Raw genomic sequence first — 138441 nt, forward strand, 5'->3', positions numbered from 1 at the left:
AAAGAAAAGGAGTACTTGTGGCACCTTAGAGACTAACAAATTTATTAGAGCATAAGCTTTCGTAAGCTACAGCTCACTTCATCGAATGCATCCAATGAAGTGAGCTGTAGCTCACGAAAGATTATGCTCTAATAAATTTGTTAGTCTCTAAGGTGCCACAAGTACTCCTTTTCATTATCCCTTCAGTTTGTGCAGTGTTTCTTAGCTGCTCATTATTCTTTGAGATAGGGGTACTTGCTATGTAGCCAATTCTCAGTCTGTCTGCTGTGTCTGATTTTTGCCATGTACATTTCAAAAATCTTTTCACGTTTTGGAAGGGAATAGCTGATGCCAATCCTTTGAAACCTCACTATCATGATTCTTGAATGTATCACTATACAACCTTTATTCCTCTGTCAAAGATAGCCATCCTAGCTAATTAAAATAATTCTCTGTGCAACCAACTTAAATTGCAATGAGACAATATGGATGAGGTACTATCTTTTATTGGATCAACTTTTGTTGGTGAAAGAGACACGCTTTTGAGCTTATACCGAGCTCTTCTTCAGGTGTGGCACAGCTAAATATATGGTGGAACAGACAACTGCAATGGGCAAGTCTAAGCGAAATGAGTTTAGATACATGAATAAATCAAGTAAAGAGTCTATTTCCACAATAAGGGCCATACTTTGCCCTCATTTACACCCATGTAACTCCACTGATGGAAGGAAGAACAAAGCTATAGATGGTGGCACAACATGGGAACAGCCTAAAGTGTGAGACAGTGAATGTCAGAGATAGATGTTATGTCCATAAATCAGGAATAATCTCATTGAGAGGAAATAGAAAGAAACTCATTGTGATTGGCTAAAAGATCATGTAATGCCATCAAATGTCAATCACTTTCAATTTAATTCTTCAATGTAACGTCAAAAAGCCAATCCATAGTTACTTAAGTCATTGATTTCTCTCATAGTAAAGTGAATTCTCCATCTCCCTGTACAGATAATTGACATTTAATGCACCCTGGTTTTGGGGGCTCTATTGATCTGAAAAAAAAATCCAGTAAATGTTTCTTTTATAGGAATGGGGGAAAGGAGAAGCAGATTAGAATTCTTGTTGCCTGGATTTGTGTCTTGTGCTAATATTAGAGTGCACTCAACATTCTTTTTCTTGGTGTGGATATACCAGATATGATCAATCTTGGTCTAAGGCTAAGGCATCTCTGCTACAATAGACAGCCACCTCGTAACACCAACTGGGGTCCGCTGTTTGAAACAAACATTACTTTACTCCCTCTCAGTTCACCCCAAGGCAAGGCAGTGGCGCACGTGCACAGGCACACACAGGAATCAGACACACACGAAGAGGTTGTGCTCTGTGTTTAGAGAAATATCCATAAATGTTGGTGTTAGGAAGAATATGCACCAGTGCTAAGCCATCTACAATAGTCTGCTGTGCCTGTGTCTGTCAGTTCTCCCACCGTGTTCCACCAATAACCTGTGCTAGATGAAAATCAGACCTGCTAACGTGTTTGCAATCATGTCACGTACTAGTGGCTGGTAGTTCCCAGAGGGTAAACTCAATACACCACACAAGCAACAGCATTTCAAAGATTATTGCTTGTCATCTAGTAACCAATGTCCATCCTCCATAAAAGATGCAGAGTGAAATTCACTCATGTGCACAGGTCCGATGCACCACTTAAGCCTTGAGATAGCACTCATTCATGCAGTGTTCTAGAAACACTAACACTAAGAATTAAAACAGCAGCGGATTTGCCCCTGTGGTTAGAAATGGGAAAGACTTGATGACATAAAATGTGTCTGTATCTGGGAAATGGTTGTTTCAGTAATGGGAGATGGCTTGAAACATTCAGGGCTAAAAGAGATCACAGAGTAACATCCATGGGAGTTCTGTGCTTATCACTTTTGCCATTGTTCTTCCAAAACAGAATAAATATGCATTATTAATTATCCCACATATATCTGTGTACAACTCTGACAGCCAGGAAAGAGAGACCATTTGTTCAGCCATTATGGATACAACTTTGAGAGATCATTTCTGAATTGCAAGTAGTGAGGAGAGAGGATTTGTGGGAGGAGTAAGAAATGAGCAAGCCAAGGCCCTAAAAGAGATGCCATGACACAGATGAGATTCAGCAGTGAGGAAAGGGGTTACAGCAACTCTTCTTCTTCCTTTCTCTCACACACCCAAAAAAGAAAAGAAAAACAACCAACTTTTTAGGGAGTTAAGATTTGTAGATTTTATTTATTTGGGGGATTTCTATAGTAACACCAGGGGAAACCACTGCTTACATCGAGCACTTTCTACACCAGCTGTGAGGTGCCCAGAGATGTATTCTCAGTGAAGATTTAAACCACGACAGCAATGAGACAATGCTTAGTCTTGCAGAATAAAAGATCTCAAATGGGTAACCCAAGTTCACAGCCTAGCCCCATCCAGCTGCTTGAAGTTCTGCAGTTTAATTTGTTTGGTGGCAAAGTCTCATTTTTCAGGTTCTCTCTCCCCTTGCCTCCAGTAGAAGCAAACCCTAAATCCTGTGCTGCAGAAGATATCACTACTGTCCATTAAAACTCTTGGTGTTGCTATTCACAGGTCTTAATAAACTATGTGCAAAAACTCAGCTGCCAGCACACATGCCCACTTAACGATGCATGGCCTACTCTTCTGAGATTAAGGGTGCTCAGTATTTTTATGAACTCAGTGGCAGTGGAGGTGCTCAGCACCTCTGAAAATCAGCTCACTGCAATTCAACTCTCAAAAATCCATATCTGCTCAGCTATATTTTTTCACCTTTGATTCTTTCTAAGTGGTAGTTATAGCACATAATGTAACAAGTACTACTTGGAAAGCATTGTTTGTGGCCAGCATCTGAGATGGAAGAAAGGGACTGGTTCACCACAGAAAAGGGGGCAGATAGAGTCCACTTTTCATGAAATTATGAACATCTTAGCTGTGCCTAAATACTGACTTTGTGTTTAATAAAATAGAAAATTGTTCAGTGTTTTGAAAATGTAAGCTACAATCAATGTGGATTTGGGTAATTAATTTTCAAACCTTTAATTGCAATTGACAGGTGCTGACATCTTATAGCAATTGGCATGATTTGAGATACTAACAGGACACACTAAGCTCAGTCCCAAACGCTGCAGCTTTTCAGCAATGTGGGAGGCTTCTGATGAAATTTTAAAAAGTCTTATTTCTGAACAGTTGATTCCTGGAAAGAACATTTCTGCCCAGACTGCAACAAGGGGAAGTAGAGGGAGCTTTAACAGAACTGCCAAATCAGGGCTGTTCTAGCATCTCCAAAAAGATCTATTTTTTTGATTAATAAAAACATTTTCATTTTGCGTTTAGGACAAATCCTCCCCTTTTCTGCCTTTCTGCATTTTTACAGAATGTGCCAATAAGTAGCATGAAACCTGTGGGGACTGAACCCAGATTGTGTGTGTACAGAACCCAGGTGATCGTGCAAGTTGTTTGAGTATTCTCTTAATGTCCATAGAAATCATAATCTACTGAGAATCTCTTCAGGTGTGAGGCAGCTCTTCTCATTTGCTGTAATTATGGCCATCTGTGACATTCCCCTTGAGGACTGCTGCAATTCCATGCAGATTACACCGCAATGTGCACCATACAGACTTTATTGCACATTGCTCAAACATATTTGGGGTGTTTTTTTTTCAAAACACCACAACACACTGTACAGAACAAACAATTTAACTCTGGTAATTTATTTTGTCACATCACAAAACATGAGCATTGTACATTTGATTTTTCTAATTGGAGTGATCCCCACATAATGGAATAAAACTCCTCTTACTGAAGGAGCTCCAACCTTCCAACCAAGATAGAGGAAAAGAACCTGCTCGCTACATAACTTTGTGCCCTGTACATTTTCCTCTCTAGTATCCTGTACAGAAAGCTGTTTAGCTATAACCCTTTTTTCCAACTCCAGTAGTACAGGAGCCTTAAAGTGTACATGAAAGGAGATAAGAATGGCTCATTGACAAACCTGTACAATTGCTAATTCCACTGGATGGAAACAGAGAGCTAAGATATTCAACAGAAAGCCAGTGCAGGTTCTGTTTGTATAGATCAGTACCATTTAGCTAGATCTATAGGTATAGATCAGGATTTTTTTTTAGAAGTTTGTGGGTTGTACTAACAGCTTCAAAGTTACATTTTAGACTTTCAAATCCAAATTCCCATAGAAAATACTGTAGGGCAGAAGCTGCCCATTTATGTTTAGGGTTGGGATATCACAGAACACGAGGTTACCAATTTCCAATAATAAAAGCATGGAAATTACCATCTAGGTCTGTTCTATTTTCAGTTTTACACATTAGCAGAGCCCATGACATGGATGCATGAACAAAATTATTTTAGCGCAGTCAAACTAGTAACACTAATTTTAATGAAACTGGAGAAAGTAAAATTCCTGCTGTTTGTACTCACACCTGCATCAGGGATTTTAACTGGCCCTGGCCAAGAGAGAGTTCATTATAAATATTTAAATGACTATAAAGCATTGCCACTCTCACACCTATTGTAATGATTCCTTCTTGTCAGAAGGAACATACATGTGACAGAAGATTTTCAAGTCAAAGATTGCATAATACTCAGCATTTATATAGTGCTTTTAATCTTCAAAGCACTTTCTAACCATTAATTAATCCTCAACATCCCTGTGAGGTAGGTAAGTATTGTTTCCATTTTATAGGAGAAAGGTGACCAGCCCAGTGTCATACAATGAGTCCAAATGGAATTGGAACACAGTAGTTACTGGCTACTAGTCCTCCATTCAGAGCCTATCTCTCAAATTCAGAACTAGTTTTGCAAAATGTTTGCCATTTACAGGAAACCACTTGTTCACTGTACACAGTTGCAACAGCACACATTCATGAACTAATTTCTGGCTGTACTATGTGTTGCTGTAGTGTAACATGCAGAACTGTTGCAGTTCTCTTGTAAACAGCTGTGTCTTAGTTGCATGGCCAAAGGATGATGACAACAAAAAAGTACAAAAAGGTTTCTGACTTGAAAGTTAAAACAAAGTCCCACACGTTATACTCTTCTCTAAATTATAAACCCTGCCCCTGTAGTAGTGAAATGGCTAGGACATTTTTGGTTCAATCTAAAGCATGAGAACAGTCTTTGCAAACAACAATGATATTTTAGAGGACTCATTACCTACTGGAGTTGCTTTTTTAGTAAACCAACCAAACCCAAAACATTCCTGCAAAGCAAAAAGCAATTGCTTTTGTTCTTGTTATATTGGAGCTGGCATGGCAGATTTACTTTCTCTGTGACAGGTTTGTAGCCTGAAGAGACATCCTCCCTTCTTCAAAGCTCTAACTCTATCTACTCTGACAAAAATCACAGTGCTGCTATTTAGAGATTAAATTTTTATCAACAAATCCAGAAGAGACATTTTTAGTTACAGCTAAAAGAGTTTTATCACTGGTACTGCACCATGTTACTACTTACCTACTCTTCTGTGCTTTAAAATATATTTCTCAATGGTCACGCCAGTAAGGAACACACAGCAGCACCTGGCAGCTCCACTCCAGTTTCAGTAAAAAGGCACAGTATTTTTTTGGTACTTTGTCAATTTCATCTTATGATGGAGGAAATCTCTATTTTTTCCCTTTTAATAAGATCTGGCACCTACAGTCAAAGAGCTGCACTAAGAAGCGCAACATGATTATGGAATTAAATTTAGAACTAAGAGCTCTTCTCAGACAGCTGCAATCTGTGGAATACTATGCAACATTAAAGGGCTTAAACTGGAAGAACAGATGAAAGACTGGAAGAGCACATGTGACATCACAAGTTATACTCTAACTATACTTTTCAAGCGGCAAAGAGTCCTGCGGCATCTTATAGACTAACAGATGTATTGGAGACATATTCACCCATGAAAGCTTATGCTTAAATATGTCTGTTAGTCTATAAGATGCCACAGGACTCTTTGCCACTTTTACAGATCCAGACTAACACGGCTACCCTTTTTACACTTTTCAAGAGTATGAGCAGAAAAAGAAACAAGGAATCAGTTTTATGTATGAGTCAAACTACTCAGTAACTCACTGTAGGATATAATGTTTCAGAGCTTGCTTTTGGGTTAATTCATTTCCCACAGGCATCTGTCATTCATCCTCAATAGACACCAGATCTGCCAAGTTTGAACACTGAAGACTTGGTTCTGATCTCATTTACACTGGCGTAAATCAGATGTTATGCCACTGAAATTAGTGATATTACACCACTGCAAATGAACTCTGAAAAGATCCTATAAAAGATGAAAAAAATCTCCGTATTTTTCTTATCTTTCTTGATTTCCAGTTCATTTTAGTCATATGCCAACAGCGATCTCTCCACCTGCTTTTAGGTGGTTCATTAAGACAATACTGAGCTGTGCAAATCCTATCACCACCACAAAGCAGATAGACTCTACTATTCCAACAAAAAATACTGAGATCCTTCCTGGATGTTTCTGATCACACTCCCACTAACTAAACTGATCAATCTAGGAGCATCTGTGGAATAAAAAAAATCTAATACCTAATAATAATTTCTTTTTAGATCACTCATTGGGTTGAAGCCCTAGCTTCTAAATACCAAATCAAAGCCAAAGAGAGAGAGTGTGTGTGTGTGTACATATTTTCTATATTATTTGGATTCATATTTGCAATACACTGATGTAGGTAAAGAGATAAAAGCTCTATTCCATCAAGTAGAATAAACAGCTCTATTTGTAAAGAATGAGTAATGTAGAAAAGATAAGGTAGGTGCTCCTATTCACCATCTTTCATAATACCAGAAAAATGGGCAACCAAGGAAATTAAAAGGCAATAGATTTAAAAATCTGATCAACAGGAAAGACTTTTTCACAAACATAATTAACGTGTGGAACTGACTACCACAATACATGGAAGTCAAGGTTTTTTAAAAAAATCAGACATTTATATTGATAGTGAAAAGTATCCCCAAATGCATTAGATATGATAAAATTCTATAAAGGATGTAAACTCTCCTGCTTCAGGGTAAATGCCTATCACTAAATGCACAGGATTCAGTAGATGGAATTCAGTACATACTTACCCTATGTGCTGATTGTTCCATAATCATCCATTATGAGGCCATTTTTCTGTGGAAGCATCTGGTACTATCTGCTGACAGAGACAGCGTATGGGGCTAGCTGGACTACTTGTTTGGCTATACCTATCCTATGCAAAGAAACTGAAGCAAGCCCTGTTTTTGACTAGAGAAGTCACATGTGGAGTTATAGGCCAAGTGACCCAACCCACAACTTTCTTGAAACCAAACAGTGTAAAAATATTAAAATAAAAATAGATCAGGAAATAACACACGGTTAAAAAAATCAAATACACAAAAAGAACAACCTAGTGCTGGGCACTGTGTGCATCATTAATACAAGAGCTTTTCTTGTTAATACATAAAAACACACAGAAAAACTGAACAAGTATATGCAGGGTTCTGATAGCATTACCAACAACTCTGTGGGTGCACCGGTGAGGCCCTGAGTACATGTACAGCACTGTGCTAGTCTTCAAAGTTATGTTTGCACACTCAGTCAACATACACACACTAAACGAAGCAGTTCCCTCTCCAGATACTGCAGTGACTCAATGGGGCAGCGTCTAAGAGAAGCCAAAGATATCAACCACTTGGAAGTAAATGTTTGCCATGCCCATGTGATGGAAAACAGGGCTCATTTCTGTTTAAACACAAACAGTGCAATCCTACTTCAAGCCAGAATGTGCTGTCCCTTACAATGGGCATCTTACAAAAAGCAATCAGTGTGTGTGCTTCTTGAAGGGAAAACATTTCAGTGAGGAGAAAGATTTCAGGTTCAAGCTTTCCAGGGGCAATATAAATAATAGTGAGGTTAAAAAAAAAAAAAAGAACCTGAAATTCACCTAAATCCCTCATGAGCAGCCAATTCACATTGTGTGTGTCTTCTGTTCAGGTTCTTATACCACACCAAGTATCAATATACCTAAGCACTCCCATTCTCTGCTCCTCACTTTCAATTCTGTCCTTTGATACTGGCTCTCTATATTTAACTTTTCCCTCTGAATTTTAAGATGAAAATTCAGCATTTTTGTTTCTACTTAATAATAAACACAAACAACAGATATAGAAACTCTATTTACAAGGGTACTTGTATTAACATCAGACTCTGGATGGCTTTACTGCCACACTCAAACCCTGTATGTATACTGTATTGTATATATCCATACCACACACAAAGCTATACACACTAATAGGGGAGAGTGCATCTGTGTATTTACATATATACTTCTCTATCTTTGCAAGCTCCTACACTCAGACTTTAGGCACCTGTGAGTGTGTGACATACACTTTTAAAAATACAGTACTTCAATTAAAAGCAAGTGAAGGGAGGTGCATTTCTGCTTTTGGGCACCCACGCGGCTGAGCTGCACTGATGGGATTCAAGAACATGAAGCTTAAATAAATGACATCCAAAGTCAATGCGAAGCACGTTATGTCATGGGACCTCCAGTGGGCTCTGAAACAAACACATGTGATGACAGCTGATATATTGTTGGAGTTATCCCTCTAAAGAGCTTTCTTTAGTGCAACAACTCCTAGGAGTGATGGAGCTTTGTGCTATTTTAAAGGACAGACCCAGACATGTGGGAGATACTGTCACCAGACAAGGAGAAGGAACTCTGTCTCCCTCACACTGCATGACCTAGCCTAGCAGTTTGATTTTGGGTATCTAAAGCAGCTAACGTGCACCCTTTGACAGTCCAGAGAGCCCTTCTGAGAAAATGCAGCTCCTCGGTTTAGGGCTTCAGTTTGCCCTCCTTCACTAATCTCTCATTGAGTTGGCAGAGCTGCTTCAGGAAGCCATCATTGGGCCCAATCTCCCGCTTCTGCCGGACAGTGCTCACTGCGGACTTGACTTCCATGTTCTGGCGAAGCATCAGATAAGCAATGACCAGTGTCGGGGAGCGGCTGTAGCCTTCACGGCAGTGCACAAATACCCGGCCTGTACAGGGAGAACATACAGAAAACAACAAATTATAACTGGGAAGCACTACAGAAACACCTTTGATGGAAGGATGAATGAACAGAGTAACATTGGTCCTTCAGCAACCCAATGACTGAATTTTGAATGGTCTCAGCTAGAAGACAGGTACTGTGTCTCTGTTAGCAGCCACGCTACCATCCAGCAGACTGCAAAACAATTACACATAATAAACACCTGTACAAATTAAAGCAGAAAATACCATATTTGTTTCCAAAGAGAGAGGAATTGGACTCCCATTTGCTAAGCTCCTACAATCTTTCAGTCTAGAATAAGGGTAGCAGCCTGCAGGACTCCCTAACTTCATCTTCTGCAGAAGAATCAATGTGGTAGAGAAATTAAAAACACAGAATTAAAAGTATGCAAGACTGAAGATGCATGTCATAAACAGAAATTCAGTTATTGTTTGGATATAACACATTTCACAAAGCAAGATACACATCCTTTACACTGTAATCCTAGCACTTCCTATGTCTCTACCTCAGTTACACCTTCCCCTTCTACTGCCACATCTCTGCTTCTGAAGTCACATTAGCATGTAAACACTCTCGTTTTAGAGAAGCTGCCTGTTCAGCATACAGGATACAAATGAAGGTGCTGACTATGCAGCACCAATAGCCAGCAGAACCCAGTTACAAAACATACCTGCACCAAGAGCAAACAGAATGCAGCCAGCTGACTGATACAGGATTCTGAATAAAGAAAAGGAGTACTTGTGGCACCTTAGAGACTAACAAATTTATTTGAGCATAAGCTTTCGTGAGCTACAGCTCACTTCATCGGATCCAATGAAGTGAGCTGTAGCTCACGAAAGTTTATGCTCAAATAAATTTGTTAGTCTCTAAGGTGCCACAAGTACTCCTTTTCTTTTTGCGAATACAGACTAACAAGGCTGCTACTCTGAAACCTAGGATTCTGAATGCTATTACTCCATCTATTTGTGGGAAATGTGCTGTAGATGAATAACCAAAAAGAAATTAAATAAAATATCACCTCCCTTCTCCCTGTTTGAAATCTGGCCCAAGCTGGTTTGCTCTCAGGTGGCTTCTCACTGGCCCATGTTTCCAATGACAGATCCTCTCCTTAAACACAGGGGAGATGGGAGATGCTGACCCCAACAAACCCATTGCAGAAGCAAGAGCACAGAGGAGTCACACATTTCTCTCATAAAGAACAGGAGGACTTGTGGCACCTTAGAGACTAACAAATTTATTTAAGCATAAACTTTTGTGAGCTACAGCTCACTTCATCGGATGCATGAAAGCCAGTTTGCTTTTAACTGCAGCAGAGAAAAGGCTCTTAGCATATTTGCCTTGGGTTATTGAGATCCTTGAGGGAATTTTTTAGGAACATCAGCATTGCAACCTTTGTGTTAATTTAAAGGCTGATCTCCTATCCACTCTCCTTGATGTCTATAATATTTATTATTGATACTTGATGCCACTTCCCTTTCCATCTTTGCTCATCATTGCAGTATTGGAGAAAAGTTATCACTATGACTACAGGAACCAAGGAGAGGATAGTGACTTGTCTGAAAAAGGAAGGGAGGTGAAGGCAATTAACTCCCTGCCCTACCATACAATACAAATAATTTGAATAATGGATTCATTTAATAACTGGAATGGACCTTTGACCTAGCTAAAAATCTATTACTTTTTGGATAATAACTAGACAGGTAGGTCAGAAGTGGCTTAACAGAACCTGAGACTTAAGGAGCCCTATCAGAATTAACAAGGGCACTGACAAATGACTGAACATTCAGAGTCATTTTGTCACTGTTATTCACATTTCTGTGAGCACTATCCAAATTGACCAGGTGCAGCAGGACTTCCATGCCTCTGCTACAGTTCGCCCCAACTGCCTGAACCTGCTAAACTCTCCTTCCCAGTGCAGGCCTGTTTCTCTGGCTCACAAAGCTACTAGGAAGAGGTAAGTTCTTGCTTTTGGAATTCATCAGATTGACCAAACTGTAAATTGTCAATCCCTTAACCCCCTCCCAACAAATAAAAATAAAAATATGCCAAAGGCAGATCCCCCTGGACTTTCTAGAAAGAATTCTCTCTCCCCCCTCTGCAAAAGACTCTTCAGCTGTTCAGAGGTGGGCTGAGAAAGTCATTGGGAGCATGTGAAGAAATATGAAGTAAGTAGAAATAAAGAGTTGATGAGAAGCACAAGCTGACCTACTTCACTCTGTACTTCTAAGATTTCAATACAGAGGAGGCCCATGTTACAAGCTTTGCTTTGTAGCATTGCGAAGCTTATCTCAAGTTTTCCTGGGACCCTGGGGAGCAGCAAGGTATCTAATATTATACCAGAACTTCCATTTGAAAATGTTTAAGATAATTTGGTGCAGCAGAAATTCCAGGGGGCACATATCATAACCAGATAATCCATCTGAAGTGAGAGTTCTCAGAGCTAAAAATCTCATGACTTGGGGATTGTTTCTTTTAACCAAGCAGCAGTCTGTTTATTCAAACCAGACAGCTTTTATCTATGTTCTGATCCTCTGACCAGTGACAGTGTTTGGAACCAGCACGGAAAAGTGTCACCCTTTCCCTCTCTCTTTAATAGAGTCCCAAAGAAATGTTTAATCTGAGAAGCTGCTACACCAATTCCCAGTTACCATTTCTTCTTGCTCAGAAACACTCCAGCGCTACTACAATAGCTTCTGCAGACTCTTTTGGATTACTCAGCACTCAACTTGCTTTATACCTTCAAAGCACTGAACAAACATTAATTAATGCCCTTACAATTTCACTCATACTAAGGACTGTCACATTCAACTCTAGAGTAGATTAACCCTGCCCTCTGTACAAGCACTGGGGCCTTGGTAAAGTCTATAATCTTCTCCTGATGAGGAAATTGTACAGATGGCCCAAATTCATGTCTGTCTAGAGGCTGTCTCAATTGGTGTAATTAATACCTTCTTCTGTACCACCTCCTCATATGTACATTACAGAATGTTAGACTGTGTAATTTACACCCAATCCTAAATGCCATCTCCAAATTTAGCCCACTACGAATAAAAGAGTAAGTTGATACATCTCACTTCACATCTGGCCCCATGATGAGTAAAGCAATGAGCAGGTCATTCTAAGGGCATGTACAGGAGACCCCAGAGGAGAAAGAAGCAGCGCTGAGTCAGTTGTGTTAAAATATCTAAAATGTCAGTGATTCCCCTGATATGCATAAAACCTGCTGCCTTTGCGCTGGAGTTTTTTGTCCTTATCTGCTGTCCTACTTTCTGAGCATTTATGCTACATCTAAAGATGACCAAGTAAACAACAGAGGAACAATGAATCAAATCCTAAAAAGTTTGCCTGTTTTTGGTGACTGGGGTGCAGATGCTGTTCAATGTAGAAAAGTGTTAATTAATCTGTGAGAAAGGAACCAACTGGGAAAATACTGGTATGACTCCTCATTTCCAGCTGAGGGAAACAGAACAGAATTTGCAGGGGGGAAAGAGATTAAATGAAAAGCATTGAACAGAGCAGAAATAACTTTTTTCAAAAAACAACAACTTTTATTGCACAGAAGTCAGCAAAATAAATGGAATACCTTCCTAATATCACTATTCAATGTAGGAAACTGCTGTAGCTGCCACATGGGATGTTACGTGACCACAAATGGGAGAGGAGATGCTTTGTATAATGTGAATGGGAGAGGAGCTGCCCCCAAAACACTCTTTCAAGAGGTTGTCCATATAGCGATGATGTTTATAAAGCTCTGTTTCAAAGGAATAATCATACAGTGCATGGTCAAAGAAAGGTTTGTGAAAACATATTTTAAACCCCTCAGTCCAGGACAGAAGAGTGAACACATGGCATAACAAGTTCCTGAGGCTAAAGGGGGTGAGGGCTGATATATTGGACTGGGGATATTATCTTATTCCTAGAATTGCTTGCTTCTGGAAAGAACAGAGGGGTAAAAACCAAGGATATTCCCTCTGAGCCTTCTGCAAATAGAGCTGCTGACAGAGGAAACAGCTGCTCAGAATGGATTGGTGGATGAAATCTATTGATCATAATTTAACTGACTTTAGTTGTATTTGTTTCAAGAGTGTGAAAACTTATGCCCACTGTCAGGATACTGGATAAAGAAAAGGCCATGTTCAGAAGCATGGGGGCTTCTGATGCAATAATAATATGCCCTTTTTAAAAAAAGGGAGAATTCCTTCACAGTCATATAAAATATAATATGCCCACTACCCCTGCTACCAGGAAGAAGAAAAGATCTAGAAATAGGTAAGTGAGCTTCTAACCACTGAGAATGGGTTTTTAACAATTCACAAACAATACGGGGCAGGTATTTAAAGATATTTAGATTCCTAGTGGGATTTTCAAAAATACATAGGTGCCTAAGGCCTAAGCCAGGGGTAATCAATTATTTTTTGTCAAGATCCAAATTTCTTGATCAAGGTATACTCAATGTCCAGACTCCAGAGAAAATAATATAAAAATAACAACAATAATGATAACAAGTAAATAAAAAGATTTTGCAGTCCGTTCCAAAACATCTTGTGGTCAAGATTTGGCCTGCAGTCTACCTATTGACTACCTCTGCCCTATGCTAAGAAATTATCCACTCTTGCATGTGTTATTTGCATTTAATCTGCAACCCTAATATTAGCTTGTGACTTGAGTGTTGCATTTTGCAATGTTCATCCTGACTCTGATTTATGATTTTTACTGTCTTTAGTGTTTGGGTCCTGCATTACTTTCCAGATTTTCCATTCTGATCCACTAATATGTTCAGGAAATATTAAAGCCTCTCTTCCTACCACAGCATTTCCAATATTATTTTCCTTTCATTGCTAAGATGTCCCAGCTGTTTTACTCTCCCCAAATCACCCACTGCTGTGGAGGTTTCCATTATTTCATATATAGCGGGGCTCTGTTCATAGAGAGCAAATTCTTCATTGTATATTCAAGTGCCCTAAACTCCTCACCAAGAAGTCTAAGTCCTAATCTGAATGCTTTGGTTTCTATTCTACTGAAAAACTAAGGAAAGAAAAAAAGAATATTTCAAACAATGAAACAAATAGCCAGTAAATTCACATACTGGCTAGAAAACAGGGCAGAGAGACTCTTGGAGATGCCTTACCATCCTTCTGGGACAGCGCACTATCAATAAAGTCAGCTGCCTCCTCAAAATAGCGACTGAGGTTAAATTCTTGGGTGTCATTAGCTTTAATGCCATGGTAGGTGATGCCCGTGCCTTCGTAGAACTCTGCATTAGTGTTCACATGCATGAAGGATTTCCCCTCAGCTGCATTCAGGATGTGGGTTATGCCCAGGCGCTGCAATCTCATGATATTCTTGGCTATGAACCTGGAAAGTAAGAAGTATCAAGAAAACAATTGGGGCTTAGCAAATCACATAATCAGAGGCCAAACTCTCAGTATTTTCAAGTGCCCTCAGAATCTATAACAAAGCCCCCTGCTGTCCATAGAATCATAGAAATGTAGGACTGAATGGGTCATCTAGTTCAGTCCCCTACACTGAAGCAGGACTCAGTATTACCTAGACCGTCCCCGACAGGTGTTTGTGGAATCTCCATCACTGGAAATTTTTAAGAACAGGTTAAACAACCTCCCTTTGTAATTTGTTCCAGTGCTTAACTACTCTTACAGTTAGGAAGTATTTCCTAATGTCTAATCTAAATTTCCCTTGCTAAATTTAAGATTACTTCTTGTCCTGTCCTCAGTGGTTAAGGAGAATTAATTTATCACCCCCCTCTTTATAACACATTGACTCTTATCACCTTTTTATCTTCTAGGTGCTTACAAATTGATTGTTTGATTATTTGCTCCATTATCTTTCCAGATACCGAAGTTAAACTGACTGATCTATAATTCCCTGGGTTGCCCTTATTCCCCTATTTTATAGATAGGTACTATATTTGCCCCTTCCAATCCTCCACAAGTTCTCAAGGATATTGCTACTATCTGGTGATAGTTACTCAACACTCTGCACTCACCAGGGAGTCTCCTACAGCTTTTTATCTCAAAAGTTTATCATATTTTTGCCTGTTCACACAGGCTGTAGTCACATCTGTACTGCGAGCTACCATGGTCACCACCTGTGACTAAGCTCTACCTTCCTTGGCAGTGGGTGAGTAGAGAACATCTGGGACCCCGAGGCTGTCAGTACCTCCTGTGACAAGGAGAATCCACCATCCCCTCTAACATATACAAGTCTGAGCAGTACTAAGAAACCATCATGGATGTTATGTAGGAGGCCTTGAAAGTCACTGCTGCTTGTTTAGCCTTTTTCTACACAAGATAATCAAGAAACAGTTAAAAACAGCCTACAGCACCAGCATCTTGGATCCCCCTGCCAGGTTTCAGGCCAGGGCACAGTACAGAGATAGAACATGTTGCTCTAGTGCAAGGGTGGGGAACCTACGGCCTGCGGGCTGGATCCGGCCTGTTGCTTAATTTCATGAGGCCTGCGACAAGTTTCAGCACCCTCCCCACCACCTCTGCGGAGCTGAAGCCGCAAGTGCCGGCTCGCCTCACTGCAGGGGGGAGCCTCGAGCAGGTAAGTTGAACGTTTTATATTTCTCTCTCAAAAAAACCCCCCTAAATTAAGTTGCTTTTTATTTGTGTGTGGCCAGCAATAGATTTTTTTTATGTGGGTCAATGGCCAGTGATAGAAAAAAGGTTCCCCACCTCTACTCTAGTGGATGGCCCACAGGCAAGGGAATACCATTCACACTCATCCTCTCTGTGACATCTGATACTGCTGATGGCCAAATACCCTCGATTTACCTCCAAGAACCTGTGGGGGTGAATGAAAATACCTTGAAATGGCGTAGGTCCTTCCTGTCAGACTGAACAAACTCAGGGAGTTGTTCTGGGTAATTGTTCCTCCACCTCCAAAGGCCTCGCCTACAGAATCACAAAAGGTTCAATCCTTTGCACCATATTATTCAATATATATAAAGCTACTGAGAGCTGGTGTGACAACACGTGCTGCAGTGCCAGTATTATACAGCCAGCTCCCGGCTCTCAGTCTCAGCTGAAATCAGCATCTGGCAAAAGATGAACCCAAGCAAAAGGGAGGTTGGAAAATGGAAACATTTTGAAGTATTTTCCTCATTGTCCATACACTGTAAAAGTCGGTCCACAGCTTATAGGTCCCTTCAGATTCCTCAGTTCTATCAGATACCAAAAAACCCATGGTGGCAAAAAAAAAACCCCAATAACCCCCAAAACAAAAAAACATTTCTATCTGCAACTGGCCAGAAGACTGCATCCCTCGTGTCGGGTACAGACCTGGGCATGATGATACATGTGTTCATGCTCTCCAAGCTTGATTATCACAATGCATTAAATGTAGGAATGAAGACACATGACCTAAAAAAACTCCAGCTGGTACAAATGGCAAAAGCCCATCTGCATAGCAACATGAGCGACCATGAATCTATCACGACAGTGCCCTGCTCTCTGCATTAGAATTTATACTAGGGATAGGCAAAGTAATTCAAAGGGAAACAGAAACCACCAACATCCTCCATCCCAAATCTTCACCTGCTTTTGGAAACAAAATCAAACCAAACTTTCAGGGGTCTGAACCTTTCAGAGAACTCCCCTACTCACCTGCCCCATTAGTGAACATTCATTTTTCATAAGTCTCATCCAGGACTGGAACCAGAAAAGCTGAACTATGGTGAAAAATCAGCTTTCACCATGTTTCTAGCTGGGTCTGGAAGCACAAATCTCATGGGAAAGCTGCTTCTCTCGAGAGCCCTGGCCCCATTTGGCAGACACAAGAGGTTTTAATAGTGGTTGAGCTTTAGATAAGCATATGTGCTGAATATTTTTGGATGGGTTTCTAAGTTCTGGCAAGGTGCCCATAGCTTTTAGATAGATGCCTTTTTATTAGAAATCTAAAAAGACAAATAAAATCTGAATTAGTAAACTGTACCCAAACTGAACCCACACTCTGGATTTTGAGGTTCCCCAGAAATTAGCTCACAGTTACCACATAATAAAATGTTAGATAATGAACATATAAACCTTCTCCTTTTCCCCTGTGACTGTTCCCCTTTTTCAATGAGTGCACATTGCAGATGACTCCTCATGTGTGAGCAAATTTTCTACATGTTCTGCCATATGTACCCAATAATCATGGCAATGGGCCATATCATTTTAAAGACTTTCATCTATTAGCCAAACAAAAGTTGGCTAATTTTCTGTCTGGCAGGATAACAGCTGTGCCAGGGGATGAGCCTCAATGCCAGGGGAATTCTACTTGGAACAGAATAGTAAATGCTATAAAAACAAGGCCAAAAGGAAAAATGTTCATTCTGTAGTGTATGCCTTGTCCTTTCTTCTCATAGCTGACATTTGTATTGATGGAAGTCCTTTGGGTTTTGAAGGAATAAGAGAGCTTTAAGGACAGTAGGAACTCCTGTGTCTGAGAATCACAGACTAGGTTATCAATAACACTAGAGGCTGGTCTCTAATCCTTATACAGTAAATGAGCTTGAGAATTATACCTAAGGTTCTTATCAGTACATTCAGTGGAAGCACAGAGCAAAGCTTGGCCTCTGCTTATTGTAGAACAAATAATTCCATTTTCAAACAGTCCGAGAAAATCCCACTTCCTACATTTCAGTTTCATTGTATCGCCCTCAAACATTGGCTCCTGAGAAAGAGAGCAAGGAGATGGTCTCTGGGAAAGGAAAGCAGGATCAGCTTCTTTTCCCCTAAGAAGCTCATGGAATCTTATCTGCTCTGAATATAGAACTCTCCCCATTCTGGCCCTGTAATATTACTATAGCTGTTACCTGAGTGTGTCTTTCTTCCTACCATAGATCACTTTTACCTTCCACAAAATTCAAGGCCTAAAGGCACATATGGCAGCAGTTAATTGTAAATAGTCCTAAGTAAGACTGTCATGCAGCCAGCCAACACAACAAATAAAGAGTTATAGTCCAAGCCTTGCTACAAGACAGAATTCACTAATAATTTCTCCATTCTGCCTACCAGTAACCCCACTGACAGCACAACTCAGTTCTTATTGGGATATTCATACACATCAATTTTCTTTTCACCACCTCTACCAACAGCTTAATCATACGAGCAACACACCAACAAAAGATTAACTCGGCCTGATAATTAGAGGGCAGCCATTAGCAACTCATTTATCTTAGCCTGCCTATTGCCATGGGATGACAGGACCAAATACATACGCTTCCTACATACAATAAATGCAGGACAAACTGAAGTGTATTTCCAGTTGGAACAAGCACTTTCTAAAATTCCCCTACTCAGATGACAGGTTTCAGAGTAGCAGCCGTGTTAGTCTGTATTCGCAAAAAGAAAATGAGTACTTGTGGCACCTTAGAGACTAACAAATTTATTTGAGCATAAGCTTTCGTGAGCTACAGCTCACTTGATCGGATGCATGAAGTGAGCTGTAGCTCACGGAAGCTTATGCTCAAATAAATTTGTTAGTCTCTAAGGTGCGACAAGTACTCCTTTTCTTCCTGCTCAGATGGGCACCATGAACCAGACTCAGACGTCCTTAGCAAGATCTTGTTACCAAATACATATTCTGGAGATGTAGCTTGAGGTGCTTATAGGTTTCCAAAACACAGTTTGAAATACAAGAGTTTCTCTGCCAGCAGTGCAGAAGTGATGCTGTTACATATGCAAGATTTGCTTGCTTTTTGACAGAACAGCAATTTTCACAGGACACAGATTTCTGCAGTAAAAAAGGGGGGGGGAAGATAAATGGTCCATGTCAGCACAGGGCCAGATGAGGGGGAAATGCAAACACACAAACCAATAGGCTGAAGAGAGTTCTGTGCATTTACTTTTCTATGCCAGAACATCACAGTGTCTGCTCCCAGCCTGACTCTGAGTGTATTACTCTTTAAAATGCTTTGGACACATTTGAGAATTGTGTATTAAGATTATCGACTGCAGCTCACTGCAAGAAAAAAAAACCCCCTCACATCTAGAGCCCTGCAAATCTGCGGATATCTGCTTTATATCCATCCGCGGACCATGTTTGCAGATTCGGACAGATGCGGATACAAATTTTGTATCTGCACAGGGCTCTAATCACATCCACATTAATATCCTGTAACCGTAAGATACAGGAGGTCTGGCTCTCAGACATTAATGCATGCATTGGGAAAGCCTTAAACGTGTCCTGTTCTTTTTTAATGCTATTCAGATAGGAATTTATGATTCATTGGTACTAGTCAGAAACAATTATTTTCTGTGAAGTACTTCCTGGAGATGCAATTCAAAACAGTGTTAACATGAGGAAAATGTTGAAATTTGTTCAGTAGATTGACGATGATCTAGAAAAATTCTATAATCACAGAAGCTGGTTTAGATTTCATACTGTATTTTGAATTATTCTGCTGCATTATTATCTGAAAAATATATAATTGTACTGGTCAGTAACCTGTGCAATAGTGTTTACCCTTTGTTTTGAACCTCTGTTTTAAGGAACTGATCCTCTCTGAATGGTTAGGACTGTCTGGATATGCTTTTCAGTTATTATCCTTTTCTGTTTTATCTTCGTGTTTTCATCAATTATTTCCTTCATCTATTATATTCGAGGACTGTTCAAGCCTAATTTTAAAGCCCGACCTGAACTCAACTAGATCCACAGCCCATCTAACATGACCCAAGCCCGAGAGTGTTGAGTCATCTCATTTTCAGACCCAGCCCAAGCCCAGCTTGACACTTCCCCCCCGAACCCGTATTACCGCTGCCACTTGTAGCTTGGTCTGGTAAAGGCTTTCCGCTCCCATTCCTGTGATCTGTCTCTGGCCACCTCATGCCCATGAAGTCAGTACAGCCGCAGATGTATGACCCCTCCAGCTGGCCACCACCACCTTACTGGACTGTGTGCGCTGCAGAGGGAATGGCACTGCAACTCGTCAGCCCACTCACACCATAGTGCAGCAAAGAGGTGGTGGCCCGCAGAAGTGGGGCACGCAGCTGCCACCACATAGACCCGGCAGGCAGAAGGAGGTCATCAGAGATTACCTGACCCAAGCCAGTGAGTGGTGGGTTGTTTTCAGACCCAACCAGACCTGAACCCAACATTTGCTGGGTTCAGGTCAGGTTGCAAGATTCCATATTATATGGAAAATTTAGTGCTTTGGCACTAAGTCACTCAACAGAGGGACTGTTCATATTGCATTGTCTATGTTCCAATTTAATCTCACCTTTCTGAATTTCTGAGCTAAGTGAGATCCCTGAATATTCTAACACCACTCCCATTTTTAGCTCTGGATGATTAATTCACAAGAAAAAACAGCCATACCACGATGTGAAATATTCCAGTAGGTTTCAATCTAAAGTTTATTCTGAATCCAGCTCAGATATTCTCATTCATCTGTTTGAATCCTGGTGCCCACATGCCACTCACTGGGCTTGTGATTTCCCTGTGTTTGAAACCCTGCAGGGACGTGTCTGCTCTAGGGAAAAAAAAGTTTTTAAGTTCTTTCACTGGGCAGTGATAGATCAGGGGCTCTATCCTAAAAAGGAAGTGATCCATCCAGATCACGGTTGATGCTTCAGTGTCAGAGCAAATAATCAAGTCACTTCATTCTCCTTGGGAGGACATTTGCCATACTGCTGTCCTGCACTATCTTGCTGCAACGTTTGCAAAGTGCTTTTGACAACAACTCAGAGGCATCAGAGACAAGGATTACATGAGGGCCAAAAGCAAGATGTGAACCATTCAAGCCATCTCAATTCACACAGACTATCAGTGCACCATCACTTAGCTAGATTTTTTTTACATTTGTTACTTAGTAAGAATGAAGACTCAAATGGTTCTATTGTAATGTAAGATATGACTCCAAATTTCTTCATATGGACTTGCTACACAACCTGAATTGTTAGAATTAGAACAATTGTATAACAGAACATTTTTGCAGGATATAGTTTGTGTGAGCTATTATGGTTGACTTAATAAGTTAAATAGACACAGAAAGTTAGTTTGGGGTAAGATTTTATCAAATTAATTGGTTTCAGAGTAGCAGCCGTGTTAGTCTGTATTCGCAAAAAGAAAAGGAGTACTTGTGGCACCTTAGAGACTAACAAATTTATTAGAGCATAAGCTTTCGTGAGCTACAGCTCACTTCATCGGATGCATTCCACCAAATGCATCCGATGAAGTGAGCTGTAGCTCACGAAAGCTTATGCTCTAATAAATTTGTTAGTCTCTAAGGTGCCACAAGTACTCCTTTTCTTTTTATCAAATTAATTGGAGATCTGACCTTTCAGTTCCACAATCAGAATAAATAACTGTTTTAATTTGTCAACACCTTCACACCGTTCGGACATTCTGTACTGCCACATAAGAGCAATACAAAACTTACACAGAAATCATGCTATACCATAGTACTCCACAGTTACTTTGCTGAATGATTTAATGGATTTTGAACAGAGTCTTTAATGATAAGGCAGACATTAAAAAAAGAGAATGTCTGTACAAATGCAATGTCATTAGCTTGTACTAACTCCTAGAATCCCCATTTCTACCGTGAAGATTCACGTGTTTGGTTAAAGGCTTGTGCCATCCTCAACCTTGCCTTACCTTTTGTTTGAACCTGCAGTGAAGTCATAATCCTAGCTTTGTGAAATCACAACATGTTGCTATGGAAATTATGAAATCCCCATTTAAAGGGAAGTATCTTCAGTCCCCCTGTCCCCCTCCCTCCCCCCGAATTTCTGATCAGCACTATCCACCAGTCCACCAGGTGTACATACGGCACAGATTTTACATTTTAAGACTCTTCCCAGAGAGACAAGGTAGGTTAGGTAGTATCTTTTACTGGACCAACTTCTGTTGGTAAGAGAGACAAGCTTTTGAGGTACACAGAGTCTGGCAAAGGGCTCAGGGTGTCACAGCCAAATACAAGATAAAACAGCACATATTCTAACTGCTTATGCTAAACTACAGGGCCATTCAAGGTGAAGTGGCATGTTAGCACCCTGCAGTCAAAGGATAAAAAGAAGGGGGGTTAGTGGGTTGCAGACTGTTGAAATAAGCTATATGTCATTTAATAAAGACACTGGATTTATTGCTTATTTCAACAATCCGTAACCCATAACCCCCCTCCTTTTTTGCTCTATGATTACAGGGGTGTTAACGGGTCACTTCCCTTAAAATATGTGCTATGGGACCATTCAATCTGTTTGATCTTGTATTTAGCTGTGGCACTCTGAAGGCTTGTCTTCATGTACAGTGCTACAGCGGCACAGCTGCTAGCCCTTTAAGCCATGTCTACACTAGCGAGCTTTACAGTGGCCCAGCTGTTCTGATGCAGCTGTACCACTGTAAGATCACTCATTTAGCCATTCTGTAAAACCACCACAACAAGCCGCGGTAGCTATGTCGGCCCATCGACATAGTGCTGTCTATGTGGTGCGTTGCTCAAGGCATGGATTTCACACCCATGAGCAATGTCGTTATACCAATATAGATCTGTAGTGCAGACCTGGCCTGAGTACCTCTCCCAGACCTGAAGAAGAGCTCTGTGTAGCTCAAAAGCTTGTCTCTCTCACTAACAGAAATTGGTCCAAAATATTACCTCACTCACCTTGTCTCTGTAATATCCTGGAACTGACACGGCTACAACAACTAGGCTCTTACCAGCCTGTCAAAACATGATTCTCCTCTCCCACACATCAAAGGGAAGATGTATGTTCTTTTGCAACATGCCCTAGAGGCCAGTAAAACACAGGAAATTAGAGTGTAAAGTGGATTTATACCAAACTGTTGCTCTATCCTGTGGAGTCCTTGCTACTGTTGTGGAACACTGTTCATACACCTACACACCCAATGATCTGATAAGATAAGATAACCAAGTGGAGTGCCCCAAGGGTTGATCCTGGGGCTGGTTTTGTCCAATATCTTCATTACCGATCTGGAAGATGGTGTGGATTGCACCCTCAGCAAGTTTGCAGATGACACTAAAGTGGGAGGAGTGGTAGATACAGTAGAAGATAGGGGCCGGATACAGAGGGACCTAGACAAATTAGAGGATTAGGCCTAAAGTAATCTGATGAGATTCAACAAGGACAAGTGCAGAGTCCTGCACTTAGGACAGAATAATCCCATGCACTGCTACAGAGTAGGGACTGAGCGGTTAGGCAGCAGTTCCGCAGAAAAGGACTTAGGGGTTACAGTGGACGAGAAGCTGGATAGGAGTCAACAGTGTACCCTTGTTGTCAAGAAGGCTAATGACATTTTGGGCTATATAAGTTGGGGCATTACCAGTAGATCGAGGGACGTGATCGTTCCCCTCTATTTGACTTTGGTGAGGCCTCATCTGGAGTACTGTGTCCGGTTTTGAGCCCCACGCTACAAGAAGGATGTGGAAAAATTGGAAAGAGTCCAGGAAAGGGCAATAAAATGATTAGGGGGCTGGAGCACATGATTTATGAGAAGCTGAGGGAACTGGGATTATTTAGTCTGCAGAAGAAAAGAATGAGGGGGGATTTGATAGCTGTTTTCAACTCCTGAAAGGGGGTTCCAAAGAGGATGGATCTAGACTGTTCTCAGAGGTACCAGATGACTGAACGAGGAGTAATAGTCTCAAATTGCAGTGGGGGAGGTTTAGGTTGGATATTAGGAAAAACTTTTTCTCTAGGAGAGTGGTGAAGCACTGGAATGGGTTACCTAGGGAGGTGGTGAAATCTCCCTCCTTGGAAGTTTTTAAGGTCAGGCTTTGCAAAGCCCTGGCTGGGATGATTTTGTTAGGGATTGGTCCTGCTTGAGCAGGGGGTTGGACTAGATGATCTCCTGAGGTCCCTTCCAACCCTAAGATTCTATGATTCTATAATAAGACAGAAAATATCATAGTATCACAATATAAATCTATGGTATGCCACAGCTTGAATACTGCCCCATCTCAAAAAAATATTAATATTGGAAAAAGAACAGAGAAGGGCAACAAAACTTACAGGTATGGAACAGGTTTCAGAGTAGCAGCCGTGTTAGTCTGTATTCGCAAAAAGAAAAGGAGTACTTGTGGCACCTTAGAGACTAACAAATTTATTAGAGCATAAGCTTTCGTGAGCTACAGCTCACTTCATCGGATGCATTATCGGATGCATCCGATGAAGTGAGCTGTAGCTCACGAAAGCTTATGCTCTAATAAATTTGTTAGTCTCTAAGGTATGGAACAGTTTCCGTATTAGAAGAGATTAAAAAGAGACTGTTCATCTTAGAAAAGAGACAACTAAGATGTGATGTTAAAGGTGTATAAAATTATGAATGGTGTGAAGAAAAAGTGTTATTTACTCCCTTCACATAACAAAAGAACCAGGGGACACCCTATGAAATTAATAGGCCGCAGTTTTTAAAACCAACATATGGAAGTATTTCACATACCGCATAGTCAAGCCATGGAACAAACTGCTACGGAATGTTGTGAAGGCCAAAAGTGTAAGTAGGTTAAAAAAAGAATTAGATAAATTTGTGGAGGACAGGTCCATCAATGGTTATTAGCTAAGATGGGCAGGGACACAACCCCATTTTCTGGGTGTTCCTAAGCCTCTGATTGCTAGAAGCTAGGACTGGACAACAGCGGATGGGGCACTGGAATTTGCCCTGTTCTGTTCATTCCCTCTGGAGCATCTGCCACCGGCCACTGTTGGAACACAGGACAGTGGGCTAGAGGGACCATTGGTTTGATCCAGTATGGCCTTTCTTATGTTCTTATGGACCAAGGCAGAGCTTATTTTGTGTTTAGGATAAAGGAGGCATTCATGGACAGAGGATAGTTCTCTCGGGATGGACTTCATCTGAGTAGGGAAGGAAATAGACTTCTAGGATGGAGGCTGGCACAACTGATTAAGAGAGCTTTAAACTAGGAATTTGGGGGAGACGGTTGGGAGATGTCCAGCTAATCTCCACTCCGGATTTTAGCATTGAGAGGGAAGAAAATGAAGTAAGAAAGGATACACCGTGGGTAGGAGAATGTATATAAAGAGGAAGGGCAGTGTGAATACCAGTCTAATAGGTTATACTGGCTGTAGAATGACCGTGCCTAATAGGATACAAAATGTGAATGAGGCCAAACAGAAAAAATTAAGACGTTTGTACACCAATGCGAGGAGCATGGGTAACAAAATGGAGGAATTAGAGCTACTGGTGCAGGAAGTGAAACCAGATATTTTAGGGATAACAGAAACATGGTGGAATAGTAGTCATTACTGGACTACAGGTATTGAAGGGTATGTGCTCTATAGGAAAGATAGAAATAAAGGTAAAGGTGGTGGAGTAGCATTGTATATCAATGATGAGGTAGAATGTAAAGAAATAAGAAGTGATGCAATGGATAAGACAGAGTCCTTCTGGGCAAAAAGTACATTGGGGAAGAAAACTAGTAGAGCCTCCCCTGGGATAGTGCTTGGGGTGTGCTATAGTCTGCCGGGATCTAATTTGGATATGGATAGAGCCCTTTTTAATGTTCTTAATAAAGTAAATACAAATGGAAACTGCGTGATCATAGGAGACTTTAACTTCCCAGATATAGACTGGAGGACCAGTGCTAGTAATAATAATAGGGATTAGATTTTCCTAGATGCGACAGCTGATGGATTCCTTCATCAAGTAGTTGCTGAACTGACCAGAGGGGATGCCATTTTAGATTTGGTTTTGGTGAGTAGTGAGGACCTCATAGAAGAAATGGTTGTAGGGGATAATCTTGGTTCAAGTGATCATGAGCTAATTCAGTTCAAACTGAATGGAAGGATTAACAAAAATAAATCTGCAACTAGGGTTTTTGATTTCAAAAGGGCTGACTTTCAAAAATTAAGGAAATTAATTAGGGAAGTGGATTGGACGGAAGAACTTATGGATCTAAAGGTAGAGGAGGCCTGGGATTACTTTAAATCAAAGCTGCAGAAGCTATCGGAAGTCTGCATCCCAAGAAAGGGGAAAAAATTCATATGCAGGAGTTGTAGACCAAGCTGGATGAGCAAGCATCTCAGAGAGGTGATTAAGAAAAAGCAGAAAGCATAAAGGGAGTGGAAGATGGGAGGGATCAGCAAGGAAAGCTACCTTATTGAGGTCAGAACATGTAGGGATAAAGTGAGACAGGCTAAAAGTCAAGTAGAGTTGGATCTTGCAAAAGGAATTAAAACCAATAGTAAAAGGTTCTATAGCCATATAAATAAGAAGAAAACAAAGAAGGAAGAAGTGGGACTGCTAAACACTGAGAATGGAGTGGAGGTCAAGGATAATCTCAGCATGGCCCAATATCTAAACAAATACTTTGCCTCAGTCTTTAATAAGGCTAATGAGGATCTTAGGGATAATGGTAGCATGACAAATGGGAATGAGGATATGGAGGTAGATATTACCATATCTGAGGTAGAAGCAAAACTCAAACAGCTTAATGGGACTAAATCGGGGGGCCCAGATAATCTTCATCCAAGAATATTAAAGGAATTGGCATCCGAAATTGCAAGCCCATTAACAAGATTTTTAATGAATCTGTAAACTCAGGAGTTGTACCATATGACTGGAGAATTGCTAATATAGTTCCTATTTTTAAGAAAGGAAAAAAAAAGTGATCCGGGTAACTACTGGCCTGTTAGTTTGACATCTGTAGTATTCAAGGTCTGGGAAAAAATTCTGAAGGAGAAAGTAGTTAAGGACATTGAAGTCAATGGTAAATGGGACAAAATACAACATGGTTTTACAAAAGGTAGATCGTGCCAAACCAACCTGATCTCCTTTTTTGAAAAGGTAACAGATTTTTTAGACAAAGGAAACGCAGTGGATCTAATTTACCTAGATTTCAGTAAGGCATTTGATACCGTGCCACATGGGGAATTATTCGTTAAATTGGAAAAGATGGAGATCAATATGAAAATTGAAAGGTGGATAAGGAATTGATTAAAGGGGAGACTACAATGGGTCCTACTGAAAGGTGAACAGTCAGTCTGGAGGGAGGTTACCAGTGGAGTTCCTCAGGGATCAGTTTTGGGACCAATCTTATTTAATCTTTTTATTACTGACCTCAGCGCAAAAAGTGGGAGTGTGCTAATAAAGTCTGCAGATGATACAAAGCTGGGAGGTATTGCCAATTTAGAGAAGAAGCGGGATATCATACAGGAGGATCTGGATGACCTTGTAAACTGGAGTAATAGTAATAGGATGAAACTTAATAGTGAGAAGTGTAAGGTTATGCATTTAGGGATGAATAACAAGAATTTTAGTTATAAATTGGGGACGCATCAATTAGAAGTAATGGAGGAGGAGAAGGACCTTGGAGTATTGGTTGATCATAGGATGACTATGAGCTGCCAATGTAATATGGCTGTGAAAAAAGCTAATGCGGTCTTGGGATGCATCAGGAGAGGTATTTCCAGTAGAGATAAGGAGGTTTTAGTACCGTTATACAAGGCACTGGTGAGACCTCACCTCGAATACTGTGTGCAGTTCTAGTCTCCCATGTTTAAAAAGGATGAATTCAAACTAGAACAGGTACAGAGAAGGGCTACTAGGATGATCCGAGGAATGGAAAACTTGTCTTATGAAAGGAGATTCAAGGAGCTTGGCTTGTTTAGCCTAATTAAAAGAAGGCTGAGGGGAGATACGATTGCTCTCTATAAATATATCAGAGGGATAAATACCAGAGAGGGAGAGGAATTATTTAAACTCAGTACCAATGTGGACACAAAAACAAATGGATATAAACTGGACACCAGGAAGTTTAGACTTGAAATTAGACGAAGGTTTCTAACCATCAGAGGAGTGAAGTTTTGGAATAGCCTTCCAAGGGAAGCAGTGGGGGCAAAAGATCTAACTGGCTTTAAGATTAAACTCGGTAAGTTTATGGAGGAGATAGTATGATGGGATAACATGATTTTGGTAATTAATTGATCTTTAAATATTCATAAAAAGAAAAGGAGTACTTGTGGCACCTTAGAGACTAACAAATTTATTAGAGCATAAGCTTTCGTGAGCTACAGCTCACTTCATTGACGTGAGCTGTAGCTCACGAAAGCTTATGCTCTAATAAATTTGTTAGTCTCTAAGGTGCCACAAGTACTCCTTTTCTTTTTGCGAATACAGACTAACACGGCTGCTACTCTGAAACCTGTTAAATATTCATGGTAAATAGGGCTAATGGCCTGTGATGGGATATTAGATGGGTGGGATCTGAGTTACGCAGGAAAGAATTTTCTGTAGTATCTGGCTGGTGAATCTTGCCCATATGCTCAGGGTTTAGCTGATCGCCATATTTGGGGTCGGGAAGGAATTTTCCTCCAGGGCAGATTGGAAGAGGCCCTGGAGGTTTTTCACCTTCCTCCGTAGCATGGGGCAGGGTCACTTGATGGAGGATTCTCTGCTCCTTGAAGTCTTTAAACCACAATCTGAGGGCTTCAATAGCTCAGACATAGGTGAGGTTTTTCGCAGGAGTGGGTGGGTGAGATTCTGTGGCCTGCGTCGTGCAGGAGGTCAGACTAGATGATCAGAATGGTCCCTTCTGACCTTAGTATCTATGTAAAGGTGGAGGTCCTAGTTTTATTTTTATTTGTATTACGTTAGCACCTACAGACCCACCTTTTGCTATAAAGAGACAGTCCACTCCCCCAAAATCTTAAGTCTAAACAGACAAGACAAAGGTTGAGATGGGAAACCAAGGCACAGAGCAATGTAGTGACTTGCCCAAGGTCTCTCAGAAGGTCAGAAGCAGAGCAGAGAATAGAACCCACAGTTTGGGTGGAGTGAATGTAAATACCTTACAATTGAGAACAGGAACAGCCCCAGGCATTTTGCCAGCCAGGGTGGAGAATGCTGTTGGCATCCTAACCCACCCCCAAGCAGCTGAGAGAATTTAAATTAAAAAAAAAAAAGCAAAACATCATCTCTTGGGCAAACAACACATTTTCTTGAATATTTGCTCCCATTTCTGTGGAGTGTCTATTGGGGAGTATAGGACTGTAGAACTTGGACTGCAACCCCCAGGACAGCTACACAGAAGGAAGGCTAGTGCTGACACAGTCACATTCAGGTCTGAACATAGTGAGCAAGATTTCTCATCCATTTTTACCCCACTCTTGAATTAGCTTTGACAGCTTTTATTTTAATGTCCCTCAGTTCTGAGACTTCAGTGGGCTACCAAAACCCTTTAGCAAACATCACAGGGCCCTACAGCTCAGAATACACACTCACACTCCCCTAACTGCAACCTAGGAACCATGAATGTCCAGGGCCACATAATCCTAACCCACAAACCTTTACTACCCACAATCTCCTAGGCCCCAACCAAGTTCTCACAAATATTCGGATAGTGAGTTAGGAGTCGGGAGCCGGACTCCCTGGGTCACCAGCAACCCAGCTTCCACCATACCCTCGGCTCACCCGGCCCCCCACCCCCGCCAGGTCCCCGCCCTCAAATCAGGCCGGTGTGAGCCGTTCACAGCTGTGCTGGCTCGGGAAGTCACTGCCTGGGCCTCCCCCCCGGCCAAAGCCTTCCCCGCACTCACGCGTTCCCCACGTGGATGCGGGGTGCCACCTCGTTGCTGTGCGCGCTGGGGAGGCTGTAGCAGCCGCTCCCGTTAGCCAGCAGGTCGTTCAGCTCCTCCACTGAGATCTGATAGTCGGACATGGCCAGATCTAGGCCACTCCTTGCAGCCCCCACTCTTACTCCGCAGCTCCAGGCAGGGCCTTGCTTCTCTCCCCCCACGAGCGCTGGGCTGAGCCTGATAGGAGGGGCTGGGATCAGCTGGTTCTGCCAGCAACACCCAGCAGCAGGGCACAGACGGGTCACTTTGAGCACGAAAGCTGCACGCCCCGCGGGGGTGATTTTTCCATTCCCCGAGTCCCGCTGCCCCCCCCATCCTGACACCTCCTCTGGGGGAATCGCGCCCCGCTGTCCGTCCCTCCCCTCAGCCCCCGGACAGGGCACCACAGCCCCGGGAACAGACAGCAGGTGATGAGTCCGCCTCCAGCTCTGGGCCCTTGCCCGCGCCAGCCCCATTGAACGTTGTGTATCATTGCGTGTCCCGGCTGGGAGACGCTCTGTGTCATGCACCCTGTGCCGGGATCGCTCCCGGGCCGGGGGCGGGCGGCAATTGGGCGTGTTTTGCTTTCTCCGGAACTTTCACGGCAGGGCCCGGGGAGGAGGCGGTGGGGTGGGACTCCAGGGCGGAGCTAGGGCACCGGGCGCCTCTCCCTGTCAGTGCGGGGTGCGGAGGCAGCTGCGCAAGGCCCGGCCTTGGCGCCGATCGAGGCGATGGCCCCGCTGAAGCTGCTGATGGTTGGGGACAGCGCGGTGGGGAAGTCCAGGTGCGGAACGCGCTCCGGGAGCGGCGGGGCAGGTTTCGGGGGTGGGGGTCCTGGGAGGCCCGCTCACCCTGTCTCTCCTTTTCCCGCAGTCTCTTGCTGAGATTCACCGATGACACGTTTGAGCCGTACTTGAACCCCACGATAGGTGAGTGCTGCGAGCTTCCCTGGCCGGGCTCCAGGGGATCTCTTAGCTCCCGTGCGCGAGCTCCAGGCCGCCCCGGGTGAGTCCCCCAAACCTGCAGCGTTACAGGGGGTAGGAGGTTGAAATAGGGCAGGTAAGGAGCCAGGGCCAGCGATGACACCGGCTGTAGGGATCCGGATTTGGGAGAGGGAGGAAGAGGAGCGCGGCAGAGGCCTCCTAAAGGGGATCACGAGGCTTTCATAACTGGCTGTTATGAACTCCCCCAGCCTGTGTTTGTTCATGCATTTTCTCCGTGTGAGATGTTGTGTACTACCCTGTGCTATGATGTGACTGTACCTCCGCCGAGTCCTGAGGTAGCAAATGTTGGCGAACTTCATAGCAACTAAACTAAAGGCAGAGAGTAGCAAAGCCTCTGACATGTTTGTCCTGACTTTGCTTCCCTCTCTTTTTCATACCAGGCGTTGATTTTAAAGTTAAGAAAATGGTGGTTGATGGCAATCCAATGCAACTTGCAATATGGGTAAGTTTTGCCCAGGACCGATAAAGACAAAAAGCCTGCCCTTTTATATTACTAAAGTTTGCTGTACTTTAAAACAGTGTTTAGTAGTGAATGGGTATGCGGCAGATCTTGGTATACACATTATCTTGAATATTTAAGTACCATGGTTCTGCTACTGTAAAATTGTGTGAAGTGGGCCAGGCTCCTTTTTTGAAAAGCTTATCACATTTCATCACTTTCATCCTGAGGTTTATTTCAACTCCAGCATAAATTCCAAGGTTTCAGAGTAGCAGCCGTGTTAGTCTGTATTCGCAAAAAGAAAAGGAGTACTTGTGGCACCTTAGAGACTAAGAAATATATTTGAGCATAAGCTTTCGTGAGCTACAGCTCACTTCATCCGATGAAGTGAGCTGTAGCTCATGAAAGCTTATGCTCTAATAAATTTGTTAGTCTCTAAGGTGCCACAAGTACTCCTTTTCTTTTTATAAATTCCAAGGGCTCACTCCTGCCATTACATATGCAGCTGGTATTAACTTCAGGTGAACAGGTAGCTAGTGATAAGGGGGAGGTCTGTGGGGGGGGAGGGGGTAATAGGTGCCTAAATAAGACACAGCCTCCAATATCAGGACTGTCCCTATAAAATCGGGACATCTGGTCAGCTTAGCTTCACTAGTTCTCCTGGACTGCTCTGCTGAGCCTTAATGGACTTGACAAGACACAGCCACGAATGAAAGAGGAGGTTTGAGCCCCAGGTAGACAACTCTTGAACAGCCAAGACCTAATGGGGATGAAATGCCCAAAACAGCTACTGTATGGATTTGACAGTATTATTTCTATTAGCTGTTTTGCACTGAACTCCTGGAGCACCATGCTGAAAACAAACTCTAGACAGTTTTATTTCAACACTTGCCATGCACTGCCCCATTCCATCAATTAATGGGAAAGGGGAATTTAGTGTTGTAATCCCCGTTTAAGGCTAAAGACTTATTTTCAGAGGGTCTGAGCCTTCACCCACAACTGTTGGCTTCAGTGGAGGAATTCAGAACCTCTGAAAATTAGGACACCAGACTGCAATTGCATGGGAAGTATAATTATAATATTTTTAAAGCTTCCTCTCCACACCCACATCCACAGTACTTGGTGCTCAGTGCAACAGAATGATCATGTTCTAAAATACCCCAAATAAAAATCTATTTAAAAATGTCCCACTTAAAATTAAAAGAAAAACTTGAAACTTTCTCTCTCTCCCAAAAATATATGTATACATAATGCCTATTATTCTCCTCTCTGTTTGCTTTCTGCCCCTGTCCTCTCTCAGATCCTTAGCTTTTCTTGTTTAAGTGAGATGAGGGAGACTGAAATTAAACTCAGAAGGAGAAGGCTCCATACACATGAGGGCACAATTGTCTGTCAGCCTCAGATCTAAAACGTGGATTGGGGGGGCGGGGGAGGTAGATGCTTATATGTATGAGACCTCATATACGTTATCTTGGACCAATACGATTAAGGCTTTAAAATAAAAACAAAACAAAAAATGCTATCATAGGCAACCTGCCAGTTTGCATAATTTACACTGATTGTATATAAAGCAGGAGTAATACAATCATGGTTGTTCAAACCAGGGAGGAAATATGCTTCTTGCATTGAGAACAAGTTGCAAGCAAAGAAGCAGCTCTCCCAAGAGGGAATTCAAATAACCAAGTCTCAGTCACAAGGCTGTGTCTTGCTGTTCTGAGCTCAAAATCAAGGGCAGAACCTGTGCAAATTGTGCTGCTGAAAAAGATACCTTTGCAGCAGTAAGTTAACAGCATCAGGAGAAATTGCTCATTACTGATATGAAGCTGTATTACATAAAAGAAAATCCATAAACAAGCCGCTAATCCCCAGAAAGATGTGCAGAGTCCATCTTTGTTTAAGGTTTATGCCAGCTTACTGTGTACTGTACATAGGTACTTGGATGACTGGTGCTCCGTAAAAATTAAAAATAATAGATAAGGTTGAAAATAATAAATTTGTTTTTCTGGCTGTTCTGGAATTAGTATTTGGAAAACAAATAAGATTTCAAAAGCTTGGTGGGGAAACTGGTCATCTCTAGAATAGCAAACAGACTTGGAACATAGTACTTGCCCTGCATTCTGTGTCTTTACAATTTCAAAGAGGCTCAGAAGGGAATGTTCTGAAATTCCCTGTGGCTGTATGTGATCTGCCTTAGCTTGCCAGATGTTAAAGCAGAGTTGCTTATTTCTAAGAACATCACCTGTGTAGTGTTTTTAAAATCCTTCCTCTTCTTTTCCATTAGTCAGGTATCCAGGAGAAATTATTTAAGTGTTTATTTTAGTAAGATTGCATCAGACAGTGCAGGATTTTCATTATTATGAAAACTGAGGATAATATTTAGAAGCCATTTCTTTTTTGTTCTTTCATATTGCCAGTTGCATTGGTCCAAAGGAGTGCTTTGCTGTTGTATCCTTTTGTACTTGGAGGTTTAAGGGTATAATAACAAAGTGCGTAATAAAAACAGGTCAGCCCTTGTAAGTGAATACCATGCCAAACCTATGATTGAATATTTGCTTAATGGAGTAGAGAAATTACATGATGGTGTAGATGTCCAGCATGTCTAGGTATTGTAATCCTTACATATATTTAAATAAAAGGGCAATTTCTGAAGCAGACTCATAGACTTTCAGGCCAGAAGGGACCATTGTGATCATCTAGTGTGACCTCATTGCAGGCCACAGAACGTCACCCACCCACTCCTATAATGAACCCATAATCTCTGGCAGAGTTACTGAAGTCCTCAAATCATGATTTAAAGACTTCAGGTTACAGAGAAATCCACCATTTACACTAGTTCAAACCAGCAAGGACCCATTCCCCATGCTGCAGAAGAAGGTGAACCCCTGCACCCCCAAGTCTCTGCCAACCTGGTCCTGGGGGAAAATTCCTTCCTGACCCCAAATATGGTGATGAGTTAGACCCTGAGCATGTGGACAAAATCCACTAGCTAGACATCTGGGAAAGAATTCTCTGTAGCAACTAAGAGAGCTTCCCAACTAGTGTCCCATCACGGGCCGTTGGATACATTTGCTACTTGACAGGTTTCAGAGTAGCAGCCGTGTTAGTCTGTATTCGCAAAAAGAAAAGGAGTACTTGTGGCACCTTAGAGACTAACAAATTTATTAGAGCATAAGCTTTCGTGAGCTACAGCTCACTTCATCGGATGCATCCGATGAAGTGAGCTGTAGCTCACGAAAGCTTATGCTCTAATAAATTTGTTAGTCTCTAAGGTGCCACAAGTACTCCTTTTCTATTTGCTACTTGCAGTCGCAGATTGACTATATGCTATTGTAGGCAATTGCATCACTCCATCCCCTTCCTAAACTTTACAAGCTCAGTCTTGAAGCCAGTTAGATTTTTTGCCCCCATTACTCCCCTTGGAACGCTGTTCCAAAACTTTGCTTTCACTCCTCTGATGATTAGAAACCTTTGCCTAATTTCAAGCCTTAAACTTATTGATCGCCAGTTTATATCCATTTCTTCTTGTGTCAACACTGGCACTTAACTTAAATAAAAGAAATCATGGGTAAAATTTCATATTCCTTTGCCCCTTTATAGTCCTTTCTGTGCAGGGTTGGACTTCATAATGCACTCTGGAGATGTTTGAAGTCTTTCTGGAGGAAAATATAGGGTATTGCACTAATAATTGAATTGACCTGTGAATAACTTTTAATCTAATTTTTCATCTGCTTGGGATGCTGCTAACCTCAAAATGTTTTACACATACCGGGTCCTCTTCTTCTACTGCAGGATAAGCCATGGGAGAATCAAACTCGCTGTCTGCTCCTCCTGCCTGCAGTGTAGTATCTTGCACTTGGTGAATATTTATTCCCATTTCCTCACCTCTTCCACTTCCAACCCTGCTCATTGTATATATAGTATTGTTTTGCTTGCAGTATTATTCCCTTATTTATTTTTAAATGGCCTTCCAGATCTGAGTCCCTTTGGCTTTCCTCACCTCTTTACTCCTGTTCAGAGGCTGACATCCTCTTTAACTTTAACCTTCAATTATAACCTCTCCTTTTTCATGGTTTTTCTTTTCATCTCATCACTTTTCCAAATATTTGTTGCCTGTTTCCCTGACTCTACATCTCCTATGCTTTATGTATCCTAATCGCAGGATTCCAGGTCAAAGCAGTGTTAAGTTTTTCTGTTTATGTCACATATTGCAAATTACCCTTTAGTTCTAAATCTTTTTGGTTTTTCCTCTGTAGGATACAGCGGGACAGGAACGGTTTAGAACACTGACTCCCAGTTATTACCGAGGAGCTCAAGGTGTTATTTTAGGTAGGAGGAATATGATTAGCACTGTGAAACTGTGAAACTGTGAAATCATTATCACTAACTAAATGTTAATACCTCTTTACCAAAAGCAGTGGTATTCACTTAAAAGGCAAGAGGAGCAATTAACATGGTTTTAATAATATGCCTGCTCCACTAGGCTGAGTTTGGCTCCTAACCTTTATCAGCAGGAAATGATGAGTCTTCAGAACATTTTAAATTAAAAAGCTGTAGACTTTATATTACAGACAGCTCAACCATTGAGCAGATGCGTTCTCAGCTTTATAGTAATTTCAGTTTGGAGTGTTTCTGGTTATAAAGCAAATTGTTTTTCAAGTCTGCTTTTCCTGAGACATTTTTATTTCCCTCTTCAGAAACAATATCAAATGTGCCTGGCGAAGAGCGCAAATAACTTATGGCAGATCCCATTTTTTGTGATCACATCAGTTGAAAAAATCTGATTCCTATTGTCAAGGGATTATGAAAGCTGAATAACCTGCTATACAGAATATACATTCCTTCTGTGGTACAGTCTGCCGCTCTATTCAACTAATTAGTGATAAGTAAGCACAGTTGTGGAGTTACCAATAACCAAAAGTCTCTTTTAAAAAGAGTACTGAAAATTCCAAATGTCTGTTGCTAACCCACACATGAACACACTCCGCTGCCCCCTTAAATATGTAACTTTCTATTTTAAAATGTCCTGCAGTTCCACTGTCAGCTCTTGAATTCAAGGCCAGTAACAGCATAAAGCCTCAGCTATTAGGTTGGGTTCCCCAATCTTAAATATTACAGGAACAGGTGTTTGTTTCCTATCATCACTATACTTACTCTGAGTCATCAGGGATTAGAATTGCCATTCCTACTGTCTGAGAGATCACATCTACTACTCCTACAGTTATCTGAAAGTAATCTCAAATGAATAAAGACATAAGAAATGAGTGTAGCACTAATGCAATAAAAATAGCCCAGGAATCTGCAGCTGACAGTATCCCTTTCTTTTGTTGTTAGTGTATGATGTCACGAGAAAAGACACTTTCACAAAACTAATGACCTGGCTGAACGAGCTGGAGACGTATGCTACGCGGAGCAACGTTGTAAAAATGTTAGTTGGCAATAAAATTGACAAGGTCAGTTTAGAGCTGTGTCATCTTATGCTCATACACTTGGTTCTCATTCATGGTCAGTAGGTGTTTCCTGTGCACCAGGAGGCTCACAGCCCTGCATGCAGCATACCTGGTCTGTGCCGCTTTGACTGAAAAACCTGAATGGGGCAGGCTGGAGATGTCCTTTCCTTGCTGCCTCCTCTTAGAGGCAAAAGGTTTTTTGGGAATTTTGTGCAAACTGTCCTGGAGAGGTGACATGATCTAAACCAGGTGAGCTGTTGTAAAACAAGATTAAGAATGGAAAGAGCAAATAATATTTAATGAAAAGAAACTACGCTGGAACTCTTCCTGAGCATCTCTAGTGAAGTGCCATCTGAGTTACAAGACCCCACCCTCTCTCCCCTGCTGTCCCTTCCTCCTGACCCTTTGGCCAAGCAGTATGTCTTAGACTCAGCCTCTGTGTCTCCCTGTAGGTGTTACCTCTGGGTTTCAGATCTGCTGTCATTCTCTCTCCTCGTCTGACTCATAGCATTGTTAAACTGTTCAGTTTTCTTCAATGGGCCTCACTTCCCATCTTAACTACTGCAGCCTCCTCCTCGCTAACACACACCTCACCCCCTCCAATTTGTTCAGAAGTTAGTGACTAGAATCATCTTTCTTGCTCGTTGCTCTGATAGCTTCATTCTCTCTGAATGGCTCCTCTGACTCGCTCTGTATCATCACACTGAGTTCAAGCTCCTTGTGCTTGCCTTCAAGGCCCTTTACAGTTCTGCTCCTTCCTCCTTGTCCACTCATGTCATGTTACCTTCTGAAGATGGTGCCCGCCTTGTCCACCCGTTTGTCAGCCTCACACACTAACATCTCCACTCTTTCTCCTACACTGGTCTTTATGAACAACTCCTCCTTTAGTCTCACAATCCAGTCAGTGATTTAACCGCTCTGCAGGTGAAAACTTGGTGTCTGAATCTGTGTTTCCTCTGTGAGTCAAATATTTCTTTAGTCACTTTTCAACTAACTAAAACTTTTGTGAATCTCACCCTGTTCTTCAGAATCAATCAGAGGTAACAGACGAAGGTCAATTGACTCAAAATTCTGTATCTGCCCAGTTATTACCTTCCTGATTTTTACCATCTTTTAGACCCTTTAATTTTTTCTGTAGCTATTTTGAAATGCTGTACTGGATCCAGGGATCTTTCCACAGTTATATTGCTCTCAGTATCAATACAACTGTGATATTTTTAAACCAGTGTTACAGTGGTTATAAAGCCTAATGGAACCATTCAGTCATTTATGATCACCATATAGACTTATGGATTTGCATTAACAATTTGATGTGTGTGGACGAGTTTTAGAAAATAAGCCCACAATGACACTTTTCCTTGGAGTTCCCCAAGACCTGGCAAGTATAGCATATTTTACTTTTATTCTTTTCTTTTCTCTGCAGCCAGATCGTGAGATAAACAAAACAGAGGGACTCCAGTTCGCTAGGAAACACTCAATGCTCTTTATAGGTATGCAGTTCTTTGCCAATAAAGATATAAAAATCGGACAGTTATTTTGTTGCAGCTGAGCATGAATAAGCAGAATGCAGCTCTCCTCCAGGCCATTATTCTTTGTTACTCTTGGGCTATTGCAGCTACAGATGGCTGAAAGCAGTGAGTACCTTTCAGATCCACCTTTCGTTAAATTAACATGACTCCTTTACTGCCTTGGTGCCCTATGTGTGCACAGAGAGCCTTATTTTCTGAGGTGCTGCATATTTACCTGACGTGGAGTTTTGGGTGCTCAGTACCCTGAAAGTTAGGCCCATAATGTGTACCTATCAGATTGGCACCAGTCTAACCCTTATCTTGCAGACTTTAATAATTTCAATTGAAAATAAAATTAGTGTAATTGACTGGGAGCTAAATTTAAATCTGTGACTTAAAAGTAAGATGTGTTGTATTGTGTTCCCAAACTCCAGAGCCTTACTCTGCTCAGACTGGAATCTTTATTTGGGGCTGATACCCAGAATTTTGACCAGTTCCTATTTTCCAACTTTGAGTTTTTTGTATAGTTCTGGAGGTGAATTTATAGCCAATTGTAGAATGCAGTCTGTCTTGGGGAGATGGTATCATGGTGAAGATGAGCAAAGATGCAATGAAATGAGAACCTACAAGTGGTGAAGCCTCTTGAAATGTAGGGTTGGAAGGACCTAAAGGGGTCATCTAGTCCATTGCCCCACAGTAAGGCAGAATTAACTATGAAGCAGAACAAATGAGTATAGGGAGAACTTTCCCTTTTTGCATTCTTTGTTTGCTGATGAAATTCTAGAGCCATCTTTTTCTAAACATATATGTGCAGGATCGATCACAACCTGAGGAGAAGTTTCAATTTAAAAATGCAAAAAGGAAGGAAAAGTAGACTTCTTCAGGCTGCTGTGGGATGATTTGTCAGTAAACTCAAGCTCTGAGGAGGAAAAAAGTTCAGCTGCAAATAACAAAATAGCATCCCCTCCCCTCCAAAGATAATTGTTTTATAAAGCAGAATATTCTGTGCAAAAAGAAAAAGGAATTACTGGTTTTACCCTCTCTCTAGAGACCAGTGCTAAAACACGGGATGGAGTACAATGTGCCTTCGAGGAAGTGGTCATAAAGATCCTACAGACTCCAGGACTTTGGGATAAAGACAAACAAAAGTGCGGAGTCCAGTTGGAGACTGTAACACACACAGAGGAAGACTTTTGTGGTGGATACTGTACACTTACTTAAATTCATAGAGGCCTGTTCCATCTGACCAGCTGGACTTTCAGGCATGTTGCTAAGGGCTTTCAAAGACACAAACCAACTTCCATTCTGGACACGTGATTTATGCTATGGGGCCAACCCAGATGGGTTAGCTGCATACATTTATGAGTTTGTTTCAACACACCTGCCTGGTTTTAAAATAATAGATTTGATGATTACTATATTGTCAAAAATGGAATGGATATTTATTTGCATGAATCATGGTGCCTCTTGCTCCGACATTCTTTGCTCAAAAGCGGTTGTTGCGCTTTTGTACTCTTCTTACCCTCTTATCTTCCCCTGTGTGTGACATACAATTTGATACTGAAATTTTGAACTTGCACTAAAATAAGACTATAGTGTTAGATAGCAGCAGAGTGTTATTCGTCAGAGGGCTAATACTAGAGCCAAGCTGTCCAACCCACAGTCTTTATTGAAAACCTTTCAATTGCTACAGTAAGCGTGCGAGGTCCTCAGGCAGCCAAGTTCCCTTGAAGTGTTGAAAAGACACTTCCCATGCTGCAATCTGGGATAATCACTGATTCTGCGTCCCTGGTTCAGGTGCTTTTATGTGTGGGGACTTCCTCCAAGACCTTTTCCACTGGGCTTATCCAGAACATTTCATCCAGTTCTCTCGGATCCAAAAACTCAGTTTAACTCCAGCTCATCATTCAGGTTACTTCATTAGGCATGGAACAGTTCTATACCCACACTAGCTAGGCCTAGATGCCGGTGGTTTAGATACAGGGTGACATCACAATTGCAAATGATATTACACACTACACATTTTTCTAGCTACTAACATCTATACTTTTTAAATGTAATTGGTTTGGACATCATACGGATCACGTAAGGACCAGTTGCTCTGCAGATTGTGTAGGGCCCAATCACTTATGTCCTCACCTTAGCTACATTTTAAGCTCATCAGTTCAAAGTATTCCCACTTACCTCAGCTAGTCCCAAAACACTGTCTCCAGAAGACAGCCTGTCATACCCTTGTTTTACAGTTTAACCTTGCACTCAAATTGAACTATATGCAAGTTTACTCATGACCAGCAAGATCTAGGCCTACACTATGTAGTATATGTTGCTGCTAAACATTCCCAAGTCAGATGTAATCCAGCTCCCTATCTAGAATACTCTGGGTGAGGATAGTCGTCATTTCAGTGTCATACTCTTGAAGGGGTAGGCTTTTTCCACTAACTTCTCCTTTGCAAACCCATGAGTTTACATGCAGCTCTGTGTAGATTTACTCCTCACTGTTTCTTACATAATTTCTACCACCAGCTAGGATCGGTGACTATTAAAACTGTATTGGTTTAGGCTCTAAGTCCACAAGCCACTTCTACAATGCAGATCCCCATTGCAATTAACAGGGCTGTGTGTGGGCACAGTGGTCTGCCTGGGTGGAGCACCTTGCAGGATCAGGAATGTAGTCAGTCTCCCTTCAAACTATAAATGTAATCCATACAAAATCTGGTTTAAAGCTATGTGACAGCAAGTGAGGTTCTACAGGATTTTCCACTGAAAACGAGATCCTTCTCTCCATTTTCTTACAATTTCCACAGTGGAGTTCTGGTAATTAGTTGCTACTTACCTTTATTATTTCCCATTACACTGAATCATTTTTCTTGATATAAGAGTTTGAGTTATGGATGCAGCTGTGACTCTTTTAAAAACTTTGAAATTGCTGAGTCAGATTCTGACCCCAGGTATGTTGCCTTCTGTAGAATTACTACCAGATTTCACCAGCAACTGAGACAAGAACCTGGCTGGTTGTTTTAACAGCCAAGCTCAGCCAGCAGAAGAGATCTCTGTGACAGCAATAAATAAGTTAGATGCAGCAGGTTTTGCAAGAAGGTCCTCATGATTTGGGCTGATTTACAGAGGACCAGGTGCACTGTGGGAACTCTCTTTTTATCGTTCTCTTTAGCTAAGCTACAAATGAATATCCAAAGGCGTAATGGTGTTTAAATTAGTCTCAAAAGTCTCTTATCCTGCTCTACCTAGCATGCGAGTGGAAGAGGGTGACCACTACCATGACACTCAGGAAAGTTAAGACAAATCAATTAAAGCAGTGAAGTCAGCATGCCTAAATTAAAACACATTCCATCTCTGTGTGGATGCTCTCATTCAGAAGTAAAGTTGCCTTAGTTCACTGTAGCTTATTTCTCCTAACATTCATCTCTTGAATAACAACATAAAGATCCGAAGCTTCTGTTGAATGAATACAAAGAGAAAAAAAGGGAATTTAAGGGTGACAGTAGGTGGCGGGGGCTTGGCTGGGATCAGGAGGAAATCTGAATTCATGGAAACAGAAATAGAAGAGACTGAGAAGGGCATCTTAGAGTTGCAGCTATACTACTTATCTCTAAGGTTGACTTACCTTTCAGCCCTTAAAAATTACAGGCAGTGTTCCCTATGTGCATAGCTGTTTCTGAAGCTGTTTCTGAACTACTAGCACAAGTTCCAGAACTGCAGTATATGCACGGGTGAGAGAGCAGGTGTACGCACGCAGCATGTGTTCAGTCATTGCTTCATGCAGCAGCGACTGCTGTGCAGCTGCTTCCATTCTGTGACTGTACTGCTGCCATGCCTAGATACTATGCTAATTGGTGCTATGTAAAGACCATAGATACAATAATTGGAGTCTACCACCCCCTCAGTAGGAGTTTGCTACTCATAAGCTACTAGACTAAATGTAACAAACTGCCCCTCCTACCTTACAAACAAGTAATATGCCCCAGCCTCCTTGTCTGTAATACTGAATGTCATTTCACAGTATTTGTATCTTCTCTCTGATGAACTGAGCTGTAGCTCACGAAAGCTTATGCTCAAATAAATTTGTTGGTCTCTAAGGTGCCACAAGTACTCCTTTTCTTTTTATCTTCTCTCTACATCTGTCAGCATGGGCTCTAAGCTCTGTAGTAGCTATATGGATGTAAACTATTTAATGATTCCTAAAATATGCTGTTGCTTTAAAATAATGGCTGTTTAATAGCTCCCTCCTGTTGTAGTCTACTTTTGCACTTTAATTAATTGCCCTGGAAAGATCCTGCTACTCCAACCCCCACATACGGGTAAGTGGTATCAGTAACTAAGCAGTGTGTAGGTCTCTAGCTATGCACTCTCATTAGCACTAATGAGAATTAGACCACCCACAGGCAGACATTTAAGAATGTACCCTGCCATGAAAAATGCACACCTTTATGTGCGTGGAATATTACTATAATAGAAAATAGTTTAATTGGTCTTTTTAATACAGTATTTTTAGAGTTTCAAATGGATACTCATATCAAACATGACCCCATCTTAGGTTTGATAAAATTAAACTTTTAAAAAACTGAAACATCATAGAAATGTCTTCATGAATGTTATGCATTCCAGTGGAAACGGTTTAGTTAAAAAAAAAAGTTGTTTCCTGTTCAACTATTTTATCTTTGAACTAGTGCAAGAAAACCTAAAAGTGAAATTGTCTAGAAGCCAACTGTAAAGAAAAACAAAAGTCTTCAAGATGAGAGGTGCAAACAGTGACCAAACAGAATAAACAGGAAACATCAGATAATTAAAACTGGAAGAATTTTAAAATTCAAACTGTTGTATGTAACATATGAAGAAAATAATAATAAAAATCCCCTACTGAGTCTCACTATTAAAGAAAAGGAGTACTTGTGGCACCTTTAGAGACTAACAAATTTATTAGAGCATAAGCTTTCGTGAGCTACAGCTCACTTCATCGGATGCATTTGGTGGAAAAAACAGAGGAGAGATTTATATACACACACACAGAGAACATGAAACAATGGGTTTATCATACACACTGTAAGGAGAGTGATCACTTAAGATAAGCCATCACCAGCAGCAGGGGGGGGGAAAGGAGGAAAACCTTTCATGGTGACAAGCAAGGTAGCTAATTCCAGCAGTTAAGAATATCAGAGGAACAGTGGGGGGTGGGGGGGAGAAATACCATAGGGAAATAGTTTTACTTTGTGTAATGACTCATCCATTCCCAGTCTCTATTCAAGCCTAAGTTAATTGTATCCAGTTTGCAAATTAATTCCAATTCAGCATTAGACTCAGCATTGGAGTCTGTTTTTGAAGCTTTTTTGTTGAAGGATAGCCACTCTTAGGTCTGTGATCGAGTGACCAGAGAGATTAAAGTGTTCTCCAACTGGTTTTTGAATGTTATAATTCTTGACGTCTGATTTGTGTCCATTCATTCTTTTACGTAGAGACTGTCCAGTTTGGCCAATGTACATGGCAGAGGGGCATTGCTGGCACATGATGGCATATATCTCATTGGTAGATGCGCAGGTGAACGAGCCTCTGATAGTGTGGCTGATGTGATTAGGCCCTATGATGGTATCCCCTGAATAGATATGTGGACAGAGTTGGCAACGGGCTTTGTTGCAAGGATAGGTTCCTGGGTTAGTGGTTCTGTTGTGTGGTGTGTGGTTGCTGGTGAGTATTTGCTTCAGATTGGGGGGCTGTCTGTAAGCAAGGACTGGCCTGTCTCCCAAGATCTGTGAGAGTGATGGGGCGTCCTTCAGGATAGGTTGTAGATCCTTGATGATGCGTTGGAGAGGTTTTAGTTGGGGGCTGAAGGTGATGGCTAGTGGCGTTCTGTTGTTTTCTTTGTTGGGCCTGTCCTGTAGTAGGTGACTTCTGGGTACTCTTCTGGCTCTGTCAATCTGTTTCTTCACTTCAGCAGGTGGGTATTGTAGTTGTAGGAATGCATGATAGAGATCTTGTAGGTGTTTGTCTCTGTCTGAGGGGTTGAAGTAAATGCGGTTATATCGTAGCGCTTGGCTGTAGACAATGGATCGAGTGGTATGATCTGGATGAAAGCTAGAGGCATGAAACCTGTCACTATTAAAGGACACTGTCAAGTTAGAAATAATTACTGAATTTTAACTTTTAGTGTATAATAAAGCATTTAATGGTAATACCTATCGAGTCCATAAAAATAAATAGCACGTTTTCTTTCTTAACTAATATGGTTGTGTGTCATGTGCATTAGTGTAATACAACAAATGTAATACAAAATTATTTATTTATAAATATAAACATTCTGCTACTTGTCAGATTTGTCCTACCTTATTTTGAAGCAGTTATGGGCCTGATTCTGTACTGTCTTGTTCCTTGTAGAGTCATTTTCATTTCTGTAAAATGGGTGTGTAAAACTGCCACTGGTGTAAATGAGTGGATAGTTCTGATTTGCCTAAGTAAATGATGGTGTCAGGTGCAAAGCAGTTGGAGAATCAGTCCTTGCATGTTTTCCTGTACTGAAATCTGAATCTGAAGAACATGCTACAAAGTCAGGGGACACTTGATGAGCTCAATCAAACACAGACCAATTAGAAAATGTTTAAATCCTAAAGCAGCTTTTAAATATTCTTAGCAACAGCTGTAGAACCATGGCCTCTTAGAAAGCCAGCCTGAAGAATAACATCTCACTTCACCTTACTGGCTGCAATGTATAAAATGTGACTATTGGAAAGAGGGTGATTCAAGTCAATTCATCACAAAGTAAAAGAGAATGCTGGTTTGCTACTGTGCCCCACCACAAATTCATATACACAGTGTGTTACATCTCACAAAAGGGACAGCTGTTTCAGCCCTCAGCAGTCGGTTTGCAGAATGTAAATGTTACATAATTCAATGCTATTCATATCTACTGTATATCACCACAAACAGGGAGTCCAGACAGAGGCAGGGAAACTGAGATTGGGAGCCCTGTATGTGAGCTAGTGAAGCAAGGAGGTTGAGTGGGTAAGCTCAGATGGGTATTTTGGGGGACTCTGGAGGAAGAAGTGAGATATCAGAAAAGGGGGATGCATCTGAAAATTGTCTGGAAGATGGATATGGTATTATGATGCAGCAGGCAGGAGAGCCCTCTTAATGTGGGATGGGTGAGTGAACAGAAGCTGAGAAATAGGATGGGTCCAGTTCTAATGCATCCAAGGGTGCTGAGGGAGTTGGCTGATGTGACTGCAGATCCATTGGCCATTATCTTTGAAAATTCATGGTGATCGGGGGAGGTCCCGGACGATTGGAAAAAGGCAAATATAGTGTCCATGTTTTTAAAAGGGAAGAAAAAGAACCTGGAGAACTACAGACCTGTCAGCCTCACTTCAGTCCCCGGTAAAATCATGGAGCAGGTCCTCAAGGAATCCATTTTGAAGCGCTTGGAGGAGAGGAAGGTGATCAGGAACAGTCAACATGGATTCACCAAGGGCAAGTCATGCTTCACCAACCTGATTGCCTTCTATGATGAGATAACTGACTCTGTGGATATGGGAAAAGCGGTGGATGTGATATATCTTGACTTTAGCAAAGCTTTTGATATGGTCTCCCACAGTATTCTTGCCAGAAGTTAAAGAAGTATGGATTGGATGACTGGACTATAAGGTGGATAGAAAGCTGGCTAGATCGTCGGGCTCAACAAGTAGTGATCAATGGCTCAATGTCTAGTTGGCAGCCAGTATCAAGCAGAGTGCCCCAGGGCTTGGTCCTGGGGCCGATTTTGTTCAACATCTCTATTAATGATCTGAATGATGGGATGAATTGCACCCTCAGCAAGCTCACAGATGCCACTAAGCTTGGGGGGGGGAGGTAGAAACTCTGGAGGGTAGGGATAAGGTCCAGAATGACCTACACAAATTGGAGGATTGGGCCAAAAGAAATCTGATGAGGTTGAACAGGGACAAGTGCAGAGTTCTACATTTGGAAGGAAGAATCCCATGCACCGCTACAGGCTGGGGAGCAACTGGCTAAGAAACAGACCTGGGGATTACAGTGGATGATGAGATGGATATGAGTCAGCAGTGTGCCCTTGTTGCCAAGAAGGCCAACGGCATATTGGGCTGCATTAGTAAGAGCGTTGGAGCAGATTGAGGGAAGTGAGGCCACATCTAGAGTAGTGCATCCAGATTTGGGCCCCCCCATCACAGAAAGGATGTGGACAAATTGAAGGGAGTCCAGCAGAGGGCAATGAAAATGATTAGGGGGCTGGGGCACATGACTTGCAAGGAGAGGCTGAGGGAACTGGGGTTATTTAGTCTGCAGAAGAGAAGAGTGAGGGGGGGATTTGACAGCAGCCTTCAACTACCTGAAGGAGGGTTCCAAAGAAGATGGAGCTAGGCTGTTCTCAGTGGTGGCAGATAACAGAATAAGGAGCAATGGTCTCAAGTTGCTGTGGGGGGAGGTCTAGGTTGGATATTAGGAAACACTATTTCACTAGGAGGGTGGTGAAGCACTGGAATAGGTTAACTAGGGAGGGGATGGAATCTCCATCCTTAGAGGTTTTTAAGGCCCGGCTTGACAGAGCCCTGGCTGGGATGATTTAGTTGGTGTTGGTCCTGCTTTGAGAGGAGGATTGGATTAGATGACCTCCTGAGGTCTCCTCCAACCCTAATATTCTATGATTCTGTGTGGGTGCTACCTCAAGGGATGGTGTGAAGTGAGAGGAGATACAGACAATGCACTGTTCTAGCTGAAGTGCTTATAGCACAGTGTAACTCCTGCTTCTCAAGGGGTTAGTGTTGGTCTTATCTCCCATATTAAGAAGCAGGGGGAGCTCACCTCCAACAGGCCCGGGTATCATTCCAATATGTCATGCCATTTGTATGCACTCAGTTCTGAGTACAGACATGACTCCTGTGCAGTGCCATGATTCCATTTTTCCTCCATGAGAAAGATAGCTTTATGGGTAAAGCATAGGGCTGAGAAGAGGTATGTGTGCTCTGCTGCTTCCCTACTATGGGCAAGTCACTTATTTGGTCAGTGCCTCAGTTCTTATCTGTCAGGTTGGAATGGCATTTGCTTCCCTCATAAGTGTGCAGTGAAGCCTGATTCATTAATGTCAGAAACTGATTTGTCCTTCTCTGTCACCTCCTAGCTACAGATCTTTCTAAATGGGGCTTCCTTTGTTTTAATTCCACAAGGCTCTCTTGTCTCTTGTCTGGGGGGGAAACCTGTTTCTCCCTGTGTTTGGACACAGACTTTAAAGCATAATATCAGTGAATATCCATAATGCCTCAGCTAGTATTAATACAGATATTTCACAATGATATTAATCATCAATCAGGTTTCAGAGTAGCAGCCATGTTAGTCTGTATTTGCAAAAAGAAAAGGAGAACTTGTGGCACCTTAGAGACTAACAAATTTATTTGAGCATAAGCTTTCATGAGCTACAGCTCACTTCATCGGATGCATTTGGTGGAAAATACAGTGAGGAGATTTATATACACACACAGAGAACATGAAACATGGGTTTTATCATACACACTGTAAGAAGCGTGATCACTTAAGATGAGCCATCACCAGCGGGTGGGGGGGGAAAGGAGGAAAACCTTTCATGGTGACAAGCAAGGTGGGCCATTTCCACCAGTTAACAAGAACATCTGAGGAACAGTGGGGGGTGGGGTGGAGAAATAACATGGGGAAATAGTTTTACTTTAGAAAACCTTTCATGGTGACAAAAGACCTTAAGTGCACTTTATAATACAGTAATATTGTATACAATCAGTTAATTCAATTACTTATCATTTGAGGTTCTGACCCGTGGAAGAGCCTATCTCCCTCACTCACTAAGTTGATGGCTTTGTTTGCCTTTTATGTACATGTACCATTGTTGTCGCTGCCTAGTTGGTCAAACAAACAAATACACAGTCTGTTGTTTAGGGCACAATGAGCTGATGCATTGCTTGCCAAGCACATTTTAATAACATAATCCTAGCACATATCCATAACTCATTGTACACATCCCGTATATACAACATGCAATAATTTTAAGTATCAGTGTGGTATTAGTTTTCCAATGATAGCTTACATGAGACCTTTTACATCCAGATTATGAAAACAGTTTGTTAGCTGTAGTGAATATGTCAGGCCTGACGGGAGCTGCTAACAGAGCACTGAACCACAAATGCGCATCTGTGTCATACCGTCCCATAATAACAAGCACTAAAGGGAGCATTTCCCATGCAGTGTTTCTCTTTTCTCCTCCTTTTTCATCTCTGTTGTTGGGCTATTTAAATTTTGAAAGAAAGGTTTGATTATTTAGATTTAACTTTATTCCAGACTTAAATTGTCAGGTCAAAAGTGTATTATATTGTTGCTTGCCCTAATTATCAAAAGGAAAATCTATTTAATTAGTGCTCTTGAGGCAAGCGACAGAAGAAGGGCCTGTGAGACTCTCACTTATTCAGAGGAGTGAGCCACTGCAATGGACTACTGTTTTATCAATGCCCTGCAGATGCTGTACCCTAAGGCCACCTACACTTTTGAGAAATAGCCTAGTGTCTTATAAGATGTTTTCTGAGATATTCATATCCCTTAAACATGTTTGTTCGACCAACCTCCTGCTGAGCTGCCATGGGGCAGAGACAGGTACAGCGTTACTGTCTGTGCAAAAGAATTATAAACTTTCTGCTTGTAATGCCCATGTTCAGTTTGGGGCTTTCCCAGTATGTATTGTCTAATGGAATCCTCTGATCACTGTTTTTGGCTGTACTTTTTGTTTATTTGTTAGGTCACTCTAGCCTAATAGGTCACAATTAATCACATAACAATATTCCACAACTTAGTTTCGATTGTGCAATGAATACTAGTGGGGTTGCTTAGCACATACAACATTGCACTATAAACCACCCTTATTGCACTGTGTTCAAAATAATTAAAAAAGAAAGAAGTATCAGAAAGGCAAATTAGAGAGTTCCAATGACAATTCTCTTATTCTAAGAACGTGGAAGATTCACTTAAAATGACATGCACGGTTTCCTGAGCCAGACAGATTATCTGTTTAGGTGCTTATATGGTCCCATCACTATAGTATTTCAGCACCTTCCAAGTTTTTAAATGTAGAAATAATTGATCTTCCTTCCTACCCTGGAGGAAGAATAACTTGATTAGTTTATAGAGACATGGGGGTGGGGGGTAGGTGCTGCAGGTGCACGCTTGCATGTGTGTAGAATTTATTGAGGGAAAGGCAAATCAAAGAAATGAGTCTTGCATTTAGTTCCAAACAGAGGGAGGGGGTGGGGTAACAAACATACAAATGCAAAATATTACTAGGAATTATAAGAAGCATGTAAAAAGCTACAGATTTAGAATCCTTTTTGAGATTTGGCTGTGTGAGTAAGCTATTTTAATTAAGAAATATTTATCTGCAGTGAGAAGTTGCTTGCTGGTTGGATAATTTCACCAAAAATATTTGTTATGCTTACAGTGCTTTCTCCTATAGCAAATGCTGACCTCTGATGTCATAAGTGGAGTATCTATGGCAACGTTGAGTGGTACAACTCATTTTACACTAGGGCTCTACCTCCTTACTTGGTACCTGGGATTAGAACAGCAAAGATGAGCAGTTTAGAGTACTTAGCATATCCGATGATTGTTGCCAATCACAGGCAGAGTACTAGCATGAAGAAAAAACTGGACATTGGTGACTATCTCGCTCACAAGAACAAACTAGAACTCGGTATGTTTTCTTAAATATTTCTCCTCCACATTTTTGAAGGTTTTAAAACCAGCTGAGATATTTCCCTGAAGGATAGCTAGCCATACAACTCAGAAAGTGTAAATTATATACACCAGAAAAATGGGAACTTCAGTCAGGACTCTATATAAGTAAAGAAGGCTCGAGGAAATCCTGCTGGGAAATACGGGTACTTTCTCTTTTTAAGATAAGACCAGACCCATGTTTTAAGATGACATATACTCCTGTTAGTTTATAGTTTCCATGATGAGAGCCAGTGGATTCACAGAATGACACAGGGTTTCTTGAGGATTTGAAACTTTCTCAGAACTTCATAATTTTACAGATTTATACCCAGACATATTAAGAGTTTCTTTTTATGTTGGAGGATAGTTGGCAGCAGAGGATTTACACAATTTATTTGAGAAGACTTTATCAAATTGGCATTGCTAGTGTAATCACATAGCTTTATTGATAAGAATATTATATATATATATATATATATATATATATGCATGTATATTGAAAAATCTTGTATCTGACCTGCAAGCGCTGATGGAAAAATTATTAGGACAGTTGGATTTTTTATTAATTTGAAGTTAAGATTCTTTAATTTCTGTTTATTCTGATTCAGAGATAAAATGAATAGATTAAAAATATGAGGTGCTCTCTAATAATTAACTAATGATGGAACAGCTTCTATATGAGGAGAGATTAAAAAGATGGGGATGTTTCAGTTTGGAAGAGTGGATGTGATAAAGGTCTACAAAATCATGAATGGTGTGGAGAAAGTGAATAAGGAAGTATTTACCCCTTCCCATAACACAAGAACGAGCTGTTACCCAAGGAAATTAATAGGCAGCAGGTTTAAAACAAAAAGAAGTACTTCTTCACACAATGCACAGTCAATCTGTGGAACTCATTGCTAGGGGATATTATGAAAGCCAAACTATAATGGGGGGGGGTTCAAAAAGAAGGTTCTCAACCTTTCCAGAGTACTGTACCCCTTGCAGGAATCTGATTTGTCTTGCATACCCCAAGTTTCACCTCACTTAAAAGCTACTTGCTTACAAAATCAGATATAAAAATACAGCAATGTCACAGCACACTATTACTGATAAATTGCTTATGTTCTCATTTTTACCATATAATTATAAAATAAATCAATTGGAATATAAATATTGTACTTACATTTCAGTGTATTGTACATACAGTAGTATAAACAAATCATTGTATGAAATTTTAGTTTGTACTGACTTTGCTAGTGCTTTTTATGTAACCTGTTGTAAAACTAGGCAAATATCTAGATGAGTTGATGTAGCCCCTGGAAGACCGCTGCATACCCCTAAGTTCATGAAGGATAGGGCCATCAATGGCTATTAGCCAATAGGCTCAGAGATGCAACCCCCATACTCTGGGTGTTCCTAGCTTCTCATTGCCAGAAGTTGAGAGTGGATGACAGGATGGCTTGATTGATGATTATCTGTTGTGTTCATTCCCTCTGAAGCATTTGCCATTGGCCCCTGTCAGAAGACAGGATGCTGGCCTAGATGGACCCAATATGACCGGTTTTGTGTTCTTATGATGCTGTGCTAAGTAACAAAAGACTGGGGGAAGGGAGTGGGGTGTCAGTAGCTCTTAAAGACTCATTATAGCAAAACATTCATTTTGATTTTGTCTTTTTCCTCAAGCAAGACCTCATGTTGATAATAAACCCCCACGTGCACAAACTCACCATCACTTTAAAATGAGCAAGATTCAGGTACTCTTCTTTCCATGTGTGTTCAGTTATCTCCTGTACTAATTGAGGTTTATTCATCATGCTTTACACAGTGCTATAAAGATAAGGCAGTGCTTCAGATAAGTAAAGAGGGGGGTATACAGTTGACTTTGGGTGTGGCACAGCAAGGGTTTACACCTAGGAGAGGGAGTGGGAAGAGTGAGAGGATGCAGAAACCATAGTCAAAGGATCAAAGATGCGCCTGGTCTCTGCATGCCTTGTTAGTTTCTTTAAAATACATATATTTATTTTGATGAAACAGTGGGGAGGACAGTAGTGCTGGACAAGCAGAGAGCACGGCAGTTATGGACATAATGGATGACAGGAGTGGGCAGGGGGGCTGGCTGGCAGGCAGTGGACTATGGGAGTGGAGGTTAATGGAGGCTAACCCAATAAAGTGCATCTTGAGGAAGGATTTGAAGCAGGAAAGTGATGTCACAAAACTGGGTCTCTTGCACAGGAGGACCAAAAGAGAATTGGTAGAATCGAAAGAGAAAACAAGCAGCTAGCAGAGAGGTTAGCTACCATTCAGCGTGGGACAGGGATGGTGGATTGCTGGAATGAATACTTTCAGAGGAGGTAGATAGTATTATTTGGATTACAGGAGCAGCCCAAAGCCTCACTCAGGATCAGATTCCCCATTGTGCTGGGCATAGCACAAACGTACAGCAGACAGTGCAGCTGCAAAGAACTCACACTCCACAAAAGGCAGAGCTATCTCAGTTATCACCCTTTCACGTTCACTCCTTTGTTCTCAGAAGTTGAACTGGTGCATTTGGGGAACGCGGTACCGTCTGAGGCCAGATGATGCCCTCAGGCTTAAAAGGGGCCATTTTTGGCAGAAGCAGCTGGAGTTGCATGATAAGGCAGCACTCACCCACCTCACCCCTCCATGGAAATCACTTTTATGTGTTTCTGGGAGGGAATGGGACAAGGCAGTAACTGCTCTCTGCTCCAATCCATGGGCCTCAACTGCATCCTCATGCTCCTTGACCCCTCCATGGCTTTTGATGCTACCATTCATTTCCTATGCGCACACGCACACATACAGGTGTGCATGTCTTTGCAGCACTGTCCTCCTGCCTCTCTGACTGTCTTTCCTTTGGGGTGGGGGTGTCTCCTCACCTTACCCATTCTCTGTCCGGACTCTACAGGGTTCTGTCCTTGGCCTGCTCTACTTTTTTCTGTGCACTCTCCAACTCAACTGTACTTGGCCTCCCAGACAACCACCCAGCGAAAGCTCGCACTCAGGACCTGATTATCAGCTGTCTGGCTGATGCAACTTTCTTCTCTCTGGCCACCCTGTCACCCCCTCCAGTCCACGCAAAATGTGTCCAGTAAGATAATCTTCCTGGCCTATCTCTCACCCCATATCAGCCTCTCCCCCACCCGCATCCTTCGACCATCTGCTGTCATTCCACAACAAGTTTTTGCTTCCCATCCTTCCTCGCCTTCAGAGCCCTGCATAGCTCTGCCCCTCCCTCCCCCACACTTATCAAACCTTGTCTTTCATGAGCCCTCACCCATTCTGCACTTCTAGCCCTGATACTGTCGGGGGAGCCAATATGTTCCAACCCACCATCCAGTGACCTTGTAACAATCACTAGAGCGGGAAGCTCACTTATGACAGAAGCCTCCAGTCCTTGAATCTGATTAGTGGAACTCGGAGGTAGGGGGGACCCTGCCTAGTTCCCTAATTCAATTTAAACCAAGCAGAGGAACAGGAAGTTGTTTATGCAACTGTTTCCCTTGCTTAGGACTGCCTCCCCTGCACTACCTGACACTGATCTCTGGTTCTGCTCTTTGGCACTATCCTCAGGCTCTGATTTGCTGGTAACCTGATCCCCTGCCTCTGATGTCTGAGGCTCAGTCTGCCCTTCAACACTGTCTCCACCTCTGATCACCTGCTAGCCTGACTTGGCCTGCCACTTGGCTTCTGACTCGTCCTAACCCCTAGGCATGACTGCCCACAGTCCAGTCATGACAGATATGCAGTACACCCACGCTCCCTCAAGAATCTCAGCCTTTTTCCATGCTACCCTCCCCAATCATGGAATGCCCTTCCAAACTGGTTTATCAATTTATCACCACCGTGCCACGTTCATGCCCCTCCTTATAATCCATTCCTACTAGGACACCCATCTGAAGTGAGCCAACCGAAATATGTATTTTCTTTCTGTACATTTAAAACTATAGACAAGATTCAACGTATGTGGTGCACGTGTCTTTGCTAGCAGCAGCATGACTTTATTACTGTCTTCCTTTCTACACCCTTCATTTCTGTTCTGTAGCTTCTTTCCTGCAGCACATGTGATACAGTGTAAGCTGTTTGGGGCTACATATGCATTGGGAGACACCTGCTACAGTTTGGGATGCTGTAAAGTAACCAACAATCATAAATCTAGAAATCAGCGTGGAAGGAACAGGGGACACTTATGCCAAAAAATATGATTTCACAACTCTGGGTTTCAGGCAACATCTGCTATTGAGCCTTTATATGAGAGCCGTGAACTGGAGTCAATCATCAGTGAGCAGACTCAGTGAAATATATCAGTTATGCCCCTTAGTCGAGGACAGATAAAAATTATTTTGACTGAGCATATGCCACCTGTTACTGTCAGTACGTGCCTCACTAGCGTCAGCCATTCAGCACAAAGATTCTGAGTATTCGATGGGTTTACAAATAAGGTTTTCATTTACATTTGTTTTTTGCAGCTCAAATAGGGAGAAGCAGAACAGGGAGATGGTGAGAATCACTGTTGAAAACCAGGGGATTCTGAAGCGACTTGGTGAACCTAAACCTACATATGATCGTAGGAAGTCCGAGATTGATTGGCAGGCATGTATAATCATTTTATTCTTAGAAACACTGTTTGCAGCTATAGTCAGACTAAACAAGGCGCAGAAGATTAATTGCTTGATCTGAAAGTTTTCCAAACCAAAATGTGCATGATCAGCTGTTGGCTGGTTTCTCTGGATCCTGTAGTTCTGGGCATATACATCCTTTATTAAAGCAAACCAAAACAGTCTTACGTTGGGTATTGATGTATCTAGAACATAAGAATAGTCCTACTGGGTCAGACCTAGGGTCCATCTAGCGCAGTATCCTGTCTTCTGACTGTGGCCAGTGACAGGTGCCCCAGAGGGAATGAACAGAACAGGTAATCATCAAGTGATCCATCCCCTGTCGCCCATTCCCAGCTTCTGACAAACAGAGGCTAGGGACACCATTCCTGCCCATCCTGGCTAATAGCCATTGATGGACCTATCCTCCATGAATTTATCTAGTTCTTTTTTGAACCCCGTTATGGTCTTGGCCTTCACAACATCCTCTGGCAAGGAGTTCCACAGGTTGACTGTGCGTTGTGTGAAGAAATACTTCCTTTTATTGTTTTACACCTGCTGCCTATTCATTTCATTTAATGACCCCTAATTCTTGTGTTATGAGAAGTAGTAAACAACACTTCCTTATCTACTTTTTCTATACCAGTCATGATTTTATAGACCTCAAGCATATCTCCCCATAGCCATCTCTTTTCCAAGCTGAAAAGTCCCAGTCTTGTTAATCTCTCCTCATACGGAAGCCATTCCATACTCCTAAGCATTTTTGTTGCCCTTTTCTGAACCTTTTCCAATGTCAATATATCTTTTTTGAAATGGGGCAACCACATCTGCACACAGTATTCAAGATGTGGGCATACCATGGATTTATATAGAGGCAACATGATATTTTCTGTCCTATTATCTATCCCTTTCTTAATTATTCCCAGCATACTGTTCGCCTTTTTGACTGCTGCTGCACATTGAGTGGATGTTTTCAGAGAACTATCCACAATGACTCCAAGAGCTCTTTCTTGAGTGGTAACAGCTACTTTAGACCCCATCACTTTATATGTATAGTTGGAATTATGCTTTTCAATGTGCATTACTTTGCATTTATCAACATTAAATTTCATCTGCCATTTTGTTGCCCAGTCACCCAGTTTTGAGAGATCCTTTTGTAGCTCTTTGCAGTCTTCCTGGGTCTTAACTATCTTTAGTAATTTTGTATAATCTGCAAATTTTGCCACCTCACTGTTTACCCCTTTTTCCAGTTCATTTATGAATATGCTGACTAGGACTGGTCGCAGAACAGACCCCTGGGGTACACCAGTATTTACCTCTCTCCATTCTGAAAACACATGTATACCTACCCTTTGTTTCCTATCTTTTAACCAGTTACCAATCCATGAAAGCACCTTCCCTCTTATGCCATGTCAACTTACTTTACGTAAGAGCCTTTGGTGAGAGACCTTGTCAAAGGCTTTCTGAAAATCTAAGTACACTATATCCACTGGATCCCCTTGGTCCACATGCTTGTTGACCCCCTCAAAGAATTCTAGTAGATTGGCGAGGCATGATTTCCCTTAATTAAAACCATGTTGACTCTTCCTTAACTAATTATGTTCACCTATATGTCTGACAATATTGTTCTTTACTATAGTTTCAACCAGTTTGCCCGGTATTGAAGTCAGGCTTACAGGCCTGTAATTGCCGGGATCACCTCTGGAGCCCTTTTTAAAAATTGGCATCACATTAGCTATCCCCCTGTCATCTGGTACAGAAGCTGACCTAAATGACAGGTTACAGACTACTTCTGCAATGTCACATTTGAGTTCCTTCAGAACTCTTGGGTGAATACCATCTGGTCCTGGTGACTTATTGCTGTTTAATTTCTCAATTTGTTCCAAATCCTCCTCTAAGGATACCTCAATCTAGGACAGTTCCTCAGATCTGTCACCTAAAAAGAATGGCTCAGGTTTGGGAATCTCCCTCATATCCTCAGCCATGAAGACCAATGCAAAGAATTCATTTAGTTTCTCCGCAATGACCTTATTGTCCTTGAGTGGTCCTTTAGCACCTCGATCGTCCACTGGTTGTTTAGCAGGCTTCCTGCTTCTGATGTACTTAAAAAAAGTTTGCTATTACTTTTTGAGTCTTTGGCTAACTGTTCCTCAGATTCTTTTTTGACCTTCCTAATTGTATTTTTATACTTCTTTTGCCAGTGTTTATGCTCCTTTCTATTTTCCTCACTAGGATTTAACGTCCACTTTTTAAAGGATGCCTTTTTGCCTCTCACTGCTTCTTTTACTTTGTTGCATAGGTGTATCTGTATATGTATATCTAGATATAGGCAAGCCCAATACCATTGCACAGTAATATGGAGGGGATCTTGTTAAATCAAAAACTACTTAGTTAATCATATAGTGGGCTAGATATAATTGCTCCCTAAAGCTACCCATTGTGGTAATCAGCAAGACTTGGGTAATGGAAAAGGGGAGAATTCACTAGAATTAAATTAATGCCTTGTCAAGTATTTATTAAACGAAAAACATCTCCCTGTTCATCAGGCTGAAGGGCTGGCTCCCTTAAGGGATGGAGTCTCAGTGTAAAAAGGGTTCTCTCATTGGGGTGTGAGCTTCATTGACCTTTTATTCTGACATTCTCAATTAATATGACCTTTTAGTACAAACAAAAGAAACTACACCTGTTATGCTGTGTTTATAACTTAAATGTGAGCATCACCCTCTATTCACATGCATGATTTCAGATGTAAAATTCGTTTGTGCCTGAACAAGATTTTAGGCTCTGGCTTTTTCTTGTTAGCTACAAACTGCAATAAGTGACAAATCCACTGAAAGAAGAGCCTGAGCCTTAATTTCTGGCCAGGGTTACTAATTTGACTGACAGCAGTGACTGATTTCTCACTGAAACTTTGTGAAGGCACTGGAGTCTAAACTGGAAATGTTGCATTTCTCTAACTTTATAGTTACCCTCAGCCCGTTAGAGGCTCATGTTGTGTTCACACCTGCAGACTGTAAAATTACTGACTTTCCCCACAACCAGTTCCATTTATGAGGATGTTTCATTCAGTTTGCAATGGGATGGAGATAATGAAAAGGAAGTTATAAAAAATCAGGTGCATGTATCTATGTTAGTTCTCTCCTCATAGCTCCCCCATTCTGCAAGAATTTCTCCAAGGACGCCATCTACTTCCTGCATCATATTGTAAGGGGAAGAAGAACTGCCTCATGTTGCAGTCTTAGCAACACCTGAAACATGATTTACCTGTGTGAGCTTCTCAGCCCAGACAGCGGGTAATAGGCATTATTCCCTTCTTTGTGGCATAATCTATGTGCCACTCTCCACTCAGGAACTAAGACTTTACATTTTTTAGTCAAAGCAACTACTGACTTTCAGTTAATTTATTGTTTGCAGCATTGGCAGAATTTGAGAATCTGGGGTAAATTCTTAAGCAGAGTGCAAGAGAAGAGTATACAAACCCTGTTATTAGTGAACTGGGGTTGTATATGCATTTTCTCCCTCACACTGCTTCAAAAGCATAGTTCTCTCTCGTAATTGTGAAAAGATGCCAACCCTAATTTCTCTGTCACCGAATTAAATGTCTTCCTTAAGTCACTGCTTACGCATGCAATAAAATTCACAAAGCCACAAAACTCCCTCCAAAGAAGGAAACAAAGCTATGGAACAGCTACAGCTCATTGTTGAAGGAAGGCTATTGAGTTTACACAATAATTGTCATGTCTCTGTCTCTCATTTTAAAACAAAGTTGCTGAACCTATTTTGGATTCCTCAGTTACTGAAGAAGATTTAAAGGCCCATTACAGCCTCCTCTATGCTGCATTACTGTCAAAAGGGTTAAGCAAGACCTGGGTTTCTAGATACCCTTAGTGCCCTGGTATTTCAGCTCTCGGAAATTCAAGAGACTAATAGAATTCTGTATCAAGGTTTTAGACAGGAATTAATTAAAACACATGATTTAGAATGTGGGCTTTCTGGGGCAGGATCTATGTCTGTTTGTTTTGTGAGAGGTGTGGCACATTTTTGGTAGCTCAGAAATACATATTTTAATTTCTTGATTGCAATCAGGATTAAAAATGTTACATTTTCAAAAGTGACTTCTGCTATTTGATGCCCAACTCAAGCAACTTCAGCTCCCCACGGCTTTAACTAGAATTGTGGGAGACAGCACATGTGAAAAATCAGACTCAAGACACCTCATTCTGTGATGCCCAAATCAGAAGAATCAAAAATCAGGGTCTACTTTTGGCCGCAGGCATTTAGACTAACTACTTATAAAACAGAAAACATGGATGAGCGATCCACAAGTACTGAAGGAACAGGATGGATAAGTGTAAGGAAAACAAAAAAGCATCATGACCAAACAGTGTACTTGTTTTAATTACAATCCTAATAGTCACTTTAATAGATAATCAGTGTCACTGACAAATCTACTTTTTCCTTCTCTTTGGCAGAATTCACGGCACTATATCCGGAATACCACGCGGTATCTCATTGCTTCTCAGGATAGCTAGGTATACAGTTCTGCCTTGGCTTTATTCATTTTCTAAAACTGTATGTGGCTGTCAAAGTGTTGTTAGTGATGCGACCTGATTTGTGTGTGTATTTTACCCCTCCTGCAGTCAGTGCATGTGCATAATACCTAGGAGAGACTGCTCCAGATCCTGCCTGGTGCCCGCTCACCCATGAAATGCAGGATTGCTGAGTGACCTGGTAGCTTGCATTTAAATATGGCATCTTCTGAAATAACTGTGTGTGTGTGGCGGGAGTTGGGGGGGGGGTGAATCACAATCTTTTCCTCTCTCAACTTACCCGCTGCCCTACAGGGCTTGCAAATCAGCACTGCCCTGAAGCTGCCTGCTCCTCCAGCTGGAATTTGTTCCAGCAAAGTGTCTGAAGCCTGGACATTGCCACCTTCTTCCATCTGCTCCTATTCCAGCCAGCTGAGATCTTTGCCCCCCAAACCCCTTGAGCTGGTGCCAGTCCAAACACCTCCCAACTCCACTCTGTACCCATTCGGTTGGGGCCCTGCCTATCATCATTCAGTTCCCTGTAACCCCTCTCCAGAGGCCCTGGCTGTTGCAGAAATGCTTGAACTCTAAATAATAAATGAAACTTTAAATTAGGTTAGTTGCTTAATAGTTGGTTTATTAGGGGTTAGAATTTTGCCTTTATATGATGATTGATAACATGGGGCTGGTGAGTAAACAAGAGGTTTTGGTAAGATGAGGCAAAAGTTATTTTCATTTCATATCCACTCAAAATGCAAAAAGGAGGAAATTGGTGTTTGCCAAAGGACAAAACTGGCAAAAAGTTTAAAGAAATGTCCTAAAAGGTTTGTAAAGTGTGAGAGATTAAAAGAATAAAGAAATTATTTGTGAATGTAACAGGATGCCCAATCTGTAGACCTCACACTTGGGCCCTGATTCAGCAAAATATTTAAGCATGTGTTTAGGTTTCGCTGAAGTCATTGTACTAATGTACTTTGCTGAACTGGAGCCTCAGGCATAACTCCTTATGGGGTCAAGACTTCATTAGGCAAACTGATTTTTTTCAATTCCCCTCCCTCCCTTTTCTTTCCAAATTGCAGGAGAATACACCAGGCATGGATAATACAGCAGAGACTCAGCACATCTTGAAAGTCTGATGGCCTGTTAGGGATACATATCACATCGGCTGATGTTTTCTTAGGATTGTAAAATAAAATGGAGCATTGAATGAATGCAGTTTTCCTATAAAAGTGCAACTCCCCACTCCAGCCTCAAAATCTTCACCACATATATGTCTACTTTTGCCATAATTTATTTTGAATTTACAAACAAAACTGCACCTAAAAAACTCACATTACAATTCTCACAAATTAATAAAAAGGCAATTGTGTTTAACTACAGGGTTTGATGCCTGCACAGGATAGAAATGGAGGCAAATATCATTTATTAGATGAATCAGATTGTAAATGACATTTTAGCTCAGTGATTGATACCAATTTAGACCATGAGACATTTTCAGTTATTGTAATTCTAAATATTTTACAAAATCTGCACATTTCCATTTGTCTTGGTTCTTTTAGCAACTATTTCCTCTATTGGTATCTACTGGACTATAAAGCAAACAAACTATGTTGTACTTTTACTGCTACTATTTTGTAAGTGGTTTGATAATAATTCCTGCATTGAATAGATTTCTGTTGATATTATTTTACAGCACAGAGAATGCTGTTTCATCTAACCTATATCCTTGTTCATGGTGACACACGGTATATATTTTATCATGTCTAGTTGGATGTATTAAAGCTGTTAGTAATCTGCAATAAATCTAGAGACACATTGATTATTTTACACAAAGGCACCCTCTTTCCATCTGGTATTCTCACAAAGTCACTTAGTGTGAAATTTTACTCTTTAGTTTAAAATTGCTTTCAAAGAGTTATGCCCAGCGATTATAAAATGGAGATGGTGCCTCAACTACCAGCTACGCTTGTCCAGCATCACTGCCTGTGAGCTACCCCCTCTGGGATGCGGTGGGTGAGGCAGAGTGTGAAAAGACTTTCAGGCAAAGCGGCTGGACACTCAGGCATTGTCTGGCATTGAGGAGTTGCTGTTTCTCTCTGGCAAACCACCTGTGGCTTCTCAGAGAGGAACCCAATCTGGCAGTCCAGACTGCTTGCTGCCAGGACACTGCAGGTCCAGCAGCCTGAGAAAGTTTCTTCCTCAAAGAGGGTACCAGGTGGAGTTTTTCTCAACACCTAAGGCCAGGTCTCCATTATACACTTTTGCCAGTACAATGGCAGTTAGAACTGTCAATTTTTGAAATTTCTGTATTTCCAAGAACCTAAGGTAAATGTAAAAAGAAAAGGAGTACTTGTGGCACCTTAGAGACTAACAAATGTATTTGAGCATAAGCTTTCATGAGCTACAGCTCACTTCATTGGATGCATGCACAAGTCCTCCTTTTCTTTTTGCGAATACAAACTAACATGGCTGCTACTCTGAAACCTAAGGTAAATGTAGTTATACTGGCATGGGATTGGAGAGGGGAGGAGGAAGCACCTTTTCCCTAGTGTAAGCTGTGTCTATACAAGTAGAGTTTCCCATTGTAGCTATACCAGCAAACCTCTTCTAGCATAGCTCTGGCCTAAGTTATTTAGGCACACAACTCCCACTGACTTTCAAGGGGACTTGTACTCCATAGTCACTTTTGAAAATTCAAACAATCTTGGTATCCTGAGGAAATTTTTGTTGTAAGACTTCCATTATCCCTCCCTCTGTTGAAGCTAACGAGGTAAGGAGGACAGCGAGAGGAGCAGACTTCAACCAAAACTTGCTTTGGCAGTGAAGACTGTATGTCAGCTAGAGGAGAGATTCATCAGCTGGATCTGACAACCTCACTTCTGAGCCCTGACTCCCACCCAGATCCTTGCCTGAATTTTCTGCATATCTACATAGGCCCCAGCTACCCTTCCATGCTCAGGTCCCCTTGCCTCTGCTAAGTGTGTGTATATATATATAAAGTGTAATACATCCCCTACAGATGTAAAAATTATCATTTTTTTTCCATTCAGAGGTGGGGGGGAGGGAAGGGGAACATAAGACTGGGGCAAATCTATGTGGAAAGCCAAGCCTGGCTCCAAAATCATACACAACCATAACTTCACCCTCACAGTTAGTTTTATTACTAAGTAAAATTACCAGTAAGAAGATGATTGTTGCCAATGTTGGGTAGTGTCTTTTTAGAGATTTTTTAACATTTTCAGGAACTGGGTGCGTGCAATCTGGGTCACTGACTATTGGAAGCGAAAGGGAGTGGGGTAAAGTACATGAACTGAGATGGGTCTGGATATAAATGTAGTTGTGAGTTTCAGTAGTTGGGGGTGAAAGGAAATGGATTTGAGCAACAATAATTCTCACATAGTGTCTAACAACATTCTTTGTGTGGTCTGCACAGTGGGGCTGGGGGGACTTTCATTTCTGTTTCTTTACTGGTCTCAGACATTGTAGTTCTACATTTCTGTTGGTAGTTTGTGTCTTGATCTACCTGCAGACTATAAGCTTCTTTGGCCAGGTCATTTTACTTTTGCCTATAAAACATAATGTACTAAATCAATAATATGGAAAATAGCAGAATTTCTTTGTGGAGCATAGTTTCTGCTGTGTTTCAAACCTATTTTACAACAGAAACAAGATGCAAAAGATGTTTATGCTTTTAGTGAGCTGGTATAAAAACCAGGTAAAATGCTAATATGCCAAATTCAGGCCTGGGCTCCACTGAATGGGCTGAGCCTTTAACATGCAGGGATGGTGGAAAGCCCTGCTTTTGGCTATATAAAGCATACCTGGCTCCATATAGGTGATATGACTCTTTTCAAATATAATAATGACCCATCTCCTCAGATTCACAGCACTAGAAATTCTCCTCCACTCTATAATGCATTGAAGTCTCTATCATACGACTGGGGTTCATTTGTTTTACTGTAGGTTGTTGACTTATGTGAGAGACTAGATACTTGCAATAACATACGGTTGTAGTGATTGGTCAATTAATCAATTCCCATCTTTTTATGCCAAGACTTATTTGATCACAATGCTCTACCTTTACCATATGGGTAAGTTGACCATATTTTCAAAATCAAAACCCAAATGTTTTTTGTGGTAACCTTCTTAAGGTCAGGAAAAAACTGAATTTCTTGGCATTGACTCGCTTTTCATAGATTTATGCTGCCTGGGTCAGAAAATCACAGAAGAGCTGAGCACCACCACTTCCTTCCAATGACAATAGCAAGGAGGAAGCAGAAGGACCATCAGCACTTCCTCCTGGGGCCAGAGCAGGGGTTTTGTACTGACCACACTGAGTCAGTCTTAGACTCGTATTGCAATGTGGTCTTAAGACAAGCACTGACCCTGCCCAATGATTGTCACAAAGCACACGCTCAGTTCTTGATCAGAATGAAACAGTATGCAAAACACTTTAAGAGTGGAACTGATCTTGGACAAACATTTTGTAGTTATTAAAAACCTGAACATTTTGATAGATGAAATGAAAAACTGGAACATTTCATGTGTCCCATAAGAAGTTCCAAGGACTTCATAAAAAACCTGGGATGCATGGTCTCTTTACATAATGGTAAGATCACATGAATAGGGCAGGGTCTAGTAACCACACAGAGCCACTCCAGACTTGAGTAGATTTGTGCCCATATTAGACCCTGAATGAATAATGTGATTGAATACTGTTTTGAATCTAGATATGAGAAACATTTTACTTACTGTTCTTTGGAGGGGGAATGTAACAGGGTGGCTTGCTCTGTGGGCTGGAGAGCTTGGGGCTGATCCAGCCCTGAACACAGAATGGGCTTCAGCTGAGTGAAATGAGGTGATTCCTGTATAAAAGGACCAAGGTTTAAGTGCTGAAAGGGTCCAACTGGGGAAAGAGATGGCAGGGAGCAAGATGGTTCCTGCAGAGCCCTGAGTGAGAAAAGTTATCTAGGCAGAGAGCAGCCTGGGAGGAACCCTGAGTAATGGGAAGAAACTGGTTGAAGAAGAGATTCAGAGAGTGTGGAAAGTTTGATTCTGTTAAAAAGTTTTGAAGCCTAGTTTGGACAACTATGACCCAGGAGGGGTGGAATAAAAGACTGTGACCCAGCCAGAGGGCCAAGTTACCTGACAGAGAAACTGTCACAGCACCCAGTGAAGGAGATGGTATGAGAGCTGCAACACTATGCTTGGCATGAGGAGCACATAATGGTGGGTGCCTCAATGGTGAATGGATTCCATTACAGAAAATCCATTACAGTGATTTTGCTTAACAATAACTTCATATTATAAAGACAAAAATAAGCATGGGTTTACATTTGAAGCCATTGCTAAAGGATTTGATATATAGGAAAGATCATAAGTGGCAGGCAAATGGAAAGCAGGAACTCCTAGGTAGATAATGTATTTATCAATAGCAGATTTAGCAAATTATGAACTGTCATTGATTTCCAAAGTCCTACTATAATTGCATTTTCATCTATACACTAAAAAATTCTGTATATTCAAACTTCCTGAAGTATTTGGAAAAAAGTCTCGCAGCCATGTAGATTTAATCTCCAAGACTTGCTTTGTCCCTTACACTCTCTGGGACCATTTGTCTGAGTTAATATACTTGTTTCCATAGCCGTTGGCAGGATGGAACCTTAGACAGTAGGTGAAGTTTTACTCTGTATCACAAAGTATTTATAAAGCTTAAAAATCACTAAATTTTTACCAATCAATCTACATTGAGCACTCGAAGTTTTAAATGACACTACTAAAAATTGTGGTTCAGGAACCCCATGTCAGCTTCTGACTGATAGGTCTGTCTAGTTTAACTGATAGGACATTTTTATATTACTTTCTAGACAAACTGGCAGTTTTGGAGTGCAGCTGACATGTTCCCTCTTATAATCCTTATATTTACAGCACATTTTATATAGGCTTTCCTTCTGACATGTGAGAGCGGGCTATGATCTAACCCAACTCACTGGCACCCAAAATGAGTTCTCATTCAGCTTCTCTAGCAGAGTTTTCAACTGATTATAGGCACTCTGGAGGTCTTCTTTCAGCAGAACAGTGTCAATTAAATGGCCATACTGCTCTTCGATAAATGCTGCTGAATTAATAATGTCCTGCTGTTCTTCATCCTGCAGGCCAATATGTGAGAAGATATTAAACTTGCAATAGTCATTCTATCCTTCTCATAACTTGTTTAGCCACTTCGTATCCTCCCCAAGCTTCTAACAACTTTGAAAGGAAATAAAACAAAAAAGCTATTGCCAATGTGAAAGGATAAAATGAATTCTTGCTATCAAGTTTGAGCACTGTGCTAGTGCTAGGAGTGATATGGCCTCAGGGATGGAAGGGGTGAGTGAGGGATTTTGAAATGGTTACAAAAGTAAAATGAAAATGTGGCATTGCACTCAAAGTAACAAAATTGCTGCCTAACCAAACTCAGGTGCCAACCAGACTCCCTTCAAAAGTAAAAGAATGACAGTGGAACAGATATGCCCAAGTTCAACAACACTGAGCACTTCACTGGAAACTTTGCAGGATCCCATAGGCAGTGTGCATGCGAACTCACACACTTTATTACCAAAATAAATGAACAATAATGTGTTCGTACTTCTCTAAAGAGATAATACCAACCAGCTTTGTTTCCTCTTCCTTGCAAGATTATACCTCTTGTTATGCAAGGACCACAAATGAGTAACAGCCTAATCATCTTGGGATTCACTCTGCAGTTACAAGGCAAAAGTTGCCTTCTGGGCACTCACGTAGGCTGCTCAGTGGCAGAATAACAAGGTTACTAACTAATCCTACTACACTAGTAGTACTAGTAGTAGGCGTGAACCTGAATATTTTGTACTACTACAAAGAGTAGATTCTTACTCCTCCTGCATTCCTGACATGGTTAGAATTTAGGGAGCAGAATCTCCCTCTGAAGTTCTAACTCTGTTCAAGTCATGGTGGGTGTTGTTAAACTGAAAACAAGCCTGTTTCTCAACTCCATCTCCCCCCCCCCCCCCCCCCGCCTCAAAGAGGATATGCGTGGTAAGAGCCAAACACAAAGTACAGTCTTCCTAAGAAGAAACCATACCTATGGACCAAAACAAAACAGTCAGGATTATCCAGCAGATTTAGCTCTCACCCAGATACAAGTTGTCTTTGCAAATTGTATGTTTTATGCCTCCCATACTATCCCAAACCTTCTCTAGAAAAAAGTGAAAGAAACATGAGATCACCTTGAATAATTTGCCTACTCTTCTTGGATTACCTGCCTGCCCTTTCTCCATACTGCAGAAACAAATCCTAAATGAATTAAAGAAACATTCAACTTTCTCCTACAACTGCCTCCCTGGTAGCTTATTTCATATCTCTAATAGTCAGTGAAACAACTATGTCAGCAACTGTGTTTATTGTTTTACTTGTGTTTGAGGAAAAGTCATGCAGCATGAAGACACTTGTAAAATTAAAAGGCAAAACACACTTCAGGAAAATTAAGTAAATTAATATATGAGATGAAGGTGTAGCAGCTGAAATAATGGTAGTCGTATTCACCTTAGCATGGGGGCTCTGAAAACTGTGTAGCAGCTTATAAAATCTGAATCTCAAATCAGAGTTTTATTGGATATCATTATCTTGCAGAACATCTCAGGCATGTCCTGTAGGAGGATGCTTTGCTGTCCATACTGACCCATCAGCAAGGAGACATAATAGAGGAAGGCAAAAGGAGTTCCCAGGTAATTGCCACATGAATGTAGCTACTTAGAACTCTCAACCTGACTTCCTATCATAAGACTAGAGCCAGTTATGTTATCTCACTCAACTGGAGGGACAGGTATTTCTCTTATGAAAAAATATTCCAAATATGGCTTCTTCAGTGTCTTAAGAACTGAGGTTAAAATACTTACAAGTGGGGCTGAGATTTCTTCTGAAGTTGGAGATGTTGGTGCATTTTTTTTCTTTTCTGGAACCAAAGGCTTCACAAATATAACATATGGTTTAAACTCTGGTGTTCTCAGGTGCTTTATTGCCTGTGAGTAGAAATATACATGAGCTTTTTATGTATGTTAAGGAAAACTTTTACATGATAAGTTAATGTATGAAACTTCAATTATCCCTGTTCCAACTGTTCTTAGTAATTTCAACTGTATAAATTTTTCATTTGAAACTCTGTGTAAAATACTCGCAAAAAGAAAAGGAGTACTTGTGGCACCTTAGAGACTAACAAATTTATTAGAGCATAAGCTTTCGTGACCTACAGCTGAGCATTACATCTGTAATTCTCCAAAAAGGAGACTAATATAATGTCAGTGTCATTGCACACAGATCTTGCTGTGCATTAAATTTACAGAAAGGGGAAAGTAATACAAGAGAAAAGGATATAACTTGCTTATTAGGCCAAATTATCCTTACTTTCCTTTCATAAAAAAAGTGGACAAAACCCAAGAAATTGAACTCTACTTGCTTTGACAGGAGTATTTAAAGTTATTTCTTAATCCCAGACACATGACCTGGGCCAGCCACTGGCAAAAGAGAGGAGTTAGTACCCAGTGACTTCAGTTACAGCTAGAATCACTCTTTTTTTTGTGTGGCCAGAAGGACCGAGAATGCAGAGCCTGTTTATGGTAGGAAAAGTTCCATGTGGGCTTACACAGGAAAGGAGGATGTGTGCGCATCTCTCATACTGCAAGGGCAAGCTCCTTAATAAGAAACTAATTATGTAATACACTGTGGCTTTAAGGCACACTTTGCTTTTTGTTCAGCAAGGCTCAGCACTGTGAACAGTCTAGTTCTGCTGAGCCAGCACTCAGACCAGCTGCTAGATTCACAAGACAAGCAAGCATCATTGCTTTCTGCAGAGCAATTAACCAGGAACTGTAAATAGCATTATTCATCCTAGGAGAAGTCAGATATTTACTTTGCTTAGGAACAATCCAGAAGAAACTCTTTCCCATAAAGAGGACAAAATATGAGAAAAAGATACAGCACAATTCTTCATTTACACCTTTCTATGACCTCCACAGTATATTCATCCCAGGATACACTCTTCCAGCTGTCATCAGTATTGGAGTTTGCTTTTCTATTAACTTTATTATTTTTTTATAAGACATCATACAGGAACAAGTTGTAAAATTGAGGAGGCCGGTGTTTTGAGCATAAAGGTATATGGTCTTCAGAAAGTACATGAACTAGATACATATAATGACAAAAAATGTCTGTCTATTCCAGCCATCTGCTATCTCAGACCCCTGATATCAGAATCCTTGTGGATTAATTAAATCAGAGAAACGTGAGGGTAACCTGCTGGTATCTGATGCTGCAGCAGCTATACTATGTAACAGGAAATTGGTGCTTCCATGGCACTGGTGAGATGAGAAGGTTTTATTGTAATAATGTCCTAATACACAGCACGTCCATATGAAGATCCCAAAGCCCTTTACAAACATTAATGAGGTAGTGTCTCAGTTTCTCCATCTTTGAAGTAAGGATAATAAAAATCTTTCGTACACCCCCACATGAGAAAGATGATTAAGAGCAACAATGATCTGCCTAAGGGTACACTGGAAGTTAGTGCACAGCCAGGAATAAAACCTAGATCTTTCAAATCCTATTCTTGTGCTTTTGCAACTAGACAGTTCTTCCTCTCCAAAAATCTTAAGTGAGGAATCCTACAAGTTCCAAGTTCTTAAAACAGGAACAGCAGCATTATCCTTTCAGATACGGATAAGGTGCAAGGTAGCATCTAATTAATGTGCCTAGGATCTCAGAGAGGAATGGGCGCAAACTTCTCTTTTCTTAGTTAAAAAAAAAAAAAAGAAGTCTGGTACCTGATTATGTCCTTAGCAGGAATGTTGGGAAGGGAACGCCTCCAATTTAGAGCCTGTCTACGTGGTGCCTTAGTCCACATTAGATGGGGCATAAATTCTAATTCATGTCAGCATGTTGCCCGCTGACTGGCCCATGTGGACACTGCTCACGCACCCAGAAGTTTTCTAGTGCACTTTAATGTAGGACTGTTTGAAACAAAAGCTTCATACAGGCCAAGCCAAGTCTAAGGTTTGAAAACAAAGCCACGTTGGAATAACCCAAGTGTTAAAAGCAAAGCTTTACAATTGTTCTTACCTGAGGGAAAATGTTTTGCCTCTGCTTAGCTAACCTGAAGGCAGCCCAAATGTGTGTCGGGGAGGGAGGTATTTTTGTTTTGTTTTTTTTGTAACTACAAACATGCCCCACCTTTACCTCCTCCCTCCCACCAGACACAATTCTTGGTCTGGCACTCAGTATGAGAACGCTAATCATAAACAGTGGTTTGCTTTAATTTAAAAAGTTAAGTGATTGAACATGGTGTAAAACATAAGATACCATAAAGCCATATTGTGTTTTCCATACTCACTGTATGGGCTTGTAAATTAATAATACAATGCAGAAAGCTGAAATCTGCACAGAGGAAATAAATAGTTCTCTAGTAAAGATTTAAAAAAATAATGATGCATTTTCATCTATAAAGCTTTGGGAAGTGTTTTTTTATTTGCTCCCTCTAGTAATTTTTTTTTACAATGTTCATGTTTGTTTGAACACAGTATATTTGACTTTTTTAGTGTTAAATTTGATTTATAACGTAACAGATCAAACAAGTTTCAAAGCAGATCAGATTATGCTGTTTTTTCTCTGTTCTATGTAACCCCAACAAGAAAAAAGACTCCATCTTCTATTACTTCTCCCCATGGGAAACAACACTGTTTTCCATGTTTAAAGCTGGTTGAATACTGCGAAGCCATATGCCTGAACATTCATTCACATTCTGAACGGCTATTCACTAACATTTTTCTTCACATGAATATTTAGGGAATGCCAATTCTTCATAGAGAAACCCATAATTTGCCTACAAACAAGGGTACTTGCTATCATCCTTTAATCACTATTCTCATTGTTACATATTTATTCTGTTTTAAAAGTTTGTCATCCAATTAGGGAGCAGGAATAATATCTGACTCTGGTGGCGAGTCACAGACTGCAAATAGCACTTGATCCTGCTATCTGAAGTCAACAAATTTCAAAAGGAGTTGGATAAGGCCCTTGATAATGAAAAGTCAAAGTGAAAAATTTGCAAAACAGCTCAGAGGCTGAGTTTCTTCAACTAAAGTGTTTGATGAATACCTTAAAAAAAAAAAGGTGGAAAAATCTAGATTGGGTCACAAAATGATTCACAAACAGAGGAAGGGGCTCAACTAGTTATTTGCAACAACTTCCTTGATATTGTGCCACAAACATTTTAACGTACTGAGATGGCTGGCTACAGCAGCATGCTTATTTTATTTCTGACCGCTGCTGCCAGGCCCCCGGAATCAGAAGACTTTATAAAAGCAGCTGTACTTACTTCGGGCAGCACATCCACCAAACAAACTTTATTTTTGGCCATAACAGATTGGATTGCCTCAAGGCTTGTTCCATACAGATTCTCTTTGTATTCTCCATGTTCAACAAATCTAAAAAGTTAAGGTATTTATACTCCATGAATATATGCCACAAAGAAAAGGAAATTAAAGAACTTTGACCGCTGTTGTCCCCCAAACTGGTTACATTTGTTAATTCCAGGGAGTCATGAAAAACAGTTGTCTTCAGGGATGCTGGAAAAATTTATACAGTGTGGGTGCTGAGAGCCATTGAACCAAACTGTAAACCCTGTATATGATGGAAATCACTTCACGCCGAGGGTGCGCAGCACCCCTAGTTCCAACACCTATGGGCGTCTCCCTTTACAAAACTAGTGTCTGGGGTTCAGAAAATTGAAACAATGCAATCAGAAGTCTCCTTCCATTTGAGGCTCTCAATATGCTTTAGGATTTTGAAGGAATTAATTTATACATCCCCTCTCTTAATTGGGGGGGGGGGGGAAGAGATAGCTCAGTGGTTTGAGCATTGGCCTGCTAAACCCAGGGTTGTGAGCACAATACTTGAGGGGGCCATTTAGGGATCTGGGGCAAAAATTGGGGATTGGTCCTGCTTTGAGCAGGGGTTTGGACTAGATGACCTCCTGAGGTCCCTTCCAACCCTGATATTCTATGATTCTCTCCATGGAGAAAGCTGAGGCAAAGGGAAGTTCAGTGACTTGCCAAGGGCCACAAGAGTCTTAACAGAACCCAGCTTCCCTGACTTAATTACAAGTCAACCCCTTTCTCTCACAGAAAATCACAGTAACAAATACAAAAGTACCACTGAATAAGCATGGGCCCTGTGGAGTATATTGAGCAAATGGAATGTCCTAAAAGAAAAGTCTCTCTTGGAATATGTATCTTTATTTGGATGTTCTCAAGGAAGGTGGAAATGTTATAAATATTGCAGAAAACCACATCCAAGCAGTTTAGGACCAAAATCTGACCTACCTTGACACTATTAGTTTATGATGGGGAAAGCAAACTGAGCTCTATACATTGGTTTGGTTTCTACCTGGTACCATCACAATTTCAACAAAAACTCCAGTCTTTTAGGGCATCTACAAGACTCTGCATGATGTTTTTGTGATCCTTCTGGGGGCTTAACAGTTTTCCCAGGGCATCAGTGATAATCAGTGAGGCTGACAAATAAGGAACTTAAAGAAAACTGCCATGGTAAATAGAGAAAGGGGGAACCTCATCTTTTACACAGAGCACAGTACAAAGCTAGCCAGGAAAGAAATTTTACTTTTCAGGCTTCTAGGGGAATTTAATTCTATAGGAAAACCTTGCACTAGCAGGAAATGAACTGGATAATCCAATAGATCATTTACATTCCCAAATTCAGAATTTAAAATTATTACAATGAATAAAAGTAAATAAAACTTGCCAGCACACATGTACCAGAAAACAGCAGTAAAGGCAGTAAATGGGATGGCCACTAATTAGGTAGCAGGGTTGGATTCTGCCTCCTGCGCCTCTTTCCAACCCTTTACGGTTCCTGACTTGCCTTTCAGTCAGGCTTTGAGTGAGTTTATACTCAAACTGAAAACAACGGTTTACTGGAAAAATTGCCCCATCCCGTTATTACACTGAACTAGGCATGTATATACTATGCATCTTCACAAGCAAGATGTTGAAAATGTAGCCACACTATTTCTGTATGTTAAAACAAACCTACTTGTTATGCTGTACATCTATCTCGAATGATTGCTTAGAGACAAAATTGTATTCCACTCCCTCTTTTTCATGACTTTTCTTTGACCTTGTTGTATCTGGAAGAGTGGAAACAGTACAGTGAAAATCAAACATGGGGTAGCAGTTAGCAGAAGTTGGATGCTGACTTCCCTTTGTTTAGTCCTAGGTTTTCATGCCTCCAAATCTAAATGGACACACACCATCAAGTGAAAAACAGAACTGAAAACAAAAATCCCTTTACCTGTATAAAAACAAAAACTTACAGTAGATTAAATTGAAATAATTAATTTACTTTATCTTTTATATTATGATAAAAAGGGAGTACTTGTGGCACCTTAGAGACTAACAAGTTCATTTGAGCATAAGCTTTCGTGAGCTACAGCTCACTTCATCGGATGCATCCAATGAAGTGAGCTGTAGCTCACGAAAACTTATGCTCAAATGAACTTGTTAGTCTCTAAGGTGCCACAAGTACTCCTTTTCTTTTTGCCAATACAGACTAACATGGCTACTACTCTGAAACTTTTTATATTATGATAGCACCCAAAAGGCCACCAATCAAGGTCAGGGTCCTGCTGTGCTGGACACCGTACAAATATATAGGCTGACATGACCCTTCCCTCAAAAGATTTGAAGTCTGGGGCCCTGATCCTGGTGGAACCCTGCATCCTTGTAGAATCAGTGGAATTGCTTATCTGGAGCAGCTGGAATTATAGCTCAATTTAAGACAAGATGGAACAAGTGAGTGAGTCAGACTAACAAGAGTAGGGAAGGAGGAAAAGCATGTAACCTGCTGTCAAACATTGCACCTCTGCATACAGCTTGGTGATTCTTAAAGTAAATACTTTATTTAGCTTTTTAATTCATCTCTGCTTGGGCAATGCAAACAGACTCAATTTCAGATATGGTCTGGGTCAATCACAAGACATGGGCTTGATGCAGAAATTATAGGGAAAAGTTCTTTGAGGTTCTATGTTGTGCACAGAGTCAGACTACTATACTGGTCCCTTCCAGCCTGAACTATGAAATGTTGGTTTTGTCAGTTTTGCATTTATGTTGTCATGCCCTAGGCACAAAGGTGCTGTGTTTTGGGTTGCAAAATATGCAAAGGTTGTTTATTTGACTAGTATTTTTTGAAAATGTTTCCATTGGAATTTTAGAGGGACACAAATGTATCTATTTTTAAATCTGTAAAACTCTGTTTTTCTAAAAACAGTTGAAGGCCAAATTCAACCTCTGTTCTTTAAGATAATATAGCATACACAGAAGTTTTTTACACTTTTTTTTCCCTTGCACATGGCACCACCATAAAAGTTCCTAGGGAAAATGGTATCACTTCTAGTAAACAAGCTACAAATATCTCTTGTATCACTAGAGCCTTTAAGAAAATTAAACTCTCAAAAGATGCCCAAAACCCCAATCACAATTTTAGAACATGTAATTCATCACAAAACAACCTGGAAACAATATAAAGGCCTTATCCTGCTCCTGTCTAAGTTAATGACAGAATTCCCATGGCTTTCTGTGGGAGCAGAAGAAGGTCCTAAAAGAATAAAAGGAAATTAGATGTGACCCACTGGAGATAATCATTAGGAAATAAAATCAGCTTGTTTTTTTCAGTATTTTTTCCACCCAGAACTTCAAAAAAACACAACAGGTTGGAGTAATTTCTGGGTTTTCCCCACAAGCTAACTAAATTAGTGATAGCGTCAGAGTCCTGAGGCACCTTATAGACTAACAGACGTATTGGAGCATGAGCTTTCGTGGGTGAATACCGACTTCGTCAGATGCATGTAGTGGAAGTTTCCAGAGGCAGGTATAAATATGCAAGCAAGAATCAGGCTAGGAATAATGAGGTTAGCTCAATCAGGGAGGATGAGACCCTCTTCTAGCTGTTGAGGTGTGAACACCAAGGGAGGAGAAACTGCTTTTGTAGTTGGCTAGCATTCACAGTCTTTGTTTAATCCTGAGCTGATGGTATCAAATTTGCGAATGAATAAATTAGTGATTTAACTCTGACTTTGAATTCTTGCTTTTATATTTAAGGTTTCAGAGTAGCAGCCGTATTAGTCTGTATTCGCAAAAAGGAGTACTTGTGGCACCTTAGAGACTAACAAACTTATTTGAGCATAAGCTTTCGTGAGCTACAGCTCACTTCATTTTTTAAGTAGTTCTTCCCTGTACCTTTTTTGAGTGCCATAATGTCTCTCAGTGCAGTGAATATTTTAAATGTGATCTGACATGTATGGTGTTAATCTCATCATTAGACCTTGAGACATGCATTCTATTTCTATACATACTGTGACAAAGCTCTGCCCTTGTCTCCAGGGGTCCCACGTTTCCCAGCGGATTTCACTAGCCTCAGAGGCTCACTATGACCCTCCACGTAATCCTTCTATCTAAAGAGAAAAGGGTCACAGTCTACTGAGCCATTTTCATCATAAGCCAGCGAGGAAGGTGAGGAGAAGCTATCCTCCCTTGCAGTCTCTGTTGTCTCCCAGTCTCAGTGATTAATCAGGGAGGGGGCAAAAGGGGGGGAACCCAGGCCCACCCTCTACTCCAGGCTCCAGCCCAGGAACCCTAATAGTATCAGCTATGGTAGCTGACCTTTTAGAAACAGGACACGTACCATTCCCTGGGCTACTTCCCCACAGCTGCCGCCACTTCCTCAGGCTCCACTTCACCCTTACCTCAGGCCCTCTTTCCTTGTGCCTGATATAGTGTGTATTGCTCAGTCTCTCCAACCGCACAACTTCCTCCCACAGCTCCTGACATCTGCACCCACCTGACCAACTGGGAAGCTTTTAACTAGTTTCAGCCAGTCCCTGATTGGCTTCAGGTGTCCCAATCAACCTAGCCTTCTCCCTGCCTTCTGGAAAGTTCTTAATCGGCCCCAGGTGTCTTAATTGACCTGGAGCAGCCATTTAACTTATCCTGGTACCAGGGATTTGTTTAGCCTGGAGCTAATATATCTATCTCCCTCTACTTTTCTATTGCCATATGGCCTTGCCCCATCACAATACACTTCGTGTTTTATGTATTGTTCACATTTTAAAATATTAGTAGTTCGCTATCACAAGCTTCTTTCAGTATTCTTGCTTTTGAATCCAGTAACTTTAAAATTGCATCATGTAGTTCTCTATTCCTGCACAACTGTTGAAATCAAATTTCATTTTTTCCTTAATCCAGTTACTGTAGGGAAGTAAGTTATTTTCCAAGGTGATATGACATTGTAAAACTGTTACCTTTAGTATATTCTGTTTAATTATTTCAAGATTTTATATTGCAATGTAATGCACAGGAAAACAAACCTGTTTGCTATCAGAATTTGAGCTCTTGCCTGTTGTACAATTAATCTCAACATTAACATTGCCATTGCTGTTTTTTGCTTTTATTTGTCTGTTTGGTTTAAATCAATGGTATTCAGACCTCAGGTTTCAGAGTAGCAGCCATGTTAGTCTGTATTCGCAAAAAAGAAAAGGAGTACTTGTGGCACCTTAGAGACTAACAAATTTATTTGAGCATAAGCTTTCGTGAGCTACAGCTCGCTTCATCAGATGCATTCGGTGGAAAATACAGTGGGGAGATTTATATACACACACAGAGAACATGAAACAATGGGTTTTATCATACACACTGTAAGGAGAGTGATCACTTAAGATGAGCTATTACCAGCAGGAAGGAGGGGGGGAAAAAGGAGGAAAACCTTTTGTGGTGATAATCATGGTGGGCCATTCCGGCAGTTAACAAGAACAAACGTTCGTTCTTGTTAACTGCTGGAAATGGCCCACCTTGATTCTTGTTAACTGCTGGAAATGGCCCACCTTGATTATCACCAAAAAAGGTTTTCCTCCCTCCCCCCCCTTCTTGCTGGTAATAGCTCATCTTAAGTGATCACTCTCCTTACAGTAAAAAGAAAAGGAGTACTTGTGGCACCTTAGAGACTAACAAATTTATTTGAGCATAAGCTTTCGTAAGATACAGCTCACTTCATTGGATGCATTCGGTGGAAAAACCGATGAAGTGAGCTGTAGCTCACGAAAGCTTATGCTCAAATAAATTTGTTAGTCTCTAAGGTGCCACAAGTACTCCTTTTCTTTTTGCGAATACAGACTAACATGGATGCTACTCTGAAACATCTCCTTACAGTGTGTATGATAAAACCCATTGTTTCATATTCTCTGTGTGTGTGTATATAAATCTCCCCACTGTATTTTCCACCGAATGCATCCGATGAAGTGAGCTGTAGCTCACAAAAGCTTATGCTCAAATAAATTTGTTAGTCTCCAAGGTGCCACAAGTACTCCTTTTCTTTTTTACTCAGACCTCAGTGGTTCAGGAGCCAAATTAGCAGTCAACATTACCCAGAAGAGCAACAGTAGTGTGAACTCATTGTTTCATTTTTCTATAGTACCAGTCATATTTAAAGAGCATATGCTGTGATAATATATCAACTTGTATTAAGTTATTAACTTAATTGATTAATAACATAGTAAAAGCATCCTGATTGTTAATAATTAATTCAGTGTTTTAATATCATATGCTACAAAAAGCCACAGGAGACACCATTAAACAGGCATTTGCAGCTCAAAAGCCGCAGTTAGGGTATCACTGTTTTGTTTATTGATTCTCATGATTAGCTTAAATCTCCTGATCCTTGGGATCTAACCTGTGGCTTTTTAATGCATCTGGTTGGCAACACTTGTATATTTGTGCACTCAAATGCCCGTCCACTAGTGTAAAACCCATTACTTTAAATAGTATAGGAATGATAGATTTGGGGCAAATATTTATGAGAACAAATCCTGCTCTGCTGAGAAACACTGCAGATGGACAAGCACAGCAGAGGTGAATTAAGAAGAAAGTCCTAGAGCACTAGATAGGTAAAGACTCAGAACGTTAACTGTTAAGCCTAAAAATTATTGATTTTCTTTGTGTTCTCAACTCTCACCAGGAACAACACCATATGTTCAATCATGGATTCACATTCAATATATTAAGCAAAAGTCACTATATGTAGATAATTTCATTTAACCTCAATTATTTTGTTCTGTTACCTCCTCCTGTTGAATTGTTCTCTGCTTTCTCATTACAGCATTGTTCATTCCTCACTAATGCTAAATTATCTATCTGCTCTCCTCCTGTAATACTTTGATTTTTTCATGCCATATATACACCATCTATATAAGTATAGCTCTTCTTTTCTCATCTTTGAAGTTGTCATTTCTTTTAAATTCCTTAAAAGAAATGACTATTAGTCATCCCTTTAACAGTACACTCTGGTGACCATTTGCACAGCTTGATATAAGCTGACCCTGAAAGTGTAAACACACAACTTTCCAATGTTACAAGTACATAAAATTCAGATTTAAAAAACTAATACAAATTATGTCTGTATGTGATGCACATCTTTAACAAAGGGCTACTGGAAGAGAAACATGTCAAAGCCAGCAATCTAAATCAGATGTGTGTAAATCCAAATAAAATTTACACACATGGGTTGGGGGAAAAACAGCCCCTATCCAAACATTAGAAATTCCCTGGATATAAGTTTAAAACTTCTGGAAGACAAATTGATCAGTACAACTCTAAATCAGTTTTTGGGGCACTCAGATGATAAGATATACAGTGATATTATTGCAAAGTTCTTAAAAAATTGCTAATTTCAATCTGTATACCATCACCCACCATCTCCATATAACTGATAGACCATAAATTCATGCATCAGCAGAGCAAAACAACACTTTGGAATAAGCTTTTAAATTCCAATCTTGCATATCACTGTGGTTCTGTGTGTATGAAGAGAATTAACATGTTAATCCAGGCTTCAAAATATCAGTCTTCCATCTTAAGCAGTCTGCCTGCTTTATTGTTCTCTATTTTTAAGATTAATATTTTTCTCTCTCTAATTAAATTGATGAATTAAAACTCTGTAGCTAATCCAGCACCATCATCTTTAAATAGGAACAAAGAAGCATACATTTATCTTTTTCGCTGAATCATAAGAAATGTTTCATTTTAATTCTAATTTTTGAGATTTACAATCTAATTTCTTCCCCCTGTAGTCAGTCATTTTTTTAATGGATATTGAGAAAAGCAATCTGTTCATTTGGGAAAGTGTAATAAAAAAAAAAAATCAAAGGAGCTGACAAGATTCCAGATTCTGTACATATTTCCAGAGAAAGATGTCATATGCTGAGTCAATAAGAGACAAATACAGACCCTCAAAAGGAGGGGGAAGAACTTGAGCTACTTCTGAAAAAATGCATGTAAATAGTGTGGGAACAGGAACAGACTGAATAGTAGTGTAATCAATCACTATATTACTGCATGCAGTATACGGTAAAAGGTGGGGATAAACAGATTCCTGTAAATGTTACTTACGTGGAACTGCAACACCATACTTCTGTGGATTCTCTGATACAACTTTCTGCTTGAGCTCATTTAGTCTGGCTCCTAAAGAACCTAAGCAATAACGAAATGAAAACTGACTTGTTTAGGTTTTGAAAGAAATATTGCAAACAGAATGAAGGAATGTTTTCAATCTCACAAATGGGATGCATGATGTAGGAGAGGGCTTAAAGAAATCCGTACACGAAACAGCAAGAACTCATGTCCCACCTCCAGTCTACCTTAAAGTGCATCACTAGCAGCAGCTTGAGTCTTAAATGGCAGGAGACCAGATATTTATCCAGTCACTGTAGCAGAAACTCTATGTTCACAGCATTTAGTTTTTCTGGATACCCCCCAGACTCTAAGCTACCCTGGAAAAATACCTAGACTCAGAGTTGCTAGGCTTACTGAACTGCAGAAAATCTTACTGAGCCTCCTTTTCTCTGATATCCAGTTTTTTATAAATTATTCTAACAGCTAAACATGCCTAGGTCCTGACCAAAACTTTCTGGCAGGGTAAACTACAGGACCTTGCCAAGGCTCAGAGAGCTGCTTTGGAGCTTCTGGAAGGGAATTTTTTCAGCTTTTCATTTTAAAAGGTCTTTTTAAAAAAATGATGGAAAAATTTCTGACCCAGTTTTGTGACATACCGATCAAAACCACCAGTCTCTGCTTTTCTCCCGGCTGCTGCTGATATTTAGTGACTTCTTCATATGTTAGGAACTCAGATATGTCTGCTTGCTTTGCTTGATTCTGGTTGTTGTGTTTCTCCTTTCGACTTAACCTAAAGCTCCTCCGCAAACCAGCTAAAGAGCAAAATATAACAAACATTAAACGAAGTATCTTCCTAGCCAATTGTCCAAGCCGCTTGTCTTTCAATAAGAACTAGTATGGTGAAGACTGGCTTGCTGTTAAGCATCACATACACCAGTTTGTTTATAATGATGGGGAAGGGTGGGAATAGTAGAATTCTTAACTCCATAAAAGAGATACAATGAACCCCCTACTGTAGCATAAATACATCTATTCCATGGAAAGTTCATGACAACTATCTGCATTTGTTTATCAGGTGGAAAACAGGGGAAAGACATGCCAAGCTCTGGCTTTGGTGCCAAGCTCAGGCTTTGTCAGTGGCCTATTGTATCCTTGCATGCAGTTTTCGAGTTAACAACTCACATGAAACAAATTCAGATGAAAAGCAACTATTGATTTAAAGAGAAGCACATTATTATACACACCAATTTTACAAGAAAAAGTACTGGGAATTAGGTTCCTCACCTATATATTGTCCATTGAAATATCCCTCACAGTCACAGTCTTCTGTTAATAAAGATGAGGAGAGCAGGGGAAGCAAGATGTTACAATACCTGTGTGATCTGGTTTGGGGGAAAAGACTTTGCATCCTGTATTATCAATATAAACAAGTACTAATGATAACTAGTTTAGCCCATGGCTAATGCCTTATATTAAATTGCCATTTAATGTCTCAGAATACATCTCTCAGTAAAAAAATTTTTATTGATCATCACATCTGATTAGAGTTACTGTTAGCGAACATTTAAGCAATATAAATACTATATGCCCATAAAAACAAAGCAACTCAGAGGAACGGCTGGCATTCATTCTCTAACTTCCCTGGTACATAGGATTGCAAGTGGATCTAATAATCCAGAACACTTCTTGTTAGACTCAAGCACCATTCAGTACAATAGTGAGAACCACAGATGAAGCATCGCTCTGAACTCAAACTGAGAGTCAACAAATTTAATTTCAATGTTGTTTCTGTGCTAATCTCTTGTTAAAAAGATAGCTAAAAAGCATATCATAAGAATAACACTGGCTTTTTATCAGATCTCTGGGTCATTCATATATAATAAAATATACAAACCAAGAGCATGCACAGTAAAAATGTAATCACTAGAATCTGCAGAATGCAATAGCTATACACAATAAAATACTAAAAAAAGTTGTCATACTTGCTCACTTACTGAAAGAAAACAGCTTGGCTTTTTATACTTTAATGTATGTAACGTTTTGCAGGAGTGCCCTTAAAGGCAACATGCTAACTTTACTTAAGTGAGTGTTTTACATGATCAAGTCCTTAAATAGCAGAAGATGCCAGTCCAAAGTAAGGGCTCTTTTTTTCTGTCCCTGATATCTGCATGTCAGTACAGTAAAATTAATGGGGTCTTTTCTTTCAATGCAGGTGCATAACAGTGAATTGTATGCCTACTGTAACAGAATATATTTGTAGTAACTTTAAGTATAAGATTCACTATTAAAGGACCTTTTCCCCCCTCATCGCTGTAACTAGCTGTTTCCTTCTCTTCCTCCCTCCTAGACCCTCTCCCCCAAAAGCTAAGTCACTGGCCATCTGATGACAGAAGGCAATTTGTACTATGAGAGAAGTCAGTGGAATTAAATTTCAACACCTGAGACATCCTTTTCTAAAGGAGCACATTCAATGTGAGAGAATATCCGCAGGAACAGCAGTTAATTAAGAAAACACCTGCTGTTTAAAAAGACAAGGGAGTAATACAATGGCTATTATAAACAACATGAACTTAATCCAGTTGATTAGAATGAAAGTAATATAGTAAAATGCAGTCCAAATTAATAGCCAAGAAAATTAAACAAGATTGATACTGGTGTCCCAGAAGGTATCAAGGCAACTTTTTTTTCTTTTGTATAACTCCAAACACACCTAGTTCTGCATCAATTTATAATTCCTGTCCACCATGTGGACCTGAGCAGGCTGCAGAAGGTGTAAATTAACACAGGACTTGGCCCATAGCAGCTAACAAGAAGCACTTGTCCTAGATTTGGAGTAAATTGGAAACTGAGTATTTTTGTAGATACCTTGAGATTAATTCTAATTCAGAAAAATGGCTGTAGGAGCAAATTGTCTTTAGGATTCCCCTTTGCTTTGGGAGTTCCTGTCTGTTTAGGAAAAGGCATGGCTTGTTCATACCAAGATAGGCAGAGTACCTACCTTTCTCAGAAGACTGATCATCTGCAGTTAGCGTAAAAGATAGAAGTGAGACAGTTAAAAGATGGGCAGACAAATGAGTGAGAATCACAATGGAATGAAGGGAAGAATCTTCTTGGTTGTGAGACTAGTCAGTAAAAGAACCTATGAAGTGATGTTTCCCCTTAATATCTCCACACCAGCTCAGGAACCTTTGCAAAAGTGTAGTATTAAATCCAGCAGCTCTGATTAATTGGTTTCCTTGAGAGTGTCTTATTAAAAGCAGTAGGAGGCAATCTGCATTACATGCATTCTAACAAAGGCTAATTGAAACCATTTTATTTGGAAAAATTTTGATCTATAAACTTATTTGACGGCTGTCTTATGTGTACACTCTTTCCTCTCTGTAGCTAATGTATCTGTATATAGTACTGAAAGGTAAGCAGATGGTGGGTGTGAGAGACCAGAACCTCACTTGTTGCACTGAGGATGCACATTCATTTGTTTCCAAAAACAGAGCTGTTTGATACCTAGCTTTATTTTACTTGATTTCTGAAAACTTACACTTTGGTTTCCAGCTGTCTTGGCTAGCGCACAGCAGCATCTTTATTTTCTACATCAAGCTGGCAATACTGGGACAAATTCTAGCCTCACCCATCCACATAGCACTCTTACTCCAACAAGAGCTGAATGTAAGCATTCAAGGGCAGCATTTAATCACTTACACTTAGTGGTAACACAGAACTGCCACCCAGCCTTTCATCCTACATTCTATGATCCCAGGAGGAGTGTCATTTTCTTCTTTTTTGAGACCCTTTTACCAACCCCCCTCCATCATTAGCAGCAGCAGCTACTGCTAATAAACATCCAATAGCTGTTTCTTCCACATGCTAAAGCTTTCTTATAGCATAGACTCTAAGGAATGGGATAGTGATGTTAAATTCTCCTTTCAACCTGAAACACGGACGTTCAGAGGTGGGAAGCGTTCCCAACTCTTGTCTGTTTTGTTTTTTATCATGAATCTTTGATTATTTTGTGAGGGCCTTTAAAACCCGTTTTTGAAATCATAAGATTATGTGATAATCTCAGCTTCTCCCTTACCCCCTCTTTTCTTATTTTTAAGTACATTTCTGGCCCTTGAGCTTGCAAAGAAAAGCTTGAAAATGTGACCCCCCCATTCCACCCTGCCCACAGACACCCCTAAAGCTCAAAGCCCAGCTGGTAAATAAAAAGTCTAAACTTTATTATGTTTAACATCTCATGATTTTAAAATTTCATTATTTTTAATTCAATCTTATGACTTTGGGGGCTCATTCATTGGTTTTCTTTTTTGTTTTGTTTTTGAATGCCTGGGACTGGCAATACTGGGCAAAACTCAAACCCAAATCCTTCCATGTGACAGCTAATCATCATTAACATTATCTATGACATCAGAGTAACAAATATTTAAGCACATGATTAAAATCATGTCAACCTACTGGAAAGTTGATATATCAACAGTGAATTCATTGAAGAAATAAAGATCTGTTGAAACTTACATAATGGCTTCTTTACAGTTTTGGAGTTTTGCAGAGTGCCTATAGTTCTTCTATAATTCAAACGCCTAAATATTAAATAGTTATACATGAGTGACTTATAAAGAATTTTAATATAGACAATTTATACATGATGGTATGGCAGATGAAAAATTAAAGCTTTTCTTGCAACACTTTGCAAAAGGCAAATTTATCTGATTCTGGCTTAGATGCATTTTTTAAATATTACATTTAATGACTTCAAATTGTCATTGCTGGGTAACAGGTGGAAAAGAGATGCCAAAAGATGAATATACCAGGGAAAGACTATCACAGAAATACAGATGCACGTATGAAAAGCGTGGTTGTTTCCAAAATACATTTTTTTCTATTCCCACTGTTTTTTTCCATCTCTGTACCAAAGGTAAAACAAAACTAAGTCCTAATTTCATTCTCACTTATGAAAGATGAGCCAAATTCTACCATCAGATTCTCCCACTTACTGAATTCAATGGGTAGTCAAAGGTGTGAGATCAGTATCTAGTCCAAAATACATAATTTGAAGATATGATATTCAGAAATTATCCAGGGCCTGCCAGATGATCTCAGAGCTTCATACTTATTCCATAAAAATCTAACAAACCAACTGAGCTAGCTGGCAAAGCATCTTGTATAGAGATGAAGTGAGACGGCCATAAACGAGTCAAATATTATAGAGTGCCCAAATGATTAAACCAGCTTCTAAACTTTCAGTTTTATACTTAAAATTTAGCTACCTGCTTGAAAACTACTTTTAACAAAAGCGATTAACTTCATTTTTCTTCAGAAAACTGCACCTTGCACTGATCGCTGGCGAACCTTCCTTAAAGACAGTTATTTATACTACATACTCCATACACAACTCCATCATGGGAGCTAAAACAAAATGCCCAGGGATTTACATTATGTATATTCATGATTGGGGTTGGGGGGGAAGCTTAATCCCTTACACAAGTCCAGAGCAGCCCCAGATCTGAGAAAGAGGAATGCCAGAATATTTATTTTTGTCCCCAGGAAGGGGAATAATAGTTTTCCCGAGATCAATATTTGCAGAATTACCAATATTCTAGAAAAGAAAAGGAGTACTTGTGGCACCTTAGAGACTAACAAATTTATTAGAGCATAAGCTTTCGTGAGCTACAGCTCACTTCATCGGATGCATTTGGTGGAAAAAACAGAGTAGAGATTTATATACACACACACAGAGAACATGAAACAATGGGTTTATCATACACACTGTAAGGAGAGTGATCACTTAAGATAAGCCATCACCAACAGCAGGGGGGGGAAGGAGGAAAACCTTTCATGGTGACAAGCAGGTAGGCTAATTCCAGCAGTTAACAAGAATATCAGAGGAACAGTGGGGGGTGGGGTGGGAGGGAGAAATACCATGGGGAAATAGTTTTACTTTGTGTAATGACTCATCCATTCCCAGTCTCTATTCAAGCCTAAGTTAATTGTATCCAGTTTGCAAATCAGCGGCACTGCGATGGGTACCCGCATGGCCCCACAGTATGCCAACATTTTTATGGCTGACTTAGAACAACGCTTCCTCAGCTCTCGTTCCCTAATGCCCCTACTCTACTTGCGCTACATTGATGACATCTTCATCATCTGGACCCATGGAAAAGAAGCTCTTGAGGAATTCCACCATGATTTCAACAATTTCCATCCCACCATCAACCTCAGCCTGGACCAGTCCACACAAGAGATCCACTTCCTGGACACTACGGTGCTAATAAGCGATGGTCACATAAACACCACCCTATATCGGAAACCTACTGACCGCTATTCCTACCTACATGCCTCTAGCTTTCATCCAGATCATACCACTCGATCCATTGTCTACAGCCAAGCGCTACGATATAACCGCATTTGCTCCAACCCCTCAGACAGAGACAAACACCTACAAGATCTCTATCATGCATTCCTACAACTACAGTACCCACCTGCTGAAGTGAAGAAACAGATTGACAGAGCCAGAAGAGTACCCAGAAGTCACCTACTACAGGACAGGCCCAACAAAGAAAACAACAGAACGCCACTAGCCATCACCTTCAGCCCCCAACTAAAACCCCTCCAACGCATCATCAAGGATCTACAACCTATCCTGAAGGACGAGCCATCGCTCTCTCAGATCTTGGGAGACAGACCAGTCCTTGCTTACAGACAGCCCCCCAATCTGAAGCAAATACTCACCAGCAACCACACACCACACAACAGAGCCACTAACCCAGGAACCTATCCTTGCAACAAAGCCCGTTGCCAACTCTGTCCACATATCTATTCAGGGGATACCATCATAGGGCCTAATCACATCAGCCACACTATCAGAGGCTCCTTCACCTGCGCATCTACCAATGTGATATATGCCATCATGTGCCAGCAATGCCCCTCTGCCATGTACATTGGCCAAACTGGACAGTCTCTACGTAAAAGAATGAATGGACACAAATCAGACGTCAAGAATTATAACATTCAAAAACCAGTTGGAGAACACTTCAATCTCTCTGGTCACTCGATCACAGACCTAAGAGTGGCTATACTTCAACAAAAAAGCTTCAAAAACAGACTCCAACGAGAGACTGCTGAATTGGAATTAATTTGCAAACTGGATACAATTAACTTAGGCTTGAATAGAGACTGGGAATGGATGAGTCATTACACAAAGTAAAACTATTTCCCCATGGTATTTCTCCCTCCCACCCCACCCCCCACTGTTCCTCTGATATTCTTGTTAACTGCTGGAATTAGCCTACCTGCTTGTCACCATGAAAGGTTTTCCTCCTTCCCCCCCCTGCTGTTGGTGATGGCTTATCTTAAGTGATCACTCTCCTTACAGTGTGTATGATAAACCCATTGTTTCATGTTCTCTGTGTGTGTGTATATAAATCTCTACTCTGTTTTTTCCACCAAATGCATCCGATGAAGTGAGCTGTAGCTCACGAAAGCTTATGCTCTAATAAATTTGTTAGTCTCTAAGGTGCCACAAGTACTCCTTTTCTTTTTGAGAATACAGACTAACACGGCTGCTACTCTGAAACCTGTCAATATTCTAGAAGGCTCTCTTGACACATTAGAGGAATACCAGCCACCCTTAACTGATGTCTATGAACAATACAGCCAGGTTAGGACAGCTACTGACAAAAAATAGGCTGGCTGTGAGTGAGCTGCTTTGAAAAATGGCTCTGTGGCCATGGTTTTATGTTCATGCCCCCAGGGAGTGTTCACGAATGAGATTACAGCCTGAAGAACAGCCAAAACATTTTAATTAAAAAGATGAATTTTGGTAAACAATTGAACCCAGCTCTTTGGAAACTGTGGCAGCCTGAATTACAACTTCATACAAACTACACTACCCCAGAAATTCACTTTAATGGTGACCATGGTATTAACCTTCCCTTTGTACATACTCCAATGCAAACACTGGAACTACCAATGGGTGTCAGTGTAGGTAGCCTCTTTCCCCTCTTCCCCTGTAGCCTCACAGCAGCGGGACAGAATTTATTCCTTGTTCTCTCAAACACTAGGCTGTGCCCTCCTAATTTGCTTGATGTGTTCCACAGTCACAAAGATGGGTCAGACCCATGACCGCCCTGCCTATTATGCTTTGCACAGTAGCACATTAGAGAGTGGTGAATGCTACAGTAAGGTGCCTATTAAACACAGTTGTCGCCAGCCTTTGAATCAACCTGACTAGACAAAGAAAGATGCAGTGAGATTAAGGGTTCAGATATGTTTGGGGGGTGGAAGTTATTACTGATTAATTTTTAATTAAAATGCCAGTGCTTTATGGTGTTCAGATGCTTGGCAACTAGCAGCAGTATACACTTCTAAATAACAGCACCAATTTGTTTTGCTGCGAGTGTGTTTTAAAATTTTCAACCTACATCAACTACCTCCTTGTATTTAAGGAGCTCAGAGCCGGCCTGACACACACTTAATATTTTAGACTAAGGTAATATCTGATGTTTTTCTCTTATTGTTTTAAGAGATCAGCATGTGTAAAAACTCAGTATTAGTACAAAATATGTAACACAGATGTTGAAATCATTGCGAGATCCTTCCACCTGCTTCACTTCAAAAATCTCATGCTGTTCAAAGACATCTCCATTTGCTGAAAAAACAATGAGGAGTCCGGTGGCACCTTAAAGACTAACAGATTTATTTGGGCATAAGCTTTTGTGGGTAAAAAACCCATTTCTTCAGATGCATAGAGTGAAAATTACAGATACAGGCATAAATATATACACTGGCATATATACACTCTTCTTGTGCCAGTGCATATATTTATGACTGTATCTGTTTACCCACAGAAGCTTAGGACCAAATAAATCTATTAGTCTTTATGGTGCCACTGGACTCCTCGTTGTTTTTGTGGATACAGACTAACATGGCTACCCCTCTGATACTTGGCATTTGCTGCAATGTTCGTTAATAGCCTTTACAGGCAACAGCCCCTTTTAGACTCTCTCATTTTTGCATAATGCAGCCTTGTTTGTCATGGAAACTTCATAATAGCTCTGAACATTAAAACAAGAGGAAGCCTTAATTACTACACTCTGCTGCAGTAATTCACTCCCACCGAAGTGGTAACTTGGGCAGACAGTTCTGGTTTCGCTTTCCAGTAGCAGAACTCTCTCCTGAGGAGAAAACAGGGAACCCCATCCTCCTCCAGGAAAAACTGAAGCGCTTGGAGTAGTTTCTTTTTGTTCTTGTCTCACCAACTGTGGTGATTATTCACAGTAGTTTCTCTTCATCTGGACCTTAGCAGTTGTTAAAGGTGGCCTCTTTCAGGTCCTCTCCACCTGAATTGGTATCACATGGAGGTATTTTTCCCCATCTTTGGCTCCAAGCAGCATTAGTATTGCTGTGCCCCAAATCCCAGTGGCAGTAGCAGCTCTTTAAGGGGAGATGTCTATAATGAATCCCTAATGGTGACTGTAAGTCTTTGAGGCAGCTTCAGGACTTATCTCCAAGTGACAAAGGTCGCTTTTCTGTATGGCTTCCCTGCTCAGCTCAAACCCAATCAGAAGTTGCCTGGAAAAAAACTTGGTCTTCTAAAGTAGAGGCAAGAGATGCCACTTGAATGGGTAACAATGAGTATCTGGGTATAAAGGGGAAAAGACCCTTTTCTGTTCTTGTTGGTCTGCTCTCTACCTGTAACAGAACATCTTCTTTCAGAAGGGTGATTTTAACATTATGTAGAAATCACACGCACTCTTACACTGCTCCTAAGAGGTCACAATTTAATGAGAGCTTGTGGTGCTCAGGAGCAAGCAGGATCAGGTCCTTACTTTAGATAGCTTCTCAGGACTAATATAAGGATGGCCATAGCGGGTCAGGACAATTGTCCCTCTAGCCCAGTATGCAGCCTTCTGACAGTGGGCAGTGCCTGATGCCAGATTAAAAAAAACTTGCTATAGAGTTTGGATAGAAAACAGTTTATCTTGCTCTCTACCTTCAAGCTGTCCCACCACTATTAGTTATCAGCAGTTTCCATGTTATATTCTATTACTTGTTTTCCCTTATTCTTGAAAAAATAGTTGTTCAGGATCTTCTCTCCAATATCCTGGACAATTCCAGACAATGTTTTGCTTTCTCCATATATTATGCCTCTTGGCAGCTTCTTAATTTATCATCATGCCAAAAATATTTTTCATGTGCTTAAATGTATATGCTGTGGGCTGAAAGTCATTTCCATATCTGTATTACATATTGTAGATTTGGATTATGAACTACAATCTACTTGCTGCAGCTCAATCATTTATACATGGTTTAACCAATTTACATAATTTGTATTTAGGAAATTGTGGCAACCTTTCTTCTAGATTTCATCTCAAGTCTGTTTTGGAAATGGCCAAAATGCTAAGTGATAAAATCAACTTAAACTATGCAGTCTTCTTGCATAAGAAAAAGGAAGGCACCTTGTTTCTCCACTCTGGCAGCTGCATTGTGTAACATTGTCCATTCATATAGCCCCTTCTACACAAGCATTTCACCTTAGCAAAATTAATTTAGCCTTAAAATCCTCACTGTGGAGAAGATATAGGAAGTATTATCTCCATTTTGTAGAGGAGAAAAGTGAAGCACAGAGAGAAAATTACTTTGTAATCACAAAATATCTTCCTGTGTAAAGTATTTCCAATAATGAAACACATTTAACAATGAAAATACTTGTTATGCAATGTATAAGGCACCTATGGAGCTCATTGCCACATGGTATCCATAAGGTCAAGAACTTACAAAAGTTCAAGGGAGAGACATTTACACTAGGTTAAAAAAAAAAAAAAAAAAGAGAAACTGTGTAGCCTTCATGCTTCAGGACATAAACTAACAATTTATTGCCTGAACTAGGAAGGCTATTTGCATAATTTGTCCATTTTGGGGATTTTGGCACCTTTCTCTGGCGCTTTTGGTATTGGCCACTGTCAGAGACAGGATGCCAGAGTAGATAGCCTTGTAGTCTGATCCAGCATTTCCTATACTTACTTCTTATTTTATGACAGGAATGTCCCCAAACAAAGTGCTGAAACACTAAAAGCACCACAAAAATAATAACACATTACGGTTATGATTAATGAATGTATCATCCTATAACTTTCATTGACAAACCTTTCTTGGAACTGTTTTGAAGGGATCAATCCTGCCCTGAGGTTGGTATCACCAACACGCTTTGCTTGCCACCATGTTGGATCATCCTGGCTCACAACTTCTAAGATGTGTCTTCTCTTAAATGGCAATCCTGCCTCCTGACAGGGAATGGCTTTGTCCTCTTTTGGATTATAGCAGAAGAGTGCCCTCATAAATACCTTCAAGAAAAAACAACATACTCTTTGTTATTTGTCCCATGTAGAATTTTAAAGCACTTTTAAAATGGCATTTCCACATCCCTAAATATTATACGGATTATATGTGGTTTCATACTGAAGTGGAGGAGTATCAGGCTACACTTACATACAAGTTTGATTTGCTCACTACTGTAGAAAATGTGACTTTGATAGTACCTAGAAAAAAGAAGTAGTGTGGTAGCACACCAAGGCCCAAAGAAGGACCGGGGCCTCACTGCACTGGGCCCTGCACAAACATCTACTCAGATAGTCCTAACTGAAACCAGCTTTGTCTAAATAAGGACAAAATATAACAACTGGCTAGAGGGAAAATAAGGAGAGGGGCTAGGGAGGGGGTGATATGGTAACAGTAATGGAAACAAAAGTTTGTGTAGATTAGCTATTTATTTATAAACGTTATGGGATTCAGTATCTACAAAACTTTTTTTGTACTACACAAATGGACACTAGATTTAGAAGAATCTGTAACATGCAACCTGCCAATAATTATTAGGCATCTTACTATGGTCATAAGAGAAATGGAGCTTGAAAAATATTTGAAAGGATCTAAAGTGGATTTGTGAATTGATTATGAGAGGGTACTCCATGCATGTGGAGCTGCCAGGAAGGAGTCCTTGAAAAGGATTAGCAGACACTGGAGGCTGCAATTGTTGGGCTGGTTCATGACCAATATAGACAACTGGGTAAGTACACAGAAGGTTTAGTCATGAAGAGTTTTGAAGGGGAGGACCTGAAGTTTGCATTTATGCAATGAAGAAGTTGGAGCCAGTGAATGGACCTCAGAGTGAGTGGGGTAACACTGTCAAAGCTATGTGTGAGGAAAATGGCAGCAGCATTTTGACTTGAGTGGATTTCAAGAAGGCCAGAGAGGAGGTGGTTACAGTTCTCAAGGTGAGAGTTGGTGCACATCTGGATAAGAGTTTTGGTTTTATGGAGCAAGAGAAAATGCTAGATATTGGAAATGCTACAAGGGAAGATGCATCTAGAGTTAACCAGACCCTTAGTTCGTGGCAAGATAAAGGGAAATCTACCCATTCTAGCCTGCTGTGCACTCCATGTTCTATAGTGCACTTTGAAATTGGTGTAAATTAAAGTGCACAAAGAAACTTAAGAGTGCACAGCAGCAAGGTCCACATGGGCACTTCATGTGCAACAGGCTAGCACAGAGTAGATTTGTACCGTAGCTTGTCGCAAAATTAGTGTTCGTATGCAGCCTGGAATCTTCCAAATTATTTCTGTTTAGCAAAACTTTTCTTTCTGAGAGTACCATATTATTCCTTTATATATAAATCAATTTAGGGTCTCATTTTGCAATTGGTATTTCCCAATGAAATCAGCAAGAGTCTTCCATGCACAAGAACTGCAGAACTATGCCCTAGATTTTTTTTTTTTTTTTTTTTTTTTAAAAGAGAGGTTTCAGATGGGTTGCATACCTTGCTGTCCTTCAGACGATCTTCTTCCTTGATGGCCGGAATTATTTTTAATGTTATTGATCCCTGAGATTGAGCCTGAGAAAAAGAGAAATATACATTTCTTTCTATTGAAATAGACAAAGAAACGCTGCAGCACACTCCAGTTCAGTTTCTGGTGCATCTCAGCCTTCATATGCCAAACCAAGGCATTCAACTTTGAAAAGACACTTTTTTAGCTTTATGGTAGTTACCATGATGCCCCAAAGATGTCAAGTGTATATTCTGTTCCCTTTTATCCCTTGTATGTGTTACCCTGTGCAGTATCCTCTTAATTAGACATGTATAATGACTCCCAAGCTAAGCCTGTACTGAGGCTTGCACTAAAAATCTCTCTTCATATTTAATGATTACATTTAGTTTCCAATTTAGACACAATCCACAGAATAGAACTGTCTGTTTTTTTAAAGTATAATATTGACTAATTTTTGCAGATAACATTCAAAAAGGTTTTGTCACGTTTTCTATATTTTTTTTTCAGGTCCGTCTAGTTAAATAACTACAGTCCCCAGAAACTCTATACTTCACACACATTCTAACTTCATCTCACATATAGGCCACTTTTGAAACTTTAAACACAGCTATTCCTTTTAGTCAGCATAACAGTTTTGATCTAAAACAAAATTAGCTGGTTGGCTGATCAAAGCAGTTCTATCTGCCTCCCTGACCCATCAGATTCATTCCTCACAGAGACCATGGTGAGCCAAGGCACAAGAGGGGATACAAGAGTGGTGGGAGAGAAGGTTCTCTTGGGACAGGGGCCTTGTGGGGATGAGCAGGTATGTAAAGGGGTAGACATAAGCAGGGCTTGAGAACAGGAGGGTCTGAGTAGGGATTTAAGCAAGAATGTGTTAATGTCATAGGGGGTGAGGAGAGAGGTTTGCAGCTGTGCAGGAAGCCTACATGAGACCCAGGCCTCTGAGATGAGGCTTCGTTCAGCTCACTAGCACACCACATTATGAATACACTGCATATATTTTAAGGATATACTTTTTTAATCTGCAATTCTCATGTCATGAACCAATCATAAAAGAGAAGCTCTTGGTCAGAGCCATAGATAACCTAGGTTATCATATTTGTCATGTTCAGAATCAAACTCGAAGTTTCATGCAACTTTCTTAACTTTAAAACTGAAATTTATTTATTTGATTATAAACAGTTGGAATAAATTCATAAGCACATTGTAAAGACAGCCCAACTGACAGTCCTCAGTTATACCTGTGTAATATTATTAACTGAGGGATAAGGATCACCTATCTACTGCTTTAATAAGCCTACTTGGTAATAATGGATCTCAAAGTAAAAGTAAGAGCAGACCAAAATCTGACTAATTTCTTCTGGTCGTTTGTGTAGCACAGCAATCCCATTGACTTCTTTTAGCTCATCTCCAACATGGACAAGACCTAAAAACAAGACAACTATATTAGAACTAAAGCTCAGCCTGTGCTCACCTATTACCCACACCCATGTTAACCGTATGTACGTCATGACTTTCCATACTAGTCCTGTACTCTGCCAACATTGCACCTTACAGTCTCCTGCCCTCACACTACCTGGCATTCTTCAACAGTGACCCATAATCGCCTAAAATGGCAATGGGGAGAGAGAGGACATTGCAAACCATGTGTCCCATGGTAATTGTCAGGAGGAAGTTTAGTGTCTAACCACACTGTCTTGTACTGGACCTGCAATGAGGGACCATTTTTACCAAGCTGTTTTGGTACACTGCATCTGTATCTGAATCCCCTGTCTGCACTTTGGACATTATACTGGAATTGACTTGCAAAGATGAACAACTCTCATAGAATTAGAAGATAAGCTGCTAATTCTTCATGCTGAAAGGCCTCTGCTGCTGTGAGCTATTTACAGACAGCTCTACACAGCATGGTCTCAGAAAGTCTAACGGGCTAAATTTTGAAACCATAACCTAGAGCAAACCATAAAGGGTTTAGCTTTGCTCATGCAGTCCAGTTTTGTACTCCTAGTAATGTCAGCACTAGTTACTGACCATACTAGAACTTCACAATAAAATAAACAGCCAGCAGATCACGATCATACCAGAGGAACATCTCTCTCCATCTGTTTTAAAGTGGAATTCCCAATGACACCAGTGGGAAGTTCTGCATAGAACTGCACAGAATGATATGGCTCACAATCACTATGGTCCACACACAAAACATTGAGTATGTCTTACTGATTTATGTAAAATACAAATGACCTTATTTCTTCACTGACGTCTACCTTTTACAGGAAGACTTAGTACTAACAATAGGATAACTGGGTAGACACTCTTATTTCAAACTAATATTTCTACAAAAGAATATTTAGAAATCCTTTGAAAAGGGTCAGCCCAGTAGCCTTGGTGTGTTACATCAACAGTATTCGGAGCTGAAAGCACACCAAGGTTCTGGGTTAAAAGTTAAAAAAAAAAAAAAAAAAGCCTCCTTGCTATTTTGTTTAAGTCAAAATTTGAGATTAGTCTTCCTCATTCTATTGGCAGTTTTTATCCTATTAACCATATTACAGAGAATCAGATTAAAAAGGTGCATTATTGATGTGAAGCGGAAATGCTAATGGCACTGTTTTAGCCCCTTCGCAATAAATGTCTTATCAGGTTATTTTAATATGAAAAATGCTAATAAGAGACTAGAATAAAGCTGTAATTTGCTAATATTTCTTCATCATAGTAATACATTAGCATTGGGATTATATTACCATTGTATTAAAAAGGACAAATTATAACAAAAATTAATGACACTTCAATACTTTATTTGCTATGTATAAAATCTCCATGCAAGCCCAATTCAGCTCATTTAATAAATTCTAATAGAGCTGCCTCTAAGAAGTGCAAGATCAAATATATTAGGAATTAACCCTGTGGAGACTGTAGACATGCTGTATAAGCATTTATTTGGATATCTGTAGGGTAAATGTCAGTATTCAAAGAGCGAGCTTTGCTGGTGAGTAACCATAGGATTTTATTAGAAATTATTAGAACCTTTTTACAAGTTTTAAAATGTAGTTTATAAATTGTATTTGGAAACTGCTTTTATTCAGAAACCTACCACTGCGGTCAGCTGCACCACCTCTCATGATTCTCGCTACAATCACAGCCCCTGTAATCTCATCCCTTCTGATGGTGGCACCCTGAAACATAAATAATAAACCAAGTTAAAGCACTTATTTATAACACATTTAATGGCAAAATAATGAAAAAGCTGATTAAATTTTGAAGAATTGAATTTGTTCTTTTCGTATGGGGAAAACAATAAGTAAATTTTGTCTTCCTTCGTAACTAATTTTGCTATCAACCCAACTTGTGTTTGGACACTGCTTTTATATGATAATCAGATGGGTGAGTACATGGGTGAGTTTGAGTGGGAGTTCTGTTGGAGGAGAAAGTAGTTATACTTGGTTTTGTATTTTTAGTATTTGTGTGTGTGTAGGGGCTTTGTGCTGGGAGAGCAGCTGAGCCCTGCTTATGGGGGCGGGGCTTCTGACTAGAGGTCCTATAAAGGTAGCCAGCCAGTCAGGCAGCGGCACAGGAGCTAGCAAACAGAGCTCTAAACAGGGGAGTTTGAAAGGGGTGTTTGTATTGTGGTGCTTGTTTGGGGTTTGCTTTTGCTGGGGGGGGGGGGTGGTCTTTTTGGTGTGGCTTGTGTTTCCCAGATTAACAGGATTTAGGTGGGAAGGTGATGACAGATACACAGGCAGCTGTGGGAGTGACTCCTATAGTGGAAGACACATTGAGGATGACTGGATGTGGAAGCTGTGGTATGTACATGATCCTGGAGGGGGGAACCGGTAAGAGTTCTTTCTGCATGAAATGCCGTCTGATAGAGCTAATGGAGGAAAAGATCCGAGGTTTGGAGATGCAGGTGGAAAGTCTGGTTGAGTTTAGGAAGGGGTTTGAGCAGATGATAGAGCAAAGATATGAGGTATCTGAAGGGAAAAGCTCAGACTCACGGATGGAAGCAGGGCTGGGGAATTTTGAGGAGAGACTGGGTGAGGAAAGTGGTCAGTGGAAGCATGTGACTAAAAGAACCAGGCAGAGGAAAAGATGGGCTAGTGAAGGAGAAATAGAGCTTAGGAACAGGTTTGCAGAGTTGGAAAATGAAGAAGGGGCTCAGCAGGTACTTGTTGATGGTGGAAGGGTAAGGAAGAAGAGAAGAGAGGCTAGTCCTATAGGAAAAGCGGAAGAGTCAAGAGAAACTACACCAAAAATGAGCCCCAGGAGGATACAGGATGGGTTGAAGAGGATTATAAGGGAAAATAGGAATGGAAAGAACTTGCAGCCAGAGGGAACAGGAGAGAGACTGGAGAATAGCACCGTCACCAGGAAAAGGCAGGTCTATGTGATCGGGGACTCTTTATTGAGAAGAATAGACAGCCCTGTAACTAGAGCTAATCCAGAGAATAGAAGGGTGTGCTGTCTTCCGGGTGCTAAGATACGGGATGTAGACCTGAGGTTGAAAAGGATCCTAAATTGAGCGGGAAAGAATCCCCTAATTATCCTTCATGTGGGAACAAATGATACGGCTAGATTCTCGTTGGAAAGTATTAAGGGAGACTATGCTAGGCTGGGGAAGACGCTTAAGGAAATTGAGGCTCAGGTGATCTTTAGCGGGATCCTTCCTGTTCCTAGAGAAGGGCAACAAAGGTGTGACAAGATTATGACTGTTAACAGATGGCTTAGGCAGTGGTGCTATAAGGAGGGCTTTGGGATGTATGGCCACTGGGAGGCATTCACGGACAGAGGACAGTTCTCTCGGGATGGACTTCATCTGAGTAGGGAAGGAAATAGACTTCTAGGATCAAGGCTGGCACAACTGATAAAGAGAGCTTTAAACTAGGAATTAGGGGGAGACGGATGTGAGATGTCCAGGAAATCTCCACGGCAGATTTTAGCATTGAGAGGGAAGAAGACGAAGTAAGAAAGGATACAGCCGTGGGTAGGAGAATGTATATAAGGAGCGAGGGCGGTGTGGATACTAGTCTAATAGGCTATACTGGCTGTAGAATGACTGTGCCTAATAGGGTACAAAATGTGAGCGAGGCCAAACAGCAAGAATTAAGATGTTTATACACCAATGTGAGGAGCCTAGGTAACAAAATGGAGGAACTAGAGCTACTGGTGCAGGAAGTGAAACCAGATATTATAGGGATAACAGAAACATGGTGGAATAGTAGTCATGACTGGACTACAGGTATTGAAGGGTATGTGCTGTTTAGGAAAGACAGCAACAAAGGTAAAGGTGGTGGAGTAGCATTGTATATCAATGATGAGGTAGAATGTAAAGAAATAAGTGATGCAATGGATAAGACAGAGTCCGTCTGGGCAAAAATTACATTGGGGAAGAAAACTAGTAAAGCCTCTCCTACGATAGTGCTTGGGGTGTGCTATAGACCTCCGGGATCTAATTTGGATATGGATAGAGCCCTTTTTAATGTCTTTAATAAAGTAAATACTAATGGAAACTGTGTGATCATGGGAGAGTTTAACTTCCCAGATATAGACTGGAGGACCAGTGCTAGTAATAATAATAGGGCTCAGATTTTCCTAGATGCAATAGCTGATGGATTCCTTCATCAAGTAGTTGCTGAACCGACTAGACGGGATGCCATTTTAGATTGCATCTACTCACCATTTTGGTGAGTAGCGAGGACCTCATAGAAGAAATGGTTGTAGGGGACAATCTTGGCTCAAGTGATCATGAGCTAATTCAGTTCAAACTGAATGGAAGGATTAACAAAAATAAATCTGCAACTAGGGTTTTTGATTTCAAAAGGGCTGACTTTCAAAAATTAAGGAAATTAGTTAGGGAAGTGGATTGGACTGAAGAACTTATGGATCTCAAGGTAGAGGAGGCCTGGAATTACTTTAAATCAAAGCTGCAGAAGCTATCGGAGGCCTGTATCCCAAGAAAGGGGAAAAAATTCATAGGAAGGAGTTGTAGACCAAGCTGGATGAGCAAGCATATTAGAGAGGTGATTAAGAAGAAGCAGAAAGCATACAGGGAGTGGAAGATGGGAGGGATCAGCAAGGAAAGCTACCTAATTGAGGTCAGAACATGTAGGGATAAAGTGAGACGGGCTAAAAGTCGAGTAGAGTTGGACCTTGCAAAGGGAATTAAAACCAATAGTAAAAGGTTCTATAGCCATATAAATAAGAAGAAAACGAAGAAAGAAGAAGTGGGGCCGCTTAACACTGAGGATGGAGTGGAGGTTAAAGATAATCTAGGCATGGCCCAATATCTAAACAAATACTTTGCCTCAGTCTTTAATAAGGCTAAAGAGGATCTTAGGGATAATGCTAGCATGACAAATGGGAATGAGGATATGGAAGTAGATATTACCATATCTGAGGTAGAAGCAAAAAACAGCTTAATGGGACTAAATCGGGGGGCCCAGATAATCTTCATCCAAGAATATTAAAGGAATTGGCACCTGAAATTGCAAGCCCATTAGCAAGAATTTTTAATGAATCTGTAAACTCAGGAGTTGTACCGAATGATTGGAGAATTGCTAATATAGTTCCTATTTTTAAGAAAGGGAAAAAAAGTGATCCGGGTAACTACAGGCCAGTTAGTTTGACATCTGTAGTATGCAAGGTCCTGGAAAAAATTTTGAAGGAGAAATTAGTTAAGGACATTGAAGTCAATGATAAATGGGACAAAATACAACATGGTTTTACAAAAGGTAGATCATGCCAAACCAGCCTAATCTCCTTTTTTGAAAAAGTAACAGATTTTTTAGATAAAGGAAATGCAGTGGATCTAATTTACCTAGATTTCAGTAAGGCGTTTGATACCGTGCCACATAGGGAATTATTAGTTAAATTGGAGAAGATGGGGATCAATATGAACATCAAAAGGTGGATAAGGAATTGGTTAAAGGGGAGACTGCAACGGGTCCTACTGAAAGGCGAACTGTCAGGTTGGAGGGAGGTTACCAGTGGAGTTCCTCAGGGATCGGTTTTGGGACCAATCTTATTTAATCTTTTTATTACTGACCTTGGCACAAAAAGTGGGAGTGTGCTAATAAAGTTTGCAGATGATACAAAGCTGGAAGGTATTGCCAATTCGGAGAAGGATCGGGATATTATACAGGAGGATCTGGATGACCTTGTAAACTGGAGTAATAGTAATAGGATGAAATTTAATAGTGAGAAGTGTAAGGTTATGCATTTAGGGATTAATAACAAGAATTTTAGTTATAATTTGGGGACACATCAATTAGAAGTAACGGAAGAGGAGAAGGACCTTGGAGAATTGGTTGATCATAGGATGACTATGAGCTGCCAATGTGATATGGCTGTGAAAAAAGCTAATGCGGTTTTGGGATGCATCAGGAGAGGCATTTCCAGTAGGGATAAGGAGGTTTTAGTACCGTTATACAAGGCACTGGTGAGACCTCACCTAGAATACTGTGTGCAGTTCTGGTCTCCTATGTTTAAAAAGGATGAATTCAAACTGGAGCAGGTACAGAGAAGGGCTACTAGGATGATCCGAGGAATGGAAAACTTGTCTTATGAAAGGAGACTTAAGGAGCTTGGCTTGTTTAGCCTAACTAAAAGAAGGTTGAGGGGAGATATGATTGCTCTCTATAAATATATCAGAGGGATAAATACAGGAGAGGGAGAGGAATTATTTCAGCTCAGCACCAATGTGGACACAAGAACAAATGGGTATAAACTAGCCACCGGGAAGTTTAGACTTGAAATCAGACGAAGGTTTTTAACCATCAGAGGAGTGAAGTTTTGGAATAGCCTTCCAAGGGAAGCAGTGGGGGCAAAAGATCTATCTGGTTTTAAGATTCTACTTGATAAGTTTATGGAGGAGATGGTATGATGGGATAATGGGATTTTGGTAAGTAATTGATCTTTAAATATTCAGGGTAAATAGGACTAATCCCCTGAGATGGGATATTAGATGGATGGGATCTGAGTTACCTAGGAAAGAATTTTCTGTAGTATCTGGCTGGTGAATCTTGCCCATATGCTCAGGGTTTAGCTGATTGCCATATTTGGGGTCGGGAAGGAATTTTCCTCCAGGGCAGATTGGAGAGGCCCTGGAGGTTTTTCGCCTTCTTCTGTAGCATGGGGCATGGTTGACTTGAGGGAGGCTTCTCTGCTCCTTGAAGTCTTTAAACCATGATTTAAGGACTTCAATAGCTCAGACATAGGTGAGGTTTTTCATAGGAGTGGGTGGGTGAGATTCTGTGGCCTGCGCTGTGCGGGAGGTCGGACTAGATGATCAGAATGGTCCCTTCTGACCTTAGTATCTATGAATCTATGAATCTGCAATCCCTTCTACCACTCTACTCTGTGCCGATTAGGCCTCAACTGGAGTATTGTGTCCAGTTCTGGGCGCCACATTTCAGGAAAGATGTGGCTAAATTGTAAGAGTCCAGAAAAGAGCAATAAAAATGGTTAAAGGTCTAGAAAACATGACCTATGAGGAAAGACTGAAAAAATGTATATTGTATTTGGGAAATGGTATATAATTGATGACTGTTTTGTAACGCAGAAGCACAAGGGGAAGAATTGGGGTTATATGCATAACCTTAACTTTTGCTTCTGGACTCTTTAATATAGCTTTTTTTTAAAAAAAATGGAATTTCCTGGTTTGTTTTTTTAAAAGAAAAAATTTAAATTTGAAATATTTAGTCAGACCCTGTACTACACAGTGTAATTTCCAGGAGACACGGACTTACTGAATGAACTTTATAGAAATGAAGAAAGAGTTTAGTGTGTTAGGCTGTGTATGTTTTCAGTTGCCAAAGTACACTGAATGAGACCATTTCATATGAGCATTGCTTCATGCACACCTTAGGAGATGCCCAAATTCAATAGCTGCATAAGCCTTGTAAACATGTATGGTACAGCCTTTATTTGCTTAGAATGAAAATCAATCCTGTTTTCTTACCTCAGGGAAAAGCTCCTGCTGCAGAAAGATACTGGACAACAGTAGGAAGCTACCAGAGCCTTCCCCTGCCCCAAGGAAAGGCTCCTGCAACAGGGCGTTGGTAGAGCAGAGAGACTTTCCCTGTGGCAGGAAAAGGCCCCAGCAGCTCCCTGTTGCAGAAGTCTTTCCCTGTACTGGGGAAAAACTTCAGCAGCAGGTCACTACAGTGCTAAAAATAGCAGTGTAGACAGGGAGATACTCCTTGAATTAATAGAGCCCTATAGGGCTAGGCCCAGGTATGTACCCTCAGGGTTCAGGAGTTTCTTTACCCTACTAGCTTAAGCAGTGCCTCATTGTCTATACTGCTATTTATACTCATGTTGGAGCAGGGGAGTGTAGTTTATGTACTCTACACGCTGCCGAAAGGAGTGTGCAGTGTAGATGTACGCTAAGGGTGAGACCACTCTTTGATTAGAGATGTAGTACCTTATACATACCAAAGGCTCTTTATTCTTCACTAGACGAACAATTTTCACTGATTCTTCATCAAAATCATCATCAATATTGTCTGGCAGAGGGGGAAGGACTGGGTCAAAGTTCTTCTGGGCAACAGTATCATGAACTACAAGCATTGCCTGTACAATAAGAAAAAAATAAAAGATTAAAATAGTTCAGGCAAAATTGAGAAGGATGCCATTTCTCTTATTCCAGACATAAGAGCTGGTGCAAAAAGAGCCTGTCTACTTTGGTGAAAATCCATATATTGTTTTCTTGGCAAGCATAAACTATTTCTTGTCTAAAAGAGTGCAAAGGTTCACAGCTAATATAATGAGTTTCTGTTCTGCCTGCTTTTGTGAAAAAGGAAGCTAAAGATCCAATTTGCGTTAAAAAGACATCTGCATACTCAAAGAAAGAATCCTGAATATTTCCTCTTCCCTTCACCTTTAAGGGCCTGATCCTGTACCTCCAAAGTCAATGGGAGTTTTATTATGGACATCAGTAGGAACAGGACCATGCACTAACTGAAAGCGAGGGATGATAAAGAAAGTACTTAACTGCTTCTTCAAGTCATCCTTTAAAATTATCTTGCTTGTGCAGATTTGTGTGTATAATAATGCTTTGCCTTTTTTGCAGGCAAATCCTTTACACTTTTCATCTGCACCAGTCATTTGCTCTTCCCTGGAATGATCTAGCCACAGAGGCATTTAGCATTAGAGAAAAGAAATTGGAAAGACTGCATTACAGGGTTTGTCTTACATCAATAAATATTTCACATAATGGATATTTGGAAGCTTAGATAACAGCCAACCATACAACTTTATTGGGAGTCTACTGGTATATTATAATATCACATTCCATGGCTACATTTTCTTTTTTTTTTTTTAATTTAACTTTCAATAGCACAGGGGTCGGCAACCTTTCAGAAGTGGTGTGCAGAGTCTTCATTTATTCACTCTAATTTAAGGTTTTGCATGCCGGTAATACATTTTAACATTTTTAGAAGGTCTCTCTAAAATTCTATATTATATAACTAAACTATTCTTGAAAGTAAAATAAACAAGGTTTTTAAAATGTTTAAGAAGCTTCATTTAAAATTAAATTAAAATGCAGTTCTTATCAGTTTAGTGCAGTGGTTCTTAACCTGGGGTGCATGCACCCCTTGGGGGTGAGAGATGCCCTTTCTGGGGGTGCACGATATGAGAGATTTTTTTTAGACGGCAAATCATTGAAAACACAAATTAAGCACAGGCACATAAGTACAACTACTTTGTTTCATCAAACCTATGTATTTATTAACATTATACATTTTTTAACAATTACTGTAATATACAAAAAGTTTTTAAGTTTTCAAGTTTTTAAGCTAATTGTAGTGTAATTTTTTTATAAGGGCTGCAGAGCGCTGGGCCCAGGCCAGGAGCAGAGCCCTGGGCTGGCTGCCGGTACCCCAGGCCAGCAGGAGGGCTGCGCAGGGCCGAAGCCGGGACCCCGGCTGGCAGGGGGCCGGGCGGCTGGAACCCCAGACCAGCAGCGAGGTGAGTGGGGCCAGCAACTGGTATCCCAGGCGGCAGGAAGCTGAGCGGGGCAGATGGCCGGGACCCCAGCTGGCAAGGGGCCAGCGGCCGGAACCCCAGACTGTCAGCAGGCTGAGCTGGGTGGCTGACAGAACCCCAGACTGGCAGCGGCTCACTCGCTGCCGGTGTGGGGTTTCGCCAGGTCCTGCCAGCTGGGGTCCCAGCCGCCAGGCCTGCTCAGCCTGCTGCTGGCCGGGGGTTCCGTTCACTCAGGCCAGTAGCAGGCTGAGCGGGGCTGGTGGCCGAGACCCTGGCTGGCAAGAGGCCGGCGGCCGGAACTCCAGACCGTCAGTGGGCTGAGCAGTGCCAGTGGACAGAACCCTAGACCAGCGGCGGGCTGCTCAGCCCGCCATCGGTCTGGGGTTCTGTCTGCCAGCTCCTGGTCGCCGGCTCCACTCAGCCTGCTGCTGGCCTGGAGTTCCGTTCACCCAGGCAGGCAGCGGGCTGAGCGGGGCTGGTGGCCGGGACCCTGGCTGGCAGCAGCATGCCAGTAAAAATATAGTTTGCTACATTTTGATTTGTGGCCAAAATGTCTTGACTAGCTCCCAAAGAAGCCGAATTGAGTTAACATTTGTCAAACATATTGCAATCTTGAAAGGGAAGGAAGGTGCTTTGTAAATGCAAAATCTGTATTTATAGTATTTAATTACTGCTGTCCTATGATTACTGAGCAGCCAAATAAAATCCACCAGCTCCCGCCCCCCAAATTAATAGGTTACAGCTGGGCCTATAACATAACTTTTCAACAAACTGAAGTAAAAGTGGAGAAGGGGTTCTTGAATAATAGCAACTGAAATCGAGACATGACCATGAGGCTCCACAGCTTCTTCTAACTTACATTTGCAACACTGTCAAAAACAAAACAAATGGTAGAAGAGAAATAACAGTTCACCGGGCTCATCTACTCAAGCGCTAATTCACAGAACCAAAGTTTTGTTGCTTGCAGTCCAATTTTTAAAGTAACTAAGATTTTAAACAGGCTTTCCCAAATAACACATGGGCTCTGGTGATCTAATTTATGCTTTCCCACAGCTCCAGGGATCCTGCACTGAGTGAGACAGATGAGTTAAAATAAATTCTTCAGAACAGTCATGAGCCATAATCTACTCCATGGATTAACAAAGAGAGGCCAAACAGGATTCATACTTAAGAGGTCTGCAGTGTGGTGGTGAGGATGGATTATAGTGAGCAGAGGGCTGGTGGGGGCCGTAAGATAGGGACAATGCTCTCTTCTCCCACCTTCGAAAATATGTAGGAGGGAAGGATAATTATCCTTTCTGCATTAGGAGCCCCACATACCACAAACCCCTGGTCTCCTCGATCTGCAGGAGGAGACAGATTCTGCACATCTCTTAAAATGTGTAGGAATAGAACCGCAGTCCTGCAATCCTTAGGAAGCATATTTGGGGTCTCCCCTTCCTCTTAGGTAATCTTAGTTGTAACTTGCCCTTAACAATATTTTCTGTCTGGGAATCATGCTGAGAATTGCATTGCTTAAGAGTATGTGTTTTACCCGAAGATGTGGTGTTGACAATAGCTGAAGCAGTTCTTTTTCTTCATTATTCACTGGTGTAGTCTGCAACTCTTCAATTACCTTAAAAAGTATTAACAAAAGAACATAGGGCAATATATTTGCAACTGGATTTTCTGGTCAATGTTTGTTAATTTCTGTCATGTTTCAAAGAAGCAACAGTAAGTGAAATATACATTTAAAGGTAATTTCAATAAAATATGCATGTATCCTGAAGGATATGCATGCCTCTAAGCTGCTTTATTATTTGTAAATTATAGTAGAGCCTGAACATGGACAAAAATTGAGGCCTTTAGATGTAAACCCTACACCAATACACCAACACTAAACTCTAAGTTGATTAACTAGCCTTTACTAGTACATTGTCATGGGGATCTGATAAACCATTTCAAATATTCCAAATAATTCCAGGCTTTCCAGTACATGATAACATCCCCGCCTAGAGCAGTGGTTCTCAACCAGGCGCCTGGGACCCCAGGGGGGCCGTGAGCAGGTTTCAGGGGGGCCACCAAGCATGGTCAGTGTTAGACTCACAGGGGCCCAGGGCAGAAAGCTCAAGCCCCACTGCATGGGGGCTCCAAGCAATTGCCCTGCTACCTCCTAATGCCAGCCCTGGCTTTTATATGCAGAAAAACAGTTGTTGTGGCACAGGTGGGCCTTGGAGTTTTTATTACATGTTGGGGGTGGGGGTGGAGGGCTCAGAAAGAAAAAGGTTCAGAATCCCTGCCCTAGAGACCAACTTCATGTACCACTGAAGAGTGACCTTCCTGATCAATTATAAATGGGTACAGATGAGTTCTATCAAGTTTTCCTAAGCCAGAAAGACGTAGGCTGTGATGTTTCTCCATTCTCTTCAGTGTTTATACCATGCTCATTACTGCAATACCACAAAGCAGACAGAGAGACTGTTTAACTGGTTCCCGCAGGATTCCCATTTTGTGAATGGGAAACACCAGGTAGCATAGAATCAATGTAGGGTGTGTAGCCCCCTGCTTCTCAGCAATCCCTGGATACCAGAACTCCTCCTTGAGCCTCCAGGCAGCCAAGCACAACTTAGAGAAGTCTTGGGGCTGTTCTAGGTTGTGTACTAGGACTGGCCCAGGATCAGGGGGATAAAGGCGATTTAAATCTTCCTTTTACACTATGGCCCTTTTCCCAGAAATACACTGAGGATAACTCTGGGATGGCCCAGGGCCTGGCCTATATACCTTATGACAGGGGGGAAAAAACTAACAAGATCAATATTATTCACTGATAGCTCCAACCTGTGTATTTAGTAGGAAAACAACAGGAAGGAATTCTGTAGAGTTTTATGCAACTTAGTTTACTGTGTATATTGAATATATTTGTTAAATAACAGTAAAACTAAAAAAGGTGATTAAGTTCCAAAGCTAACAGCATAAAATGTGGAAACCTCAATTTTTTAAATTAATTATTTGAAGGTCAGTTATTCTTTTACTTCCTTGTTTCAGTGTAAAAAGTTGATGAAAGTACAATTGCCTAAAGCAGAAGAATAGAATACAGGACTTGCCAGACTGGATCAGACCAGTGGTCCATCTAGTCTGGTATCCTATCTCTGACAGTGGCTAGTACTGGCTACTTCAGAGGGGGAAAAAAACCACACAGTAGACAGTCTTGAGATAATCTGTCTCCAGGGAAAAGTTTGCTGCTAACCACCACTAGCTAGAGGTTGATTTATACCTTGAAACCTGAGGACTTATATCCTTGCCAAAGCTGTTTGTTTTGTAATATTTACTATTATAACTCAGGATATTTTTCTTTATCCATATAAATGGACAATACTTTTTTGAATTATGATAACATCTTCGTCTCAGTAATATCTTGTGGCAGTGAATTCCAGTCACACATACTGTAAATTATGTCCAAATGCTCTCTCGAATCTTCTTTTAGGAGTTTGTAAACTCATGTGTAGCAACGGAAACAGGAATCAACTTTTTTTAAAAAAATGTGGTAATGCATCCGATGAAGTGAGCTGTAGCTCACGAAAGCTTATGCTCTAATAAATTTGTTAGTCTCTAAGGTGCCACAAGTACTCCTTTTCTTTTTGCGAATACAGACTAACACGGCTGCTACTCTGAAACCTGTAAAAAAATGTGAGTTGTGTTTTAGTTCAGTCCACCCAAGAGTAACTTCAGTTGGAAACTTTCAGTTCTTTAGTATGTAACTTACAAATCTATGACATTAAAAATAATTTACTGGACAAACATACTTACATCCTCAGCTAAAGCTGCTGCACTATGTAAAACAGGAGTTGGACTCTGTCTTTCATAATGGCGGAGCTTTTCATGAATCTGAAACACAGATGTTTTCAGGTAAGTGACTACAAAGGTCTAGAATTCCTGATTTTTTAATACTGCAATGTATTGGAGGTCATCAGCTGAAAGTCCTATTGCGGAAACCAGAAGGATCTATGTCCAAAGGAAATATCATCAAGGGAGCTAATGCATGGAAGATTTTCAAAGGTGCCAGAGGGTTTTAAGAGCATAAAGCCCAACTTGTGCTCCTAAATCCCTTATGCCTCTGAAAGAATCTCCCCCGCAATGTAGCTTGGAGGAAGAAAGAGAAGACTTGATTAATGTCTTTGACCTTTTGCCTTAAATAATCATCTAACAGCTGTGTTTTAGTAGTACTCTGCCCATATTCAGACCTCGCTGATCAGACTTACAGCAGGATCAGATCACTACTTTGGTGGATATACTCATCGGTGATGATGGCAAATCAGCAAAGAAAAGGATTTAAATGAACATTCTAATATTACTAGTGTGTTAACTGGCATTACTAATTCTATAGTGGTACTCCCCAAATTAGTCTTCTGGACACTTTTTATTAGTCCATGATGCATATTTTTATATCAAAAGGGCATATTCTTTTGCCAAATATCAGAAGTGTTAATGCAGTGGTCCCCAAACTTTTCAGGGTCATGCCCCCAATTAGCCCTGACCGCCCCCTCTCCGGGATCCGGGGCTGAGAACGGAGACACAGCCAGGGGCCAAAGCTGGGGGCGAGGCCAGGAGCAAGGGCTGTAACTGGGTGGTGTTCCCTCCCCGCCTCCTAGGGGGGCTGGCCCATGCCCCCTATGCTCTCCCAATGTTCTTCCATGCCCCCTAAGGGAGTCACACCCCACAGTGTGGGGACCTGTGTGTTAATGAATGATCCAGGTCAAGAACAGAATAGTCCTGCTCATATTTTTGCTGCTGTTGGTTCTGTAGATGGGAGAATATCTTATGAAACTGAGGTTCCATGGTTTAAAGGAAAATTCTGATTATTGCACTCAAATGTTTTCATTACTGGGCACTGATGCTTGCATTTATCAATTAGTTAATTGATAGTAAAAAAAAAAACCCCTCCAAATAGAGAGAATTATTTTAACAAGGAAAATATCAATTATGTGACAAGAGAATCCCCCCTTCTGATTCTGAGTGATGGCAGCTTTCTCCAGCTTCAAAATGACATTCACTCAAAACTAGGCAGAAATTTCATTTCAGAGCAATCAAAAAAGAGTAATTTTCATAGGATATTGTTCATGTTTGTTGTTTTAAAGTTACTTTAATATACGTATTTTCTCTGTTCAGTTTTCTCTTCTATGTAAAAACAAGTAAGCCTTGTGGCAAAGAAATTAAAAATACTGAGAAATACAGGCCACAAAGAAAAGGAAATTTTGTGAAATAAACATTTACCTTCATTAGATAACTCAGACTTTTTTCACTGAAGACACCTCTAAGGAATCCCATTTCTTCTTTGTGATTTGAGTCAGGTCTTAGCTGGGATGTCAACAGGGCCAAAGTCTCATGCAATCCTAAATTAATTGCAAAATGTACAGAACAAAAGCTTTATGGATAACTAAAATCTCTTATCTGAGTTCTGTTATTGCATTGTTTATAATTTTATTTGACCAGTACAATAAAATTATGCTTCTGATCATTAAGATTATACTGAGAGTTGCAGCTTATTTCCAATCATTGCTCTTGATTTTCAACTCCCTTCTTAAACAGCAGATCTCACATGAATTTTCTACATGTGCCAAAATCAGCAAAGGCAGAATCCCCTGATTCTAAGACTGTAAAAAAATCACAACTAGTGAAATTTTGCTCCCTGTGTCTGTTTCCCTGCATTCCTATAACACTGAGATTTCTTTGAAATACCCAATCTACATTATATCTTGGACCTAAGCTAGAGTAACCCACTTGCTTGCATTGCAGCATTGAGAGGTGTAAATAAGGAAAGAAATAGTATGAAGGATCCATCTTTTGTTGATGTGGACACAGCTGCAAAAAGACAGACACATGCATGGAATTAAGTGGAAGGTCACAACTTTTATTAAACTTTAACACGGGGAGGGGGACGCTACCCACCCATTACTCATACCGTCCTGTACAGGCATTTAATTTGTTCCAGTGTAGGGGTTACAGGGCTCCTTACCATATAAGCCTACCCCAAGTTACGGGTTTTCTCTGCCTATCTGGCAGGACTCAGCTGTCTCTGAATCCTAGATCCTCTCCCCACCCCATGAAGGAGACAAAGGGCGCAGAAGGGTGGGGATCTCAGCTTGCAAAGGGCAAATGGTCTTACCCTATCCCATGAGCCCAAGGTCCATCACCAAAACCCCAGGTCTTTTACCTCTGGGAACCATTCGTTATTCTCTTAACCACTGGAAACTGGCCGCAAGTTGCAACGAATAAACAACACAACCCAAGTACCTCAGTTAGATATTGAGCACATTCCTACTTAACCACTATGGCTTGAAGGTGCTGCGAGGAAAGCAAAAAGATCCCACCTGGAATGAAGCCAAAAGAAATACCACAGGGCCCCCCCAGGTTAAATCCTGGGAGGTGGGGAATGCTGGATAAGCTGCACCCATCCCCACAACTGGCCAATGGATGCTTGACTCCCAGGGGAGAAATTACCTGGTGTTTCTTAGCAAGTGTCTCCCTTCCTCACTGTTGGGCCTGTCCCCTTTCACTGCTGGCCCCATCAAAGTCCCCCTCTGTTGAGGCAGGTGGGTGGCATTTTTTGTGTGGAGGAGTCACCCACAGAGCTAGCTTAGCATTCAAGTTAGCAGTAACGCAAGGAACCTACAGGCCTATATCCTGTAAGGCATTCACTTAAGCAATTAGCATAAGGCTTTGAGGCCTATGAGCTTTAGCATAAGTAAGTGGCCCAACAGTGACCCTGAGTTTTGGGGAGCTGGGAACATTGTGCTGGAGGGGGAAGTTTGTACAAAACGATACCAGGAACACTGAACTGATACTAGGCTTGAATATTTTAGGATAAAAATGCTGGCAGATGCTTAACCATGAACTTGCCTTGGCAACAAACTTACTTACATGATAAATTAAAACAATTAATATACTAACCAATATAGGATAAGGATACCTCAACATTATTAGGGTGAGGAAGTTCAATATGGGCAAAGGAAGATGAGCATCTGTATGAATATTCATGGCAAATATCAGGCCCTATAATAGACCAGACCACCATGTCAAAGAGATCTGGACCATCGAACTTATTTGGCATGCCAGGGACAGAGGAGATGACTGCTTGTCTCTTACCACCAGATTCCTAAGGGTGTGAGTATATGTAAGGAATGGTACAAAATATCAGCAGTAATATAAAGTTACGCTATCTTTGTATGTGGTTTGGAGCAGTTGTGTCTTTAAGTAGTTTTATTAGCCCAATGAGTAAAGTTTTGCTTTGCCCTCAGAGTGAGTGTCATTGTTGTGCACATCAGTGTCGGGCTGGGAAACCCAAACTTGATAACTTTGCTTCTGTTGTGCCTGATTCTGGGACTAGAACCCCATGATCCCCAACTCTTTGAATTAGTAATTAATGGGAAATCAATAATAATCAATGACCACTAAAGAATCGGGCAAGGGGGGGACTCTGTGGGAATGACTACACTGCAGCTGACAGCATGCCTCCCTTCCTAGATAGACTTGTGCTAACTCTGCTTGAGAGCATGCTAAAAATAGCAGTGTCGACATTGAAGCGGGTTGGCAGCTTGAGCTAGCAACCTGAGTGCAAGCCCACCCAACCCTCTAGGTTTGAGCTCAGGTGACCAGCCTGAGTTACCACCAATGCAGCAACAACCATACTGCTATTTTTAGCACACTAGCTCAAGTAAAGCTAGCATAGGTCTGCCAACCTGGGCTGGGAGGCATGCTTCCACTTGCAATATAGAAATATCACATTCAAACAGCTTATGGGTACACCTAGTGCCCATCCTACCCAGTTTCTTGATGATTCTGGCCCAGCCAGCAGAGTCACCCTCCCTAGCTCTAGTAAGTCTTCAGGCTGGGCCAGAATCATCAAGAAACTGGGTAGGGGGGGCACTAGGTGTACCCATTAGCTGTTTGAATGTGATTTCCATTGTAGGCAAGCAGGCTGGCTGGACATGCTCTGAGAGTAGAACTAATGGGGAGGAGGAGGAGGAATTTATAAATAAGATGAATGGGAGCCATGAAAAACTCAGTGGTGAAACAATGCAAACGCAAGGATGATGTGCTGTGAGGACTACAGTCCAGGGATTTTTGCCAGTTTTAGATTCAGACTGCAGGCTTCTTTACCTCACTGGAGAAGAGCATTAGAATTTCTGCAGGCTGTGCAAATTGCAGGCTGTTGCTGCAGAGATTCAAAGGGAGTTTGAAAGAGACTGTGGAGCTATCACTTATTTCCCAGACTTTGAGGAGCTTGTGTGTCCTACAAAGGGTTTGGACACCATTCCACAGACAGAAAGGTAAATCCTCCTAGAGAAGACTCCTCGGGAAGTGTACACAGATATGTGCATTTCAATTTGTGATAGTATCAAGTACTAAACTTAGGGGAAAAAATCTTGCGAGTGTTTATCTTTAAAATAATAAGTAAACTCTTTTGCATTCATATATTCAGAAATTTAGTAAACATTTTCTTTTAGAGATTGTCACTCTCCTATCTGATTTAACTCTGTACAATATATATAGACAGAGTTCTGAAGACTAAACTTTGGTCTGTACCATAGCAGAAAGGTAAGCTGAGACACAGGAAGGAGAAAGAAATACCATACCAGACATTTGTATGCTGCCTTCCCAAAACCCATTATGCTAGCTAATGAAATAATATTTTTAGAAGTCTGCACCAACTGAGCTGATGGATAGATATGCCATGATCTGTCAGCTCGTATTAACTGACGCTGCTAGTATTATCACAACAGGTGCTATTTATTTTGTTAGCAAGAAGTGACATAAAAAGTATTAGAACTGTAGGAAAATTATCTTTATTATGCATGCATAAACAACAGTGCTACATGCGGACAGGCCTATGTTTGTCCAGTAGGAGCCTGGCCACCAGATTACATTACTTAACTCCAGGTGTGTCACCAAACTATGTTCCTCCTGAAATCCATCTCTTTATCCAGTCCCACTCATACTGTGATATCCTTGATTTTTAGAACTTGCATTGATGGGAAATAAATTTGTACATTCTCAACTCTAATTTAACTAATTAAATTACAGATAGTGTTTTGTGTGAGAACATACTAGGATTTCAGCAATTCTTAAATTGAAAGCATGCAGACCAATTACCTGAATCTTCTGATAGCACTGGCATAGCTGTTGTCTTAATGCTAGAGACAAATGTTCAACTTAAACCAAAATGATTTTCTTCTTGCAGGACTGTGATTCAGAAACAATCCTGAAATAAGCAAAGATAATGTCTGAAGTCAAGTATCTCTGACATACAGATATTTTATTATCTTGTATAATGCTAGCATTTTCATCTTAGTGCATCCTTCTTTAGTAGGTTGTTTGGGCTAAATATGATTAGGGTCCAGAACTGCATTGCACATTGTGGCTGTACAAATAGTAACATAATATCTTTTTGCCAAGGTGTTGCACAGCTCTCTGATGCAACATAATCCAGAAAATAGCCATTTCCATGCCTGTTCAAGCTCCTCTGCTTATTAGTCCACAATTTTAGGCACTTCAGGAATACCACAGAGGGGAAAACTGATAAGTGGCTAGGAGGTGATGAGGCAGCAGGAGCATGCTATAGGAGGGGAGGACCAGAAGGGACTTAAACACTCGGTGGGAGCAGGAGGAGAGAGCTGCCATCATATATCAATTTTGCATTCTGTAGAAACAGTGTTGGGTCCAGGCATAAGCAGGTGCAACTCTCATTGAAGTCAATTATTTCTGGCTCTTAGAGGAGAAGGTAGCATAAATTAGAGCAAGGCTTCTTCATTGTACACCCTGTTATTTCTTTTCTCTATTATGCTTCCCCTTCCACTAGTGAACTATTTCTCAATTTCAAATAGCAACAGTTACTTTGCCTCTTGAGATCATACATTCAAGACAAAAACACCCATTATTGAGAGTTGCAAATGGATTGGGGGTTCCAAAACAATCTTTGTACTTTACTCTTGTAAAATTAATTAAAATATGCTTTGCAGAGAAATATGCAACAGCACTCAAAGCTTGCTAAGAAAAAAGCCCTGTATCCTTTAATCTTTGCACACTACATGTCTTATTTGGCAAAGTCATTATAGACAGGTCACTAAGTTTCATTCCAGTATGCAGCTGGAAAGTTTGTCTCTCTCACCAACAGAAGCTGGTCCAATAAAAGATATTACCTCCCCCAACTTGCCTCTTTCATTCCAGTGTCATGTGACAGTAGTTTCAATGTGTTGCCTCTCATCTTAATTTTGTTTATGGAGAGTGCATCCTCAAATAGTTCAGTTTCTTATTGCTTGGTGGCATTTGTCAGTTTAGTAATATCCAGTTCCTTCAGGATTTTATAGAAGTGACTTTACTCTCTGTGATATTAATCTCAAAATAGTATTTGCATTTGCATTCCTTTCTGCTTTGAAATGTCTAATTAGTCCATCTGGATATTACCATTCAAAGAAAACTTTATCTCAGTTCTCTCAAGCTCATGAATACAGACAGGGCTAAAATTTCATTTAACTTCACATGTAGTTAGTGGATTCAGTCAGTGTCACAAACAAACAATGAGCTGTGGGTCAGTTACGAATTTAGCAAAGAGGGAGAAAAACCAGAAAGTCAGGAGTCTACTACAACTATAGAAAAATAAGATCCCCTAGGAAGCAGGTTAGTTTTGCAAAATTCCAACTGTAGCTCAATAAAATAGAAATAAGTCTCCCTCACCCCCCATGACCTGGGAGTTCCTTGCTGCTGTTTAGGTTTGTTCAGACAATGAAGACCAAATCTAGACTGTAAACTCTCTAGGGCAGAGTCTGGTCTCAACATCTGTGCCTTCCACAGGGCTGAGCACATTGTCACAAATAATCATAACGAAAGAATGTATGACATAACTTGCAAAGAATTTCACTTCTGTAGACAGTGCACTGAATCTGGTTATTTTATTAAAACAAACTAGATATTCCCCCTACTAACCTAGAAGCACTACGGATTTTTTATACCTAAATTTGTTTTTATGCTCTGCAGATTAATTATATAATGCCCTGCAGAGGGTGAATTATTGTATGTGGAAAATGTTCCTTATAATTAAGTTTGTCATGCTATGTTAAGCCAATTTATTTTATTTAAATCCATAGAAAATATTATAGTCAATCCTTTTTTAAACTTTCCTTTTTCTACATACTTCCAATAACAGGCCATCAAGGTACAATCATTTGAATAACCTCCCTCATTTTCCAATATCAAATTAAGCATTAATGCAGGCAAAGGTTATGTATTAGATAAAACCAAGTGGTCTCATTAATGTCAATGGGGACTATTCATGTGCTTGAGGCTCAACATACAGTACGCTTTAAGCACTTTGCTGAATCACGCCCAGAGCGCTCAGCACCTTGCAGGATTGAGCTCTAATGTTGTCCAGTAGTCCCTCTGGCCCAATATCCTGCCTCTTACAGTATCAATAGTGAATGCGAAGAGTTTCCTCCAAAGTATTTTTTTTTAATTGGGATGCAGATCTTCATTGTTACAATTTATAAAGTGGGTACGATGCATGATCTTGGTCCAAATAATATAGGTGTTACCTTAGCAAGTCACCAGCCACTTTGTTTTAAATCTAACCTTCTCTTTCACTTGCAATAATGATATCCTGTTTGGCATTCTGTTTTAGTTTGCTGGCATATTGCTCCTTGTAACTACTTCAGGCTTAGCTGTCTGGTTCAAGAGGTTGCTACCAAGTTTTTTGCCGTGTCCATAATTTTCAGAACTGGTGACCCAATAAAGAATTGTGATATGTATTGTGATATTCTTACAATGTTAAATATTGATTCTAGCCTCCTGCTGTAAGTATTATGACATGTCATCGATAGAGAAATCCATCAAATGCAACAATTTAATCTCTACAGTACCCACAAAAAAGTATGGTTGGAGGTGACTGGGCTAATTCTGTAGGTCATCAATTTAAATTTATTCTCTGAGGTTGTTGTAAGGCTCAGCTGAGGCATTTTGTGTTTCTTGTTTTAGCTTCTCAAATACTGTTCTGGAAATGCGTTGTGTGAGTCTTTACTTCAAACTCCTTTGAAAACGTCTGGTATAAGAAGACCTTTCCAGGCCTGCATTTCACATTGGACAAGAAGTTTAGTGATAATTTTTTTTTAAGTCTAGGCAGTGTTTTGTGCAATAATTTCTCTATTGTGATTGGTTATAATCATTTTCTACCTAGCCTTATTTCTCCCATAAACATTCCTGGGACAGCTCACTACCTGAAACAATTGCTAGCTTTTCTTTTCAATATGGGCATAGTTCTATTTTAGGTTAGCCAGTGCATTAGAAGCAAGTGCTTGATCTTGCAGGACAGGCCCCTTACCCATGTTAGTTTACATCAACTGAGACCATAGGTTCTTTGCTGATCTCAGAGTATTTGAGTGAAGATGTGACTGTAACAAGTTATTTTTATTTCCAAAAGCTCTTGTTTTGCCAATCATCTTTTTGTCATTCTCTACTATCCTCACTCAGCATTGTGAGTGGAACATTTAACAAATTTGGGATCAATATGCTTAGATTAACATGCCCATGAATCTTTAAGGTTTCTTTGTTTTGGAGTCTTCATTTGTACAGTTGCCGCCACCTTTCTTGGGCCCAAGTAAACTCCTTTGTTGAGTGTGTGTTCTACTCGTTCAGTGAAATCTGGAATTTATTTCTTGTTCAATTTCAGATTCTTCTCTTTGGCATGCTGCAGAACATTTTGCAGTCTGTCACTGAGGTGCTAATCAATTTCACTCCAACTCAGTAGAGTTTCACATACTGCATATAAACTAGCATGTTAAAATATATACTGTATATTGTACATATCTCTCCAAGAGTACTTTATAAATTAAAATTATAACTGATATCAACGAGACAAGGTTTATAAGGTAATATCTTTTAATGGACCAAGTTCTGTTGGTGAGAGAGAGAGACGAGTGTAAGCTGGAAAGCTCATCTCTCTCACCAACAGAAGTTGGTCCAATAAAAGATATTATCTCACCCACCTTGTCCCTCTACTCTCCTGGGACCAGCACAGCTGCAACAATACTGCATACAACTGATTTCAACAGCACTAATAAATATTAGCTATAAAATCCAGTTAAAATACCGAGGGCCTATTAAGAACCACCACACAAACTACATAAGAAAAAAAAAAAACAACTTCTAACCTCTACATTAGAAAATTGATGTTTTGAGCATTACCCTAACTACTGATTCAAAATGTTTTTATAAAGATCATGAAGGTACACTTGTTTGCTTTTGCAGACACGCACCTGTAATCAGGAACCTAAAGATCTTGTAAATGTTTTAAATTTTGAGGGCTGAACAAAATAATATCAGTTCAATTCAACTCTGATTGCTGTAGGAACTGGTAATATAGCAAATCACTTTTTCTGCTCAAGCAGTACTGAACATATGGAGCTAAATTCTATGTTTGTGTACATTGGCATAATTCATTGCCTGAACAATTTTCAAAGTTCATGGTTTGAGGTTCTGTCAGTTGCAATGTTAAGTACTGGGCAGTGTTTACATTTTAGCCAGAGTCTGCTGACTTTCAGAATACAACACAAAAAAAGTTCAGGTTGGGTTTTTTAATAGTAAGGAAGTTGTTTATTTGGGATATCAAGTTTGGGAAGCAAGTTATGTAGCTATTGTTACTCCCGGATATTGCCAATATAATTAGATTCAGACAACTAAACTTTATAACACTCACAAAGATTTTTGAAAAGCACCAATAATGACTGCTCCTCTTGGAGCAGACAGTCCTGGAACCCACAAAGGGAGGCAATTCATGATGTAGTCCTAAGAGGAGCACAGGATATAGTCCAAGAGGTGAATACAGCTGAACCGCTCAGTAATAGCGACCGTAATAAAATTAAATTTAACATATGGGGGAGGGGAGTGAAGACCACCACAGTGGCATTTAACTTCAGAAAGGTGAACTACACAAAAATTAAGAAGCTAACTAAATGGAAATTAAAGGGAACACAAGAGTGAAAAGCTTGCAAGCAGCAGGGAAACTTTTTTAAAGCATCATAATAGAAGCTCAAATTAAATGTATAACCCCAAATTAAAAATAATAGTAAGAGGACAAAGGCTGCCATGGCTGAACAACAGAGTAAATGAAGCCATTAGCGGCAAAAAGGCATCCTTTAAAAATTGGAAGTCAAATCCTACTGAGGAAAATATAAAGAAGCATAAACTCTGACAAGTCAAGTATAATTATGCAGGCCACAAAAGAATTTGAAGAGCAACTAGCCAAAGACTCAAAAAACAGCAGCAAATTTTGTTTAAGTACGTCAGAAGCAGGAAGCCTGCCAAACAATCACTGGGGCCAATGGATGATCAAAGTGCTAAAAGAGCACTCAAGGAAGACAAGGCCATTGCAGAGAAGCTAAATGAATATTTGCATCAGTCTTCACTGCAGAGGATGTGAGGAGGATTCCCACACCTGAGCCATTCTTTTTAGGTGATGAATCTGAGGAATTGTTCCAGATTTAAGTATCAACAGAGGAGGTTTGGAAACAAACTGATAAATTTGTTATCAGCAAGTTAAAGAGGTATGGATTGGCTGAATGGACTATAAGGTGGTTAGAAAGCTGGCTAGATAGTCGAGCTCAACAGGTAGTGATCAACGGCTTGATGTCTAGTTGTCAGCCAGTATCAAGCAAAGCGTCCCTGGGGTCGATCCTGGAGCAGGTTTTGTTCAATATCTTCATTAATGATCTGGATGATGGGATGGATTGCACCCTCAGCAAGTTCGCAGATGACACTAAGCTGCGGGGGCGGGGGGGGGAGGTAGATATGCTGGAGGGTAGGGTCCAGAGTGTTAGGGTATAAACTGAGGTAGTCCAGAGTGACTTAGACAAATTGGAGGATTGGGCCAAAAGAAATATGATGAGGTTCAACAAGGACAAGTGCAGAGTCCTACACTTAGGATGGAAGAATCCCACGCGCTACAGGCTGGGGACCAACTGCCTAAGTGGCAGTTCTGCAGAAAAGGATCTGGAGATTACAGTGGATGAGAATCTGGGTACTAGTCAACAGTGTGCCCTTGTTGCCAAAAAAGCTAACAGTGTATTGGGCTGCATTAGTAGGAGCACTGCCAGCAGATCAAGAGAAGTTATTATTCCCCTCTATTTGGCACTGGTGGGGCCACCTCTGGAGTATTGTGTCCAGTTTTGGGTCTCCCACTACAGAAAGGATGTGGACAAATTGGAGAGAGTCCACCGGAGGGCAATGAAAATGATTAGTGGGCTGAGGCACATGATTTATGAGGAGTAGCTGAGGGAACTGGGCTCATTTAGTCTGCAGAAAAGAAGAGTGAGGGGGGATTTGATTGCAGTCTTCAACTACCTGAAGGGGAGGTTCCAAAGAGGATGGAGCTAGGCTGTTCTCAGTGGCGGCAGATGACAGAACAAGGAGAAATGGTCTCAAGTTGCAGCGGGGGAGGTCTAGATTGGATATTAGGAAAAACTATTTCACTAGGGGGGTGGTGAATCACTGGAATGGATTACCTAGGGAGGTGGTGGAATCTCCATCCTTCAGGATTTTTAAGGCCCAGCTTGACAAAGCCCTGGCTGGGATGATTTAGTTGGTGTTGGTCTTGCTTTGAGCAAGGGGTTGGACTAGATGACCTCCTGAGGTAACTTCCAACCCTAATCTTCTATGAATTAAACAGTAATAAGTCACCAGGACCAGATGATATTCACACAAATATGAAATTGCAGAACTAGTAACTGTGGCATGTAACCTATCACCTAAATCAGCTTCTGTACCAGTTGACTGAAGGATAGCTAATGTGACACCAATTTAAAAAAAAAACTCCAGAGGTGAATCTGGCAATTGCAGACTGGTAAGCCTAACTTCAGTATCAGGCAAATTGATTTAAACTACAGTAAAGAATGGAATGATTGACACATAGATGAACACAGTTTGTTGGGGGAAGAGAAACCATGCCTTACCAATTTATTGGAATTCGATTAAGGAGTCAACAAGCATGTGGACAAGGGTGATTCAGTGGATATATTGTACTTGGACTTTCAAAAAGCCTTTGACAAGGTCCCTAACAAAAGGCTATTAAAGTAAGCTGCCATGGAATAAGAGGGAAGGTCCTCTCATGGGTCTGTAACTGGTTAAAAGATAAGACACAAAGGGTAGGAATAAATGGTCAGTTTTCAGAATGGAGAGAGGTAAATTGTGGTGTCCCCCAGAGATTTGTACTGAGACTTGTGGTGTTCAGCATATAGAAAAAGGGGTATACCGTGAGGTGGCAAAGTTTGCAAACAATATAAAATTAAGAGTTAAGAGAGTTAAGTCCTAACTGACTGCAAAGAATTACTCAGTTTTGTGAGATCCCTTTATAAATGGGCAACAAAATGGCTGATGACATTCAATGTCAATAAATAAAAAGTAATGCACACTGGAAAACATAATCCAAACTATACATACAAAATGATGGGTCTAAATTAGCTATTACCACTCAAGAAAGAGATCTTGGAGTCATTGTGGATCATTCTCTGAGAATATCTGCTCTATATGCAGTAGCAGTCAAAAAAACTAACAGAATGTTAGGAACAATTAGGAAAGGGACAGATAATAAATAAATCCATGGTACGCCCACCTGACGTGGAGGCTGAGGTTTAAGTCTCTGGTCTGAATCAGGCAGAGACTGAATCGGGAGCTCCTACCTCCCATGTGAGTACACTAACCACTGGGCAATTAGCTGCAGTATTCTGGTGTGGGTGGGTCTCACTTGTTCTGATCAGAAATTTCAGCCTGGACCTGGGAAACCAGGTCTGGCAGAAATAGCAAGGTCTCCCAGTTCAATACCCTAACCATCCAACTGCACTCCCCCTGGGCTTTGCTGGTGAGCACCTCTCGTCCTAATACTGGTTTCCAGCTAGTAGGTTCAGTCCTATGCCTATTAGGTCACTAATAAATTTAGGCACAATTTAGTGTTTTGAGCATACAAATTACAATACACACGTGTATCATTTCAACACTGAAGGTGTAAACTCACTGAGAAGCACTCTTCCTCTCATACTGGGCACTCTCCAAAACCCTAAATTCATTTTTAAGTTTATTCCTGCTCAGTTATTATTGGGGCAGAAGGTTTGACCAGCTTCATGGCTTAGGGAGAGGACTCTTTAAATTCTATCCATACTGGATAAGAAACAGAATTTGGATTGCTTCAACTCAAGATTAGTCAGCCTGTAGTGGGTGGATCAAACAGAATCTTTAAATAGGATTCTGACATTTTTTGGCCTGTCCACATTGGATGGCTGAACTATATTAGAAATTGGTTTTGCTCTAGTATGTTTATATAGTTTCCAAACTTGGTTTGTGGCTTAATATGGAATGAAGCATCAGTATTGTGGACATATTTTCCAAGATAGATTGTTTTTCAAAAACAATTGCATTTCAACATTTTTCCAGAAAATCACTACCTATAATAGGTCAGGAAAGGCATATGAATTATAAAATTTTGGGTGTTGGAAACTTCATAACTGTTTGCTGTTACGCAGGACTTCAGTTTCTTGGAGACATTATACTTTTGTCTACCAAGAAAATTCAAAGCATGGCTTACCTAACCTTTTACTTAATTATGGGATTCAAGTATAGTATTTTACAGTGTAATGAAATAAAAAAAAAATTGTGTCTGAGTTACTGTTGTATTAAGCAAGAAGTCCTTTGAGCACTGAAAAAAAAAATTAACTATTCAAATCCCCAGAGTACAGTTATATAATGTGATGCCTTGTTTGGTGCTTAAATACAACAGAGACAGGTGTCTTAAAATAGCCAGTAGGCCAGATAACTCAAAAGATATATAAACACATAAAAGAAGTGAAATTGCAAGAAACCAAGCAGTTTGTTTTATAAAAACTGACACCTATCAAGCAGGGCTTGAATCTTCAAGATCTTCTGATAACACTAACCTGAACTACTCAGTTTATTTTTAACATAATCTAAATAATTTCCCCTTAATGCAGGCACCCACTATAATTTTAAACCTTTAATTATATTTTAATTAGCTCAGCCTCTTGCAGTCTCTGGGGAAACCGGATTATGAATTAAACGAACTGGTATTGCTAATGCTTTCCTTTCATCTCAGCACAAGCACATTTCTGCTGCCTCTTTGTACCTGAGGATGTCCACCGGCTGGCTTAAAATAAACAAGAGTAAAAAATCCAGCCCACTTGCCCTGTACGCTCCATCTTTGTTTTCACTTGCTGAATTCCTCAGCTCTTTGGGCAGATGAAGTTGGCCCTCTGTATAGAGAGATGCTCGATACATTCACACTAGACCCCGCTTACCAATTTGCTTGAGCATGAGCTGTGCACTGACCTCGCCTGGCCCAATGTCATACTGCTGCCCTGAGGCAGCAGAAATGCCCCCACGACCTGGCACAGGCAAGAACCCTCACAACCCTCCCCCAGCGAGAAGCCAGAGCCCCTCCGTGCAATCGCTCAGGTCCAGGTATGCCCCTCACCCCGCCTTCCAGCGCCATGTGCCCATCCTCCAACCGAGCTCCCAGGCGTCTGCCCCTGCAGCGTCCGGAGCTGGCAGGTGGAGCGAGGGCCAAGCGGGGGCCAGCCTCCCCGAGCGGGGCATAGGCAGGGCCCGGCCAGCCCCCCGCCTGCTGCGCTACAACGGAATTTCCTCCCCCGATGTCTTTGCTGGAGACTCGCGGAGGGGAGCGCGCTACTGCCGCGGCCACAGGGACATGCAGCCGCCCGGCGTTGTTACCTGCGGGGCCCGGAGCTGCCTGCCGGCGGGGGCCAAAACGCAGTGCTCAGGCGGCGGACTGCCTCCCGTGGCGAGAGGAGCAGATCCCCTGTGTTTGCGTCTCTCTAGCCCCGTGCGCGCCTCGCTCATGCGCCCCTAGAGCACCGGAGCTGCACGCACCACCTCCATTGCATCCCCTTTCTCCGGGGGGGGCTGCCTCCCCCCGTCCCTTTGTGTGGCTGCGCGGATTAAAGGAGAACACAATCCTCAACGGGGGAGAAGGGGGCGCCAGCTCCGCCCAGATGTGCGGCATCAGGGTATGCCCCGGGGTTCCTAGGAAATGGTGCCAGCCCACAGCGCCATCCGGCGGGCACAGAATCCGTCGCCTCCCTTCCGCAGGGAAATAGGGCAAAGCTAAGAACCTGGGCTTGTGGGAGAACTACACTCTGCTTTCACCTCTTGTAGCCATGGATGAATTTAGGCCATTAACAATGCAGGCTTTAAGTCTATTCAATGTTCAGATACAAGTGATCCCTTCAGGGTGGAGCTCCTAGGGGTACAATGGGATCATAATAATGTTTATATTTCTCTCTGGTTTTCCCTTTGAATTGTTGTGGTCCAAAACTTCCCAAAACATTTGGCTTTCTGCAGGAAATTTTCCAGGCCTAGGCTCTTTTTGAAGGTGACTATGGAAAACATGAATGAAGACAACATGCACTTTTACCATGAGAAAAATTTGACTTTTAAAATTATTTTTGTTGCGGTAACACTTTAGAAGCCTCATTCAGGGAGCAAAGTTCCATTGTTTTGGATGCTATACACACACAAGAGTTCTTGCTCCAACACTTTATAATTTGTATAATATGACAAGAAATAACAGGTGGAGAAATTCGAACAGATGAGTTGGGAGGACAAGGTAATAGTGAAACAATGTTATTTGGTACAATAGGAAGCATTTATGGCATATCGTGGCTTAGCCATTGTCAGCAATATTGGAGACATCACAGCAAAGTTTTAAGGAGGGATTTAAAAGAAGATATAGGGGCTTTCTGGATTTTTACTGCGAGCTACTCCCATGGCAGAATGTATTAAAGGGCTTGAGGGAAAACTGACTGCATCTGGCAACACCAAATTTTAGCTGTATGTGAGGGGAGAAAACAGGAATGAATTTCATTCTAAGCAAAGAAAGGCTGTACCATACATATTTATATGGCTTATGCAGCTGTTGAACTTGGGCATCTCCTAAAGCAGGGGTTGTCACAAGAAATGTTTTGGAGGCTTTAGAGTGCAACCACCAACTCTTGCTGGTCGTCTCTCTGACAATTTTTCCTAAAATACTTAATTAACTTTTGGAAAAAGAAATAAATCTGCACGTGTACATGTCAAATCATTGTAATTTATGTAGGGCTTTTTTTGGTTTGTTTGTTTGCAGACTCAATAATAAAAATAATGTACAGTTGTCTCTATACTTTACTGGACCTAAACAGAATAGAAACAAAATAAACTGCTTTGCATGTTCTTGTCTTTTTTGTTGTTTCTTTTGCTTTTTGGTTGCTTTTTTAAAGACATGCTAGCTAATAAGTCTGCTGCTGTGAAAACTGATATTTGTATGTTTGTTAATATCACTTTTCACAGCAGACTTACTAGCTAGCTGGAAGGCAGTAAAAAGTGATATTAATAAACATACAAATATTGCTTTTCTCGGCAGACTTACTCATCCTCAGTAAGCATGGGACAAACTAAGGCCTGGGTGGAGAGGTGGATAGGGAGGTAGCGGGCACCAGGGCATTGGGGTGGGGGGAGTGGGTGAGCCCAGGATCAGAGCCCAACGCCCCATGGCTGGAGCCTGCCAGCCACCACCCCAGGGCTGAAGCCTGAAGCCTGAGCCGTACTGCCCCTGGAAAAGTGGGGAACTCACAATGGCTGCCTGTTTCTCTAGGTGTGGAGAGTCACCATGTTAGAGAAGCCTCCAGGGCTGTTCTTATTTAAATTTGGAACTGCATCAACTCATGAGCCAGCCCAGAATCCTGGAGGTGGAAATGTGACAAAGCCATGTTTGTTCCTTTCATCCCTGGCTGCAAAATCTAGTCTCACTCCTTTCAAAATTTAGTCTGAGTTCAGGGGAATGATTTTCTGTAATACAGATAGGATAGCTATTTGCTCTTTTGAAATATTCAAGATACCTGAATATTTCGGGCAGTGTTCTATGTGTGAAGGACTCTGCCATTATACTTGTTTTCCTCTTTACATAGTTTTACTATTTAAACCATTTAAAAATACCATGGACAAAATCCTGTTTGCCTTATCCAGACAAGGAGACCCAATAAAGTTAATGGGACTAGTGGTGAGAGAAAAGCAAACAAAATTTTGGCCCTGATTTATTAGTTTGTAAAGAGATTTGGGAAGGGGTATCCAATTTGAATTTCTTGCAATACTAGGTGGCTTGCACTTTTTCCACCATTGTTTTTGTATATTTGTTTTAAAGACTTTAAGGACATAATTTCCTATAGCTATCAGTCATTCATGTCTGGATGACATTTGGCATCATTCTAAAGTGGCTCTTGTTAATGTATATTGTTGAGATCTGGGTAGATGTAAAATAAGCCACCAGTCAACAAGATTCACAAAGACTTAGAATGTTTTATATGGTCAGCACGCTTTCACAATAAAGTAGCCCAACAACTTAAAGAAATTGAAGGGACAAAAGATCGTTCCATTAATTAGTTCTCGCTTTATTACAATAAATAAGTCTGACATTGTTTCTGTGATCCCATCACTCAGGGTAACAGACTATTTCCATACATAAATAGGGAATCTCCACCATATGAGATGAGCTGGCTTCCCTTTTATAGGCCATTTAGTCTTCCATAAATATCCTTCTTCATCTGAGAGTAAATAGTGGGTTTTCCTTTTACCAAAAAGAAATGATAGCTTTCTAGAAAGTGCTCCAATCCTCCATAGTCCCCCAAATGGAGAGGAAAATTAAGAATTTCAGTTCCTAGGAGGTTTCAGAGTAGCAGCCGTGTTAGTCTGTAGTCGCAAAAAGAAAAGCAGTACTTGTGGCACCTTAGAGACTAACAAATTGTGAGCTGTAGCTCATGAAAGCTTATGCTCTAATAAATTTGTTAGTCTCTAAGGTGCCACAAGTACTGCTTTTCTTAGTTCCTAGGAGGAAACTTACCTATAAAACCAAACCAAAAAAAGGCCTTGTGCCACATCTTCAATTTGGTTGGTTCTGTTATAAAGACTATTGTGATTTAAAGGAGTGGTGGCCAATCTTTCAGCCTGAAAAGGTCAAAGGGTATCAGGGGCCAGCCTGCAGTAAAGCTAGCCTCCTGAAAACCCAATAAGTGCAGCTGGCCCTGATAGAAGCTGTCTGATTTATTGCACCACCTGATTGACTGCAGGAGTCTGCAGACTGATAAACTCAGTAGCAGCCACAGTTTAGTGATTGTTTAATGCATTCAAAACTGCAGCTGTGCTTGGTATTTTTTTCTTCTATGCTACTGTCTCTATCCCCCAGCTCCTTCCTGCTGTCTCGCTCAGATTGTGCCTCCACCTTCTGACTGTGGCTGCAGGTAGCCTTTTGGCTTAGGCTTTTGTTTCTGACTCCTGGCTTGGACCTTCGGCTGTGAGTCTGGCTAATCCTTCAGATTAGGCTTTGGTCTCTGACTCCTGACTATAACTCTTAGTTGTGCTCCTGGACCAGTTCTAACTGGCAGGCTAAATTCTTGCACCAACCATTAGGCAAGACTGCCCATAACTTGTCCACTGACAAAAGACCATAATCAGCAAAGGCAGATTTTTTTTGCCCTTTTTTACTCCTCTCACAAGATACAAAGAATCATCTGGAAATCTGCTGAGGAGTCCTTGATGGACATATGACCATCATAGCTAACTCCTACATCTCTAGGGCTTCCAATACAAGGGGCATATTGGAGGGGGCCATAAATAAAACAGCTAGAGTGTAATGCTTCCAGTTCTCCTTGATTAGCGTATGGTACCAAGGGACTGGTAGCTAGCTGGCTCATGTCAGAGTAGTCTGGAGGCAGCTCTAAATTGGACTGGGCCAGAGAACTGGGAGCTGTAAAATGGTGGTTAGTTATCCTCTGCTGGGTTACCCTGAAGGGCTGTGCAGAAGAGGATGAGGAGTCTTTTGCTAGAAGGTCTTCTAGGCTCAGGGAGAGCTAGTCAAACACTCATCCTGCTTTACATGAAGTTCTTGCAGCTCAGCAAGGAACCTTGAAATGCCCTAGGTGGCCAGTACAGCGCTGCTGAGCAACCTGGAAAGAACTGATAGCAGCAGCTGAGAGCTCCTAAGGCTGCTGCAAGAGACGGGGGAGACCGTGTTGGAGCTGATTTAAACCCTTCAGGTTTAAAAATCAAAAGATGCAGCTCTGGGAGGCCAATTCCAGTTCACAACCGAATACCGATTTTCTAGAGTCACAAGTTATCCCATCATCGCATAGATTGGATACTACTGAACAAAGTCTTTAAATGGAGTGTCTGACACTCTCTTGGTTGTACAGCAATTAGTAACCACTCATCAAACAAGTCTATGGTAGTCTGTTCGCTATCTCTAAGTGTTATTATCCCTTTAATTCCTCACGAACCCACCCTCTGTCAAAGAACCCACGCTCGTGCTTGTATGTAAGTAAAATCTTTTAATAAATATGCCAATATTCTTAAGTACTTTGAAACATACCTCCAAGGCTACTGCATCTGTCAACATTGTTCTAGGTAATGTTTAAATGTGTTGGGTTTGCGTCCGCTGTTAATTAGGGTAGAACTAAAATAACTTTGCTCTTACTAAAAAGAAAAGGAGTACTTGTGGCACCTTAGAGACTAACAAATTTATTAGAGCATAAGCTTTCGTGAGCTACAGCTCACTTCATCGCATGCATTTGCAAATGCATGCGATGAAGTGAGCTGTAGCTCACGAAAGCTTATGCTCTAATAAATTTGTTAGTCTCTAAGGTGCCACAAGTACTCCTTTTCTTTTTGCGAATACAGACTAACACGGCTGCTACTCTGAAACCTTTGCTCTTACTGATAACGTGAGGGATGCCTTTCCCACTCCTCAAATAAAAGCCACCAACGGGAATTCCTGGTTATATCCATCCCCTTTAAGACTTCAGGAATAGATTGACTCGCAACAGAACAGTAATTAGGAAATGTGTTCTGTGCCTATTAAATACAGTTTGTTGCACGCTTTCCCCTAGCAGAAGAGAAATGTCTCCAGGCAATGGGACTCCCCTGGATTAGATCCAGCTCAGAGAACAGCCGTTATTGGGGAGAACGGGACAGAGCTGTTCCCTTTGTGGAAACTGGATGTATTTCTAATGTATGGATAGGCGTCTGGTACCATTGGCAAGTGTTACAATAATGCTAGTAGCTGTAGTAATAAAACAGAGACTTGTTTATGCATACTATTTCTGTTAATGTGAAGTTCTGACAAACAGTACCAGATTAACATCCCTTGATGCCGACACCTGCAGTGCATGAAGAGAAAGTGCGCCGTGCCGGTCTCCTGCCTCAACCTCAGCAAGGTTCACAAACTAAGTGTTCCCCACTCTGGTGAAAAGACAGGTGGTGATGATATTGCTGCGCCCCCCCCCCACCAGTAACTCAGCGTTAGAGCATCACCTGGCATGTGGGAGACAGAGGTTCAAATTCTATCTCTGATTGATGTGGAGCACTGATTTGGAGTCAGGTCTCCAATAGTCCAGGAGAATCACCGCTATAATGTATTCTAGGGTGGGTTTCTCTCATTCCTTCCTGTTGGAACTGTTCCGCAGTGTATAAATAATTAAATATTCATTGGAGAAGGGAGAGGGACCTGGTGACAGAATGTAAACACTTCCCCTCTGCTAGGAATGTCATTTGACAAAAGCTGCTGAGTTCCTGTTAGCTGTTAATGATTTTTGGTCACCATCTGTTTGACTTGGAGTATATACAGTCAGAATCCTGGGTAAAAGACTGCCTATACTACATCTAAAATGCTGTGTCTTCCAGTGATGGAAAAATACATTTATATTCAGTGTGTTTTATATATTAAAATCACAGATAGAGCCACGAAAATTTATAATTTTCCATACAGTAAGATCAGAAAGAGGGGAGTTCTTGCTTCTGGTACAGCCTCCCTGTTCTAGTATTCAGACTCCGTTTAGAAGGGTTACACATTTGCCTGGAGAGACAGGAAAATTTTTCCGTCAAATACTGTTAGAAAGGCAATAATTAGAGAGAAAGGAGAAAGCTTTGTCAACATCTCCGATAATAAACTAATTAAAGGTGCTATTGCTGTATTCAGAATTTCTAACTTCTATTTTCAAGGAAAAGCCATTATTTCCCCAAGCTCACAGAGATCCCTGGAGAAGGAAAATATTTGTATGAAGCAGGTTATTCCAGTTGATGGTGGAATGTTGTTACTCAGAATTAAAATCGATTATTCAGCTAATATTTTCCGTTCATATTTACTCTAAAAACTAATAGCTTATTTTGGATGGAAAAGAATAATCTCTGTTGTGCCTATACTTGGAAAGCAGGCTTGGTAATATCCTAAAGTACCTGTCGGCAACTATACAGAAAGCATTTACAAGGCTCTTAATTAAGGTCTGTCAAAAGTGAGAGCCTGTACATGCCAGAAATAGAAATAATAGAAAAATACTTGGATACCCATCAGGATGGGGTGAAAATACTGAAACTGAACTCCAAGCAGGCTAAAATAGTCACTTTATTTACCATTCTGAATATTTAACAAAAAGCAGCTATTAATTATAATTCAAATTAATTTGTGTCTCTAACTGATTTAGAAAACACTTGCTGAAAATTAGATATTGAAATATTCATCCAATCAAAAAGAAAAGGAGTACTTGTGGCACCTTAGAGACTAACAAATTTATTAGAGCATAAGCTTTCGAGCTGTAGCTCACGAAAGCTTATGCTCTAATAAATTTGTTAGTCTCTAAGGTGCCACAAGTACTCCTTTTCTTTTTGCGAATACAGACTAACACGGCTGCTACTCTGAAACCTGTCATCCAATCAAGTGTCACTAATCTTAGTATTTGAATCGGGCTCTTAATAATATTTCTGACAAACATATATTCATAAAAAGTGAGATAGAAAATAGCTAATCATCCTACACTGTGATAGCTTCTAATAGATTTAGCCCCCATTGTTTCTGATCTCAGATCTTTTGAGCCTTGATTGAAGGTAGTAAGCTGTTTTGAAATCATTTGAAGCTTCTTGAGAGTTCTTTTCTGCACACTTCAATCTTACCTCCTGAACTGTCCCTTTTCCACTTCAGCCACAAGCAGGAGCCTCTAACTGCTGATGTGTTGAACTTGTAACATTTTTAAATGTTGGCTGAGAGGATTCGCTTGTTCAAATTCCTTTATTGTGTAAGAGTCCAGCCATCTTATTTTGTTCCCTGTAAAGTCCCTTGTGCTGACGGCAGGACTAGTTTTCAGTGGATGACTCACTGCACACTTATTCTAATCGGTTGCAGCCAGCACTCTGCTATCACGTTGTTACACCGATATGAGATGATGTAGGTGGTAATTCATTTTGATGAAAGATGTTCAGAGCTAGACTTTGACTGTAACCGGTTTGAAACCTAAAGGCAGATTTGGATGCCAGCGTCGCGAGTTAGCGCCCTGACTACAATAAGAGCAGGAAAGGCTACGCTGTGTCCCTGGCGCTTATTCTTATGTTTGCCGTGTTTTGTACAATATGTGATAGCAAAAAATCGCCCTTTGGTGTAGGTTTCGCCGCCAGATTGGCTTGTACCCGGCGTCTCTGGCAGCGCCTGTTCCTCCATCCCAACTAGAATGGATTCACACCCCGCAGAATAAATCCCGGAGAATCAGCCCGGGTGGGGGGGTCAGAAATTCTTCACTTCCCCTAACCCTGTGATAACCAGCGTGGGGGGGAAGCCCCGGCTCAGCCCTACTCTCTGCTGCTGGGTCGCTCTCTTCCCCGGTCCGTTGCTTCATGAATCTGGACGTGCCTCCTCCCCAGGGGATCAGACAGCAGGAGCTGCGCTCGCTGATAGGTGCAGAGGCTTTGGGGGCGCAGATCAGACACCGGGAGGGAGGGGTGGCAGCCCTTCCCCGCCCCCAACATTCACATCTCAGCCACTTTCCTGCGAGCTCCACAACCTGCCGAGCTTTGGGCGCGAGGGCTGAGCCTCTCTCTGCTCCGCTCCTGGGCTGAAGCGCCAACAGGAGGCAGCGTTCTCGGGAAGGTGGGGCGCTCAGTGAGCGGAGCCCGGCTCCGAGGCGTACCGGACAAAGGAAAGCCGGAGCCCCGGCGGCACCCTTCGCCCCCCATAGGGGAGAGATCCCTGGCTCCCGGACTCCGCTGCTGCTGGCAGCCCTGCGCTGGGCGCCCCAGACAAAGGGCCTGTCTAGCCGGGGAGCTATCTGCCGGCCCGCCCTCGGCACGGCATGTCGGCAGTGCGCAGATACCTCTGGGACGAGTACCAGGCGGTGGGCGCCGCCCGGGGCAGCGCCCGCAGGAAGCGGCAGCGCTTCGTGGACAAGAACGGGCGCTGCAACGTGCAGCACGGGAACCTGGGCGGCGAGAGCAGCCGCTACCTCTCCGACCTCTTCACCACGCTGGTGGACCTCAAGTGGCGCTGGAATCTGCTCATCTTCCTGCTGACCTACACGGTAGCCTGGCTGGTCATGGCCTCCATGTGGTGGGGCATCGCCTACCTGCGGGGCGACCTGCACCGCGCCCACGACCAGAGCTACCACCCCTGCGTGGCCAACGTGTACAACTTCCCCTCCGCCTTCCTCTTCTTCATCGAGACCGAGGCCACCATCGGCTACGGGCACCGGTACATCACCGAGCGCTGCCCCGAGGGCATCGTGCTCTTCCTCTTCCAGTCCCTGCTCGGCTCCATCGTGGACGCCTTCCTCATCGGCTGCATGTTCATCAAGATGTCCCAGCCCAAGAAGCGAGCCGAGACACTCATGTTCAGCCGGGCCGCCGTCATATCCCAGCGGGACGGCAGGCTGTGCCTCATGTTCCGAGTGGGCAACCTGCGCAACAGCCACATGGTCTCCGCTCAGATCCGCTGCAAGCTCATCAAGGTGAGCCTGGAGGGGGGGAGAAAAGGGGCCGGGGAGCGGGGATGGCTTTGGCGACGGGTTTGGGGACTGGACTGGAAAAAGAGTCTCCAGAGGGTTAAATCACAGGAGGCTTCTCCAGCAGTCAGAGGCAGCAATGACTTTATCAAACCCGTGCCACAGGCCTACTCTGTTCTTCGAGCTTTGCCTCAGAGGTTTGTACAATGGGTGGGACCGAGCAGCCTGTCTGATTCTCATTGAGCCGCTTTCTAAGGGGGTTAACCCTTTAACCATCCTCCAGTGACACCTAGCTTTACAGTGAGGCAAAACTCAGTCGGCGAGCGCCCCCCTTACGTTCTTTCCCCTTTGGGATAGTGCCGGATTTTCACGTGGGCGCTGACACTTACACCTTCCCTCGAACGCTAGCGATTTATGCAGCTGGAAACTCGGTTCTCTTCACTAGACTCTGAGGCTGAATGTTTGTTTGGTGGGCCAGGGAGAAGGATGTAGTACCTGTAGAACACTCTGAAGCAGCTAAGCGGGAATCTTTTTCAGGGTGCTCAGAAAATGAGGAGTGAGAGAGTTGAATATGAGAGGAGTTGAAAATGGAAGTCTGAGGGAAGGATGAAAACCTTATTTTGGTCCAAGAAATTGGGAGAGGGGACATTTGCAGCCTGGTGCCTTCAAAGGTGGTGGTTTTGGTGTGTGGTTTGTGTTTTTGTTTTTTTGTTTTTTTAAATCGGAAACACAAACCAGTGCAACTTTATAGAACTTTCCAGGGAGCACTTCTCTTTTCAGCTGTATGTTGTGAAACTGACTGGGAAATAAAGTAGTTTAGTAAGGAAGACATTAATCAGCAGCTACTCAATTACCATTGGGAAATTGTGACAATCGGGGTCCAGATACCCTATGGGTGAACAGCAGGGCTGAACCCACAGAGAATTGTGTACAATGTTACTGAGTTTGTAAAGTAAGGGTTTTTTATGAGAGCTTGTAATGATCTGTACTTGGGAGTCATTAGGAGATGTGTACAGGTCACTTGTAAAACATTGTAATTGTAACTAGGATGCAACTGCAGTTTCATCTCACAACAGGAAATGAAATAATCAGGTAGGGCGCAGGCTAGTTGTTTTCACAAAACTAACTGCAAGCACCTAGCATCCTACAACCTAGGGAAAAACAATACTGGACCATTAAGGTCCTGTTAAAAGTGAAATGTATCCAGAAACTGAAGGCCAGCATTTAAGCAAGGGTGCTGTCCCTGAAAGATTGGATGCCATCTAGGACATAGAGCATGCTTGGAAACTGTTCAGAGGCAATAGGAAAGGTGTATTAGAAAAGGAAATTTAGCTAATATAGAAGTGTAAAGCCTGAGATTTTGTCTTTATGTTCTGTGTAACTTATGTGTTTTGCTTTTCCTTACTATTTCATCTTTGAATCTATGATTTCTTTTCTATTAAATAAACTTTTTTTGTTTGTTTGTTTTGTTTTTATCCCAAGCAAGTCTCTGGTATGCAAACTGTGCGGAATATGTGTCCCTAAGTGAACTGCTAACTGGGTTCAGGTTTTACTCTTTTGGGCATGACAAACCAGAGGGCAAAAGTCTGAATATCTGGTAGTTAAGAACTCAAGGAAACTGATTGGGGGGGGTTGGGATCAGAAGGGTTAGGGAGGTCACCCTGCAAGAAGGACAAGGGAGGGTGGAAGCCAGGGTTGAGATTTTATACTTGTAGGCTGGCTACTGGTCTCAGAACTCTAAGCCATAACAGCATAGCATTAAGGCATCCAAAGCTTCAAAGCAGGTGCTGACAGAACCCCTTACTGGGTGATCCCCAGAAATGTACTATTTGTTACTTGTAGGTGTTTGGAAATATAAAAATGATTAAAAACTGATATTCATAGTATTAATCATAGAAGTAATATGAACCATTACAGAGAATAAACCCCAAAGCTTCTCTGCTTTACACTTGAATGCAAGTTTCTTTAAGAGAGTTAGCCTGTTTTTTACCCATCCTGTAAGGATTTTCCTATCACGGTTAGAGATTTGCACATTGGCAAGCTTTGTTCTGTTTTCTCATGTAACAGTGTCTTCTTAAAACACAAGAATAACATGGAAGGATAAAACACTAAAGAAAGAGTCCTTCTCTAAAGAGCAGAGACTAACAATTTCTGCATATGAGTTAGATGGGATTTTCCATTTTTAAAGTTATGCTGAAATTCACAAAGAGACTCCTTTAGGATGGTTTTATCAGTAAACCAGTATAAAACTAAGCATTATTGAGGGGTGAAATCTCTTGATTCCAACTAAAAGATGAACCAGTACTCTTCTATGAATACCAGCTACAGTAAGCATGTTTTATGCCATTTAATTTAAAGGAGGTAAAAGACAAAAAACGTACTGTTCCATCCGGCATTTCTGTTATCATTTGAGGGAATTTGCTAACTAGTTTGGACAAATAAAAGAAGGAAAATTGCTGCATGCAGTTTGATTATCAAAATGTGGAATTTTTGGATGGGGCAGTAGTTAGTAACCAAGGGGGAGTATTATATTAACTAGACCCTAGTCTATGGTAACATTGGATTCAGCAGTCTCTTGATCTTCTGCCCTCAAGAAATCTTTGAATCAAACTCATCTTTGGACAAATCCTGTAGTTTGGCACTCAGACTGGCAATTTATATATCAACAAAAAAGGTAGATTTCTATGTTGGTGCCATTTCAAAGCACTCTGCACTTAAATCCAGATAAATGAATTTATTCTGTGAATTCAGTCAAAGGTCTGAATATAGTTGTTAGGAAACAGTGTTTAGGAAACTTTCTTTGGAACTTTATGTCCAACTGTTTTACTGTCCAAGCTACAGTAGCAGGGGCATTACACCAGCTGGAAATCTCCTGACTTCTAAGCATTGCTGGTGTAGACTTGGTAGAATTTAAGTTTTGTCTTTTTACCATTTTTATTGATGATATTGTTCATTTTAAGCATTTTTTCTATTATCTAAATTTTCACAGTTGCAGGAAGTTAGTGGTAGCTCAGAAAATTATTTAATGACAGACATCGAGATTCAAAAAGTTAAAGCTTTATAAGCTGGCTGTTTTAGCAGAGCTGTAAATGTGTGCTTTTGCAACATTCATTACAACATGTTGTATACACTAAGGTGGGACTCTAATAAATTCTCAAGCAGCATTTTTCTTGCTTTGCTTATCTATAAATTTCTATGAGAATTTATGGAAATACTTTTCATCATTTTGTGTGTGCACTGAAATGACATTTATGACCATTTATTGATAAAAATCTAATCCTTCCATGCCTAAGTATGAGAGCGCTTCCTTGCTTACATCCATCCATCTGCAATTCCTTTTACAGAAAAAGGGATTCCCATGATTCCTGTTGACAAACATTATGTGAATTATATTTGGATTAAATCTATATATTTAAAACAAGAAATTGTATTATGGAAACAGTCTGCATTGCAGACAGTTTTTTTTATTGGGATGGGATCCCATTGTATTGGGTGCTGTACAGAGTAAGAACAAGGTCTCTGCGCCAAAGAGTGCGGGGTCTAAAAAGTTAAAAAAACAGACAATGGTTATTTGGGAAGGGATACAGTCTACCTGTAAATGGCAGGGATGAATGCTAGCGTTGCTTATTTATTCAGAGGAATTTTTTTTTTTTTGCAGGGGAAGAGGTAGGAAATGGGATTAACAGGAGAAGGGATGGGATGAGGAGAAGGTGAAGATTAGAGCAGAGGAAAAGGGAGTGGCAATGATTAATTTAATGATTCTAAGGAAAGGAAGGAATGAGAGGACAATTGACTTTAAAATACCAGACTTTAACAATCTCAGAGAAATGGTAGGTAAGATCCCATGGGAATACAATCTAAGGGGAAAGGGTATTCAAGAGAGCTGGCAGTTTCTTAGGGGGACAATATTAAAGGCACAACTCCAAACTATCCTGATGTGAGGGAAAGATAGGAAGAATGATAAGAGGCCAATATGGCTCCATTAGGAGCTCTTTAGTGACCTGATGATCAGTAAAGAATCCTACAAAAAGTGGAGATATGGACAAATTGTTGAGGAGGAGTACAAAAGAATAGCACAAGTGTGTAGGGACAAAATCAGAGAGGCTAAGGCACAAAATGAGTTGCACCTAGCAAGGGACATAAAAGGTAATAAGGGGATCTTTACATATATTAGGAGCAAGAGAAAGACAAAAGAAAGTGTAAGTCGTCTACTTAGTGGGGAAGGAGAGCTAATAACTGACGACATTAAGAAGGCTGAGGTGTTTGATGCCTATTTTACTTCAGTCTTTACAAAATTAATATTAACAACAAAGAGAAAGGAATGCAAGCCAAAATAGGGTAAGAAAAAGTTAAAGAATATTTAGATAAATTAGATGTATTCAAGTTGTCAGGGCCTGATTAAATTAATCCTACGGTATTTAGGGAATTAGCTGAAGCAATCTCAGAACTGTTAGCAATTATCTTTGAGCACTCCTCAAGGATGGGTGAGCTCCCAAAGTACTAGAGAAGAGCAAACATAGTACCTGTTTTTAAAAAGGGGAACAAAGAGGACCCTGGGAATTATAGACCAATCAGCCTAACTTTGATACCTGGACCTGGAAAGATATTGGAAAAATTACTAAACAATCAGTTTGTAAGCACTTAGAGGATAACAGGGTTCTAAGAAATAGTCAGCATGAATTTGTGAATAACAAATCATGCCAAACCAGCCTAATTTCCTTCTTTGACTTGTTTACTAGCCTAGTGGATTCCTTTAGGATGGTTTTATCAGTAAACCAGTATAAAACTAAGCATTATTGAGGTGTGAAATCTCTTGATTCCAACTAAAAGATGAATCAGTACTCTTCTATGAATACCAGCTACAGTAAGCATGTTTTACACCATTAATTTGACAGGAGATAAAAGATGACAAACTTACTGTTCCATCCAGCATTTCTACTATCATTTGAGGGAACTAGTTTGACCAAATAAAAGAAGGAAAATTGCTGCAGGCAATTTGATTATCAAAATAGTGAATGGGGGAGCAGTAGATGTTACATATCATGATTTTAGTAAGCTTTTTGACATAGTACCACATGACAAACTCATAAGCAAACAAAGGAAATCTGATCTAGATTAAATTATTATAAGGTGGGTGCACAACTGTTTGAAAGACCATACTCAAAGAACAGCTATAAGTGCTTCATTGCCAAAGGGAGGCTGTATCTAGGGGGGTGCCACAGGGGTCAGTCCTAGGTCCAGTATTAGTCAATATTTTCATTAATGACTTGAATAATGGAGTGGAGAGTATGCTTATGGAATATGTACATGACACCAAGCTGGGAGGGGTTGAAAGCACTTTGGAGGACAGGATTAAAATTCAAAACTACCTTGACAAATTGAAGAATTGGTCTGTATTCAACAAGATGAAATTCAATAAACAAGTGCAAAGTACTTCGTATAGATTCATAGATACTAAGGTCAGAAGGGACCATTCTGATCATCTAGTCTGACCTCCTGCACAGTGCAGGCCACAGAATCTCACCCACCCACTCCTATGAAAAACCTCACCCATGTCTGAGCTATTGAAATCCTTAAATCATGGTTTAAAGACTTCAAGGAGCAGAGAAGCCTCCCTCAAGTCAACCACGCCCCATGCTATAGAGGAAGGCGAAAAACCTCCAGGGCCTCTCCAATCTGCCCTGGAGGAAAATTCCTTCCCGACCCCAAATATGGCAATCAGCTAAACCCTGAGCATATGGGCAAGATTCACCAGCCAGATACTACAGAAAATTCTTTCCTGGGTAACTCAGATCCCATCCATCTATATCCCATCTCAGGGATTTGGCCTATTTACCCTGAATATTTAAAGATCAATTATTTACCAAAATCCCATTATCCCATCACACCATCTCCTCCATAAACTTATCAAGTAGAATCTTAAAACCAGATAGATCGTTTGCTCCCACTGCTTCCCTTGGAAGGCTATTCCAAAACTTCACTCCTCTGATGGTTAAAAACCTTCGTCTGATTTCAAGTCTAAACTTCCCGGTGGCTAGTTATACCCATTTGTTCTTGTGTCCACATTGGTGCTGAGCTGAAATAATTCCTCTCCCTCTCCTGTATTTATCCCTCTGATATATTTATAGAGAGCAATCATATCTCCCCTCAACCTTCTTTTAGTTAGGCTAAACAAGCCAAGCTCCTTAAGTCTCCTTTCATAAGACAAGTTTTCCATTCCTCGGATCATCCTAGTAGCCCTTCTCTGTACCTGCTCCAGTTTGAATTCATCCTTTTTAAACATAGGAGACCAGAACTGCACACAGTATTCTAGGTGAGGTCTCACCAGTGCCTTGTATAACGGTACTAAAACCTCCTTATCCCTACTGGAAATGCCTCTCCTGATGCATCCCAAAACCGCATTAGCTTTTTTCACAGCCATATCACATTGGCAGCTCATAGTCATCCTATGATCAACCAATTCTCCAAGGTCCTTCTCCTCTTCCGTTACTTCTAATTGATGTGTCCCCAAATTATAACTAAAATTCTTGTTATTAATCCCTAAATGCATAACCTTACACTTCTCACTATTAAATTTCATCCTATTACTATTACTCCAGTTTACAAGGTCATCCAGATCCTCCTGTATAATATCCCGATCCTTCTCCGAATTGGCAATACCTTCCAGCTTTGTATCATCTGCAAACTTATTAGCACACTCCCACTTTTGTGCCAAGGTCAGTAATAAAAAGATTAAATAGATTGGTCCCAAAACCGATCCCTGAGCAGCTCCACTGGTAACCTCCCTCCAACCTGACAGTTCGCCTTTCAGTAGGACCCGTTGCAGTCTCCCCTTTAACCAATTCCTTATCCACCTTTTGATGTTCATATTGATCCCCATCTTTTCCAATTTAACTAATAATTCCCCATGTGGCACGGTATCAGATGCCTTACTGAAATCTAGGTAAATTAGATCCACTGCATTTCCTTTATCTAAAAATCTGTTACCTTTTCAAAAAAGGAGATCAGTTGGTTTGGCACGATCTACCTTTGTAAAACCATGTTGTATTTTGTCCCATTTACCATTGACTTCAATGTCCTTAACTAATTTCTCCTTCAGAATTTTTTCCAGGACCTTGCATACCACAGATGTCAAGCTAACTGGCCTGTAGTTACCTGGATCACGTTTTTTTTCCTTTCTTAAAAATAGGAACTATATTAGCAATTCTCCAATCATTCGGTACTACTCCTAAGTTTACAGATTCATTAAAAATTCTTGCTAATGGGCTTGCAATTTCAGGTGCCAATTCCTTTAATATTCTTGGATGAAGATTATCTGGGCCCCCCGATTTAGTTCCATTAAGCTGTTTCAGTTTCGCTTCTACCTCAGATATGGTAATATCTACCTCCATATCCTCATTCCCATTTGTCATGCTACCATTATCCCTAAGATCCTCTTTAGCCTTATTAAAGACTGAGGCAAAGTATTTGTTTAGATATTGGGCCATGCCTAGATTATCTTTAACCTCCACTCCATCCTCAGTGTTAAGCGGGCCCCACTTCTTCTTTCTTCGTTTTCTTCTTATTTATATGGCTATAGAACCTTTTACTATTGGTTTTAATTCCCTTTGCAAGGTCCAACTCTACTCTGACTTTAGCCCGTCTCACTTATCCCTACATTTTCTGACCTCAATTAGGTAGCTTTCCTTGCTGATCCCTCCCATCTTCCACTCCCTGTATGCTTTCTGCTTCTTCTTAATCACCTCTCTAATATGCTTGCTCATCCAGCTTTGGTCTACAACTCCTTCCTATGAATTTTTTCCCTTTCTTGGGATACAGGCCTCCGATAGCTTCTGCAGCTTTGATTTAAAGTAATTCCAGGCCTCCTCTACCTTGAGATCCATAAGTTCTTCAGTCCAATCCACTTCCCTAACTAATTCCTTAATTTTGAAAGTCAGCCCTTTTGAAATCAAAAACCTTAGTTGCAGATCTTATTTTTGTTAAATCCTTCCATTTAGTTTGAACTGAATTAGCTCATGATCACTTGAGCCAAGATTGTCCCCTACAACCATTTCTCTATGAGGTCCTTGCTACTCACCAAATTAATCTAAAATGGCATCCCCCTTTAGTCGGTTCAGCAACTACTTGATGAAGGAATCCATCAGCTATCGCATCTAGGAAAATCTGAGGCCCTATTATTATTACTAGCACTGGTCCTCCAGTCTATATCTGGGAAGTTAAAGTCTCCCATGATCACGCAGTTTCCATTAGTATTTACTTTATTGAAGACATTAAAAAGGGCTCTATCTATATCCAAATTAGATCCCGGAGGTCTATAGCACACCCCAAGCACTATCGTAGGAGAGGCTTACTAGTTTTCTTCCCCAATGTAATTTTTGCCCACACGGACTCTGTCTTATCCATTGCATCGCTTC

The 138441-nt window shown here is 41.0% G+C and overlaps 5 protein-coding genes across 12 annotated transcripts; 3 read left to right on the forward strand and 2 right to left on the reverse strand.

The window, feature by feature from the left end:
* Positions 1–8361: 8361 nt before the first annotated feature.
* DUSP3 (dual specificity phosphatase 3) lies at positions 8362–30473 on the reverse strand. 5 transcript variants are annotated; one of them, XM_043503565.1, is made up of 5 exons: positions 30455–30473; positions 29586–29801; positions 15861–15980; positions 14192–14418; positions 8362–9049 (listed from the first exon to the last, which is right to left on the reverse strand). In XM_043503565.1, exons 2-5 carry the CDS (start codon positions 29705–29707, stop codon positions 8844–8846), a joined length of 675 nt encoding a protein of 224 aa, XP_043359500.1. In that variant the 5' UTR covers positions 29708–29801; positions 30455–30473; the 3' UTR covers positions 8362–8843. The 5 variants fall into 5 exon arrangements, with proteins under 5 accessions (XP_043359500.1, XP_038241609.2, XP_043359502.1 ...); XM_038385681.2 differs by lacking the exons at positions 15861–15980; positions 30455–30473 and having other exon boundaries at positions 29586–29912; XM_043503567.1 differs by lacking the exons at positions 8362–9049; positions 30455–30473 and having other exon boundaries at positions 14281–14418; positions 15893–15980; positions 29586–30113.
* Positions 30246–40272, forward strand: LOC119849056 (ras-related protein Rab-18-B-like). Its single transcript, XM_038385683.2, has 7 exons — positions 30246–30387; positions 30477–30532; positions 30988–31049; positions 35300–35372; positions 36378–36496; positions 37917–37983; positions 39050–40272. Exons 1-7 carry the CDS (start codon positions 30335–30337, stop codon positions 39220–39222), a joined length of 603 nt encoding a protein of 200 aa, XP_038241611.1. The 5' UTR covers positions 30246–30334; the 3' UTR covers positions 39223–40272.
* A 7420-nt stretch (positions 40273–47692) lies between these two features.
* CFAP97D1 (CFAP97 domain containing 1) lies at positions 47693–60673 on the forward strand. The gene is made up of 6 exons (XM_038385684.2): positions 47693–49720; positions 51409–51479; positions 51958–52076; positions 54213–54336; positions 58814–58873; positions 59950–60673. The coding sequence occupies exons 1-5, from the start codon at positions 49600–49602 to the stop codon at positions 58871–58873; spliced, it is 495 nt and encodes a 164-aa protein (XP_038241612.1). The 5' UTR covers positions 47693–49599; the 3' UTR covers positions 59950–60673.
* Positions 60405–121423, reverse strand: MPP3 (membrane palmitoylated protein 3). 4 transcript variants are annotated; one of them, XM_043503563.1, is made up of 20 exons: positions 120957–121422; positions 112660–112758; positions 111330–111438; positions 107451–107569; positions 105987–106064; positions 103735–103815; positions 100647–100784; positions 94309–94390; positions 92561–92646; positions 91208–91282; positions 89539–89735; positions 82909–82973; positions 81395–81415; positions 79681–79722; positions 79053–79208; positions 78394–78474; positions 71993–72086; positions 70257–70365; positions 66787–66909; positions 60405–65019 (listed from the first exon to the last, which is right to left on the reverse strand). In XM_043503563.1, exons 3-20 carry the CDS (start codon positions 111352–111354, stop codon positions 64840–64842), a joined length of 1752 nt encoding a protein of 583 aa, XP_043359498.1. In that variant the 5' UTR covers positions 111355–111438; positions 112660–112758; positions 120957–121422; the 3' UTR covers positions 60405–64839. The 4 variants fall into 4 exon arrangements, with proteins under 4 accessions (XP_043359498.1, XP_038241607.1, XP_043359499.1 ...); XM_038385679.2 differs by lacking the exon at positions 112660–112758; XM_043503564.1 differs by lacking the exons at positions 111330–111438; positions 112660–112758.
* A 7177-nt stretch (positions 121424–128600) lies between these two features.
* LOC119848858 (G protein-activated inward rectifier potassium channel 1-like) lies at positions 128601–132475 on the forward strand. Its single transcript, XM_043503501.1, has one exon. The coding sequence runs from the start codon at positions 129383–129385 to the stop codon at positions 130268–130270; it is 888 nt and encodes a 295-aa protein (XP_043359436.1). The 5' UTR covers positions 128601–129382; the 3' UTR covers positions 130271–132475.
* The last annotated feature ends 5966 nt before the right edge of the window (positions 132476–138441 follow it).

The sequence above is a fragment of the Dermochelys coriacea genome, chromosome 27, assembly GCF_009764565.3.
Source record: "Dermochelys coriacea isolate rDerCor1 chromosome 27, rDerCor1.pri.v4, whole genome shotgun sequence".
NCBI lineage: Eukaryota > Metazoa > Chordata > Testudines > Dermochelyidae > Dermochelys > Dermochelys coriacea.

What these genes read in the sequence shown, in the direction of transcription:
- DUSP3 (XM_043503565.1), bottom strand. Translation starts at nt 29,707, where the DNA reads ATGTCCGACTATCAGATCTCAGTGGAGGAGCTGAACGACCTGCTGGCT. An exon ending in ACCCCCACAGGTTCTTGGAG is followed by an intron (nt 14,419 to 15,860) that starts GTAAATCGAGGG and finishes CTTACTTTCCAG; the next exon opens with GTTCATAGCCAAGAATATCA. An exon ending in TGCGCTGTCCCAGAAGGATG is followed by an intron (nt 9,050 to 14,191) that starts GTAAGGCATCTC and finishes CTCCCTGTACAG; the next exon opens with GCCGGGTATTTGTGCACTGC.
- LOC119849056 (XM_038385683.2), top strand. Translation starts at nt 30,335, where the DNA reads ATGGCCCCGCTGAAGCTGCTGATGGTTGGGGACAGCGCGGTGGGGAAG. An exon ending in GTACTTGAACCCCACGATAG is followed by an intron (nt 30,533 to 30,987) that starts GTGAGTGCTGCG and finishes TTTTCATACCAG; the next exon opens with GCGTTGATTTTAAAGTTAAG. An exon ending in CAATGCAACTTGCAATATGG is followed by an intron (nt 31,050 to 35,299) that starts GTAAGTTTTGCC and finishes TTTCCTCTGTAG; the next exon opens with GATACAGCGGGACAGGAACG.
- CFAP97D1 (XM_038385684.2), top strand. Translation starts at nt 49,600, where the DNA reads ATGAGCAGTTTAGAGTACTTAGCATATCCGATGATTGTTGCCAATCAC. An exon ending in CAAGAACAAACTAGAACTCG is followed by an intron (nt 49,721 to 51,408) that starts GTATGTTTTCTT and finishes TTTTTCCTCAAG; the next exon opens with CAAGACCTCATGTTGATAAT. An exon ending in AATGAATACTTTCAGAGGAG is followed by an intron (nt 52,077 to 54,212) that starts GTAGATAGTATT and finishes TGTTTTTTGCAG; the next exon opens with CTCAAATAGGGAGAAGCAGA.
- MPP3 (XM_038385679.2), bottom strand. Translation starts at nt 111,354, where the DNA reads ATGCCAGTGCTATCAGAAGATTCAG. An exon ending in GTCTGAGTTATCTAATGAAG is followed by an intron (nt 106,065 to 107,450) that starts GTAAATGTTTAT and finishes TCTGTGTTTCAG; the next exon opens with ATTCATGAAAAGCTCCGCCA. An exon ending in AACTGTAAAGAAGCCATTAT is followed by an intron (nt 81,416 to 82,908) that starts GTAAGTTTCAAC and finishes CGCTAACTGCAG; the next exon opens with ATGATCAGTCTTCTGAGAAA.
- LOC119848858 (XM_043503501.1), top strand. Translation starts at nt 129,383, where the DNA reads ATGTCGGCAGTGCGCAGATACCTCTGGGACGAGTACCAGGCGGTGGGC.